The sequence below is a fragment of the Drosophila grimshawi genome, unplaced genomic scaffold, assembly GCF_018153295.1.
Source record: "Drosophila grimshawi isolate 15287-2541.00 unplaced genomic scaffold, ASM1815329v1 contig_311, whole genome shotgun sequence".
Classification (NCBI taxonomy): domain Eukaryota; kingdom Metazoa; phylum Arthropoda; class Insecta; order Diptera; family Drosophilidae; genus Drosophila; species Drosophila grimshawi.
Window position 1 is genome coordinate 26,463,890 of NW_025063098.1, and position 134,405 is coordinate 26,598,294.

Below are 134,405 nucleotides of genomic sequence, written 5' to 3' on the forward strand. Positions count from 1 at the left end.
AGATCAGATAATTGGTTAGAAATGAAGTAGATACATTTTTAGATATTTATGTAAGCTTTGATATTCTTGTGAGTCATAACGATTATTAAATTATCTGAATGTTTATCACTTTTTCATTAAAAACATTTAATGCTGTACCACAATGTGCTTACTACTCTTTGCCCCTTGTTAACCAAGACGAAGATATAACCTTAAGTAAATTCTAAAGGTAAGTGTTAATAATATATTATATCATTATTATTTATTTAGGTAAGCATATAGTAACAAATTTCTTAAATGTTTCCCTTAGCTAGCACCCAGTAGAGGAGTAAACGAATGCATTAATTTCTATCTATTGCGTATCTTCTGGTTGAGCTGACTTAGCTATCTCTTGTATCTCTTGGATTAGTCGTTGTTTCATTTATATTGTTTCTTTTTTTGTTTTGTTGGCACGCCTAAAAGCATGCAAATGTTTTGTGCCTTCGATAAACGCATTACGAGCGTCTTAGCCATCACTTAACAAGTTGGCAGCTGGCAGCAGGCTCTTAACTGTTCTTCAAGCTGTTAGCTGTTAGCTGTTACGCCCTGAAAAGCCGCTTAAAGTTTTAGTTAATTTAAACACAGAAAGCTCAAAGAACCCGACAAATATGAGCACAAATGCACGAGAACAGGCCACTCGAGTTGTGGAAACGCTGTGCCCATTTTCGCTTTAAGGGAAGAGGGGTATTTCTGTGTCGCGGTCTTAATTACAAGGCAGGCTTGGGCTTTGTCTTGGTCTGCAGCTGGAGCTTGTCTGCATATGTGACCTACTTCCGGCAGCACAAAAGAGACCCGAATTGCAAGGAAGGCGATGATGAGGATGACGAATACGACGCTGGTTGCCATGTCACATAAATAGGCTTTAGTGACGACGTCAGCTGCAAAGGTGTGAATGCAGCAGTAGCAGGGTAGCGGAATGACGAAGAGGAGCCAGGTGTGAGAGTTGTCATGACATTTGTTGCCGCACTTGGGTCGGGTTTCATTATGCTGCTTGGGCTGCTGGTGCAGCTGCAGGTGCTGTTGCAGCCATTGAGTATGCCCTATTTCACCTCATTTTTAAATCGTGGCTTATTTTTAGCATAATAAATTTCATATGCAAATATTTATGTAGTGGTCGCACACTCACACTTTGTGTGTATTGTGCATTGCACCTAGTGATATTTCAACCTGTGCTCATTGCAACACCAACACTCAGACACACACACGAGTCGTGTTCGTGTTGCCATAATGCATTAGAAGCGACAAATGACTTTACGTTGTAAATGCACAGAGAGAAATCAGGGGTAATCAGGGTTCAAACTCATGTTTTTCCTACTTAAATTATACAATCCCGATCTTAGTAACCAAGTTGAAAATGATTAAGATCGAGTAAGCTTTAAAGGCGATATTTGAAATTGGGAATTTTGTATTTTTGCTAATTTCAAATGAATGCACCGAGAAAAAAAAAGATGTGAAAATTACTGACTACTTGAGCTTAATTTGTGTAAAACATTTTATTTTCCGGTGCGCAATCGGAAGGAGCAAATTTATGTGCGTGTGTATGTGTGTGTGAATGTGTTATTGTTTGTGTGTTTTTGGCAGCGCATGGTGGCCAACAAGTAGCTCATAATGCAAAAGCGAAAACACAACAGCAGCGAACAACAAAGGTAACGGGAAAGGGAAGGGGAAGGGGGAACACCGGCTGCCAGCCCAAAAACAATGCCTGGAAATGAGGTACACACACACACACACACGTGCATACACACACGCATGCAACATGACGTCGGCATGTTTTGCACGCGCTGCACCACGTAGCAGATTGCAAATGGCAGGTGGCACGGTTCAGAGTTCGAGTTCAGGTGCAACTTGTTGTTTCGTTTTGGGTCGCCTATTTTTTTTTTCTTTTTTTTTATGGCCGCAGTTATTTTATGCCATTTGCATCTTGCACCAGCCACAACCGGCAAAAGCAAAGCCAAATTAGCCTGGCAATAATATTATGCCAACAAAATTTGTTGAGGCCATTTTATACGTTTCATGCCAGTGCCTTATTTTGATGTTTGCAACTTGTTCGACCAACAACGAAAAAGGGGCATAACTTTTCAATTTCAGGTGCCAGACCAACAAGAACTGTATTTAGTTTCTGGCATATGCGTGTGTGTATGTGTCTCTACGTGTGTGTGTGTGTGTCTGTGTGTGTGTGTGTGTGTGTGCGAGTTTGTTTGTTATGCAAATACATATTTCAGCTGGCTGTCGTCTAGCTTCTGCTGCCATTGTCAACAGTGTGTAGAACTCCAACCGATACCTGTGTGTGCATGCATGTGGCATATGGGCTTATATTTAAATAACCGTTATATTCACCTGTCAAATTTTCCATTTAAAGTTTTGCACTGGCACTCGTAACAGTTGTCCCCCTCCCCCTCCATCCACTTGACGCACTGTACACAAGATTTCAGAACAGAACACAAACTTTTCCATTTTCATTTCCATATCGCCTCAGCTCCCGAATTTGTCTCTCTGTGTCTCTGTCTGCCTTTCTCTTAATGGTCTAGTTCATCGAAAAGGTAAGCCAGCTACTAAAAGAGTCTGTGTAAATAAAGATGAATAAAGAAAGTAACTTTTTATCTAGGTTCGTCTGATTGGCATTCATGCAAATTCAACACCCTAAAACGAAGGCTATAGAAAAGTGAAAAGCAGTCTCCAGAGCATGTCAAGTGTTCTTCTTCTGAGACTGACATCTAGAACTTTTAGGCCAATATCTACAAATATGTGAGAATTAAACTAATGAATAAAGCAATTCAACACCTTAAAGCGACTCCTATAGAAAAGGAACTGTAGAGTGTGTCAAGTGAGCTAATTAATAGAAAATCTGTAAGTATTGTGGACTATAATTTATATATTTTTTTTCCTTACCTACATAGGTATCCAAATGTTGTTAAGAAATTAAATGATTTCAAAAGACAAGTGATATACATTTATATGTTAATATAGACTTTATTTATATGTAGTTGTTGTTTGAAAAATGTTTACAAAATAATCAAATATACATATTACATATACATATGAGTACGTATCTAGTCACATATACATTGAATGCAGAAAATGTTTCATTTTTTTGTGGGTTATCTTTACTTATCGCTTGTAACTGTAAGATCTGTGCTGATCTGTGGATCGAGAAAGTAGAATTGTACACTCTTATTTCGTTTGGTTTTTTCTTTATGTTTTTTTTTTCTTTTTGTTTTCTTTTGGTTTTTCTTTGTTGCATTGCATTAACTAAATACAATTAAGTACATAACTAAATATTTATATATATATATAGTTAAATTACACATACGAACGCACATATACATATACATACTAGAACATCATCATTATATCATTTATATACTAATCGTTTGGACTCTAAGCATTTGGAGTGGGTTGGAATCAGAGCGGAAGGGTGGGGAGGGGTTGGGCAGTTCGGGTTTTTAGTTTTTCGTAAACGAAAATCGCATATATTGTAATTAGTGGCAAAAAGTGTTGTCGGTTGAATATTTCTTGTCTTCCATTTTTTTACTCTGCATATTTTGTTTTTGTGTATATGTATTATTTACTATATATACATATAGGTATGCATATATATGTATGTGTGACGCACTGATTTAATATATTAATTATAAGTACGTTTGCCTTGCCGTTTTGTGCATTTGGCCATGAGTTTTGAATTAAACCTTCAATTTTTATTTGTTTTTTTTTATTAAATTTTGTTTTGTTTTTCTATTATTATTGGCAGTCCCTCGGCCATGCAAGTGACTTATTTTAATTAAATCTTTTAAAAGCTGTTTCGAGTAAATTGTTTTATTTATTATATTATTTTAGTTCTTTTTTTTTTTTTGTATTTTTAAATCAATTTGCTTGCTTACATACAATTGTATCTGTTTTTTCCTCAAATATATAGCAGCAACAGCTGCCGTAATTTATCATAATTTATGTACTTCTGCATTTGACTAGTTGAATATTTTGCCTAGCTTTTAATTTACTAAAAATTATAGTACAGGATGCCACCACTTGTCAGTAACCAATAAAGAACCGGTGCTTGTGTAGCATTTTGCATTGTTTTTATATATATATATACCGATATTTGTATATAGTATATAATTGGAATTAACTTGGGTGCAATTTATGTACAAAAGAAAGAGAAATGTTGAGAAATCCTGGAAGAAAAACAACCTTGGTCGCACCCTGTTTGATGCTGAATTCGAATGCATAATTTATGTTATAAATTTGCTATAATAATATATTCATATATATGTATATTCATATATATTATATATGCATATCATATGGATTGCCTGGCCTTTAAAGCAGCACAGCTCCAATTTCAATTCTAATTATTTACACTTATGTATTACAAAGCTTTAAGTTATCGACTATGTGTGGGCTCTTGTGTTGTATGTGTGTGTGTGTGTCTGAGAGTGTATTTATGTAATTTACATGTAGAAATCAAAGCTTATTAAATTACTCGCTTGTATTTATGCTACTTAAGTTCTACAGACATCAAAATAGCAAAAAGCTAGAAAAAACTGCGATTTGCTTTAGCAATTTTTTTTCTTTTTATTTATTTATTTTTATTTTTTTTTTGGAATTGAAATACAATCTTGTGTTTGGTATTCCATCTCAAAATGTTCGCAAATGAATACACAATTTGATGCTTTAATTTGTTTATTTTATGAATTCATTTTGTATGAGTACGAATAATTGGCTATGCACTGGAATGTTAATCAAATTAACACATACAAGTTACTAGATACTAGATACAAGATACTAGACACTAGATACAATTTATCGCTGACATACACACACAAAAGCAATGCTATTATGACAAGACATCATTTTAAATACGTTGTATGTGTGTATCTTCTCATTTTTTTCTCTCTTTTTCTTTTTCCTTTTTTTTTGCAATCCATTGTTTGTTGCATTGTTATATAATTCAACAAGCTTCCTTTTGTTTCATCGTTTATCATCCACTTGTTTTCCCGTTCACTTCTTTGGTGCAGTTGTTTACCTACTTCTAAAAGTATGCAATAAAATCTATTTACACTGGAGATTCGAGTGCTGAAATGTTGAGATATTTTATGTATCTATGTGTGTGTTTATGTGTGTGTGTGTGTGAGTGTATTTTGTAGTATGCACAGTTGATTATGCTATTACATTGATTGTATCGTAGTATATACTTATAAATGGTTCCATTGGATGCGATTTCTTTTTTTGGTTTCGTTAATGTTTGGAATGTTTCGTTCTGAGAAATTGCAAAAATTGAAAGTTGAGTTTTGAGTTGCGTTTGAGTTTGAGTTTGAGTTGGAGAAAATGTTGCATGTCTTAAGCTAGTTACAACTAGAGTTGCTTTTATCTGGCACACCTCATTCCTGTTGCCAATGTTTTCTTCTGTTTGCCATTAATAACTGTTTTCGAAAACAAAACCCGTTCAATTTTAATGCTATTGGCGGTGAAATTCGTTACTTAAATCCAAAAAGTTGTTTAGCTAAGTGTGCTGAGATCTAAGCCAAGATTAGCTTCAGCATTAGCGTAACGCCGCTCAATGTGACCAGACTCAATTTCTGTCGATTGACCGCACCGCTGCCATAGAAGGTCACACTCAGATCCCGCATCTCGTTATCTGCAATAAAATCGATAGATAAGAACAAAGAAAACAATTGAGCATAAATTGAACTGAATTTTCACTTAAATTTTTAAATGTATTCCAAAAATATACTTCAATAAGTCCATGGACAAAGCGAATTCAATCATTTCTTCATACATCTATATATATATATGTGTGTAGGTAAGTATATCGAATATATATACGTAAATCTTTTATTTTCAATATGCAGTTATAACAGAAATGCCATGATGCATGCAGATTGCAACGTTTCAAATGTTGCAAATGGGTTTTTTAAAATAACACACACACACATACACATACACACACTCAGTCACTAATACACTCAGAGAGACATACGCAAATATCTGTATATATATATATATATAAACCGAAATATTCGTGTTATCCATTTAAAGCACTTTTTGATATTTTTTGATGTTGCTTTATTCTTTATTCATTGCAAATTGAACAGAAAAAGAAATAAATTCTTGCCGCAAAACGCTTGGTAAACTGCAAATACGTACAAACATTTGCACACGTGTATACAATGCATATACAAACACATTTGCAATTTAAAAGAGTTTTTTTTATTGATTTCTTTATTTTTTAGGAAATATGGGCTTAACACAAATATGGCGATTTTTATTTAAAAAAAACATGCAGATATAAACCATGCAAATGAAAAGTGAAAAGGATAGATAGTTAGAAAGACAGAGAGAAAGAGAGAGAGAGAGCGAGCGAGCGGTTATGAGAGTTAAGCAGAGAGAGAGAAAGAGAGAGAGAGAGAGAGAGAAGTGGAAAAATAGAGATAGGCATAGGTAACTCGCAAACTAACCTGACTGACCGTGATTTAAGAATGTGGACAGATCGACAAGCACATCTGCAAATTGATATGTGTGATCAGTCATTTTCAGAAAAATATGACGATAGTACAGATAGCGATAGTTGCGATAGCGATAGCGATAGTTCAGATATATATAGTGCCATAAATATGTGTACAAACGAATGGATGGACGACAAAAAAAGAAGGTTTTAATTGCATTGGCATGAATTGACATTTAAATCAAATCCATTGCCGCAAATAAATCATTAACGCTTTAACTGCAAATGCGCAATCAGGGAGAAGTTTACTTTGCTCACTGAAGCGCAGATGGATGAAATGACAGCAGGCCAGGTGGATGGCCGGGATGGATTGTCGGGGTGGACAGCCAGGTCATATGCCTGAGTCTGTGTGCAGCTCATTTTGTGTAAGCCGCCAATTAAAATGGCAAACGTGCGACATCTGTCAATAATGACAAATGAACATTTCGCCATTAAGCTCAGCAGCCGGGCCAAAGTTGATGGCAATTGCAATTCCAGTTGCGATTCCTGGCCAGCATTGGCTGACCGGCCTGGCAGAAGTAAAAGAAACCCAGCGATAATGTCGATTGCAGGCAGCGAAGCCAACCAGGTTAAATGAATGCGCCCAGATGCAGAGCCAAGGCAACTGGGGCCTGCTTCAAGCAAGTTTAAATGTGTGTATATCTGTATGTGTGTGTTTGTATGTGCATTTGTGTGTGTTTGCTTATTGCAAAACTGTTACACGACAGCTGTCAATGGGAACGAGAGATGGGCGCTCAAAAACTTATACATATTTGATATTTGCCTGGCTGTCTGCCTGACTGCCTTGCCTGGCTGCCTTGCCTGGCTGCCTTGCCTGACTGCCTGCCTGCCCGGCAGCTAGTTCGACATTATCTAAAACATACAAATCTCATATGCGAATTGAATGCGGCTGTCAAAAGTGGAGGCGGCGCCAAGTATCCGTCCATGAACAGGAGTTGCTCCAAGCAGTCCATAGCACAGGCAACTACTGACATCCTTGACATGTTCTCATTTGCTGCTTTTGCGCACATGTTCAAGTCATTGCTGACACTTTTAATAGACAGACAACATTGGACAGTGGACCGGACATGGTATGTTGTATGCTGCTCTATTTGTTGCATGCTACACACACGCAGGATAGCTAATCTATTGAGGCATCTGTGTTGCCAGCGCATCAAAACACGACACGTTCAATTTAGAAAATTCTGCTGCACATCCTATAAATCCACTACACCGCCACAGACCCTCCGCTCGGCACTCATTCATTGGGCCCGCTTAGTTTAGCTAAGCAGACTTGCAAAAATGGCAAACGCATCGAATTACCATATAAATTCGCATACTGTCCACATAAACTACAGGCGAATTGACAATTGCGGCGCCAGCAAAATGCCAACAATTTTGTAATGAAAATAAACGCAGCCGCCAATGTGCTAGTGTGTGTGTGTGTGTGTGTGTGCTTATGCACTGAGAGAAAAACTGCTTCTAAATGCAAATACAAGCGGTGCATAACTTTCAAACTTTAGCTCTTTTCATTTCCAGTAAAGTTTGCTCGAAATATTTTTGGAGCATTTGTTGATTTATGAAGTTAACATTCTGTGCTAGCATCGTGTGAATTATATACAAAAATAATCAAATTATTTACATAACATTTGCGTGATTTTCTTAGTTTAGTTGTATTTTAAAATGATATCAGTATGAACATAAGATTTGTGTAATACTTTTTAGTATGGTTTTATTTAAATATTATTTATTTTGAAATCATATCAGGATTAATATGAAACAATTTAATATCTAACTCCAAACAATAAAGTTATCTTGAATAAAAGTAACTGGTTTCTAAGAACACAACTATTTTTATATGAATTAAAAATTAATTTTCTTATATTGAAATATTATTTTCTTTTAAAATACTTTTGAAGAAGAATGTAGAGTTTTATAGCTTAGCTAGATGTTGACAACCGTAATTCATCTATATTTTCTGTGTGTATTAATATGTATGTATGCGTAATTATGTGTGTGTGTGTGTGTGTTTGTGTGTCCAGTGCATCCCAGTGAGGCTAATGTTGCTGCTGCTTGCAGCAGTTCTGTCATTGCCATAGGCTGTCATTGGGTCTTTTATTGCTTGCGGTTTGGTGGCACAAAACCATAACCTCACTTGAGACTTCGTGTTTTACGTTGCGCGTTTAGTTCATAGCTAAGCATGCACCACAGCGGCAATATGGACGACACAGGCAACATGCAACGCTGTGGCATTTACCGCACTGGCCACCTTTCAGCACCTGGACAGGGGGGAATTTCGCTCTTGCTACGCCTCGATTGTGTTGTAAAATAGGTTTTTGTGCCGGCACCGGACACAACGCACTGTTCCCATAATAGCATTGCGGTCGGGCGCCAAATACACACACACACCCACACATATACACAGACACACACACACACACACACTCTAATGCACACACATTTACATTTGTATGTGCTGATAGGTGCATCAGCCAAATCCGATTCTTAAGCGTAACATTTTTTTTCTCCCAAATTTGTGTCCTTTTTTTTTTAGTGTGGGAATGGTGGGGATAAGTTGGGTTGGTGGGCAGGGGGCAATACGCATTTGCATTTCCAATGCCAGGAGCAACAGCAACATGGAGCTTACTGCACAAGCGGACACAGCACGGACACACAGCATAGGGGACGGACCGGAAACGGACAGCATTTTCCATCGCCAGATAAATCAGTCAGCGGATTTTTCGCTTACACTCGCACGAAAACTAGTTACTTTTGGATGTTTTGTGCATATTTTAAAATGTAAATGGATAACAACTGGTTAAGCGGATGCAGCGGTGCATCTAGTCATATTTTGTTGTGACAAGTTATATACACAATTAATGCACATCTCTAACTTAAATCAGGCTTGATATTTAGTGGAGATTAATAGATTTATATGTACAAAAACAAAGATGTGCAACATTTAACCCAGATCTTGTAGCTGCACTTGAAATAATATTTATATATTTCCACATTATTAATGAGACTGCTTGTTATATGAATAATGTGAAATATGAATTTTTAGAGTCACAGATGATTAAAATTTCTTTATACATAAGCTTTAACAATTGCCCGAATTCTCTGAACAGATTAATTTTTAATATGTTTTATAGTTTTTTAAATGGCTGGATTGCTGATTGATAATTAACTAATAATAATAATTATAATCAGCTTTTAATTTTTAGAGCCACAGAAAAAATGTAAAATAAACGAAATTTCTGCCAGGATTTGTTTGTCTTATTTTTTGTATTATTTTAAAAATAAATACTGAAGCATTAAACATGGCCAGAAAAGATGAAAATACCAGAATTTAGCCAAAATATTTGCATATGTATTTTTCAAGTGCAACTCGCTAGCTTTGCCAAATATTTAGAGCATTGTAGCAAAACACACACCAATAGACACCAACAGCAACGCACACACACACACACACCCACACACACACACACACACACACACACACACCCTCACACATGAGAATGCATGTGAGATGTGAGTACTCGAATAGTTGGCAATTTCTTTGTGGCTGGCGCACAGTGGTTGCACGGATTGTGCGCGTTTTTGGCGCTGCTAAATGCGGATTTGCACTGCATTGTTATAGGCAACTGTTTGGCACCGCAGTAGCTGCTGTTGCTACTATTGTTGTTACAATTGTTGCTATTGTTATTGTTGCTGTTGTGACGTTTTTTTGTTTTTTTGTTTGTTTTTTTTTTGATTCTGCCAAACGCACAGCGAAATTGCAATAAACTTGGAGTCAAGCTGGGTGCATGTATCTAGCGGCAATGCTGGCAGCCACTTAAAGCCAAGCTTAAAGCGTAGCTCGCACTTGGCCAGCTGGGAATCAAGCTTATATATGTATATATAAAGATATGTACAATATATTCTAATGTATTTCCAAGTATGTGTGTGTATATAATGCTTTTAATAATGCAGTTTCTTCTCTTTTGTATATTCGCATAGCACTTGCGGCAAAACTTCAGCAACAACGTCACGTGGCTCCACAGCCTCCACGGCAACACCCTCATCCAGCTTCCTCTCTCCCCTACCACCGCAAGCATTGTGGGACCAGCACTTTACATAAACATAACATTCACGTTGAGAATTCACATTACACATCTTGCAGCAGCGCGTGCTGCAACAAATACACAAATACCACACACACACACACACATCTGCTCCATACTTATATTATAAAGTGTATATTTTTTCTATATATTTTTCTATATTATTTCTTGCAGCCTGCGCTTATTATGGTGCCACTACAAAACTTTCGCGCACTGTATGTGTGCGTGCGAGTGTGTGTGTGTGTGTGTGTGTGTGTGTGTGTTTGTGCGTTAGCAAACTTTGCAACTTACATGCAAGCAAAAAAATGTTGTTGCTGCAGTTGTTTGGGGCCTTTGGTAAAGCATTCCCAGCGGCAACACAAAAGCTTGGAACGCACACACACTCGCTGAATGAGGCAGAGACGGTGGATGGGTGGTCGATGGGGAAGGGAGATGGGTGGCAGGGTAGATAGTCGAGGGCTAGCTGGGGAGCGAGTAACAGAGATAGCTCGACAAGATGGACAAGTAAATTGAAAGTTTGAGCTGCACTGAGCTGACGTTGCCGCCGCTGCTGCTCCCCCAATGCCCGTGCAAGGGTCCACTTTGTCATCCTTTGAATGCGTCGCGTTCTTGTTATTGTTATTGTTGTTGCCCGTGTTGGTATTGCTATTGCCATTGCTTTTGCTGACTGGTCCTCCGTTGGCAGTTTCAGCAAGTTTTACGCAACTTTCAACGAGTCTTTCATTTTCGGATATTTCTTCTAGCATTCACTAGCTGCTTGGCGCTACCTCCCACCCAGCCCCATTCTTAGACACCATCTCCATTGCAGACACACACACACACACACACACACACGCAATACTCGTTGCTTTATGCTGTAATTTTATTTAACTTCGCTTTTTTCTCTGCTTTTTCTTTTTCTTTTGCTTGTTTTTTTTTTATTTTGTTTTTTTGCTTTATGTCGAGTATTTTTTCGCGTGCACAAAATGCATTATTTTTTATGTCTCCATGTGCTGTTAGGAGTGTTGACCCCCTTACCGCACTACCCCTCACCAAGACTGCTTTTGACCCCCATATACAGCTATAGCGTTAAGCCAGGCTAAGCGTGAGTTTCTAACGTTAACTTCATGTCAATGGATGTGTGTGTGTGTGTATGATGTAACTAGTTGCATACCTCAGTCTACTCAATTGCTGTCTCTCTTACACGCTACGCAGCGAAATGTTGACAGCAACCACAATAACACCAACAACAGCCACAATAGTTATAGCTATGAAAATAGTCGAGCTCTGTGAGTACATTAAAAAAGTGTCATAAAAATTAAATGCCCTTAAAGGGCTTGCTGAAGGCAGGCAACGTGTCTGCCTGCAAATCGAAGTGAATATGCCATATGGGGACCCATATTATACAAACTACATCTAAGCTATATGAATATGTGATCTTGCAACAATTCAATTGCAGATTAGAATATGTAAAATGTATGATCGAATTGGAAATTGTAGCTATAATTATCAAGTGCTTCTTTTGGAATAAGTTCTAAGCAAGCATTTTACAAGAACATATAGAAATTTTGGAGTCCTATAGAGGATGAGGATAAATTCAGTTTGTTATCTTGGTGCTATTCAAAACAATATGTAATTAAAATATTTAAAAAATACTTTGATTTGTGGTTTTCTTTTAAGTATTTTTTATCAATATTTCTGGAAATTAAAATTAACTCTTTCATTCACGAGGAATTTTATTGGAAATTATTCCAGACCAATACTTTCATGAATATTTAGAAATTATAGACCTCTAAGTGAGATGTTATTTCTATGGTTTTCTATTATTATTTTTTATTCTTTGCAAGTTATTATAATTATTTCTTTCTTTTATTTTTGATCACTATCTATGAATAGTATATATTTGAGTAGTGATTATTCAGAGTTTACCAAATGAAGAAATAAAATAACACAAAGCTATTGAAATACGAATTTTCTTGCTATTATTAATTATATTAAATTGTTCACTATAAAACATGATCATTTCGATTTAGAGATAGTCGATGTTTAAATTGTATTTTTTATCACAGTTTCCCGTTAAGTTTGACTGCTTGAATAAAATACGTGTACGTGTAAAAAATAAACATTCTTCTGGGGTTAACAAACAAATCCAACATTTCAGTCATTTAACGTGATGCTGGCAATTTGCTTTTGGCCAAAATGCTGATCTGGCGTACCGCAAACCCCATTTTTGGGGTTTACTGAAATGTAATTCGCAATTGCTTTATTCCCAAAGAGAATTTACACGCACCACACACACACACACACACACACACACACACACACGTACACTTACCCTTAGAAGCTATGTAAATATATGTATGTGTATGTGTGTGTGTGTGTTTGTGACTCCACTCAAGTGCATATGTGAACTGTTGATGTTTTTTGTCTGCAGCGACACTCAATTGGCGTTTTCTTTTAGTGGCATGCCACGGGCTGAGTGGCAGCAGCAGCAGCAGTAATAGCAGCAAGTGTTGTTGCTGGTTGCTTTTGCTGTTGCTCATTGGTCGATGGTTGTCCAAACTGGTCGACTTGCCAAGCACGTAGTCCAGGTAAATGAACTGCTAATATCTGGGTGTGTGTGTGTGTGTGCGTGTGTGTGTGTGGATAAATTCTTGCTACATTGTGTGCACGAGTGGTGCTTGTTGTGCCTTGGTGTTAGTGCTGTTGCCTGCCATGGTTGGCATTGTTGTTGACATTGTGGTGATAAGCACTCTGTTGTCGTTGTTGTTGTTGTTGTTGTTGTTACTGCTGTTATAGTTATGACAGTCTGGGCTCATTAGTTGGCGCTTGCCACGTTTGCCAGGTGGCAAGGATTGGTGCTGCTGCTGCTGCTGCTGCATTGCATGTCCTGCTGTTAATTGCGTAAATTGTTTACGTTTCGAAAATATAATGAAGTCATTTCCATTAGCACAATGCACGCCACTGATGATGACTGTGCTACAAAGCGCTGCTGCTGCTGCTGCTGCTGTTGCTGCCGTTGCATTGCAGCTGCTTGCCCAGAACTATGCGCCTTACAATACCGCTTAATGAAGTCGTGCATCTGTCTGTGTACGTGTGTGTGTGTGTGTGTGTGTGTGTGTGTGTGTGTGTGTGTGTGTGCTTATGTGTGTGTGTGTGCACCTGTCAAAGGCACAAATGTCTTGCAGAAGTGACATCGATACTGCAGGCTGTGTGGCATGCACGTTTTACTTGATTTAATTTCAGCGTATCTCTGTCTGTGCATATCCCCCTCTCTCTCTCTCTCTCGCTCTCTTTCATACGCACACACATACATTGTTTGTGTGTGTGCGTGTTTATTGCGCATTTCTCTGGGTCTGGCTGGATATTTATCCGTTTGTTTGCCACAGTCGGTGGCATTGAACAGCGTTCGCTGCTCGTTGCTCGCATTTGCATGCATTTCGCACAGCAGTCAAAAGATGTAGATGACTCAAAGGGGGCGGTTGAGTGGAGTGTGAGGCGTGCCACTGGCAAATATGCGTCATTTGCATTGGGTTAAAACGGTTGGCGAAGCGCAAGAGCGCGCTACATTTTATGTGACTGCCACACGACGACGACTTGCCCCGTTGCGGCATTTATTCAGCATGCAATGCAACAATAGTTTTGCATATAAATGGTTTTCGTTTGCGCATTTAAATGAAATCCCACCTTGCATCCCAAGCCACATGCCACATGCCACCTGGCAAATGCAAAGCCCAATCGACGCCCCGCATCTTTGTTTATTTATATATCCGCGACAACTCTTAAAGAAATAAGTCTCTGTGCGAATGTGTGTGTGTGTGTGTGTGTGTGTGCATCCAATTAGTGTTGTGTATATGCATGTGTGTGCTTATTTAATTTTTCACGCTCATTATGCAGCGAGCCAAGTCTAGTAGGAGAATCAGCAGCTTTGCAATTAGTCCACCATTTTGTGGCAAATCGAAATGTGTGCCCAGAGACAGAATACAGTAATACAGTGCGTATGCTTGATATTTGTAAATATTATTTCGCATGCCTGCAACTATATATATGTGTGTGTGTGTGCCTTAATTTAATGCCTCAATTTATAACTTGAGCTTTACGAATATGTTCTTTTTTTTTTTATATATTTTGCACATATTTATTTGAATGCATTAAATTGCAACAAATTGCCGTTTACTTTGTGGGTTGGGGCTGGTTACACTGACATGTAAAGCGATTTTCATGACGTTGCACTGTAATTTTTCTGGATTATCAGCGCAAGTAGCACTTAATACCAAATTATTATGCATGCAGTCAGCAAGAAAAAAAAATATATATATATAAAATGAAAATCAGAACAGAAGATTGGCAAAAAAAATATAGCATAAGCGCCAGGCGCATGCATAAGCATGCCTATGTCAGCTGTGTGTGTGTGGGTGTGTGTGTATGAGCAGCTTATGCCATTTACATACACTCGCACATACACTCCACACACACACACACACACACACACACACACACATAAATATGCGCCAGGTTTAAAAATTGATATGCCATTTATATATGTACTTATGCATTATTTATGTACTTTCTGTGTATATATATACATATATATATATATACACATATATATATATTTATATCTATATGTGTTTATATTGTAAAATCGCAGAGCTGTCGTTTCACTCACCATTTGATGATGTGGAGAAGTAAAAGCTGTTGGTCAAGTCACTCCAGCCGTAGCGATTCCTGTGAATATGTACAAGAACAATTTCAGACACTTATTAATGTTTGGCAACAACTAATTGTGTGGCATTAATATGCAAATATGCGATTGTGGAAATGCTAATTGCCAGCTAATGAGCCATACTAACTAACTGTGCCCCATATAGTTTTAATGGCCACACGAAGAAAATGAAATTCTGGCTAGAATTAACACACTTTATGTGATATAAGCATGGTTTAGCAAGCAGCGGAAGTCAATAAGAATTATTTAATTATGAGAATATAATGCCAATAAAAATAAAGATATTCATAGTAATATTAATAAGAAGGATTCATTCTGAATTAAGTAATACATGAGATGAGATGATCGAAATTGTTGCTTAAAAATAATAATTATAATATTTTAAATTATCTGCCAAATAATTATGTTTCGATGCTGACAAATTGCATTGCATTGTATTTTAATAGATATATTTATGCATTAATGCTCTACTTACCGGGATTGCACTGTGGCCTCGTATTGCTGATCGGGATTCAGTCCGCGAACCATGTAGCTCATGCCCTGCGAATAGTGGTGGGAGACGGGAACGGCGGGCAGGACAACATCGCGCCAATCGTTGTGGCCCCAGTGCATCAGATTGCCATAGCCGCCATAGTTGGCCAAGTTGCTGCCAATGCGATGATTGTGGCTGACAACGCCATAGGGTGAGGAGGAGCCAGAGGAGAGTGACGACGACGACGACGACGACGATGAGGATGAGGAGGATGACAACGAGGATTGCGAGTCAATGGCATTGTCAACGACCTCATGTCCTTGCGGCAGCTTGCGGAAGGACAACTTGTATTCCTCGATGGGTGTATGCGAGTCCACCGCCCACGAGATGTTATATCTAACGAGTTGCAGCACCAGCAAAAATAGAAATAGAAAGAGGGAGAAAATGTGGGTGGTTGTATAAGTTAGTTGCGTGCAACAGTTGGTGTTGCCTTTATTTTCTAGTCGAACTCAATCAATATGTAATTGTTAAATTTGATATAAAGCCATGTGCTGCACTCAGCCAAGAAGCACGCAGCAACAACATCAAGAGCAATCGCTGCTGCGACAACACTGCAACATAATAATCAATGCTGACGTCGCACGTCGACAATGGCTGGATTTAAGATCAACCATACGAGTACAAAGTTCAATCCCAGTGTTAATGTTGTTGCTGCTGCTTTTGTTATTGGCCCTTTGTTTGCCCTTCGCCTGAGCAGCTGGCCAACGCACAATACACAATGCGTTTCGTTCATTCAACCGAAAAGCTAACAGCTTGCCACAGTCGCCCGGCCCCAAAATGCAGCATGGGCCATTGGCCTCAGCTTTAAGCTGACGATTGCTTTAAGCGAAACTCCGTGCGTTTCGGCTCATTAACAAAACGTATTAATATTAATGGCAATAGCAATGGGGTTGAGGGGTTGGACGATTTGGTAGTATTTATAGCGGTAATCGAGAGGCGAAACTATTCGAGCAGCAGTTCAAGTAAACAACTAATTACAAGAAAGCGTTTCGTCCTTGTTGTCCTTGCTGGCTCCATGTGCCATCAACATTCGTATTCGCATTCGCATTCGCATTCGCATTACAAAGGCGCTAGTTCATTGCTTTGCGATAAACTCGGCACACAATTTGAATGCTAATCAGCTGTACAAGCAGATGATGAGGTGGGTGCTGGAGGGGGGGAGTGAGTGGCACAGACTCATAAACAAGCCAACTTATACAAATGACAAGTGCTGGAATGCTTATACTTGTAAGTTTGTTTGTGCTTGGCATTTATTTTGGTTTCAATGTTGGTAATTTTATTATTATTATTATTATTTTTGTTATTTTTGTTATTTTTGCATGCTTATTGAGCCATATGAACTAATAACCTGAAGTCCTGCGCACAATAAAAACATAAAACGCCAATCAGAGCGAACTTTTCGCATATAGCATCAAAGTAAAACGAGCAATAAAAATGATTATGAACAATTGAAGAGGCAGCGACTGGCGCCAGGCGCCACTGAAACGCGACCGTATCACCACAGTGGCTCCGTGGCCCAACAATTTGCCAGCCTTAATTGCCGGCAGCAGTTTCCGGCACAGCCACCAAATGAAATCAGCAGACCGGCGTTGACATCGCCCAATAGTCAAACTGAATCCCATTCCGTATCCCTATCAAAATCCCATTGCCAATGCCAATGTTAGTATTTGTCTGCTAAAAGTTTCGCCATTTCGTGCAACGCAACGCGGCTGTTTCACAGTGGAATTGAAATCGACACTCGACGAGGAGAACGATTTATAGGACACTGGAAAAATAAACAATAAAATTGCCTTTAAACTAGTGATAAAATTGAAAGTGAACGCTTAATGCGTTAAAAGCCAGATTTCGAAATCAGTAAGTAATATTCTTTGCAGTAATTGATTTCTGGACCGATTCAAAAGCAAACAAAACAAAGACAAAACTAAACAAAAAACTGTTTTAAAAAAGATTGTTTAAATTATATGTTTATGATTTAAGTTGAATGATGCTTTATAATTGATTCCTGTAAAGCTGTGTAATTATTAATTACTTCTGAGAATGATTTATAGGATATTGAAAAAACTATTATAATTGTATTTTAAAAAAACAAGATTAAAAGTGACATTTCGGTATGTACGTAATATCCTTTGTTGTACATTTAAATATATTCATTCAGTGACTTTTATTGCTGGTTGTGAATTTAAATAATAATTTAAATAATTGTTCGATATATTGATTTACAAACTGAAAGCTGATTTTCTAAGGGCCGGCTTAAATATTTAAATTTAATTTAAATGATTCTTTTTTAATGATTTCTGTAATTCTTTACCAATGGCTTCTGTGTTAATTAGTATCGAGAATATGGCAAATAGTGATTTATATAACAACATGTATGCTTCTCTACAGAAAATAAAAATTGTTAAATATGCTCGAAGTAGATATGCAATAAAATTGAAATGTTACGTCTTAGCCAGTATTCACTGTATTAGTTGGCAAAATGTCATCGGAGTTGCATAGATGGCATATGAAATATACTTAATATGCTCGACCTTTTTCAAATATTTTCAATTTTGCACATTTCCAATTTATTTATATTTTCATTTATTCTTTTTCTAGTTTATTGAACTTAATGCAAGTTGAATTATTGAAAGGTGCCAATGCCACTCACCGGCAGCTTGTTAGGTCTAAAGCTATGTAACTGAATGTCTGTCTATGTCTACGTCTGTCGCACAGTTTGTCCGTCTGTCTGGCGTGTGTGTGTTACATGTGTGTGTGTGACAGTGAGATGTGAGCTTGTTTGTCGGTTGGCTGCTTGTTCTCTCAGCCGAGTGTGAGTGTGTCTGTCAGTCCGTCCGTTTGTCCCTCTGGCCATCCATTCGACCGTCTGTTCGTCTGTTCTCGTGTGTGCGTCTGATGACAGCTAATCCAATTAAAAGTTTTATTTGTTCCGTACACGACCAGTTCTCTGTCTGACTGTCCACTTTGTCCCACTGGCCGTGTGTCATTCAACGAAATTAATCTTATAAAGCCCCACCAAAAACTGACATTTCTCAATTTTTTGTATTTTTTTTTGGCTTTGTATCGTCGCTTAAATTTTTCGAATCAGACGCTCGATTACGTATACGTAATGCCAAGTGTGTAACGTAACGTATACGCCGTATGAATCTCAGCGCTAATTAGGCGCCCAGTTGGCTAGCCAGCTGGCAATCGAACTGAAGTTAACTTAACTCAACTGGAGTCAAGCACACCGCAAATTGTCTAACGCTGGCCATCAGTGTGTGGCACGTGGGACCGGTAAGTGGCACGTGTCTGGTCTCTGGGGCTGGGCTGCCAATTGAGCACCTAACGGAACAGTGTAGAATTGGATACGGGCGGATTTCGCGCGTGTGTCGGGCATGGTGAGGCACATATATATATATATATATATATGTGTAGTAAAAGTTTGGCTCACCTGTCTTTGTATTGACTGATTGCCGGTGAATTAAAAACGGCAACATTCGGTTTTCCGCTCAGTTGCAAAGTTTTGCGTGACTTGCCAAGCTGGTTCTCAGCCACGCAGGAGTAGTTGCCAAAGTCCTGCGGATGCACTTTGCGTATAATCAGCGTGTGACGTGAGCCGCGATTCTCCATGATGTGGCGCTCGGTGGTATCCAATTGCATGGTGTCTTTGAACCAAATTACCTGTAAATAATTGAAAACTTGGTCAATCGCAGCGAACACGAAGCTCGTCAAACTACAAACTACCAATCCGGCAACTGGCAACCGGCAACTGGTAACAGGCAACTGGTAACTTGCAACTGGTAAGTGACAGCTACCAGCTATCCGCTCTCCGCTCTCCACTCTTCACTCTCGACTCGACCGAACATTCGAAATTCGAACTCAATGAGTGTCAGTGTGTCTGAGTAGCTGTAAATTGCCATATCTGGCGTCTGACTGCCTGTGCGGTTGTGTGTACATATATATATATATATATATATATCTGTTAGTGTGTGTGTGTGTGTGTGTGGGGGATGAGCTGTGTGAAAGTTCAAGTGATTTACAGCCAATACTTTCCCAATATATCGCATTGCATCCACTTCGACTTCACTTGAGCTCAAAGAATTGTGCATTAAATTTCCTTGAGCTTAAATCAGGATTTCGCCAATAACAAATTGTTCAATATTGAAAAGTAAAATATAGTGTTTATTTGAATTTTAATTTAAACCAATATAATCAAATCGTTTATTAATTGAATGTTAACTTACTTATTAAGCTAAGCTTATTTACGACTTGCAAATAATATTTTAAATCACTTTTAATTTGAGCTATTTAGTAGTAGTAGTATTATTATAGTATTCATTATTATTAAATTGTATATTTTAGTAAATTAAATGCATAGACTTACATAGAGACTTTGTTTGCAATAATTGAGAGGTGAGTGAAAATTCTTGTCATTTCTTAAACCTTTATTAAGAGTTTGTAAAAGATTTACGCATATCATTTAGAAGGCGGTGGCTTAAATTAAACATTGGCTGAAAGTTGTGATTCTATTTGTTGGCTTCCTAATTTTTTTTTGTTGCGAATATTTTGACAACTGGAGAACATATAAATTTCAAGAGCTTGTTTCGTATGTCAAGTGCGCTCATAGCCTGAACAAACAGAGGAGTTACAGCCTAGGACTAACTAGTATTATGGCGCTCAACTGACAGCCTCGACAGACGACAGACAATAGACGGAGGCCATGTGCGTGTTTTGGGAACGAATCGTGCTTTAGGACCAGAAAATTTTGCCGACTCTGCTGGTTGCCAGGGTCTCCCAGCTGCCAGTTGGCAGTTGCCAGTTGCAGGTTTGAATTTACTGGTTGCCAGCAATCCGGCTGCTATTTGTTCATATGTGCGATGTTCCGCCGGCTTTGACAGGCTTCAGACAGCCAACCGCTGGGTAGACAGCGCCTCCAAAGCACAACGCACGAATTAACACACACACACGCACACACACACGCACACACACACGCACACACCATAGCACAACACACAAAACGGGTAGCAGCAGGTGCTCAACGCATGACTCACATACCAAAAAACAAGAGGCTCCCAAAACAAAAACAAAAACCAGAACCTTCAACAAGAAAATACATTGCAAAAATAAGAGAATAAACATATATATATATGTATATATATATAAAACAAATGAAAGGAAAACAAATACAGAATATGCCAAGCCACATGTATTCCCTACAGTGGGCTAGATAACTTAATGCTCTGAACAATATATATATATATATATATAAATTCTTTAATAATATTTAATGCTAATACAATTTAAGACTTTGTCAAAAAACTGTGTAAATAAATTATTTTTGAATGAGCGATTTCTATTTTACAAATGCAATTAAATTTCAGCAACAGAAAAAAAAAATTGATTATGAAGGGAAATTGCTGCAAAAATAATTAATATAATCATAATAATTTTATAATCGAAACAATGTTAACATCTACATTTTTTGGTATACAGTAATTTGCCTTGGAATATATATTTGCTGTCCAACCATGTGGCAAACACATTTTCTGGTTGTCTCTTTGACCATACAATTTTTGGCGCTGCTTTGGCGCATATTCCATTAAAATGGCTGTCAACGCTGCACATGTGTTGTCATATATTTCACACACATACACACACATACTCACACACACACGCATAGATATTGCCATTGTACGTGTGTAGTTACAGTTATGCCATCATACCATAAATGTTTGTTATTATTTGTGCAAAATGTTGATGTTTGCGTTTTCCATGCCTTTTGCTGGCCTCGTTGTAGCTGTTGTTGATTTTACGCTTTTCCCTTTATTTAAGCCACGCTCATCAGCCAACATACCCAGCATGCCCAACATGGCCAACATCATCAGCATCCGCATCAGGTTTTCGGGATCTCTGTTTCTGGATCGCTCAGCCGTGCGTAACGAGCCGTAAGTGTTGACATGGCACAAAAATTTCCCGAAAAATTATTGCATTTCATATTTTACTTTCCCATGTGCTCTTTCCCTGACTCTCTCTATGTGTGTGTGTGTGTTTTCCGCAAGCTTTGCTAAGCGCATTAATTACTTTTGGTTTATTAAATTGTGCCTCATTGGGTGAAAATGTGAAGTTGGCCAAAGTATTGGACAGGCGATTGATTGCTGTAGCACTTTGTACTTCATCAATATATCAAACATCAACGCAAAATGTTGCGTCTATCAATCTTTTGCACTTGCGCTTAATTTGCAAACGGCTTTTGTTGCACGGTTAAATGCCACATAACAGCAACAGCAACAACAACATCAATAAGTTGGCCAAGTTTGCAAGCAGCTAATGTGCGGCAGGCAACAACAGGCAGGCAATTGAAGCAGACGCAGCAGTAACACAAAAAAATTAGCATTGATGAGCAGCAAAGCGAGAAACGGCAATCAACACTAATCAGCCCCCAAAATGGGGAAGCCGTAGAAGCAGCAGAAGAAGAAGCAGAAACTTTGCGTGCTCTTGGCTCTACTTTTTGGGCCACTCAGCACCTCCTTAGCGTCGCCTTTGACTGCCACTCAATGATGCAATCCCCAGTTGGATGGCAAAACGGAAATTGTTAACGGAAAAGTGTTGTTAGGTGTGCGAATGTGTGTGTGTGCCAGTGTGTGTGTGTGTGTGTGTGGCATTGACGTAGCTGCGTGTCGATTGCTGCTTGCCGCCTTTGTCGTACGTCAGGCAGTCTGTCTTCTGGCTGTCCGTCAGGCACAAATCAAATAATTACGCATACGCAACGTCTTCCGTCAACACGCACATACATACGTGTGTTGCGTGTTTGTATCTGTGTTCGTGTGTGTGTGTTGCTAGTGTCGCCACTAATAGCTAGCGATTGACTAAAGTTGCTGGCCACGCCTGATTGCCACCGCCACCTGATCACGCCCACCCATTGCCATTCAGCTAGAAAACTCTTATAGAAATTGGTTAATAAATAATTTGTCGTAATTAATTACACGTCAGCAATTTACAATTGAACTCAAATCATTCGAAATGTCTGTCAATTTCCGCATTATCCAACAAACAATAATGGGCGACCAAAGCTCTTCATCCGCTCTTCACCAAGCGTTGGGACTCTAATTAAAAATCAAACGAGCGCAGCGCGTGAAGCATTCGCTTCATTTAACTTGAAGAGCAGCTCTTGAACAGTCATCATCAGCATTGATGCACAGCGTCAACATCATTACCAATCAATCGGATGGATAATAAAACATAAATAATATTTATGAGCATATTTTGCAGCAAATAAATTGAGAATCATTTAATAAGTCGATAACGCCCAAAAGCATTTGATTTACTACAGATTTGCCTGAATTTAAAGTTAATCCCAATTTTAATTTGCTTGCTAGTTCAAAATTTTGTCATGAAGTCTGTCATTGTCTATTTTAATTATAGATATATTTTGTGCAACTAAGTAAGAGATGTGTCAACCTTAGAAGTAAATCTAACGGCTATATTTGTATTTTTTAATTATTTGTTTTGTTAATCTATTTATTTACAAAATTATTTAAATCAAGAAGCCATTTTTTAAAGAAATTTTCATTACACAATCAAATATTGGTATTTAACATATATTGTTTGCTTACACATATAATAAGCATTTGATATTTTAAATTGTAATAAGTAATAATCTATCAATGTAAATACGAAAATGAAACTTAATTAGTTAAAATATTTTCACGTTTGACTCTTTAACTTATTTAGCTACTCTTCATGTTATAGGTAATTTGTAAAAGGTGGAAGAGCAATTTTAAATTATGCCTTCAGCTGGAAAATTAATGACAAATTAGACTCGAAATTGAATAGACATTGAACGATATTTAATGAGTAGTTTTGGGCTAATAGAATCACAGTAATTAAGAGCACAGACTAATCATCTCTCTCTCTCTCTCTCTCTGCACAAATGACCGATTTGAGATGACAATATATGAGTGCTCCAATGCGCTTAGGGCTTCAGTTGGTAAATGGGCCAAACAAGTAGTCAAATCGGGCATCAGCATAAAAACTCATTATGCCCGAAGACTAACCCATACTAGGTATGTGTGTATTTGTGTGAAAATGTGAAGAAAATTAACAATTTGGAAATTAATTTGCAAAATAATTGAAAGCAATGACAACGACTATGGCCATGATCCACAAGCGATGACAGCACATTAAGTTGCAGCCACCAAGCTACCAGTTGTGAAGGGTGTGCGGTGAGCAGGGGGGAGGAGAGGGTTGAGGGGAAATACTGCTGTGCCTGTACAGGCAACACTCATTAATGATGTTAGCTGTTGATAGCTCTGTCAAATGCTGCTGCATGTTTAATGTGCCTGACATCGACATCAATGACGTCGATGGCGCTGCCAACAACAACAGCAACAACAAAAACATTCAGAGTAGCAGCAACAACAACAATAACAATGGACGCCTCTCCACGATGACGTTGATAATGATGTTGTCTCATTGCTGTCGCTCATGTTAATGACAATTGCTCTAATGACAATGTTGCAGCCGTCGTTGCAGCCGCCTGTCATTGATGGCCTGCCACTTGGGTGGTGCGTGGTAGTGCGGTTAGATGGTGACTTAGGGCCTATTTATGGTATTCATTATGCAACAAATCAACATTATATATCTATGATGGTATTATGAATATGCCAGACCATGTGCCGCAATTCCTAATTAATATGCAAATATGCACACATGTAAATCCGTGTGAATGCCACACACAACACAGGTGTATACGTATGTGTGTGTGTGTGTGTCACAGTCATTTTAACGCTTGCTTAATAATTAATAGTCCTCTGTGGCATATATTGGAGTTTGTGGATTTTCTGCAACTTGCCGCATTTGGCTTATTATTGTGGCATGCATTGTGTCAAAGCATAATTAAAAATGCGCATTGCCGCAAAACTAGGCTGCACCGAACAACAGCAACAACACCTACAATTACGACATGCAACAAACCGCAGCCAGTTATCAATCATTACAAACAATATCCTATTGCTCATTGCGGTCTATGCATTTAATATGTTATGCAAGCCGCTTAAATATCTCAGATTGTTGTATCCGCTATCTATTTCAGTCTTTCATTAAATGCAATTAAACAAGTATTTCCAGATCATGTTTGCCTCAGTGTAATAAACAAGTCTTCTGCATATTTCGGCTAATTTGAATAGTTTTCGACATTTATTTGCTTTTTGTGGACCACAATTTACAGGTGAATGCAATGTTTAATATAAGCGTTAAATTTAACAAATAAAAGTTGCATGCATTTTCAGACTCTTTGACTTGACTTGGGCAGATTGTTTTTTTTAAGCATGAAGCAGTCCCAATATTCCACAGAATTTGCCAAATTAATTTATTCAACTGCCAAAATAATATTTATTTAACGGTGACTTTAAGATTTGAAAGATATATACAAAAGGCAAATTAAACATGCCCTTTAGATTTAATAAATCAAATAGCAAAAATTCGCATGCACAGATAATTTGTTGACTCGGCTGTTAATGTCGATAAATAATATTTATTTATATAATTCCCTACAGAGTCAGTTATGTATACTTCTGCTGGCTATATGCACTGGCATTTCCTTCCAATACCAGTCAGTGTAGAAAGCTAAAATAATGAATGGCAGTGGGCAGTAACTTGATTCGGTTGGTCAACAGTGGCGATTAGGCATACAAAGGAGTGCAGAAGACACACGCTGTGAACTATAGTAAGCTGCAAGCTCGTTAGCATGTTGGCTATGCCGTGTGGCATAATCAGGCAGCAAGAATTCAGTGCTGAATTGTATATATTTAAGTGAAGTCATAAAACAGCAGAGCAGCAAATGACGATGACGGTTGGAGTTTGGCGCCGGGTGGCAGCTGGTAAAAATGGCATGCGGATATGCCATTCTCAAAGACTACAAATGCCATCTCTGAGCAATCGTTTCGTCCAACAGCCCCATTACCCAGCCCCCCACCGCTTTTCCACAACGCAGTGGGCATTGCACAATGCAAAGGAGGCGTGCAGCTTGTCGTATAATGAAATGTGTCCAGCAGAACAAACAAAGAGCTGCAGCTGAGCGAGCCGGCTACATAATGCAACAACAACAACAACAAAAACAGCGGCTAAAATGAAAATAAAAGAAAATTTAAAATGTAGTTGGCACTTTCCTGGGAAAGTACATACCAGTCAACTCTTTGTGGCCACAAAACGAGCGCACGAAGTGCTCGGCGCAAAGAATTTGAAAAATTAAATAGCATAAAAACGTAATGCAACGCCCCAAAAATTCGCTGAGATGATGGGTTGTGTGCGGGGGGAATGGGGGCTAAGTGTGGATATACTGGGCCAAATAACATTCAAAGTCAGCCAGAGTCCAAACAAACTGAACTGAACCGACGCTGTATAATTTTAAGCATTGACATTTGCGGTCTCCAGTCATTATTTGGCGTACTAACCCACTCTCTTCCTTTCTCTCTGTCTCCGGTTCTCTCTCGCTCTCCCTCTCTCGCTCTCTCTCTCTCTCTCGTACTGCGTGTGTGCAGTTTTTTGATGGCATTTTCTTTTTTTTTGCTGCCTGCTGCTACTCTCTGGCAGTTCTTTTCTTATTTTCCTTTTTGGCTGCTCGTCGCTTCACACTTCCGCTTTGGCAACTTCCGCAATTTTACTTTGAATTATAGCCAAGCGTATTCATTTAAATGTCGGCAAAGGCACACAGCACACACAAAAAGAAACATTAAAAAAAATAAAAATTAATACTCTATAAGCAAAAAATGTCCAGAAAAAAATTGGTGTGTGTGTGTGTGTGTGCAACCAAAAGGCACATTGTTGTCTCTTTATAAAAACCTTGTAGTGGGTCTTATTATAATTTTATGAAATGTGATACACTTTGATGTATGAAGATTATATACATATGTCTATGTATATGATTTACAAAAGTTCTGTGTGTGGGCCAGTTTTTAAGCCATGTTCAAAAATGAAAAATTGCGTTGAAATGCATCACAAAGTCTTTGTGTCTGTGGGAAGCTGACTTCTCGAATTACTATTTAAAGCGAATTGTAAATCAAGCGAGGTTAAAAATCTCTGGTTACATTGGATGATTATATTTTGTGCCTTTTTAAGGAGTACTCGTATACCTTTATTTATATTTATAGCTTCACACATATCATTATAACAATATCGTATTTGATATGGATATTAATAAACTTTCAACGCATTTTCTGTTCATAAAAGCTTAAGCAATAATGAAAATAGATCTCGTTTGCTAGAAATAAGACAATCAGACAAATCGAAAGATTCTTAGCTGTCACCATAATCATAATCTTTGTCAAATTTAAATTCAGATCAACTCATCTTATGTCATACATTTTTCAACTACGAAGTATCTCAAATTCGACTCGCCGAGCTTAGCCGATTTTCTAGTTTCTACTCTTTGTATTGCTTCGTGTTGGTCTATTGTGTAAAATATTCTTTCTGTGTTTCATTAAAATTATGCTTTGTCCGGCACTTCAATTTGCCTTTGTAGATTTTTAATTACTGTGCTGGCAGCTGTTGTCGCCCGATAGCATCGCCCAAACTGCACCTCTGTAAAATAACTTCAACTCTTTCTCATCTAAATTTAAAATTTCGTTTGAAATTCGCATGAATGCATGCCAAAATCAATAGACAATAGTTGCAAGCCAAACGATTTTAATAATTGAAGCCTCAAAAAGTATGCTTCAGTTTTTAAAATACAGATTTTTGTTAGTTACAGTGCTGTCAGAAAGTATGTGTATGCGAGAGTATGTATATTAATGGGTTCTGGTACATTGCTGCTGCTGTTTTATGTCCAAGTGAGAGCAGCAGAGCGAGTAAATGAAAATTTATGCGTTAAAATTAATTAAAACATACCTCAGGCTGTGTTTCGCCATGCACGATGCAGACCAGCATCGCCTCATGGCCCTCTCCCGAGAAGACAACGGGACGCTCCACAGAGATTTCCGGCGGGTCTGTATGGAGTTTGGGAAATATTAAGAAAATTAGTAAACATTATGGAAAGCAAACAGAAAGCACAACAATATTATAAGCAACGAAAAAAAAAACAAGACAAAGCAAAAAACAAAAATCAATGGCCCATTTCCAGTGGGGTTGGGGTTGGGGCTGGGATGCCATATATAATTAACTGCTGGCAGCGCACCACCTTTATTAGTAAGCCCCACACACCCACGGCAGACATTCATCGAAATTGCTTATAAATTTTAAATAAATGTCGGTCCAGCAAATACACAGAGAAGGCACTTTCATAATTGCAATCCAAGTAGTTGTAGCACTTCTAGTTGTTATAGTTGTGTAATTCTGGTTCCACTGTAGTACAGTGTGTAAATGCCAAAGTGGCAGGCAGACGGTGAAGTAATCGTAAGTAGTAGCAGTCGTTGTGGTTGCTTTGCGTTGCAGTCAGTGCCAATAACCATTGAAAATCAGTTTTCAAATAAATTAAAGTGTCTTGCCAATTGGTGCTGCCAACTGGTTTCAAATTAATTTGTTTCGCTTTCATTCGACCGGTCAATAAAATGGCATTTACACACACACACACACACAGCCATGGGGTTGTGAGGGGTATATATACTTACATAAGACGTGCAGGACGACCTGACTGGATGCGGGCTGGCCGACGCCATTGTTGGCGGTGCAAATGTAGACGCCGCCCTTATGACGATCCACATTCTCGATTGAAAGGACGTGTGAGTGGAGCTTCTCCTCGCCTGCCAAACCAGAAAGCGAGCATGTGAAATTGGAAATGTGAAATGGGAAATGTGAAATGTGAAACAGGAGCAAGAGTCAATGAAATGCGGCCATCGAAGCAATGACAGAGGCAATTACAAGGACCTCAGCTCACAGCTCAAGCTCCAGTCACATCTCAGCCTGCGTCTCCCAACCAGCCAGACAAGGCAATACCAATGTGGACCCCGAATGGCTTCAGTGTGCGCATTGTATATATTTAATAACAAAGGAGAGGCGCGAAGGACGGCGCTGAATGTGAGGACATTGCGCTGCAAATAATTTCTTTGACTTTTCATTTTTATGGAAATTGTTTAAGTTTTTTATATTCATATACTTTTGCACTTTTTTTGTGAACCGTTTTTTGTTATTCTTTATGCTTTTAATTTGCGTCGCGTGCTGGCCAGTTGACTGCCTGACTGGATGGCTGACTGACAGGCATCTTGGCTGGTTGGGATCCTTTCGCTCGTTCGTTGCTTGCCTATTTATGCAAAATCTTACCATTGGGCAAAATATTATTTTTGCGGCTCCAAGTCACATTTGGCGTTGGATTACCAGAGGCCGAGCACTCAATGCGCACTGATGAACCTTTTTTGACTTGCAAATGTCCGCCGGTGCTAATGTGATGAATCCTCGGTGGCACTGCAAAAGACCAAAAAACAACAACCAAATAAACAGAAACACAAAAAGGAAAGGAAGCAAGAAAAAAAACAATAGAAAAAAAAGAAAACACATTAGAAATGGCCAGTTGTTGTTGTATATGTTATATCTACTACTACTACTACTACTACTACAATGGTGAAAAAACAATGAGTGCCCAGTGTCCAGGCGAAATATATGCAAAGTCCCAGCTGCCCTGGCCAAGGATCAAGGCGCAAGGACGCCAAACAATTTGAATAAATATGCGCACAAATGCAAATTGAATGAGTGCAAAATGGCATTTACGCATGTGGAACGAGCCACATGCCCCAGCTTGAGACTTCGAAAATGTTTCCGACTGAGGCAACTGCCAAATTGGTGGTCGGTTTTGTTGGTCCAAGCAGCTTTGGGCTATTTTATTTAATTTGCAACTCGAATTTATTTGTATTTGTGGCCGAAATTATTTTACAGCTGTTTAGAAAAAATTACGACAATGTCTGCTCGGTGCCATCGCATTCAAGGATACATTTTATTAGCATTTCCCATGCATTCGCACATTTTCGGAGGCTGCACCCCAAGGAAGCCACTGGAAGTCGTTTTAGGAGAGAGAGCTAGAGCTAAGCGGCTTTGTCTTTGGATTTGATTTGATTTTCAGTTTGGTAAATTTTATTTGTCACCCAGTTATCGAGCAAATGAATATATGGGGTAGCATTATATTGAATAATCTAAACCCCTTTAAAGGGTTAAAACTGCTTGAAAATAGTTCAGAAATATGAAAAATTGTATATCCAATTCAATTTAATTTATTTTTCAAAATGCTTAAAGTCGATATCATCAGGAAATGTTCAAAATAATCTTAAATATTTGATATGCTGACATTAAGTAATTGAGCTTGATTATTCAGAAAATTTCTTAGCTTTTTTGTTCTGCTATATAAAAAAAAATACTGTTGTAGGAGTTCAGAAAATTTCCATTTAAGAAATAATTTTGCTATTATAAAGTAGAAGGAAAACTAGTTTTCAGCCATTGCCGATGGGTAACTCCAATTCGGGAATTTCCGAGCGAAGCATTTTATCCTGCCTTAAGAAATTGTACGGCGTAAATAACATTGGAAAAATAACTTTAGTTTTGTGATTTCGATGTTTATTAGAATTGAATTGCATACAAATTAAAATGCAATGGTATAAAAAGTACGCCGACAAAGTGCATTTGAATGATGCAATTTCATGTGGAACTTGTATCAGACCTGCAACACATAAACTCGATTGCTTTGGCCAAAAACAAATAAGAAACAGCAGACATAAAAGGCAAGTTCCTCCTGGCCAAAAGCAGTGCGAGCGATGCCAGTATTTGCATTTGAAAGAAAATTACAATTGATCACTGAAGGGCGCACAAACAACGACAAAGAGACATAAACAGAGACATCCATATAGATGTATGTATACATATATATACATATATTTGGATACATTGAAATGATATGCAGGAAAATCAGCATGCGACTATAATAAATCATGGGACTGTGTGTGGCTCACAGCCAAAACTAAAAAACAAAAAGAAAAAACAAAAAACTATTGAGAGAGAGAGAGAAAAATATGGAGAATAAAAATATAAAAGCAACTGAGTTCAGAGAAATTGAGACAGACTTCGACTGAGACTGCTGCTCAAAATGAAGTCGTCTGTCTATTTGCTCAAAAGGACTGTGGCTCCAGCTTCATATCTGTATCCTTAACCGTATCTATGAGCGTGTGTGTATCTTCGCCAGGGGCTCTACCTCATAGATATCTATATATATATATATATATATACATGTGTGTGTGTGTGTGTGTGTGTGTGTGTGCGTGTGCGTGTCTATACATGTTTTCAATAATTTCACGCTTTGGTGAGACTTTATGCCCGACAGCCGTCGTATTGAATTCAATAAATATGAGTATACTCATATGAGTACTCATAACTGTAAGGCAGTTGACGACTTATAGAGCAGTTCATTTTGACTCATCTATGCGTGTGTGTGTGTGTGTTTGTGTGTGGCATGTAATACGTGGATTGCGGCATGTAATGTCATGCAGATGACGACTAATACGATGCCAATCGCTGTGTGACAGTGGGTGAATGCGAATTGGGCGTCGATGGGTTTTAAGGTTGGTGAGGGGGAGGTGTGGTGGAGGGGGTGGCAGCAGCAGTCAACGATTTTAATAAGCGAGCTCTTTCAAGGCAAACGATGCCGCAGTAGCCACAATATCCGCAACGCCAGCTTTTGGGGCAACTTGCGGCCATTTACAGATACATATATATAAATATATATATATATATATCTCATTCTCGTATACTTTGACTTATATAACAAAGATTATACGTATATTGATTATATGCCTTATTTCGCTAGTTGCTGCAACTTTAGCGTTCGGTTTTTGTGGCTTTTAAAGTTACACATTTCGGTTCGGACGTCGGAGTCAGGCATACAAGTTTCTTTTTTAGCACAGTGGGCAGGGAGTTTCAAAAAGATTGTTGGGAAGAGGAGGTACAGGGGTAGGTGAGGTCAGTTTGTTAAGTAATTTAAATCCATAGTTAGTTGGCAAAAGTTGAGTGCTAAAACTTAAACGGCTTGCCAAAGTGCTTGGGAGAATCTTTCTATATATATGCATATAGCATACAGATGTATATATATATATTTCGCCATTGCGTTTAATTGTTGGTTCGTTTGCATCTAAAGATGAAGCTGATGCTGAGGCTGCAACATCCTGGCTGGACCCCGGCTCGTTGACTTGGCTATATCCTGGCCATATCCTTGCAATTTGCCCTGCCATTGTGTTCGTAATTTGTCTCAAGTATCCAAAGCAACTTTGGTGTGTGTCTCGACTTTTGTTTATTGCATATTGTGGCATGCATCAAATTGTGCCACAATGGCCAACTCTTCACTGTCTCTCTTTCGCCATCCCTCTGTTTGTGTCTGTCTCTATTGTTATCGTTTTGTACAGTTATTATTGCTGTTGTTGTTGTGTTGTTATTGTCTGTGCTGCACATAGTTAAGTGCAGCATGCCTATCTATATAGGTAACCGTTGCACTGCACCACTGCACCGCCCTAACCCAGCACCTATGAAATTATGCAATTGTTTTTGGCATATTGGCCGTATAATTCAAACAAATATGTGGCTTGGTTTTCCCTGCACAGCTGCCACGATAATAATTATGCTTTCCAATTGAATGGGTTGACTAAAGGCGACAGGATCGAAGCCTTAATTAGGTGCCGCTTAAAGGCTTTAAGCAGCTTATTATGCAATCATGGCAACCATTGCATTTCAATTCCAATTTACCCTTAAGTTGGTTTCTCTGTGAGCTTTAAGCTGCAACTGTAAATCGTGGTAACACTCGTAATCAATGGAATCATTACATCATTACCCGTACTGCCAACTTTCTCTCTCTCCCTCTTTCTCTCTTTCTCTCTCAATTACAATAAAAATGCCCAATTGACCACAATCGATGCCCACATCGGCTGCCACATAACTTAATGTTTTGCGGTTCGTTTGCGGTCCGTTTGCGGTCAGACATGGTAGGTCAGCAGCAAGGTGGTTTGTGGAAAGAGGGAGGGGAGGAGTGGGTAGTCACTTGAGTTGGACTAATTGACGTTTGGCTGACAGATGTCAATGTCAAATCGGTTAAATGCAATTCGCCATTTGAATAACGTCAACACAAAAAATACATTAAATGCCTAAAAGCCGCCACTTAAAAACAGTAAATTATTGTGCATACTGAAAACTGCAGGACGAGGCAAGCCTATTCTGGCAAAAAATGTGTTGACATATTTATTCGTCATTTTGTCAATTTATTAGAACGAAATTGACAGTAACAATTAGACTAGATTAAAGTACAGAGCGTGAGTGACGGACATATTGACCCAATAGCTTCGTTCAAGCGGCCTGGCAGAAAAAAATTGGCTTTGATTATCTTGCTGCAAAAAGTTTTTGAGTATACATAAAATGTTTGAGAGTAATCAGATCAATATAAGAATATATTTTGGAATATAACTTGAGGATTTCTTATTTCATCTTGATGAATTTCTGCAAGTCGATTATATATATATATATATTGAAAGAGTTTCCTTTCAAAATTACGGTTTTTAGAGTTACCAGAAAATCGATATACATCGATTCTCACGAAAAAGGGGGTGCTATCGATAAAACACAACCAATTTGAAATGTGTGGTTCTTATAGTCCCTGAGATCCACTTATTTTTACAAATGGCTGTTGATCCTGATCAAGGATATATACTTTACGCGGTCTTCCTTCAGCCTGTGCATACTTTTTAAATTTATTACGCCTTTCTCACCAATTTTGAATGGGCTCATAGTATAAAATATTAAATTGGTATAGAAATTTAAATATAAAATAAATTCATTGTGAAACAAATAAACATATATTGATATCATATGCACAACATAAATTGAGCTTAACCAAAAACAAAACATTATTAATTGTAATTAAAACAACTCTTTTCAGAATTTTGCCAATCTTTCAACAAGTGCATCAATTTGAATTTTAAATTTCATTTTTGCTGTGAATATGCTAATTTGGTCTGCATTGTAGACTCTATAATAACTTTGAAAGCATTTCCACATTTATATATATACATATATATATTTAATATATATTCAAATTAAATTCAATTTCCTGCAAGCTGAGTAATAGTTTTATGGAAACTACAAAATAAATGTTGTACTGATTATAAAATAAAACCGAAAACAATTAAATCTCATTTACTTTAATTTATATATATGTATTATTTTTATAACCAACATTAACATAGATCCAGCTAGCTAAAATCTGAATTCTATCGAATGCCAATTTTTTGCTTTTAATGAGTATATTTAGTATTAATAGTTCAATATTGCAATCTTTTGACTTCTAGCATTTTCTGCAGCTGTCAATGCATGCACAAGCTGAGTGGCATGCTACACAAACCTGCAACATAATACGTTACACAGTGTAAATAAATAGAAGGTAGCCGCAGTATTCCGCATAGATATATATATATTTATATGTAAGTATATACATTTATATTCAACTTTTTGGGGGCTGTATTAAAAGATTTGTCAACTGACAAAGTTTGGACTCTCGATGGCTTCGGGCAGCACTGTTTATTGTGGTCTGGTTGGTCTGCACTTGGGCCAGTTTGGCCAGCCAACGTTGGGCTAATGTCTTTGTAAGTGCGCGTTGCTTGCGTCGCGGAGTCGGAACGTTTGCCAGGATGCCTGGATGCCTGGATGCGAGGCAGTCAGGACAAGTGCAAAAGTTTGGCAAGCGCACATTATTTTTTCATCTTTAGTGTGGAGGCCAAACTGAAAGTAATTTACGCTCGTAAAAGCTGGCAAGCCAAAATGCCAGAGCGAGTCAAACTTTATGAAATTTATATTCCAGCACATGTTGAGGAGGGGGTGCGACGGGGGGTGTGCAGGGGTTGGCTTTTTGGGTGTCTGCTGTTGAGCCTATAAAAACTTCGACAGCGCATTATTTTTGCTTGTTTCTCCTTTGACAACAATGCGAGAATTGGAACCAGAAAGCAGCCATCCCCTCTCCCCTGCCCCTCTCAAAAAAAAAAAAAAACCAGGCGCTACTGCAGAGTTTTCCTTTTTTATGAGAGGGAGGACGGCAGGATGGGATGAGAGGGGGTAGGGGGGACAACAATTTACGTGCGCTGCTAAAGTTCAATAAACGAAATATTTCTGGCCATGATCATTATTTGGCAAACGGAGCGCATAATAAACACATAAAATAAACAAAACTTTTCAATAATCGACTTTTTTCCCTCAAACAGCAGCCCAGCAGCCTAGCAGCCCAGCATCCCAGTCATTGTTTAATGTTTGTTTGTGGCAACGCCAGGATCAGCATCCCACAGAAACAGGACCAAGTTTCAATGACAAATGAAAAAAGTTGTTTGCGGCGATTTTTTTGCTTGCTGCTTAAATAAATACACATTTTTTATAGGCTAGCCAAATAAGTGGACTGGTAATGTTTTAAAGCGCATCAGGACATGCCCCATAAAGGACATGCTGACCAACTATGTAAGCAGCATTGCTCACTGGCACTGAACGCCGACTTGTGTGTGAGTTGAGCACCAACTACACTTTGGAGATTTTGGGAATTGTATCGCAATTTGCATGCACACACACACACACACACACAGTGATGAAACTACAGCCAAAGTCAGCAAAAGTGTTAACAATGCCGTGGGCCAAAAGAGCAAGGGAGGTGGTGAAAGGGAGATATTGCCCCAGCAGCGAAGCGAATGCAAATAAAAAGGCAACATTGTAATTGAGGGAGGGGAGTGGGAAATATATGCAAATTATTCATCATTGCTGATTAGAAGACGCACCACCAAAAAGCATTCACAGGCGTGGGAGAGGAAGCAGACAATGCCAGAAACAAGAGACGAGAGCAGACAGAGATGAGTGTGGAGAGAGCGGAGAGAGAGGAGTGCGAGAAACGCACGCTTGTTAGGCACAATGCGTTCTTGGCACAGGAAGTAGTTAGGAACCAAGAGCACGTTGCTGCCCTGGGAGAGTGCGTGTGAGTGTGTGGGTGTGTGTGTGTGTGTGTGTGGGGCAGATAACTTGTACAAAAGGGCATTGGGAAATTTGCATCCGCTAGGACATCAGCGCTGCTGCGGGGACGGGCAAATGGCAGATTAGTTTTGATTTTTCCGCTGGCCGGAAAATTTCCCTATTGAATCTGTGGCCATAAAGCCGCCAAATTGCAGCACTCAGCTACTTAGCATATTTGAGTGGGCCAGGCGCTAGGATCTAAGGATATGTTAATTTGAGACACACACACACGCTCATCGGAGAGGTGTCTAAATGATGTAGCCCAGTCAACAATGGACCCAAGTGATTTGTGTGAGAGCCGGCATAAATTTGCCCATAAAAATCCTTAGAAGCCACATAACCTCAATTTCTCAGCCGTAAAATTTTGCATAACAATGCATCAAAAAATGAAAAAAATATATATATATGAGCATCAAAAAAGAAAGTGAAAGTAAATTCGGCTAAAAATATATATGTAGATATGAGAGCCATTGCAAATTGTGTCTGGCGGCCTACTTACCCAGTATCTCAACGGTGTGGGTTATTTCGCGTGGCTCCATTGTGGCAATTTGGCATATATAATCGCCGGCATCCTGGGGCACAGCATCACGTATCTGTAGATTGAAGCCGCTAACCAGATTCACGCGCGGATCGGGCGTTACCTTGACGGATCCAGCAGTTAAAATGGCAATGCCCCGTTTCCAGGCAACCACATAAGGCTCTGCAAAATGAAGAGAAGTGAATTATATTGAGGATGAGTACGGAAAATTGCACGTTTTATAATCACGTCTTGTCTGATTCAAGTTAATTGGTGAATGCGACAGGGCAATCACTAAAATTACGCTGAATAGATTGAATCACACAATCAGACACACACAAACATACTGGAGTCCTCTATATATATATACATACGCATAATAAGTATAAGTACTTGCAATATAAATTGAAAAGTCAGAATTCAAATGACTCAATTACAAGGCATTTCAAAAGATCTAAAAGGCTAGAAATTCAATTTGGCATGGACTCGCGCACAACATCAGACACAACAACCACAACGGGGCAAGCAGGCAGGCAGACAGTCACAGACACGTGGAGGGGGAAGTGGTAAGGGAGCTCTGCGTGAGTATGTGTTTCAGTGTGTGTGTGTGTGTGTGTGGTGACAGACACACTCAGTAACACCCACTTGATATCCGCTAATGTGCGGCATTTGCAATCATATGCTAGGCACTCGATATGGTAATAGGGAATGTGCAAAGCGAAAGCGAAGGGAGCAAGCCATTGGAAATTGATACACTCGAAACAAATGGGAGAGTTTTGAGCATGAAATAAACATTGTTGAATTGAAGCCAACGTTGAAAGTTGAAGACTGGACAATTAAACTATTATTAAAGAACCAGCAATTAGTAAAAGTTGGAATTTCATTGCACTTAGTTTACAACTTAAAATCATAAGCTAAGCTACTTGAGGGACGCCAATCAGATTTCTCAGATTAAGTATATGCTTATATGATTTTAAACTAAAGCAAAAAATGAAGTTCCTTAATTGCAAAAATTTGGTTGTATTTTTCTTTGAATTATTTACTTTTTTATATTATTGATTAAGCATAATTTAAATTGGGACTGTTTAGTTCCTTCCCTTTTTTGCACATGAGTTCAGCATATAGTTTTTCGCTGAGTGTTGGAATTCGCATCGATATTCACAGGATGTCAGGTTGCCCGTCACACTGACAGGCAGAGGGACCGAGGGACAGTGAGACAGACACACTCCACATGGCGCATTCATCGAACTCATTAATTGTGATTCCTTTTTCAATTTACGTGTTGTTCGAAGTCGCAAGTCGCGAGTCGCGCACCACGTGCCACGGATGCAGCAACAGAGGGTTGAAGTCGCCCACCATCAGCATTCATGCATACATACATATACATATATTGAAATTAAAATTGAAGTCACCCGGATTTGCTACTAATGATGAATGACTTCCGCGAATGGTGCTCATTAAAAATTAAAACAGCATTTTCGATACACTCGGGAATTGACTATTTTATGTGAATGTATTTCAAGTATTTTTGGCCGAAAAGAGCGTTGAAAATCTAGGCTCCAATGTTCATTATCGACGGGCTTATGCCATGTTAAATGAGGCAAACAGACAGAGCAAAAGACATAGAAAGTGAGATGGGGCGAATTTGATTTCAACACGCACATGAGACTTTTACGTGTGTGTGTGTGTGTGTGTGGGGGAGTGTGTGTGTTTGCAAAGACTCTGTGAAACTTGGTGGTAATAAAATGCTTATGAAGTCATTTACATGCGCATTCAAAAGCGTATTTATTTGCAATGAGTTCAACAACATCAACAAGCCAGCCAACCAGCCAGCCAGCCAACCAGCCAACCCAGCAGGCAGGCAGGCCAGGCACTGTTGAGCATGATGGGGGTAGAGGATCGTGCAGAGAACGACGCAGCCAGCACACACAATCAGATTCACATTCGCATTCACATTCACATTCACATTCGCATGCACTAAGCAGCGAATAAATAAACTAGCGCCACCTGCTGTCGTTTGCATGCACTACGAAAACTGTGCTGCTCGTACAACTAAAACTAAAACCCAAGCAGCTGCCTTCAGAGCGGAAAGCATAATTTGTGGTATTGCTGAGCTATATGGGTGAGGGGAATGGGAGAGGAGTTGGCTAGTGTTTTACCAACTTTTGAGTAGTTTGGCTTCTTTTGGTCTGCCAGTTACCTAACGGCAGGGCAGACAATGGCAACCAGCAGTCTTACGAGCATCCGTTGCAGCGAATTCGTAATTATGTTAATGATAATACTAAAAAAACTATGCCAAATTGCTGAACTAACTCGAGCTTTCAGAGTTTTTTTTAGTAAATTCTGTTAAATTTAAAATTGTTGGATTGTTAAATATCATTTATTTATTTAATTCGTTTTAAATACGTTGTACTAAAATTTTAATTAAGCTTGCATTTCATTTATCCCATATTATTGCAATTTAAATTTTTTAGAACTTATTTATGATTGCAATTAATCATAGAAAATTGTAAATGGAAAAATTAATGAGAAATTGTAGAAAATAATGCGTTTAAATTTTCCAAGGAAAATGTCTCTTTCTGAAAGCTCTAAGTGAAAACATTTCTAGTTATTCTGCATTATTTAAATCAATTTCCGCTTGAGCGGAAATACTGTTTAGTCGTATCGCTATTACAACAATGTAATGTACAATGTAATTATTTCATTGATACTCGGTTATTAAAATCGATTCTGAGGATTTAATTAAGTGAATTGTTTGGCAGTAACTATAATAATAACAAATGATGCAAGTTGCTTACACAAAGAAAGAGTTTGCTAAGCTGAATAGAACTGAGCTGCGAATATGTCATATTCTTATATATGTTTAGTGAGAATAAGAAAAATGAATACGACTTGTAGAGCGGAGGGCGGGTCAGTAAAAAGGGGGCGTTTGCTAAAACTTGGAGTAAATGGTATATCTAGTGCTGCAGTTGCGCTTAAAGTGTGGTTGGTCACTTGTACAATGTGCACTCATCACAAATAATGCACACGACCATATAAATTGCTACCGTCTTTATATAAATCGTTGCATGTGAGTGTGAGTGTGTGTGAGTGTGGGTTAGTGCTGGACGTAACTAAATAAATTGTTAACTAAAATAACAACAATCTAACGAAAACAAGCAAAACACAAAACGCCTCAATTTCCGGTTAAAGTGTTCTAAACTAAATAGAAACACACACACACACACCAACTACTGTGGGACTGCTGTGCAGGATAAGGCTATCCGTTAAGGCGGAAACCGGAGTAAAAGCATTTCGGCTCTTGTGTGTCAGCCTCACATGAGCACTGCTTGCTAGTCATGAACACAACTCCTTGCAACTGGACAAATTGTTGGCCACAGCCAGCCGCATGTTGTGCGCTCAATCTATCTATCTATGTATGTATGTATGTATGTATGTTTGCCTTATTTAGGGGCACAGACAAATTTTAGTTTTCTACACTTCAGACTCAAACAGACACAGATACAAACAGGCAGACAGTCATACTTACACACACACACACACACAAAGGCTGTTCAAATATGGCCGACATTCGCTTTTGTTGTCGGCGCTCTGTTTGTTTGCACTGGCCACACGGTGCGTATGCGCAATTTGCTGTTCGAGCCGAGGCATATAATACTTAAGGACTTGCAACAAGGAGCATTCAGACAGCGCCAGCGAGATAGAAAGGGGGAGTGAGAGAGAGAGAGAGAAAGTCCAGGACCGACATGTTGTTTGTCTGAGCGCAATTTATTGCATGTCGGAAAGGCCAATATTATAAGATGATGACCCCCGAAGATAAACGATTTTGCGGCTAAGCCGACCCATGTACACATATAGGTAGGGGGGTTGGGCAGAGGGAGGTGGGGAGTTTGCCTCAATTTGGCATTATTCTGCAACTTCTTGTACAAGTTTTAATGTGTGTGCGTGTGTGTGTATTAAGTGTTGTGCGAATACGTAAAAAGCGAAATTAGAACTGTAAATGGCATTAATATTGAAACTTTGTTGCTGCTGCCTTGCCACATGCCCAGTTATCACCCTGCCACTCATGTCCCTCTCTCTCTCTCTCTATCTACTCTCTCTCCACCTCTTTTCCTTCTCTCTCCGCTCAGTCGCTGTCCTGCTGTTTGCACAACTTCAACTTTTGCGGCACGATTCCATTTCCGCTTCTCTGTAATAGTTTTAAGCGTTAGCTCCGACTCCACGGGTCTGCTTCCCTCTCCTTATTCCCCCCCCCCTATCCCCCTCCTCTAGCTGCAACTCCAGCGCTCCATCAAAGCGTAATGAGCGTTTTCTCTGTGGCCGTCGTAACTGAGGTTTTTGTACCTTTTTTGCATTTTATTGCATTCAAGTTTGCAGCCAGTTGCTACTTTTTTGCTGGCTTTTGTTGCTGCTGGTGTTTTACTCTTCTTGTTGCTGTTGTTGTTTTTGTTGCGGCCAAAACCATCAACAGGAAAAGGTCTTATGCGTGCTGACAAGTTAAGCACTGGCCTTTGGTAACACAACTTCAACAGCAATTAATTTTTTGAATCCATTCTGGCTCTTTCGCAAATGAAAATTAAAACCCTAAGAATAACCGCAAACATTTTCGATGAATTCACATATTTGATATGCAATTGTTTAATGGCATTGAATTAATATTAAGCAATTGCCTTTGAGGTCAAGTACAAAACTCCAAGCGCCTCACACTTAATTCGTGATATGCTTCCTGACATTTGCAATAAGATAAGGAATTGTTGATTTTATGTGTGCGAAATATCAAAGAAAAACATTAAACTGAGTCCCAATACTTTTTGTTGGAAGACTTAAGCTGTAAGCTACCCTGCTGCAAGATTTTACTCAAAGTGGTTTAGGACTTTCAACAAAGTTTTTATTAACTACTTTATCACCATGAACCACACAGAAACTGATGAAAGCATGTGAAGATAATTAATATATTAACTTATAATATTTGAGTATTATAATTTGGTTGATTCAAGCCGCAAGAGTCAATTAGATGTCTTTAAATCCTTTACGCTCACATATCCGAACATCAAACAGTCATTCAACCCTCATATACCCCATATTATTTTCAAAAGTACAGGGTAATGTTTAAAAACAACCACGCACTTAACAACCAACCGACGTCTTTCAACAAGCAGCACTTTCCATTTATTTCGCAAATTTGATGAGTGCGCAAATATACAAATATGCCTAAGGAATTTTGTGTTAAACAAAATAAAGTACAAGTTGACTGCAAGCCTTTGAGTAAATGTATGAGTACTTTATAAATTCATTACAAACAAAATAATTAAAGAAAATGCGAGAACAAAAACCAATTTACTTAAGCAAATCTAAGATCCTGAGTAGCTACGAGCCTTCTTATCTGATTTTCATCTGATACAGTCAGGAATTTTTGATATCAAAAATTTGGTGGAGTAATTAGAGAAGTTTCCGAAACATCTTTAATACTTATTCTTGTTGTGTGTTTTTTTATGAAGTGATTTGATTTAATTAAGAGTTTGAAATATTTAAAATATGAAGTCAGAAAAATGTTAAATCGACTTTTATTTTAAAAAGCAAAGAAAAGTTGATAATATGGAATGAAAGTAGTTGAATATATTTGTGATCTGATTGAGTGTTTCCTTGCAATAAATGGACCCTTTGTTGTGTTTTGTATTAATTAGTTACTCCTTTTTAATTTTATAAAATTCATTTTGTAGCTTTAATTTCAATTTGGTTTTTTGTTATGCCCTTATCTAAATTTGCAGAGTTTTTTCTTAGCAAATATAACATAATAAATTAGTTAAACTTCTAACTAAGCATTCTCATATTTTTCCATAAGTTCTGTCGACTACAGGATATCATTTGTGTGGTTATTTGTTTAAGCCTGAGTGCGATGTCCTTGCGTGTGTTTGTCTTAGCGGAATTACTTTTGCATTGCATAACCCCAGGCACAAGTGCCGACTAGCATACAAACAAAGGCGACAGAGCATGGTTAGAAAAGGGGGGGCGAATATTACCAGGGGGCGTGGCGGCGCTTGCTAGCGTGCACCTCAAATCGCCCCATGCACATGTGTGCAAAAAATTCAAATAACATGATAAAATGATAATGATGAAATGCTTCAATGTTTATTTAGACAAGCTCTTGCATGTGGATGAGTGTGTGCGAGAGTGTGTGTGAGAGTGTGTGTGTGTGAGAGTGTGTGTGTGAGAGTGTGTGTGTGAGAGTGTGTGCTATATTTCTTATTTACCAAGACATAAGATTACTTTTGCTAAAGTGCGAAGCACCGCAATAAGTATTTAAATGAATTTTCATATAATATGCAAATGAGCAGTCACATGCTTACCAAAGAAAGAGCTAGAGAGTGAGAGACGGAGAGAGCAGATAGAGAGATAGAGAGTGGCGGAGAGGAAGTGAGGAAGACGAACTCATCACTTTGGCTCATTTTCATGTGATTTTCTTTCGAATTTTATGGGCTTTCGTCATAAAATTCAACAGAAATGTGCATAAATTTTGCATTTTCGCTCATCATCACTCCAAATACAAAGCGAAACTGAAGAGGAGCAGATGAACGAGACGTAGCTGGAGCAGCAGGATATAATGCTCAGTGTCTTTTGTTTAGCAGGGGGTTTTAAAAATTCTATCAATTACATTTTTAACTTTATGGCTAAGACATAAAAAACGCCCAAAAGCCGCAGCAGCAGCTGCCAGTCTTAACATATTTGCCAAAGATCCATAAACCGAACCTTATGAAAATTCGTCATGGGTTTGATTTTAATTATTGCACTTAACAGCCAAACTGAGCTGCGACAAAGCCTGTGTGCGCTGAGAAATGTCTCTAATTAAAGTGTCGTATGGTGGCACTTTATTAGCATAGACTGCCATCACAGGACTGCACAGGACTGCTGCACGGGAGCAGAGCATCTATAATTTTCTTTTATTTTTTCAGGCGCTGCTTTCTTTCATTTTACTTTCTTCGTTCGTTTCCTTTTTTATTATTACCCAAATGCCTGTGGCTATAATTCCGGCTTGTGCAAAACTGTTCTATCCTTGTATCGTCTACGTTGTTACTTCCGTCTCCCTCAATTTATATATTTTTTTTCTTGTTGCTTCTTTTGCTTTTCGTTGAGGGGCAATGAAGTGCATGAGATATGCCAAAGAAAATGCCAGGCTCTTTGTTCTCTATGCTGGCTCTAATAAACGGTTGAAATGACCACAGCCATACATATACACACATATACATAAGTATATATACATATATATGTATATAGATATGTATACATATATTAGTTAAGACCATGACAGTTGCCTATACAAGTGTACATACACCATGTAATAATGTATGCCAAGTGTTTTTGGGTCCGAGTTTTTATGCAGCACTTTGTATACAAAACTTGGCCAAGATGTCCAGACAACGACAAAAGCTTCTAGCCTTAACCTTACGAGTGTAATACATTTGTATATACAGATACATGTATATGTGCATATATATTCTGATGCTTACGCTAAATCTTTGTTATGTACAAATAATCTCGCACACACGACCGCATTTAAATTGAAAAACGTACACGGCACATGCCAGCGGTGCAACTACCATTTTCAGTGGGTCCGAAACCCGTAACCGAAACCGGAAACAAAAACAAGTATAAACTAGCCTACACCCCTCGGCATGCTTCCACATAGAGACATCCATCCACTACTTGAAGGTATTTTGGTCAGATGTTCGTCAACGGCTCATCCTTCTGCTTAGTGCTTGTGGCTCCTGGCGAGATCCAGGATTAATGCATTGTTGCGGTCAGTTGGCAGGCATCATATGGTGTAGGGTTAATTATACATATGCATGCATACATATTTATGAGAATGCTGACCGCAACATTTCAATGACAACTGAGTTAAGGAGACCCAAACACACACACACACACATACTATTCCTTACACTTACACTCAGAGAATAATGCTGTTCTGAACTCAAGTTTTAATGAATTGAAAATCCAATTGTTTTGTTTTTCAAAACCATCTGAATAAAGTAACAAATTTCTTCAATAAAGTATTAATTCGTGGTAATTAAATGCACTTAAATTTCAATCTGCTAACTCCCATAAATAAAACGTCCATATCAGGATATTATTTGCTTCCGTGAGCCAACCTAAATTTATACTTATATTAAGTTCTTTCAATAAAAAAAATCAACATTTTTTCTGAGTGTACTGCTATTTATAGTCATGCACACATGCACACATAAACCTATTTCGGCTAAAAACTTCGTACTCAAGCCAATTATTTCAATAAAGAGACAGTTAACCTTTTTTCTGAGTGTACTCTTAGTCATACTCACGCATGCACACACTCTCATTTCAGCTACTCACCCGTATTGGCCACTTCGCAGGGCAGCACTATTATATCCCCGGCGATGAATTTGAATGTCTCGGAACGTGATATGAACATGGGCTCATGCTTGGACATCAGTCCTTGGGCGCTGGCTGCAAACGAAAGGAATTCAAATATTAAATATGTAATACAAAATTCCTGACTCGGTTTAAAATATCAACTAAATTACTCTAAATGTTATTAGCCTAACGCACACACGTAACATGTCAAGCACTTTGCGCTTATGACCAACAACCGAAACATAAGCCAACATCATCAGGCCAAGTGTATGTGTGCGGTGTGTGTGTGTGTGCGTGTGTACGTCTGCCTAATTGGTTTAGGTCATTTTGAGAAAATTTGTCAAATGTCGCAAAAGTTCATAAAGTGCATTTTATTATGCTCGAGGTAATGAAACTTGTCAGATGTTGTCTGACACATGCGTTGTCATTTTGAGCATGCTTATCCTGCATGTCTTGGCTGCAGATTGGAAATATTTTAGTCCATTTGCTGTTGATTTGCGAATCAATTTTATATACATATATATTAGCATATATATGTATGTAAGTGTGTGCAGATGTGCTAATAAAATGTCTGAGCTTAGCACTGAAAGCTTTGAGCAAAAGTGTTAAATTTCACTTAAATACTAAAACTTTTCATATTGCATGCGGCTCTCTTTTGGGATTTGCATTAATTTGATTCAACAATTTTATGGGATTATATACAGATGCAAATTTGCATATTTATGAGCTTAGCGTACGCGGTAAGTTGACCACAATTATTATATATACCACTTGGAAGGGGGCAGCAATTATTTGTCGCTTGCATCATTTGTACCGCTTTCCATTTCAAAGGACGTCCAAACGGAAGCGAACATATCCGGTTACCAGGTCGCCACAGCTGTAATCGATTACTTTCAGTGTGACAATGCAAAAAAAAGCAAAAACCAAAACAAAAAAATGGTCGCACTTCCGAACGCAAACAAAGAAAAACAAAAACAGCGAAAAAAAACCATCAGACATCAGGTTCCCGAGGAGCAGACAGCAACAAAAGTGCGTATAAATAAAATGCCCGGCCTTGCTTGCTGGCCAGGACGAACAACAACAACAACAACAACAACAATAGCAAGAAGCGATGGCAAACAATTTAATACGTTTAAGCGAATGTGTCAACAGGCCAAGCTGGCTTGAGCCTCGGGGCCATGAGCCACGGACCAAGGCCAAAAGCAGACGACGAATGGCCAAGCACTTTTGACACCGTGACAAGACTTGCGAGGTGAAGCGGCCGATCAACGGGGGAGGGGCTGTGTGGAGGCGCAGCTTGGAGCTGGAATTGATTCGATTACGCTGCGGGCACAATAATGAAGTGTCAAATGTTGTATTTATCTGCTGCGAAAACATTCGTGAATACACTCAGTGGGTGAGTGAGTGAGTGCGTGTAAAAAAAAAAAAACAGAAAAAAAAGAGAAGTAGGTAAGCAAAAGTGGTCGCCAAAATGGGAGGACATTGATTCTTACTCCACGAACATCTTCTCCCTTGATGTCACATTTCCGGAATTTCATTTGATTTCGCAAGCAGTTCCTGGCTCTTGCCTATTTTTGTGTGTGTGTGTTTTGTTTTCGCTTCGCTTGCCCCCTGCCCAATGGTAAATATAATTTCTTTTGTATCTGTGCCTCAGTGCGGCTGTCAGTTGTTGTCCTTGCTGCTGTTGCTCCTGCTGCTTCTGCTGCCCATGCTGCTTGCTTCTGACAATATTTTCGCAAGGATAAAGGCGTTGGCAGCACGTGCCTGTGCCCTGTCGCAGTCAGCTTGTCAATCGAATCCTTGATGCGGATAATAACGAAATAATGTTAGCTGAAGAAACTTATTTCTTATGGCATTTTCCTTTTGAAGTTCGTCTTAGAAGGGTTTCCGGCTAGCTATCTCTCTCCCTCTCCCTCTCACTCTCTTTCTCACTGGAACTCTCTGGGCTCCTTTCCGACACTCGACTGCTAATAACCCAAATGACTTTCTGTCACTTGGGCACTGATACACGTTAAATGTGTAGGAAGGAACAGCAGCAGCAGCAGCAGCAGCAGCAGCAGCAGACAAACGTGTCCTCATCCAACAGGGACTCACTAATTGGACTGCCGCACGAGGACCTCAGTGTCGGTCTTTTCTCCTCTGAATGAAAATTAAGGCGTATGTCGCAGACAGCTGTATCTACATGCCCTTAGTGGTGGCATTCGTGTCCATCTAGCCATATTTGTTCAATACAACAACTTTACTAAGACTAAATCGAATTACAAAAAGAATATAATTTTGGGTTTCCGCTTGACCTAAACATTTATTCGATATATTTCATATATATTTCATTTAATTCTTTTCTGCAAATGAAATATTTATTTTTGCTTATAGATTAATGCTACATATTGAAAGATCCTTCTCAAATTTTCTAAAAACGTACAAAATTTGAATGCAGTTTGAACTTTGAGTTCTTGATTAACTTTCTTTATACACGACATTTGCCAAAATAAATAGAAATTGCCTACGCAATTCACATTGCTGTTCAAAACCAGGCTTCAGGAACCTCAGAAAGGAATATCGTCTCTTGTGGTATGTGGTTGGTTTGTTGTACTTTATTGATGTATTGACGTAATTCACAAATCAAGTTTCCTTTACGTTTTTGAATTGGACTGGGTCCGGTTTGTGAACGTCGCTCTGGGGGAAAACTATTCAATTTTAATTTTCAATATGATTTCCAGACGGAGCTTGGGTTTTCTTTTTTTGGCGCTGGACGAGCTTTTTGTTTTTTGCGGTTTGATATTCAAAGTTTTTCCATTAAAGTTATTTGCAGAGAATAAGAAAAGTTTGGCTTACTCACTCACAAACACACACACACACACACACATCCACATTTGCAAATATTCAATTTGAGTAGAAAATTATCAAGCAAGCTCTTTTATTTTTGTGTATTTTTTTCTTTATTCAGTTCGGCAGTTACTCGGTTTGACTTGCCCGCTGACCTTCACGAAAAGTGGAAAAAGTGGGTTCCACCCACCAAAAGCTCAGGGCAGTGTAGAAATTGAAACATTTTTAAGCACGCAAAGTACATAAAATATGAAAATGGTTGCAATTGCAGTTGCAGCAAGCACGGCTGGGCTCAGTTGTGCTGCCGCTCTGCCACTGCCACTGCCACTGTGTGTGTGTGTGTGTGTGTGCCCCATTAAATGTGAAGGGAAAATGAATACGAAAACAACCTGGCTGAGCATTTGCCTTGCGGTGCACCTGGGAATGGGTTCGGGGAATGGACTTTGGATTCGACGCTGCAAGGTAACACAAAAATTTCATTAAACACCGCACCGAGTTGAGCAAAAAAAAAAAATAGAGAAAACAGAGCAAACAAAAAAATAGTTAAGCAGAAGGAGTAAGTAAAAGCATGGCAAACTTTAATCCACGCACATTTGCGAAAGACGCTCTCAATGCTGTCGGCGACCAAAATAACAGCCCGAAAAAGTATGCTATGAAAGAAAATATGGCTGAGAAAAAGTGCAGTGGAAGTTTATCTCGTGGCACTTGCAAAACCAACACGTAATTTTCTTTGAGTGGCCACTTATCTTGCTCTCTCGCTCTCACTCGCTACCTTTCGCTGTCTCCCTCTCGCACTCGCTTGATTATCTGCAGCTACTTCTTGACTAGTTGGCTTGGGCAATGGCCATGTACCAGACGGCTGCATAAATCTCCCATAATTCGAGTAGTCGAAGTCAAGCTCGGCTAGATAGCGGACACGGCATCAAGAATTAAAGCAGGCAGTCGGAGCAAGCAAGTCGAAAGACAGCTAAAATGAGCCACCAAATGCAGCGGAATCAAGGATTACCTATAGTGCACAGGTACACACACACACACACACACACACATTCACTTACACTCACAAAGCTGTGCATGCTTTCAAACTGGTTTTCGTGCCAGCGAAATTGAGTGAAAGCCAAAGTTTGTTGTTGCAACTGTACGTGTAGCAGCAGCAGCAGCAGCAGTAGCAGCAGTAAGCGACCAAACGATACCGCAACCGCCCACTAAAACCGACAATGCCACGCCCACGCCCATTTCCGCCACATGCTAAAACAATCTTAAAAGTTAGCGGGAAAACAATGTGATTGCAAGTGAAATATTCATGAGGTGTAGTACTTCAGACTTTAGACTCGCAACTTGCAACTTGCAACTTGCAGCTCGCAACTCGTAAACTGGCAACTGGCAACGGGCAACTTGCAACTTGGCGAGCCGTAGAAAACGCTATTGCAACTTAAAGGTGTTAGTGTGCTTACCATTGCCAAGTGCAGGGTAAAACTGAAGAGAATGCGCTTTAAAAAGCAAATCGCTAATTTTGCTGCTCGAGCGGCAACAACAACAACACGAACAACAGTTAAAAGCAAAATGCGCTCTCTGTTTAAATTGATAGTAAACTGACTTGTAACCAGAGCCCATAACACTCGCTCACATGTGGCCCATAAAATCTTAAGTTATGCCGAAAACTGTTGGCCAGCAGTAGCAGCAGCGGCGGCGGCGGCAACTGTTGGAAAATTCCTTTAACAACCTCGGCTGTGGTTGGAAAACACAGTGTTTTCAGTTCCTGCCCCCTTGTTCGGCTGCTGGTTCTCAAACAATGTGCAAACTTGCAAATCTGAAAATCAATACAAGTTTTTGGTTCGTGTGCGGGCTTCTTTTGCTTTGCACAAATTTAACAGTATGTTTTTTATGCATATGTATTTATTCATTGAGGCAAATCTCAAAATACATTAAAATAACTTTGTCGTTTGGAAATGTGGAAATCCATTATAGACAAAATCTAATTCTCTTTTAATTTTCATGAACTTTCGAAATGTACAAAAAACGAACGTTAAAAGTTAATAATGGGAAAATCTGGAAGCAAAAATGATGCAGAAAGCACAACTCTTATTTTTAATTTAAAATTCGTATTTTTAAGCACATTTTGCTTAAGCTTCTGCTGTTGTTCACTTTTATTAATATAGTTTTATTAACATCAATATTTGTGCTAGGCATAAATAAATAAGTTGTCAAAATAGATTGAACATATAAATAATTGATGTAAGAGTTATTTAATACAATTTTATATTTTAAAGTTTTAATGCACAAACATTACAAAAATAAATCCTAGCATAGAATTAATTAAATGTACAACTCACCAAGTAAACAATTCAATCCTTTAAAAAGGAAAATGATTCACAATTTAAAATCAGAAGCGGAACGAAAAAATGTCAATTTTCAATCGACTTCTCCATAACATATGCAGTAATATACATTTCAGCTTATATATATAGCATATATATATATATATATTATTTCTATTTATTTTTTTGTTTGTTTTGCTCGTGACTAGCGTTTTACATGTTACGCATACGCACTGATGAGCAGACCAAACAAGCTCCACTTACACACACCCCATACACATTCATATGGGAAACAAGGAAATGGCCAGACGACACACACTCACACACACTCACACACACTCACACACACAAACACACACGAGCATACACAAATGCAATGTGTCACCTTTATGGCGACAGGAAAATGAAATCACGTTGTCCCTCACGTGACAAATGTAATGATAGATGTGTGTATGGTTGTGTGTGTGTGTGTGTGTGTGTGTGTGTGTGTGTGTGTGAGTGTGTGTGTGCGTGTGTGCGTGTGTGTTTATGTCCGCCTGGAGTTGAGGTTGCTGTGCCTGGGCAACAGGCACGTTCCGGGACAGGCACTGTAGACGCTGTCGAGCAACGTCGACAACACGTAGCGAGATGCGCATTAAATTGTGAAAAATGGAAGTTGCTGCAAATCAAAAGCGTATTACAGCCCGCAGCCCCAAATAAGTGAGACGCCAAGTTTTTTGTTTCGTTCTGCTTTCGGCGTGTTTGCCTAGAAACGTGCTGTACAAATCAATGCCAATGCCGTTCGTAGATCTGCACCTCCTCCTCCTCTTTCACCTTCTCTATTATATATGGCATATGGCAGCCAAGTAGTAGCCCTTAACTGTCGCCAATTGATTGACTTTTGGGCAGTTGGTCACGCCCACTCAGCTGCCGAGCACATGAATATCTCAGAGCATATTTATTGACTTGTCGTCGCCGTGCGCCCTTTGACCCATTTCATATCGCTGTCAGGACATCTTGCTTTGGCCTCTGCATACAAACACACACACACACACATCTCGTTTCTCTCCTGGCCACGGCATTTGACTGCGTGCTCGTGCATTAGCCCAAAGGTTATGCTGGCTGACTTTGGGCGCGATACTTATGAACGCGGGCGCGATTTCCTGCTAACTGCCTGCCTCACTGAATGCCTGCTTGCCTCACGCCTACAACATTTTTCACACTCAATTGCCTGGCAACCTTTTGCACAGTATCACGCGTCACAGAGCCCCCTCACCACCCCTCCGCCCCACACACACACACAAAGAAAAAACAGCAACCAAAGCAACCCGCTGCCACCCAGAGTCAGCCAGCTACTTAGCGTATGTGTTGCATACAACACGGCAGCCAGTTCAAGTGCGCCCCTTTTTTTTCTGTATTTCGTGCCACATGAGTGTCCTATGTGTGCGTGTGTGAAGTGCTTTTAGGCAGCGAATTTAGTTTCCTTTTTGGCAGCCTTTTGTGCACTGTCTTGTGTATAAATTGTATTTTTTGTGTTGTATTTTGATTGTTGTTGCCGCATGTTCTTTTTTCTTCCCTTTTTTTGTTGGTTTTTTTTGTTTATTTTTTTGATGACATTTTTATTCACTGGGTACGTGTGGGTGCCTGCATATCAGATTAGCGCATATATCATGCATAATGGTTACCAAATGACGGCAATGATTTCAATTTTGCGATAAAAGCGAAAGCAAACACAAGCAAAGCACAAAACTGGGCCACACAATAACGCTTTAAATCTGAACTGTGCTGTGTTTTATATTTCACTTAAATGTACTTTTTGAGCAATTGCGTCATAAAAGTGAGCAAATTTCTTGTTGGGTTTCTGATGTTAGTTCCGCTGCATTATTAAGAGTTCACATTTTGTTTGCTACGTGCGACGGTGCGTATGAGTTATGTGCACACGTTTTACATTTGTGACTACAATTTCTGCAAGTCAGCCAACCAGTAAGAGAAAGAGATGGAGCGTTCGAAAGAGAGAAAGAGAAAGTAGAACAAAATGTCCAGTGATTGACAATAATTGAGTGTCGCCAGCATGCGGCATCAATCTGGGTGTCAGAATGGACACAAAAAGTGAAATTGAATTCGCTTAACAAAATGATAAAAATCTCGCTGATCACTTATGCAACAGACAATCAGAAATGGGATGTGCCAGACTGTAAAAATGAAAGAAAAATAAGCTTAATACGATATTATTGTCTCTTTTCCAACTCTCTGCTGCTGCTTAAATATTTGTGCGTGCCAAATGAAATTGTTGAGCAAGCGTCAAATGTAATTTACACAATTTGCCAGAGTAAACCAGGTTAAAAATTCAACTTCAAACTAATTTGCCAGGCCAAGAAAATTTTCTCACTCCCTCTCCCTCTCTCTCTCTCTCTCTCTCTCTGTCTCTTTCGCCATCATTCTGTCTCGTTTGCTGTGTGCAAGTCTGGGAAATTGCAAAATAAATGTTGTAGAAAAAATCCAGAAAAATTGTTGGCTACCAGGCAAGCAGAAATACTGGACTTGGACTCACACACTAACACACACAATTTTCCGGCTCGCGAAGGGTAGCGCAAAATGCGTATATGCAAATTTTCCGTAGCAGTCATGAAGTGGAAAAAATAGTTTGCACTTTTTTCTACACACACACGACTCGAAAGTGAACTCAAAAAAATAAAGCAAAGGAAAGGAATGGATGCAAGAGAGGGATATGGTAGAGGGCTGGGCAGACGAAATCCCCATTTGGTTGGCCTAGTTTTCAAAACGGCAAACTGCAGTGTCCAAAACATGTTGGGCCGAGGGCAAAAGCCATGCCATACAAATGACAGATATACGTGAAATTGCACAACAGAGGAGAGAGCAGCGTAAGATGGGTCTTGTGTTGCAGAGCAATGAAGTAGGGGAATTGCTTGCAGCATAGTGCGTTATGTGGCATGTTAATTAGACGACTTTGTGTGCAGTTGAATACCTTTTGGCGCACGTATAGATTGTAAATGGGTTAAGTCAAATACCAAGTGATTCATATGAGCCCGCATTCCACGTGCATTTAGCCACGCCCCACCCTTTCATGAAATATTACATTAACTGGCCTCTTGAGAGGGTGCATTGTGGCAACTGGAGTGCAACTGTAGCTTGAAAATGTCGTGAAAAACGCATAGGAAGCAAATAAATCAGATGGTATATTGAGTTATGTTTCAGCACACACACCCACTCAGATACAGGCACTCATTATAATGCCTTGTAGCGGATATCCTGAGTGTAGGCTCAGATGTCTCCTGATTTAATTAGAATTTGCATTGAATATATTTACAGATGTTGTAGAATTAATAAGCTACAGCCTTGTCTCTGAGCTAAACTCGTCATGGGAATTAATGGCAGAATCATTAAATGTATTAAACTAAAGATCGAAACGTTTTTTAAAATAAAAAAAAATTGAGTAATCATTGTGTCTTCAATTTTAGAAAATGGCATGTTAAATTTTAAATGTCTTCAACATTTCTTTTCATTTTGTTTTCAAATCAAGTAGAAAGCTAAAAAGAATTTAATTTCTCAAGAAATTAATCTAATTCATAACTAAGCTAAGCATGATGAAAGAAATCACGTAGAAAACACTACAAATTTTTCATATAACAACTCAACTTATTCTCTTTAATAAGACAAATTTATATCAACAGCACTATCCTTTGGCAGTTTTGAATTAATTTTCAATAAATATTCGTGCCTTTAGGCTTATTAGGACCAACAACCCTCATAACTTATGACCAACAGCTGAGCCAGTTCATTAAAATTTCTGTTTTCACAAATTAAATATAATTTGAGAGATACTTTAATTTAATCATCAATTAATAATGTGATAAACCTATTTCGTGTACACACCGAAAAATGTTCTAAAATGTAGATGAATAATTAAGCATTAAACGTTTACAGTCAAATATTTGATTCAGTCTGTTTTTTTAAATTATTTAATATGGTTCAAATGAAAACGAAAGTAGGGAAACTGAAAATAGAGAAAAACACATTCAAGTCGACATTCAACCCTTTTGCCTGAGGGACACGCATCCTGATTTGTGTCGCAGCTGCATTTTGCACACTTCATGGAGACACGAACAATTAAATACTTAAGGAGCGCCAGAAAAAAAGGTGAAATTTATGAAAAATGCGACAACAAGGACAAGGGAAAGCGTCTGAAAAAAAAATACACTCTAAATTGTGGAATTGTCATGCAAAGTCTGGGAGCTATTCAAGTGGCCAGGTAACTAAAACACCTGCTGACATTAAGCTGAAATTAACCTTGTAAAGCCACACCCCCACAAAAAAATAATAATAACAATAATTTGTAAGGATGTAACAGAATAGAGAGAGGTGTAAAAGAGAGATGCAGATATAGGGAGAAACTAGAAATGTGATTTGGGGATGTGGGCGATGAGATGAGATGAGATGCAAAGTGCGATAAGCAAACAGCCTTGGTGTTACATTTTAAGTGTTACAAGGACAACACAAGCACAGACATAGATACACACCCACACACACACTCGCATACACACACACACACACCACACACCGCTTAAAATGGTAATGTCTGCGACTGAGCCAGCGACAGAGATGAAAGCCGCAAAAACCCTGCGGCTGTCGCATGTTTCTCTCGCTGTGCCACCTATCTGTGTCTACATTGCTGTCTGTGTGCTTTTGGGTATGTATCAGTGTGTGTGTGTGCGTTGTAATTGTTTACTATTAAGTTAACGACAACCGCAGCAGCGGTAACAATCGACGGCGCTTAACTCTGCCACAGTTGCCATCGGTGTTGTCAACGCTCAACCGCTGAAAATATTGCCATAGACATTTCGAATGCTTGCCTTTGGCGCTAATACCCATATCCCCCACAAACACATATCACACACACATCACACACACATCACACACACACACACACACACAAATACACACACATCTCATTATAGTTGTCGTTGTAATCGTCGCTCAGGTGCATGACTTTGTGTGAGTTTATTGGTTATTTTAATTGATACCATTTGCAGTACATGCGATAAGCAAACAGCTATACAGCCATCAAAGTGCTTTTGACAGGCAGTCGCTGGATTTAATTAAGTGAGCGGCTTTTGCAGCAGTTCAATTAAATGTATGCCAACAAAAAAGAACTGGCTTTAAAATGACGATACACTCACGATACACTTACGGCACGTGTGCCGAGAATTAACATACTGCCAACCACGCAATGCAACATAAAGAACAACATCAACAACAACAGTTGCAACATTCATTGTTAACATATTTAATTTGGCACAACGCACCTTGCCCCAAAGGCCCAAACGGATCACATTCCTCAGCATCGAAAGCAAAAAAAAAAAAGGGTCAACATTTTGTGATGGCCGCCTTGGCACTGATTTCTTTCTATTAAAATTTTAGCTTACGACATGCCTATGCGTGATGCTGCCCCCACTCTCTGAAGGGTTTCAAACTGATAAAAATGTCAACACACAATTGATTCCCGCAACCCGCACGTCGGCACGAAAGAAAGAATACGCACTTTGTTCTCTGGACTTTCTCGCCCTCTCTCTCTCTCTCTCTCTCTCTCTCTCTGTCTCTGTCTTGGCCGGGGTCCTTAGCATAGGCAAAGGCAACACTCAGCAAAGTTGACATCACGTTTGTTGTTTGATTTTATTGAGCCACATTTTTTTGTTTCAGCATACGGCCTAACAGTTTTTCTCAAATGACCTGTAGAATTCTTGAGAGAGGGCATGAAAGTGTTGTGGAAATTTATGTACCAGAATTATAAGAAATTTCTCTTTCCAAAAGTTGCATCAATTTGTAAGCAGGATATTACATCGAGCCTTGTCTTAGATACTGCATTAGATAAACCAAACTAAATATTACAAAATCAACTAGTTAACAAATAATTTTGATTGAAAAAGTCTTCCTTTTTTACAACCTCTTATATTAAATTATAAGATATAAAACTTTAGTTTAACTTTAAGCTATGTATTCCAAACTAAATCTGATAAAAAATATAACAATGAAAAATAAAATAACTTGTCAATTGTTGAATATACTAGATATTTATAATAAATCAAACAACACTCAAGTCATTTATGTTTACAGTCTAAATGAGGGAAACTTTTCATTGTCGTGATACAAAAAATAATAAACAGCACAATAAATATATATATTATTTATTAAATATATTAACTTCATAAAAAATACAAATATAGGCAAATAAAATTATTTATTTATTTAAATTGCGCATAGAAGGTATCTGCCAGTTGGTCATGCCCAACATAAGCATAGTGACTTGTTATTTCGATTTTGATGGCCCTTTTCTACTATGTATGTATCCTATGGGGACGTTGTTGTTTAGATGACCCGGGCAATTGTTTACAGCTCTTGGGCTCATGATAGGACTAGTCGTAGTCGGATACATGCTTTGCATGAAATCACGTCGTCATCAGGCGGACATTACGAGTATGTCCATGGGATTAAAGAATCGAATTGGCACTTTGAATTTATCGTTCAGGCTGCCAGGAGTGTGATTTTTATTGATGCTTCAGCTTGCTTTTTAAGACCCACTCACACACACACACACACACACACTGCACTCTCTAAGGTTTTCATCTACTTACTAATACTTTTTATCAACTGTTAACTGTTAACTTTGTCGGCGCCTCTAAACTCAACTCAGCTTTGCTGCTGCTGCTGCTGATGCTGCTGCTGCTGCTCCGGAAATGTATGCAAATACATTTATTCAAGAAAATGCCAGAGCAACAGCAACAGCAAGAGCAACATTAGCATTAGCATTAGCAACAGCGTCTGCAGTTTTCATTATCTCGCTGTTGGGGCTTAAGACTTTATTTGCATAAGCCTTGAAAATAATATCAAATATTTTGCATTTAATTATCACATTTATGCAGACAGCTAAGCGATGCCATGCGGAGCTTTTTTGCTAAACTAAACACGCCCACAACAAGTGGACAGTAAAATTGCGAAAAGAAAAATAAATATATAAAATGAGAAACAGAAATTTTCTGAATAAAAGTTTATCTGTTTGCAGGTGCAAACCGGGCTGAACGGTTGCAGCAGCTGCCGTGCCGTGTCAGGTGGGCGTGGCAGCCGATGGCGTACTGCCAGCCAGCCTTAATTGCAACGTAATACGTGCGTAAGTTTGTATATTTTTAATGTCAATTAAGTTCCAGCTCTCAGACACTGAAGTTGTTCCAGTTCTTGTTGCTGTTGTCTTGTTGTTGCTGTGGTTGCTCTAGCTTGAATCTCTGTTATAGCTGTTATAGCTAGTTGTTGGCGGCTGTCGCTGTCGCAAGTTTTAAAGCAGATTCTCATTACGCGATTGTAAAAGTTTTAATGCTGTTCTTTTGTAAGTTGGCCTTGCTGCCGAGAAACAACTCCTACCCCATCCTCAATTCCAGCCACTCCCCGGCCATGACAGCTCATTGTTTTTCTTTGGCTGTTGCCTGTTGCCAGTCGATGATGTTCATGCTGTTGCCATTGTTGTTATTGTTGTTATTATTGTTGTTGTTATTATTGTTGTTGGTGTCTGATTTATGTGATAATTTCAGCTCGCGTCTGAGACTCATATGCGTTCTGGGTACCGGATGCGTTCAGGATATGAGCCACTTTTACAGCCATACTGCGTATTTGGTGTTGGTGTTGTTGTTGTTGCTGTTGCTGTTGCTTTTGCTGTTTATTTTGCGTGCGTCTTTTGCGAGTTGCAACTTATTTTTATGTTTGCGCTACATGGCAGGAAGTAATCATCTTGATGGCTGTTCAAAATTTATAGCGAATTTTGTCTCACACTCCACACAACAGTGTGGCTTTGTAATGAACTACATGATTTTAGCATTTAAGCAGATACAGCGCCCAGCCCAGCAAAAAAGCTTGTACAACAACAAGAAAAACAATTGCTGAGCAAATTCATTGCCGCCGGGTAGCGACACAACCAAATCGCAAACGAGGGCGTCGCACATTTGGCAAAGGCGTGACTTTTGCCTGAATCTCATTCATATTGTATGTATGTGTATGTGTATGTGTGTGTATGTGTGTGTGTGTATGCATGTGTGCCGCAGACAGCTTAACACGGCCTTAATGCTGTTTAACTCAACTGTCGCTAACGCGTTTAACCTGAGGTTAAATTTTCAATTTGCTTTTTTACATTTTGTCCAACAAAAACCCGTATAACAAAACCGAAGCAAACCACACCAACCTAACCGTATGCCATACTTGCACATACATACGAGAGCAATGCAAACCGTACGAAACCAAGCCAACCAGACAACAACGCTTTAATCTATACACATTCATCCACACACCAACACACACCAACACACACACGCACACATTGAGATGTGTCTCCGCTTGTTGGGAAGCGTGGGAGACTGGAGGAAGGGGTAGGGTGATTGGATACATGTGTATATACGTATTGTCTATGCATGCCTCTGTTTTGCTAAGCGCCTAAAGCTTTTTGTGTGCCACAGCAAATTACTTGCATGTTGCGGCTATACTCTAGCGTAGAGTTTCATAACTTTGTTAGCAAGTTTGCAACTGTTAAACTATAAGCGCCAGAAATTTGAATATACAATTTCGAATATATCCAACAAGCATCATTTTGTTCTCAACTTTTAGTAAATTGTGAGGATATGAATAATGTTTTGAACGGGTTAAAATCTACGAAGCAAAGATTCAAATTTATTTAAAATGTGCTTGAGTTGTGAGCAATACTGCTTAAGACTTTTCTTGGTTTGAAATTTAACTCATTTCTTAAAACTAGATTGTTTACTAATTGTATATGTTAAGTATTTAAATAGTATTATATCTAATTAATTATTCAAGTTTTTGAACTGATATCAATCTAATAAAATAAATAAATACAGAAATATATATTAAATATTTTCGTGAGGCAATAACATTTTCAAAACACCCGATAAAATATTTTAAATAATTTCATTCGAATAAAAATTTTAGGTAAAACTGTCAAAAAAAGTGTCTCAATAATTTACAGACTTTAAATTAGTCACTGTTGACATTGATGCGAGCTAAACTTTTTAAACGCCAAACATGTCAAATTAACTGGGAAATTTCCATAAGAATATGCTGGGTTCGGTGTGTTAAATAAACTGCTTCCAGCTTTTGTTTTCAATGTATTGCTTTAAGAGCCAAGACAAAAATATTCGTCTGAAAGCACGTATCTGAAGCTGGAGTCATGCACTTGACTTTGGCCAGCAAAAATTGAAAATTAAATTAATTCTATAGAATGTTATTAGGTTTCGACTAAGCGTCGACAATGGCTCTGGCTACAAGGACAACGCTCCGGCGTTTCAAACACTTGGTTTTGTTCCCGAAAAATTAAACAAAATTGCGGCATGAAAATTTTTTGAAAATTCACCCGGCACCCTTTAGCCCGGGCCATATGGCAAATATATGTTTGTGAGTCCATAATAATTTAATTTGTTGCCGAAAGTTGATGAAAAAGGAGGGCATATTTAAAGCATTTAATTTGGTTAAGCAAAGACATCCAGGAGATGCCAATTAATACCATCTTCCACCGGGTATACACTCAATAAACTGATTAAAACTCAAGCTGCACACATCTACCCGAAAACTCTACGATTCAACAATTTACGGCATCAGCCAAAATAGTTTTCGTTTTTTATGTTTAGCTCCATTTTTATTGCATACTTTTTAGCGCGCATGCAAATATTTCCGCTTCCGCCTGATGGCGATTAAGGGAGTGTGTGTGTGTGTGTGAATGACTGTGTAAGTGAATGCATGAGTGTGTTTAGCGGGGAAAAATCTGACAGCTGATAGTTTTTATTTGTATTTACTTTTTAGCAATAACGACCAGATAACGTTCATAAATTAAAGCACTTCGAAATAAATACGATAAATAAATTGCAAATATAATTTCAGCGTAATTCATAGAATTTCTTTCACTTTGGTCTGATTAAAGCGACTCAACAATGTTTAAGCTATTAAGCTGTTAAGCAACTCTCAAATACCTCACATTATTTGCGACATGTATTTATTTTTGTCACTTGTTTTATACGTCTGCTCCAACGGTGCTGCTGGCTACTGTTTTGGGCGCTGTTAAACACTGTTCTAGCGTTACGTTAAATGCTGCAAATGACACGAAGTCACGTGTTAGATTTTGGACTTTGGCGCTTGTTAGCGTTTGCCTGTTAGCTAATGCCTAAAACGTATTCGGTGTATGCTGCAAAGTGACATTTAAGTTCAGCCAAGATTTCATAAAACCAGACCGTCACCCAGACCCACAACAACTCCCCCCAACTCTCCTCTCCACACTGAGCGCCCACACACACACACACACAGGCATACCCACATATATGTGTGCAACAGCGGCCAATACAAAAGTCACTAAATCTCAAAAAGGAAAACCAATTACGACCATTACCACATATGGCAATTACAAGGAAACTTACCCTCCCTCCACACTCCGGCTACAACTTTCCTGCCCTGCTCTTGCTCTCTCCTCTGTACGCGTGCCAGAACAGCAAAGTCTCATTAGTTGCCGGCAAAGCGAATGACGAGGACGCAGGACAAAGGACGTGGCAGTCAACAAGCCGCAGAAAACCCAAGCCCAAGAGGCAAAGAACTGCTTCCATATGGGAGAATCGTATTGCTCTCTATATATATACGGATATGGATATGGATATGGGTGGCTGACAATGGTAATGACGCTTACTATTATGGCCAAGATGATGGCCAGCAGTTGCTGTTGCTGTTGCTGTTGTGGTGCTCTTACTGCTCATTTAATGGATGGCAGGTAGCCGGCTAGCCTGCAGCTGCACCTAATGGACCACCGCTTCCACCCTTTCATCCCGTTAAGCGAGCTTCCCTTCTTTACAGTCTGATGCTCAATTATTTTGAGGGACACTTTTATATTTTTCAGTGTACATATAACAGATATGATATGTAATGCAAATATAGAATGTGATATATTTTTATAGAGCTCCTCGTTTAATGCGTGGCAAAAATTGTTCCGTTTCAATTTGTAACGAGCCCAAAGAATAATTTATAAAAAATATGAATAAATTACAATAACAGCTGTCACATATTTTTTTCCTATACCCTGCAGCCATAAAAATAGTTGAAAATGGGTATGTTAAAAAACCAGGCAATAACTGGCAGATGCGTGTCCAAAAACTATTTTGTATACTTAGTCTGCCAAAAAAAGACGGAAACATGAAATGTATATGTGAATATATATATTTCACAATTGAAAATATTGCTTTACAATAAGTAATTTTTTTGGTTTGGCTATACAATAATTAAGCTCCTAGTTTGGCCAAACTCTGGCAATATGTATGTATCATGTTATTTGAATATGAATAAAAAGTAGTACAAAAAAATTACAGTGTTTTTCTGGCTGTTTAAAAATTCTAGCTGTTCTAAATTTACATACTGGGTATCTGCTCGATGAAATACGCATCTGAAATCGAATTTTCATTTATTTATTGGTGAGTGCATGTGCCATGAGCTTTTTCCAATTTTATTTTTGATCAGCCTGTGTGTGTAAGTTTTCTCCACTTTTGTGGAAATTTCATTTAGCGAATTGTTTGCTTGCTGCCGTAAATATGTGCTAGTAAAAAATTTAGTTGCGGCAAGGACATTCAATGGGCGTCATGTGTGCGTGTTTACAGGAGCAACATGAAAAATCAACATGCGACATACAAATTTCATGATATTTTATAGTTTATGCACACTGGGCGAGATGATCTATGTTCTGCACATTTACACATATATGCAAAATGTAATAATACACACCCATATATATATTCATATATATATATGTATATTTATATTTATATATTTGTGGTCCTTGTATTTCACCACATGCAAAAAGCCATTAACAATAACACAACAATGAGGGGAACTCCGCTCCACAAGGGACAGGCAGAGTGGGAGAGCGGGCGTCCAGGACGTTGTCTCATTAGCATATTGCGTGGCGGGCGCCTATTTGGCAATATCGATAAAGTTCGTTAAAAAAGATTGAAATGTGCGATTTGAGGCGATTTACTCAATGTGCCAACGACTGGAAGCAGCAGGAGTAGCAGCAACAGCAGCAGTGGGCGCATTTAGAAACAAGGGTTGCTGCCACGGCTGCTTCTGTACGTGTGGAGGCTGCTTTGACACTTGTCACCATTAAGCTAAGCTGTGTGTGTGTGTGTGTGTGTGTGCTGTGTGTATGCAGAGTGAATTTGACAATTTTTAGCTGGCTTTAAACTGCTGCCAGGCAGTTCCACAAACGTTCGTTGTCGCTGGCTTTTATGCTTTTTAAGTCAGTTTAAGATTTTTGCAGTCAAGTGACAGGCGAACAGCGAACGACGAACAAAAAATGGGGAGGGCACATGTCCTGCCACACCATCACGCAGCCGCTCACACCCGGCACCCCCTTGACGAGCCCTGCTTTTCAGCTCCTCTCAGTCATTTGGGTAGCAGCACGCGGGATTACGTTTTTATCCTTGTATCCTGGAAACACTTTCACAGCCAATTTTATTATACCCGAGCGTTTCGTTGCCTTTTGTGTTGTTGGATGCTGTTGTTGTCATTCCTGTTGTAGTTGTTGGTGGTGTTGGTGTTGTGCATTTTTATGCCGCATATAAATAAATCTGTTAGTTGTGCATGTTTACGACATTTTAAGCCAGGTCTGCAAAAGGAGAAAAGTGCGGGAATTGGGGAGAAATGCGCTGTCAACTTGTGCATAAGCGTCAATTTTATGCACACTTCGGTGTTTAAATAGCGTAAAATGTTGTTGCAAGCATTGCAAAAAAAAAAAAAATGAAAATGTATATAAAAATTCATGTAAAGTCAAGGGACTCTACTGCGCTCGATTTATGCTAATCTTGAACGAAAAATAGTATGAAAATACCTGATGGTCCCCATTGACTGTTTGGGGCAAGCAGAGGGAAAGAGAGAGTGAGAGAGAGAGAGAGAGAGAGAAAGCAGCTTGGCTGTGTCAATTGGTCAGCAATTCAAAGTTAAGCACCGGTCAACTATAAGAGCTGGCTACAACCTGTTAAAGCAGTGATGGCGGGATGGGTGTAAAATGGGGCGGGGGTAGGTGGGTGTACTCTGTTGGGATGTGTATTTTATGCTCTGCACTTGAGTGCGTAATTTTATGAGGCGCTTTTCGCTTTTATTAGCAGCGCTCGACAATAAACTGTTTATGTTTATTATTTGCTGATGACCTACGTGCAAAAGGGCGCTATACAAAAATGAGAGAAAAAAACGAGGGAAAAAAAGCGCACATACAAAAATAAAATATAACTCAAGAGCCTAAATAGTGGCCAAGCAGCAAAATGAATCACTTACGGTCATTTGGCAGCTATACGCAGAAAACAACAACAACATTTCGGAAATGTCTGGCAATGCGTTTCGAGTAGTAAAACAGGCAAAAAAAAAAAAAAAAGAAAAAAACAAAACAAAAATCGGCCGTGGGTCGACTGCGTAAATTACAAATTAGCAATCACACTAAAACTGAGCAGGGGCAGAGAGAGAGAGAGAGAGAGAGAGAGAGAGAGAGAAAGAGATGGAGAGAGGAATGAGGGACAAGGGAATGAATGCTATAAATTGGACTAAAAGCGAAAACTTTTCATATTCAAAGCGTCAACTCATTAAATGGCTGTCTGAAACTACGCAGGACCCAACTCGAATCAAATGAAGCACGAAAAACAAATCAAAGTGGCAGATACAGATAAACACAAGTAGCAACCTAGAGTGAGAGCGAGAGAGAGAGAGAGAGACAGTTTGGAGAAAAAGAAGAGAGAGAGGGAGAGAGGGAGAGAGAGAGAGAGGTGTAAATACTGTCGGAAACGGATGCGTGTGCGTTGAGCAATTTGAAAACGGAAATCAAAAATTGACCTTAAGCCCGAATGCTGAATGAGCAGCGCTCCAAAGGCAATAGCGATTGGTATAGTGGAAGTGGCAAGGGGTAGGGAAAAGGGGGCAGGAGGCAGGCATTGGAAGAGCAGAAGGGAACAGTTTGGGTTTTGTGGGTCTGGGACCATTAAATCGACACCTAGTGCGATAGCAAAAGCGAAATGAAGTATAAAAGTAGCAGAATAATAAAAATTTATTGAGAAATAAAAAACAATTTAATTTATTAGTATTTAGTGTGGAAAAGGAAATAATCGATGTTATAAATTTTTGATGCCGGGTCGACTGCTGCTGCTGCTGCTGCTGCTGTTTCTGCTTTATATGCCAAGTGGCTGTGCTGTGTGTGTGTGTGTGTGTGTGCGTGCAGACTTAAGAGGCACATCGAAAACAAATGAATTGGAATACGTTGGCTGCCAAAATAAAGCGGATATGCTACCGGATACTGGGATACTATGCATGTGTGTGTGTGTGTGTACGAGTGTGTGTGCCAGCACGTGTATGTGTGGGTGGTTTGTATGTGGTGTGGCAAGTACGTGTCTATTTGTGTGAGTTAGTGTTTTAGAAATTCGACTCGGATGTGGAGTTCAAACGCTTATCAAGTGTGTAGATCTTACTTATGAGTTTAGCAGCCAGGCCAAAAGCCGGAAAGGCAAGCAATGGAAATGCCAAAGAAAACGTAACGAAACGAAGGCAAAAGGAAACTCAAGGAAAAGCCAAATTTGTTGTAGGTCCGGATAATTTAATTTATTGTTTTCTCTGTTAAATGATGCTCAAGAGTATAATTCAAGGCAGCACCGTACGCGACTAATGTGCGCACAAATTGCCCAAAAGTCGAGAGGCAGCAAAGGCAGCAAACAAGACGAAGTCTGCAGCCTGATGCCAGCGGCTCTTATATCGACCCGTCTATGACCTTTGATGCGTGCAAGGATATTTGCAACCGCATGCCAAGCAACCAGGCCAGCTGCCAGGCAGAATGGCTGACGGGCTGGCTGTTTGTCCTGGCTCGATGACAGCGAGTGGTTGCACTTGCTGGCGCATAAAGTACTCAAGCAGAGCACGGCTTTAAGCCCACACACACACACACACACACGCACACACACATGCACATGCTCAGACCAATACACACACACTGTGATCGCACACACAAAATATGCAAATGCTATTTTGAAAACTCTTCGTGAGCGCGCTTTGGGCACAAAACAATGCACATTTTAATTTAAGTCGAGTTTGTTGCCACAAAACACGGGCACTGCCAACAAACCGGCATCGGTGGCAGCAGCGGCAGTAACGCAAACAACTGCAGGATATGTGCCAATAAAAAGTTTGGCAAGCAAAGTTGGCGTCACAGAACTGTAACTGCAGCACACTGCAGTCGTGTTGTAGGCCCCCCCTCCCCCCCTCCCCCCAACACCCCTTTCAGCTGCCCCCTAAAATTAGTGGCCTAGTATCTTGCAACAACGACAGCAACAAACAGACCGTGCCACATGTTTTTTTTTGCTGCACGTCGAGTTTTTGGCTGAAAAGCAAACCCGATTTCCGCCATGCCGACTTAATTAAACTTCATTTGCGTAGCAAGTCGCTTTAAGTTCCACAAAAATGCAGCCGCGGAATTGGACCGAACGAAAATTGTTCAACTGTCACAAGGGTCGGTGTGTCTGTGGAACCAGATATGTGGGGTGGGGTGTCATATAAACGTTATATAAATACGACAATTTATGGACACCGCATAAAGAAATGTGCTGTGCCAGACACTAATGCACTTGTATTATGCATGTCTATTTTTTCCTCTCACTAGCTGCTGCTGCTGCTGCAGAGGTCGCCAAAGACTCGGCACACACACACACACACACACACACTCATTCGTACTTGAATTTGGCCTGCGATATGGCAACGCTGGCTGCACTTTCTCTCTCTCTCTCTCTCTCTCTCTCGCTCGCTCAGTCTTGTTTAAGTTGCAAGTACAATCTGTGCCCCAAAAAGTAGGCAACACAAAAAGGTTAAAGACAAAATTGTAGCCCTGAGCAACCCAGGAGACCAACCCAAGCCAGGTCAAAGGGTGCGACGGTGCTGCGGTGGCATGGCACATCATACGAGTAGCGACACGTGCACAGCTTTTCCCCATTGATATTTGCCACAGTTTAAGCCACAGCAACCCAGGCACACAGCAGCGCAAACAAAAGCTGAGTGAAATATGCCAACAACTAAACAGGTCAGAAATTCAAACTGTGGGCTGGTCGTTGAGTTAAGAGCCTGCTTAAAGCTTATGCCAAGCCCAAGCCTGTATTAAAAAACAAAAACAGTATTATTATTTGGCCATAATTTTTTTGGTATTTCGGTTAAGTAAGTACTCGTGCAGAGGGCATTTATATAAGGTCACGATATGTCTGAGGCATATTAAAGCGATTGCTTAGTCTGAGCAGGTTAACGAGCTATATTTATACAAAAGTCCCAGCTTATGAATTTAGCAAAAATCTTCTATGGTTTTACATACAAAATCATCTGATCTTTCTAATAAATACAAAATATAATTTGGCATTGATTATTTGCTCACATTTACACAAAAAAAAAACGCATTTTGCTGATTAGGATATTAAATGCGTTAAGCGAACATCATAAGACTAATTCTTTACGGACATCAGATGACCATAGATGACCATTCAGATATCTGGCTTTTCAATATCTGTTTTATTTTGTTCAAATTTTCAGTCCGACTTTGACCAACTCTTTATTTAATTTATAATAATAACTTAGGTCTGCAATGCATTATGTTGATTAAGATTCTTGCACAGCAATTTAAATGAATTATGCATTTACAAAATTATGAATTAGCAATAAGTGCTAAGCATAATGTCTATGTCAGTTCTTCGACTTGTGAGAACAATTTGTGGGAAATATGTCTTCCGCCATTGGCACAGTTAATTTACATGCAAGGGAATTTAATCTTCGTCCAGCTCAAGATGAAGTACATATATTTTCTCCTTCTGGCCTTATGCATTTCATTTTTTACGCTTTCGCTTCTTTGATGATGTTAAAGAACAGAGTCGTTTGGTTGACTGGTTGGCTTGGTTGGTTGGCTTGGTAGGTTGGTTGGCTTGGTTTGGCATGGTTTGGCTTGGCTTGGCTTTAGTTGGATGGGCTTGGCCGGTCGTTGGATTTTATGCCGACATGCCCGCGCATTTTAATTAAGAAATTAAATTAAATACAAACTGATGCGTAACAGATTCCTCGTTACTAATTAAAATTCAATTTCTTGCCATTAAAATGAGCAGCGACAACAGCAATAGCAACGGCGGCAGCAACAGCGTCAATTACAAGCGAAAACCCTTCGCACCGGAAACCCACAGCAAACAAGCACAACAACAATAACAAGAACAGCAGCAGCAGCAGCAGCAACAAATGGGGCATGGCCACGCCCCCCCACCACCATCCTCCCCGCCTTGTTGCCACACAGAGCAGCGGCAAATTAAGCACGCAAAATTAATACGCAATAAAAAAGCAATAATAAAAGCCAACGTCGAGGCTGAGTTCCACTCATCCCCTCACTCACTCACCCGCTCGCCCACCACCACCCACCAGCTCCTGATAACTGAAAACAATTTGTAGTCTTGGACCGGGCTCTTAACTTTTATGTGCATGTTTTTCGCTTACTGTTTCTGTTTTTCTATTTTCCAAAATTGAAAGCGAAAAGAAAGAATCAAATAATTTTCTTAATGGCCAGCAAATTGATAATGTGCCCGAAGGGAACAACGTGTCTCGCGCTCCTGCGAAAACTTTTCTATTTTTAGTTTATGCTGCTGCTGCTGCTGCTGGTGCTGCTTTACTAATTAAAAATTTTGGTTATTGAAGCAGACGTTTGATTGATTCACTTCAAATTAAACACAAAACACTGTGCTGCAGGCAGACGAACAAGCTGCGGTTAAGTGGGGCGTGGCAATCGAAAACAAAAAAAGCAAGCGAGCTCAAGGCAAGAATCGCCAACAGCCTGAAAGCCAAACAGAAGCTACAAAATACTTGAAGCAACTATGCCGAGCATGTTGCGAGCTGAACGCAACAAAGAGTGATGCCCCTTACTCCCCTCCCCACCAACCCCCCTCTTGTATTACTGTTTCTGGCAACATTGTTCGCCATTTACGAGACTAAACGGCATAACAAAGCAAAGCAACAGCGTAGCATACAAGAGAGGTATGTGGGGTGTGTGGGTGCCTGTGTGGGGTGCAACGTGCAAAAGGGGTTGCAAATTACTTAAGAAAACTGTTGTTGGCTTATTGGATTAGGTACAGGGTACACAGTGGAAATGAGATTGAGGATGGTAGAGCAGGAGAGCAACCGAAAAGCGTTTCAGATCTTTCAACGCACAATTACCAGCGGCACTTTTATAATTTCTTTGGCATTCTGAACGACGGGACTCAACCAACCGTCAGAAATACCTTTAAAGCTAGCCTAGCGTTGCCGGAATTTGTATTTGCTTGGCTAAGATACCGTTTACAGTCAGCAATCTTTGAACACACTTGCCGAGGGTACTCGAATTCTGTCTGGCTGTGTGCTTAGCCAATTCTCAGATACCAAATATTTAAATTTAACTAGGGCTCAATTGGATATTTGCCTTGAACAGTAAATAAGTCACAGTAAATCATTTACCTGTCTTAAAAAATATATTTAAAGCAATAAATTTTTAAGATATATCCAACAAACACTTCAACTACTCTTGTTAAAATATTCACCAAATATTGGCATTTACCACAAAAAAAAAAAAGATTAAATATTTGTTGTTCTTTCCATTCATTTTGGTAAATAAATAAAATAATGTAATTTTCTCTACAAATATTGAGCTGTTTTATTTGTGCAATTTTTTAAATTCACAACTAAATTTTAAATAAAGTGCATCTAATCTTCATTCTCTCAATAATATTTGTTCTTACTTGTTGTTCTCATTGTTATAGACATGTCAAGTTCCTAGTTGTATTTGTTTTTAGACGGCCAACAATAAACAAAAAAATAAATATATATAATAAATATATATATATATAAAATCAACGTTTGCCTTTACCCCGGAGGCCTGTGTTTTGCCGTATTGTTATACAATTTTGTTGAAATTTATTTACAGAGTTTATGCCACACAGAATCAACATTGAAGTTGCCAACAATGGAAAGTGGCAAGCGGCAAATGGCAAATGGCAGCAACAACAATAACAACAAATGAATAGAACCAAAGCCGGAGCCAAGACCAATATCGGACCAAAGCACAGCGCCAAGTTATGCTTCTAAATTTCTATCCCCAGTGCAAGGAAAGTTGCTTCGTGGTGTGCATGCTAAACAGCAGCAGCTGGCTTATGGTCTGGACGGGTAGGGGGCGTGGCATGAAGCACAAACAAGATAATAAGTTCATAAGTATTATTTGGTACATAATCTAGCTGCTGTTGCCCCCCAACACCACCCAGTCCCTCTACGATTGGATTTTAAACTTGAAATCGTGTCAAAGTTTTTGTGTTAGCCATGGGGATTGGCACAGGATATTGGCAAAAGGACATGCCAAGTTAATTGCCTAGATTCTTGGCTGAACTCTGAATAAATAAGAATTGAGCTATGCAAAGTGGCTTATACAGCAAATACTACTTGGCCAGGCTCGCGCGCTGATTACATCTTCATAACTCAACGGGCTGCCAACACATTATGGGGTAAAACGACATACAAGTTCAGAGTTTCGCCTCGTTATTGTGAGGACTCAAATAATTTGCTGTCCTTAAGCTCTGCTCTCTGCTAATTAATCACAGCTCAGTGAACAGCAGCTGCCTGTTTAGTGCAACTACAGCTAATAGCATTTCATCCTTGGCCAACTTGGCCTTGCCACACCCCACACTAGCCCCCCTCTTCCACAACCCCGCACTCTCCTTTTGAGTGGGCTGGCAAACTTTGACTAAGTGCAATTTATGAGTGCATTGCGCAACGCGGCGGCAACTGTGCGAAATTTGTTTACAACTTGGGCGTTAATTGACATAACCACCAGCAATAGCAACAGTAGCAGCAGCAGCAGCAGTGCCAACAGCAAGCATAGTGGCCAAAGAGCCCAAAGCAGAGCACAACAGGGTCAAAAACCAACCAAACCAACTTGGTTAAACAATTGGCTGCACACAAAATGCTGCCAACATTTTTTAAGCTCAACAATAAAGTTTTCAAATGTAATTCAACACCTTTTGCCCTCAAGGCTGCATTCATACTACTTTTTAAATACTTTTCATAAGCTACACAACTCGCCAAACATCCCAAATATTTTGCCACATCCACCAACTGTTTTCAACTAGAATTAAATTGGAGTCGTCCTTTCTTTTGGGTCAGGTCTGAATGAAGTTTTTCATTATTTTTTTCGACTTGAGCTGATTAAGAAATTAATTTAATATATTTTTACTCAAATATATAACTTTTAAAATTGCCATTTATGAAAATGATAAGAATATTGATATTATAATTATGTAGCAAAATAAAATAGTCGCGCTCTGTATGGAAATGGAAAACTATTTTAAGTATTTGTTATCAATACTATTTCGCATATTTCGAGCAGGAATTGAATACCAAAAATACAATTCAATAAATTTCATTTGCATTATTCATAAGTATTGAGCATTGGGATAAACATTGATATTTCTATCGAAGTAGGTGTTAAACATAAACTGGTATTAGGGTTATGAAATGCCATTTCAGCATTTGCAATGCTAATTTACATAAATGGTATGCAATTCCATCGAATTTCATTGGCTTAAAAATGTGTAAAATAAATGTCAGCAAATTTTACAACTTGACTACTATTTAACTTGTATGTTTGTCATACTGTCTGTTTGTGAAATGCAGTCCAACTCTACTTGTGGTTCTACAATCGCCACGACTCTTCGCCCGAGTTAATGAGTTGTAGCACAAGACTTTTACAGTTTTCACTTCCAATTAGTTGGCATGGCAGCCAAATAGACTGCAGCTGCCTCCTCTATCCACACAATAACAACAAAAGTAACGAGTAAAAAAAGCGATAAAAAAAAAGAAGAGAGAGAAAAAAAAAACCAAAAAATAAAGAAGAAAAAGTAAATCCTCAAAGCGTAGTAAATCAATGTCGCCGTAATCCTCGCATAAGGCACTTTATCAATCAATGCAGAAAGGATTTCCAATGAGTTTTCTTTTATGTCAACGCCTCATTGGTCGAAGGGTGGTTGAGGTGCTATGGCTAAGGGTGTGGGTTCTACTATGACAGAGCACACACTCGAACACACACACACACAGAGAGAGACACACACATCCATATACGGCGGAAGCGGCGTAAAGTAATAAGCGGTAAAACAAAGTAAGACTAAATAATACAGTAAATCACAAGCTAATGCCACACTCGCCCAGCAAACACACAGCACACACAGCACACACTCGCACACTCAGCTGGCAGGCATTGAAGCAATCAAATTAAATCCCAATCGCACACTTAGACAGACATAAACGGGAACCTGGGTAACGGCAAAACGGCGATAAAGCGTTATGGTTCATTAGGCCCATCGAGTGCTAGGCGGAGCCGTCGAGAAGAACGTTGACAATCACAATGACAATAGCGTTGAGCCGAGTTTACAATCGATGCGTTGTTATATACAACGCTCATGGCTCACAAGTCCTGCCACACATCATTCATCTACACTCAGAAAAAGTTATCGTCTTGTATTTTGAGAAATATTCCAAGGATTCCTCACCTCAATATTCAGAAAGTAATTTTCTAAAATGTAATGTTTTTGCTTTCTAAACACATTTATTATTATTAAACGTTAATTACAACAATATTTCACATATTACACATAGTTTATAAACTCATACAACTTAATTTGAAAAAATCTACGAGTTTTATTTGATAAATTTCATTGCGCCTATTTTTTCTCAGTGTAAGGCAGAGCGCAGGGGTAGCTCGACAGCTCAGCTTAGGGGTTGTTGCTCGGCACTTAATGTCAATATCATTAAGTGCGCGCCCATATGGTAAGATGACGCACCACCAACACTAGCATCACTGCAACCACTTGAACTGTGCCTGCAATTGTCACCCAATTGCATACCGAATTCTGATCCCTGACACTTGGCAAATATTTGCTGCTACAATTTGTTAAGCTAAACACTTTTCAAGGGGCAGCATACGAATAATTTGTTACAATGACAGAGCAGCCTGGATCCAGCAACCTTTTCGCTGGGACACAACTCATTTAACTTGCAGCCACGCTTCATTTGAGTTTGAAAAATGGACACCTGTACCGGCATCTTATAAATCCAATGAAAATTATACGAAACTTTTATGAACGAGTTAAAGACAAGTTAAGAACACGATGGCCATCAGGCAGCTGGCAGGCGGGATGGCAAGGCGGATTCGAAAAGAAAAAAAAACTAATAATGAGCTTTCAATGTTAATAAGCCGAGGAGAAAACTTTAGCAGCGCTGACAACGCTCGAAAGGCGACAGCTGCACTCAGCCAAGACAGTAGAAGATTCAGCTGGAATAGGGGGCATAGGTGGGTGTGGAGAAGGAGGGGGGGTTGCCTCCGCTTAAGCGCCGACTAAAATCCCTTTTATAAGTAATTTCATTTTCGCCATTTTTGCCCACTCAAGAAGTAATTTAAAAACTTTGTTAGGCATTTTTAAAGTCATTTATGGTGACAAAAACAGAAAACAAAAACAAGAAAAAAATTTACTCGAGGCTAAAAACATGGAAAAAAAATGGAGAAAAAAAATGAGAATAGAGAAATTGAGATGCCTGCGTTGATGAGCTACTGATGAGGCGTCTGCTTGAATGTCACTCGGAGTGTACTCGAGATTAAAAAAAAAAGAAGAAAATTTGGTTGGTAAAGAAGGCAGGCGTAGTTGGAAAACAGGGAATATGAAGTCAGTTCACCAGCAATAATGCCGAAAAACTTTGCACTCGACTTTCGTTTTGCGCAAAATTCTTTAGAAAACTTATGCAACAAAAAACTGAAAATCTAGCAAACAAAGTCCAAATGGCTGGAAGCTACCTCTTAAAAAATATAATTGTGTTGAATATTTCAGTCACAAAAGAGTAAATTTAACAGACTAAAACTGTTCAAGCTATATGTTGCATATGGTCTATTAAGAATGATAAAATATACCCTGTAACTAGTACGAGGTAACTTCAAAATACTTAATCAACAATATACTCGGCTACATGGAAGCAGCAATATCTCAAAAGATTGCTATAAATAAATAAGAGCACAACTTTCAAAGTAATTTTTGATGTCAAGGGTAAGCTGATAAGTCTGCTACTATTTCTTGTATTTCTGTCTAACAGCTGTGATTCAGTTCAAAGCATAGAATGTATAAAGTTAAGTCATGCCATTCAATATATGTATGTGGGTATTTTATATACATACGTACATAAAAGCAACTCAAAAATAGGGTTTCTCAAGCAGCAAATAATAATGATTATTTGTACCTCTTCCCACTTATCATCATAAAGCAAGCGCATCATTAACTCAATTCAACATCAATTTGGCCCAGTTCAAGTCTAGCTAGGCTGCCAATTACTGTACATAAATAAAATTTTGTTTATTTGGTCCACTTCAGGCTCTTTCATTCTCCACAAATCACCAGCTGTATATATATTTAGTGAAATTTTTGTTGACAAATCGCCGCATTTGGAAGGCTCAAAACGTGCAAATCTATCCATAAATATCAACAGAGAACTTGAATGATTTCTGGCTTTTTCATAGAGTTCAACAGATAGGAAAAGATGAAAAACAGAAAAAAAATATCTCCTGAATATGAAATGAAGCAACTGGACAAATGTTGCCCAAGTCCTTCCTCCCCCAGTCTGTGGAAATGCGTGTCCATGCTCTTGGTCCATTGCCACTTTTGCGCCGAGTATAATAATAATAAAGTCGCCGCGCCTTCGCTCGCCAGGACCAAGCAGCTGTGTGTGTGCGAGCTATTCTTTGACTCAACGCGGATGGCCACGCCCCCCTCATTGACGCCCATTGTGCGACAGCTGGCGTTGAACTTAAATTAGCCTGTAGATAAACACACACAGAGAACTGAATCCGCTTTCCTCGCAGCCAAAGTTCTGCTTATCAGCGAATTAATCTTTCATACGGCCGAAGCGAAACTTCTGAGTATGGCGAGCTGCGAGTTGGGCAGTGTTTGTGCATTGGCAATTTATTGCAACCACAAGCAGGCGATTCAGTGTTGAGTTGAGTGGCTGAGCCAAGTGTCGCCCAAAATAAACATTTTATCGTTAAGAGATTAAACGCCGATAAGGCGAAGACTTCAGCTGTTGCCATTTTGGTTTATTTGCTTTGATAAACGATTTGCTGCTGTTGATGTTACGGCTGATACTTGTGTTGCATGCCCCCCGTCAAAACAATGCGCAGCGAATTGGCTCATGCGGTGAAATTAATTTGAAGCCTTGGCCAGGTGCTTGCCACTGGCAAACAAAGTGAATTATTATGCCTTGATCAAGCAACAGAAACCTCGGGCATTGCAACCCGTCTATCTCTTAGCTGCTGTTGATGCTGTTGCTGCCGCTATTTCAACTGCTTTCAACTGCAAACTACTGGGTGGCCCGCAAAATGGCCACATCCCAGGGGTCAGAGTGAAACACTCGGGCTTGCAGCTAGCTAGCAAAAATGAAGGTAATCTATTTGCCTGCCCTGTGGGTCCAGCCAGAACCAGCTCTCAATGTCAGCCAAATCCCGACATTGCTGTACGTCAAGCCCCTTCGCCCTCAGCTCCGCTCTCCAGTCTTACGTCGACAAATGTCCAAAGATAAAGCTGCAAAAATATTTTAACATCCTTTGGCAAAATGCCGGCGCATGCCACGCCCCATGCCCCAAGACTCCCACCACTCACTGCACCACAGATGCAGTGAGTCTGTTTGGTAAGTGGGTCCGGCAGCCGCAGCTCAACCAGCACTAAACAAAGTCTTTTGTGTGAAAAATTTTCATATTTTATGTACGAGCTGAGAGCTGAGTGCTGACTACAAAATTGAGGCTAAAAAAAACGATAACACCAACAACAACAAGAAATTAGCTACGAAACTCTTGCAGTTGTTTGTAGTTGCACCGGTTATTATTGTGGCTGCTGTTGTCACTGGGCATGTCAATTTAGACGAGGCACTCGACTTAGTCTGCCGGCCTGATAAATCTAATGCTAATACGCTGCAAATTAAAATTACGATGCCTTTGGCCGGAATTAAGAGTCGTCATTTTCAGTTACTTAGTTAGGGCCGCATTGAAGCCAAAGCTGCCACTCGTAATGAAATGGGTTTTTCAAGCGGCCTTAACTGGCAACAGAAAAACAAAATGAAAGTGCTTCGACGCACAAAAATTGTAAATGAAGTACTGCAGTCAGTCACTCAATCTGTCCGTTAGTCAGTCAGTTCAGTAGTCCTTCAGTTAGTCGACTCTTCAGTCCGCATGTCAGACAGACCCAAAGGGGTCTCAGAGTCACTTTATTTTATTACCAACTTGTTTGCACAGCTTTTGTGCACATAACTAAATATGATTCTTTGCGGCTGCTGATGATTCCAAATTCAATTAGCCCAGTTAACAGCAAACAGTTGCTTTAGTCTACGAAGCACATTAATCGTGCTAACAACTTTGTGGTCCTAAATTATGCAATCAACAGCGCATTGAACTACAATCCAAAAGCACAATTATGCAACAAGAAATTAATAATATACAATTTCCAAAACTATATAAATAGAAAAACTCTCGAATAGTTGCCCACTATTAAATCATATATTAAGCATTATTCTGATGGACGTTTTTATTAATGTGTATAGGATGACTACACAGACAAGCCTATAATTGGACAGGTCGTGACCTTTACTATCATATAAAATGCCAAAAAGTTTCATAAAAAAATATTATAAATAGAACCTTTTCGTTGGTAAACGAATTATTTTTGACCTTTATCAATTCGTACATTATCAATATGGTTTAGTTAGAACTGATTAGCTCCTCCTTTCCCATCAATAGAAACATTATTTCCTTTTCCAGTATTAATAATATCAAGACTGTTTTCTGGAGATATGGAAATTCCCGTCATTTTTATGGTAATCTACACGGACTATTCTGTGGGTCATTTCGGAGCTTGATTTTCATGATTGCAGACAAGTTTTCTATTGGGATCACATCTGGACTTGATGAGCAACAATTTAGGCTATGAACACAATTTTCTTTTAACTAATATTCAGTTACTACAGTGGTATGTAGAAATAGCAATAGGATAAGAGTTTTAAATTAAAGAAAAATAACGGAACGAGTTATTCAAGTTGTTTAAATATAAGTGATTTACTAGAGTACTAAAGCTCTCAACAAATATCCACTTAAAACGATGAGAAATTGCAAAAAAAAAAGTTTGTGCACCCAACTGCCACAATCTTCGAATCTAAACACAAACAATAGTTAAAAGATTTAGCTGCCACAATAAAGTGCTTGCAACATCAAAACAACTTTTCCCCAAACCGATGACGAAGACGAACACAACGAAAGTTGACAATTGGAAAGTCGATAAATTTAGATAAATATTGTAATCGATAGATTACAAGCTATAACTCCAATTAAATGATCAGGAGCAATAAGGACAAACAAAGAAGTAGCAACAAGAAGTACTAAGGATTGAAGTGTGCATCAATCTAATAAAGGAACTTGATGGACGTGGCTCGTCATTCAGGCTGAAAGGATTTGTCAGTGACAGGCAGCCAAATGCTGGGGGTAGCTGGATGGTGAAGCGGAGTCTCGTTGGTAAGTGGAATCAACAGTGGGGCAGATCAAAGCTGTGGTCAGTGGCCAAGGGCCAAGAGAACTACTTAGCAAGGGTCCGGCGTTGCCAGGCAGCCGCAAAGCAGCTTTCACCAAGTTGCAAATAACGCATGAGTTTTCTTCTCTGTCAGAGAGAGAGAGAGAGGCAGAGAGAGAAGAAAAGATAAGGAGTGTATGAGAGAGGGAGAGAAAGATATAGAGAGAGAGAGTGCGTTGGAGTAAGACATGAGGCAAAGCATTGTCTGGTGCCAAGTGCGGCAATAAACATGAATTGCTGACAGCAACCTGGATTCAGCATAGACATTGCCAGAGTCGGGTGTCTTTGCCACAGCGCGACTAATGTCTTCACATTCATGGCCATCAAATTTGACTCCTTACAGCGTGTCAAATTTTTGGCTGGCTGGTGGATTTCTGCGGCTTGCGTTTTATGTTCATCTTTTAATTGTCAATAAAATAATCATTTGCAAACATTTTGCACAAATACAACCGCAGCACGTGCCGAAAATACACGACTTAAATATGTAAAGCTGCAAATTTTTATCAATAACCGATTGAACACCGAAATGGGGTTGGGTATGAAACCACAGGAAACTCACAAAAGTTGATGCTAACAACGAAGAACGAACCAAACTATATATACATACATATATACGTGGATGTATGTACATCTTGAGAGGCCACACTTCAAGTTATTGACGAGATAAAGTTGAAGATTTTTGTGTGCATTTTGTGAAGTGGCAGACGGCAGATTGAGGTCCTAGAGCGAAGTCTACCGAGCCCGAGGAGTTTCAGAGCCAGAGCTGATGCCGTTGAGTTGTTGATGCTGAGCATGGCACCATCATGCCAAGGATGTTGAGAGTTTTGATGGCATCAGCAACGACGGCAGGCAGCAGCCACAGGATGCCAGGAGCTTAAGATTTTCCCATGCCCCATTGTTATTGCGAGTGATTGTGTATGTGTGAGTTTTGTGTGTGCTTGTGCTCGCATGTGTGCGTGTGTGTGTGTGTGTGTATGTGTTGGCAGGTCTAGTTTATTTGCTCAAATGCTGCTCGTTTGCTCATGACACCAGCAACCAGCAACAGCAGCCGGCAACAAGAAAAAAAGCCAAAGAAAAAAAGCAATAAAAAGCCATGCGGAGCGGAAAAAAGAAAACATTGTGGCTAAACAACAATGCCAACAGCGTAACGCACACTTCACACACACACACACACACACACACACACACATACACACACACAGAGCTCATCGATTTTCACTTGAACGGGGAAAACGCCGTCGAGCAATTCTCTGAAGTCGTACAAACAAATGCGCGTAAATTTTGCTTAGCGCAAGTGCAAATACTTGACACAGCCGCACCTAAAACAAGTGCCTACTCTGCGAGCAGTGACACACTAAAAGATACCCTATACCTCATTTCAAACTCTACTCTAATCGGATCATAGTAAAAATTAGCTGTGTTTTGGAATTGCAATAATATGATCGACTTTCAGATATCTTGTAAAGAGTCACACAAACTCAAAATTATTAATTGCTGTCATATGCATATATGCTGGACTAAAATATACCCTATTAAAAATTATTTAAGGTCTAGCATTGGTTTGTGTCTCGCACACACAAAAATACCTCAAGTGACTTAGTTATTAGTGTTGATGACTACGTCTTAGCATATGCTATGCAAAAAAATACCCTGTAATCATATTAGACAGCTTACAATTTTGAAATATAGCTATTCAATCAAATACATAAGAATGATTCACTGCCACTAACCCCGTCGACAACATTAAACACCCCTCTTTGTGCTGGGACGGTGAATCTCGTGTGTTTGAGAGCATTTTGCATTTACATTTGTTGGCATTTTAGTCATATGTCAATATACTCTTTGAGGCTTTTTGTGGGCGTAACTTTAACGCTTGACTTGGCTTATCGTCCCCAAAAGTCCTTGCTCAAAAACACGCCTTCGAAAAAGTTTCGAGCTTAACATTATTTTTCTTTTATTTATCATTTTGTTGCTGATTTATTTGCATGTGCTTACGAAGCAGTTAATAAATTTCAGATACATTGAACTCTTATCTCGGACAGCTATGGAGAAACTTTGCAAAATCGAAAGTTTTGTGGCAAAGTTTTAGCAGGTAATAGCGTAACCTATGTCAAGTTGATTAGTTTGTGGCCAAGACAGCTGGCTAAAAACCCAGCCTCAGGGAATGCAGATAAGGCAATGCCAAGCGTGTGCCTTGTGTCACAAATATGAAAACAAAATGAAAAAATAAAAATAAAATAGAATAGAATTTAAAAACTGATGAACACACCACAGCACTGTATCAGTTTTGTGTTCATAAAACGATTTGCACTTCAGCATCAGGCCAAATGATAACCATTGGCTTGCATTTGTCTCGAAGTGTGAGTGGAGGCAGCCGCAAATGCAAATATTTGAAGCAACAGCCAAGAGCAGCGGGTAGAAATTAACAAAAAACTAAAAAACAAAGAGGGAAAATAACAAAACCAAAACCAAACCAAACTCGACTCAAACTCAACTAACTGCAAAGCGAAATAATTGTTACCGAAACTGACACAACTTTTGTTGCAACAGTTGCTGCTGCTGCTGCTGTTGCTGTTGTTGCAACAGTTGCTGCTGGCTGATAGCGCAGACAAACGTCCCGCAGCAATTGAAACAACAGCGAGCAAGAGAGACAGATAAAGCTATATATATCTATATATATATACATACATAGAGATAGAGTGACGAACCGGATTTGGATTTGGTTAGAAACGGATGCAATGCCAATGACTGACGCTGGTTTGGGTGGTGTTTTTTTTGGTTATACTGCTGCCTGTGTAAACTTGCCAACACAAAGTAAAGTTATTTGCGGTTCATTATTCACTTTTGGATTTTAGTTCCTTGTGGTGCACTGCAACAACAGCGGCGACGTCATCACGATCGGAAACCAAATGATGGACAGCAGATTGAAGAACCGTTTCGAGCCACGTCAAAGCACGTCGACGTTTTTTAACTTGCCCAGAGCACAACTGCATCTCAAATGACTTGGCAATAGCCAGAGGGGGAGATTGGGGGGGTTGTTGGCGGGGAGTCTTTGGATCTGTACTGCACATAGCGACATTTAAATAGCAAATTTTGCTTTGGGTAGATGGGAAAAGCGTCGTTGTGAAGAATTTTTGCTCTTTGCTTATTCATCTTGCAAGTTGAAAAATAAATTAATAATGCGTTCTTGCCACTGACAGCAGCTGCAACCGCACACGAAAGCAGGCGAAAGGCAGATACCGAGATAGTGTGAGCAGTGCAGCAAGTGAATAGAAAAGGACTCGAATATTCCATGCGCAACGTAGCAGTCCTTGTCCTAAAATTTAATTGCATCTTTTTCAGCAATTCTAGCACGAAATGAGAATGCATGCAAAACGCAAAAGCGACCCTCTCCCTTTTGATCCAGGCAGCAAGCAGCAAGCAGCTTAAGCTTTCCGTTTAGTTCAGTCAAGATATGAATACTAATAGCCACTGGAATGTTTGAGTAGCCAAAAGGACATTGCACTGTCTGTGAACCCAGGCAAACAGCTCCCAAGACAATCTTTTGGTTCGGTTCCTCGATTCTCGTTATTTCGTTTCGTTGGGGTTGGTCTTTTGGGGGCTGCAGTTTCCTTTTCGCAATGTCATTGCTCTTATTTGATACCGTGGACATTCGCATAAATGTCAGATTGAGTTTTGTGCGGCGCCAAAGTTCAGTCCTTGAAATGCATTCGAACGCAAAGCTCGACAACCAGTTGCCCAAGCAATATTTAACCCCCAACACCACCCCCCGTCACCAACCAGATGGTTGGCATGTTGAAACAAAAACGTTGCAAAGAAAAGCAATTAGCGAAATTAATTGCTGAAGTTTCGCTTTTGAAATATTTATCTGCCCGAATGAGATTAATTCAACAAGCATATTGTCAAGGATATGCTCAGTGCCTAGCACAATCTGCAGCATTGTCAATTAAATAGCTTAGCGGTTGCTCATCTCTTTTCAATTTTGCCAGATTGACCTGTCAAAGATGTTTATTTAATGCTCTGCAGTTGCAACAAGATAAACGAAACAAACAGCAGCAAAAATTCCAGCACTCAAAAGAAAACATTTTGCAATTCTATTTACACAAATCAAAATTATAAAAATAAATGGCAAAAATTTAATTCAGAATTGTGGAAAACACGTGTATAACATTTTAATGTATGTCATCCTTTTAGCTTCTTAGTCTATTTAAATAATCTGTGTTAAAATTGATTGAATACGTTTTTTTTTACGATTTTATTTAACATTAGCCCTTCCGGCAAAATTAAGGTCAAAGTACGTTGTGGGCGAAAGGTCAGCTCTCGTTTTATTGGCTTTGAACCCATTTTTTTAAAGCTTTGCCTTAAAAAATATTGCAGTCGTAAATTTATTGTTGAAAAAACAGGCGGAAAATTGTTGAACAGCGAATGCTTATAACCTAAGACCAGATAATACCAGATGAGTACAGTTGAACGATTAATCGTATAAAGTTAGTTATATTAAACTCTAACAAATATATTTATATATATATGTATATAAAAGAATCTGATCATTGCATTCGGATGTGCCTCAGATTTATTTAGAATAAATCTCTAAGGTAATCCCCCCAAAATGTACGAGCAATTGTAGTATGTGAAAGAGTTGAACTTACCGCTTTCCCAGTGCTGTGACAGCAGCATGGCAACAATGGTGACAAGGGGGAGTGTGCGGCGCAGCATTTGGGGCAGATATGTCCTGCTATTGCGGATATGTCTTCGTTTGTCCTTGCTGGGGCTAATTGTCGTCATTGGGCTGTGTGACGCCATTTTGTAGCTGGCTAAAGTTGCTCAGTGGTTCGAGTTGTTGTTTCTCTGCTGCTGTTGTTGTTGTTTTGTCGTTGTTGTTGTGGTTTGTTCTTGTGGCTGTTGCACTCAATTGGATTTGAAAGACTTTCGTGTGTAAGCTGTCGTATTCGGGTGCATTGAATTAATTATATCATTGTTGCTGCACGAAGCCGCAGATTCTGGCAAAAGTTGGTGCCGTTTCCTCAAGTGCAACTGCAGCAAGCAGCAAGCATCAGCAGCAACACTTACGGAATTTTAATTATTCAAAATAGGTTTTTAGCACAACGAGTCCGAGGGCACAGGACTCGTACCACAGAACTTTCCCTCTATCCCTCTCTCTCTCTCTCTCTCTCTCTGTGTGTGTATCGGGCTCAGTTTCTCTGTGTTTTAATTGCTTGTTCTGCTGCAATGCATTTTCCCGGGGCGTTTGCAAATTTATAGCTGCAAAATAGAAGCAAAAACAATTTATGTATATATGTGTTAGTTTTCTGCATAACCACAATGTCCTTTTGCCGTGTGTTTTTCCTCTATATATATATGTGTGTATTTGTATATTTGTGTGCTGCGTAATGCTGCTAAGCCGTTGTGCCCAAATACATAATTCCTATGCAAATAAGCGTAGACCAAACACTAAAATTTATGTGCTCGCTGCGTTTTGCATATCTGCACACAGAGTGCCACAAATGGGGCGTGAGGGGGACGCCCATAAACACAGGGGCGCTGCAGTCTATATATTGTTTTCTGTTTTTCTTTCTATCTTTTTAGTATGATGTTTGCCTTTTTTGTTTTGGTTTTGGTTTTTTTTTCTTTGGCAAAATTTGTGGCCCGAATAAAACTCAAGTAAGGCGTAAAAATATCTAAGCGTTGCGATGTCACAAGCCTGAAAAAAGCACAGAACACGCTGCCAAATTAACAGAAATTTTGGTAGCACAAATTTGTTGTTGTATGTCACCAAAGCATGGCAAAATCCTACCTCTCTCTCTCTCTCTCACTCACGTCCACTCTCGCTCTCTCTCTCTCTCTGACTTCCTGTATATGTTTTTTTTTGTCTGTGTATTTGTGCAGTCAACGGCAAGCCAACTGAAATAATCCTGAAAAATATTGTTGGCTTTGATTTGGCGCGGCTTTTCGCTGCTTTTTTATGTCCCTTTGATATTTGCTCTGAATTTTTGTTGTATTTTTTTGTTCATTTGCCCAGACTCTTTATTCAATATGACATGGCAGTTCTGCATGCATGACACACAAAATAGTAAAAAAGAATAACTAACTGCGCATCATTTACTAGGTGCATGGAAATACACATACACACACACACACACACGCCTCCCAACCACGCCCCCTGTCCATAAACAATTCTATTAAAATTAATGTAGCATATTTTTAAAGGCTACGCATGGGAAAGTAACTTAAATGCTATACAAATTGATTCGCATTTGTTATAGGGGCTACACAAAATGAGCGACTAGACCGACTGCCAGATACCCTATACAGTCAACAAGCATATTGTTGACTATGCCTTCCACAGTAACGTTCACAAACGAATAAAAAACAAAAACTAAACCATAACAAAGAAAAAAAGACAAACGAAGCAACAAATTGGGACGCAAGTAAACAGTAAAAGATAAAGACAAGCTAAGGGGCGAATAAAGAAAAAAAAACAGAAAAGCACAAAAAAAAGCAAGCAGATAAAGGAGAAGGGAAAAATAAAAGGAAAAGGAAAATACCCAGCAAATATGATTGATTTTATGTGTTTGAGCTGTGCAGCAGAGTTGAGTGTTAGCAGCTGAACAGCTGAGGACTCCTGAATCCTGAGCAGCCAAAGTCCGTGCCAATGACAAGAAAGGCCTGAAGGATATAGTCGGAAGTATGCAAGAACATACAAGGATATTACTTATGTACATACTCGTCTAACGCCCATACCGAGTTTTTTATGCGCAAGGAAATAAGCAGCAAAGAGCTAAGAGCGCCCAAAATAGGGAGCCAATTCTAAGAAGGAAAATCGAAAACCAAACCACAACAACAAGAAACGAACCACACACGCATGCACACACACACATATATGTGTATATATATACACACACACACTCGTATGGAAGACACGCGTATGAGAAAATTTGTGTATTTGCCATAAAATAATTTATCAATTGAAAATATTTTTAGACAGCACTCGGTGCTGGGGGAGCCAACCAAGAAAATACAGTACGATGCGAAGAAAAATGCCCAAGCAGTTTATATAAAAATGCTTGCATGTGTATTGGGTATGTGTTTGTGTGTGTGTGCGTGTGTGTGTATGTGCCTGTGTGAGTGTGTGTATTTGAGGGTAAAATTATGACAGGAGGAAATAAAAAAGCATAAATTTATTACTGGGCAAACGATGACTACTAAAACTTGGCCACAGGCCCGCTGGGAGTGCGGCGCGCTGCAAGCGAGCATCATAAATAATCGAAGGGGCGACAATATTGAAAGCCAGGACAATGAACAAGGACGCAAGAGGCATGACAGCGTCGAGTGCACTGACGTTTTTCCCAAACAGCATAAATAAACATAAATACAATTCGATTGCCAGCCAGGGAGCGAACGAGAGATTGTAGCAAGGAACAAACATTGGCGTTGAGGCGGTGAGGGGGGTTCGAGCGGGTTACGGCACACGCAATGCCCCCTGCGACGAAGCGGCAACGTGGCAGCAAAAATAATTGTACGAGTACATACAACAATTTGCCATAACAAGGATATCAAATTTGCGCACTGGAGGCAGCAGTACAAGCAGAAGCAGCGCAAAATAAAAAGGATAACGAGGTACAATAAAAGAAATGAAATCGTAACCCAAACTGTTACTAATTGGACAAAGCAGCCAAACAGCCAAAAAAAAAGAAGAAGAAATCAACAAAACAAAATTGAGAGAAAGCCGTGGAAACCAAGAGAACCGACAATACCAACAAGAGCTTATATGGGTATATATAAGCGTATGTGTGTGTGTGTGTGTGTGTGACCCACGGCTCAGTATTGTCTGAGTACTAGTCAAATTTCGCCAGAGTCCATCCCAACCAAATGAGAACAAACAAAAAAAGGACAAGAATCGAGAGTGTTGATAAAACGGATACCCTCTATTTGAATTAAGAATATATTGATTAACGATCTATCAAAAAAAAAAAGAAGCATCATCTTAAAATATTTATGATTTTCATTAAGTATTATGAATAAACAATATATTACAGAAAAAATCACTCAATAACTGTATTTAAAGTAATCAACCAAATCTCATTATAAACTTGACTAAATAATCTGGGACTTAAATTAACGATTTTGAGTTAAAAATATATTAAATAAAGATCAATAAACAATCAAAACAAATCACAGAATAATATTTATTAGGGGAACCAACCAAATCTCAACAAAAACCTAATTTAAGCATTTGTTATTCAAATGAAGTCTAGGAGAAACAAATAAAAATATGAAATCTAAAATGGAACACTCTAAAAAAAGTAAATATTTAAATAAACAATCAAGCTGACATATATGCAACTACAAATATTTTAGAAACACACAAAAAGATACAAATTTCTTCAAATCAGCTATTGCTAATACATATAAACATTTTCAAAACTAGGCGCAACCCTCTTTACATTTTTATATGCATACAGGGTATAAAAAACCCAAACAAAAAAGCAAAAAAAATAAATACAACATAAAGACAACGACAAAAAAAAAATTGGCTTAGTTAAGTCTAATTTTTTTGGGAGGCAGAGTGGTTAAAAAATAATTACGCGTTGGCAATCAAGAAGGCGTCGTTATCGTTGTCGCTACAGGAAACCGGATACGGATGTGCATGTGCGCGATGTCAGCATCCGGCCGACGTGTGGGTATTTGGAGCTACTGTGGGCGTGGCCATCGAATGCAACGAGCTTCAGTCATGCCGAACTGACCGCAGTGTGGGGTACAAATTGAATTTGGTTGCGGATGGACAAAACGCCTTGCCACAAATTCGCCAACTTACAAGTAATTAGGCAGGAACCATTCACCAACTACCCCCTGCCATCCACCCACCCACACACACAGACTATAGTTGAAGGACACAAAGGACATGCACACGCGTTGTCAGTCGCTTGGCGCCGTTTGCTTTTTTGGTTGATTGTCGAGTGCGAATGTTGGCTAATTGCACAATGTGCTGCAACAGCAGAAGCAGTAACCACGATTTCGTTGACGGTTCACTCTCTCCCTCTCTTCCTCTCTCTCTCTCTCCCTCTCTCTCGGGGATGCGCCCTCTGTTGATTTCTTTTACGTGTTTGAGTTGCACTTCTGCCTTGGTAATTACCAATTTCAAGCGCCAATTTGGCTCGTTGCTGCTGGCCAGCCAAAAATTTAATTAGTTTGACAACCAAATGTCAACTTGTGTGTGTTTGCATGGGTGTGTGTGTGTGTGTGTGTGTGTGTGTGTGTGTGTTTGTGTACAAGGAGCAGCGAGACAAAAAAAAAATCTAAAACAAAAAACATCAATGGAATGAACAAATTTTTCGACTGACCTCAGGCGCCAGGCAATTATGAGCAATCGCAGCTAACCCTTTGACCTTTTGTAATCTCTTTAACGACACGACGCAAACAGCAACAGGAAGAAGAAGAAGTCTCATTCAGCCAACCAGTCATTCAGTCAGTCATTCGGGCAATATTAATTTACTTTACAAGTGTGGCTTCAATTAATTTATTTTAAACCCTTCGCACAAAGCAGTCTAACTTTGACACTTTGACAACAGCGGTACACTTAAAGGCCGGAAGGACATGCCTCGAATAATAGCACTCGATTTAATTATTAAAAGCACCAGTTTTCGTCCTGCCGCCTTTCGAGCGCTACTAATTAAAGTCTACGACATTGAATACTCGACCTCAGGCAAGTCTAATAAATGTCTATAACTGGCTTCGCTCTGAATTATATACAGTTTTTCTAGCAGCTGAATCTGAGTGGATAAATGCTGAGCACACACAAATACACTGAGGGAAATATGAAATATACAAAATATTCAACACAAGCTCTTTTCTACTTAAAAAAAAAAGTGTACAAACTTTTAGCAATTAGTTAAAGAGTTGAAATTTATTAATCAAGCTGATTGAGTCATGTTGTAGCATTAATTTAAATGCTTAAAATCAAATCCAAATAATCGAGATTACAAATCAAGAAATATATATCATTTATTCTAAGAACGCAACTGCTTTAATGGAGGAAAATATTACTTAATTTAATGCAAGTCAAAAACGTTCTTCATATTCAAATTTCGTGTTATGTTCTACTCTTGACTTTGAACGGATTTTTGACGCAGTGCGAATACTTGTTTTATTTTCCTCAGTGTAGAAAATTGAGCTGCATTTGGAGCACTAGTCAGTTTCGAGAACACTCAATGGGGCAGCTGCCTCATCACAGCAGAGCTGGCCGATGCTGGCGATGCTGCTGCTGTAGCCGGAAGAGCTCTTCACAGTTTATAGCTTTCAGTGGCAGTTGGCAAGTGCAAGTGGAAAATTTCAGAGCTTGCAGTTTGTTTTCTATGCAAGCACACACACATACACACACACACACCATGCCACACTCATAAAACTACGCACAAGTGCAGACTATTTGATAGTTCAATTGATTAAGTTGACACTGACACTCATCAGTTTAATCTTACACACAACATAATTGGCCGGCATTTTAGTTAATCAGAATTTGATTAAATTCAAGCAGCTTGAATTAGGTATGCACAATTAATTTCTGCACATGACGTAAGCAAATAACAAAATTTGAAAGATGCTGGGCACTTTTGATTTGATTAAATTCAAGCAGCAGCAGCAGCAGCAGCAGCTAATTAAACTCGAAAACTAACGTGAAGCCATTGAATTGACATGCCAAGCACTAATTAAGATTTTGTCAATTACTTATGGCAAGTGCCACGCCCCACCCCCTCCTACACCTTCCCATAGGAGGCAACAAAATCAGCAGCAGTCACCGCAGCAGCAACAGTGGCATCAGCAGACCTAAAAAGGACACTCGCTGACGCAGCATAAAATGCAAGCACTGACTCAAGCTCTGACTCTTGCTCTCTCTCTCACATTTGCTCTGTCTCTCACCTTCGATCTCTTTGCAGGCTGTTTGGTGTAGCTGTGTGAGTGAGTGTTCGAGTATCTGTGTGCAATCATTAAAATTAATTTATTGGTTTCATTAACTTGGCCGGCAAGTCTTTAGCAGCTACGGGGCACATTAGTCGCAGTTGGTGTTGTTGCTGTGAAGTCCTTGCCCCGAAGTAAGCTGCAATTTTTTTATATGTCGATGCCAAATGACACCACGACGACATTTCGTAGCATTCATTTGGTGGTCTGGGCAAAAAATCCGTTGAAAGCATAAGCCAGAAAAACACAAACGGCTAAAGCCAAAGCCAAAGCTATTGCGCTTGGCTGCCCAACAATGAAAATGTATTGTTGTTATCTGCTGGTCGAGGGTGAGGCCAACACAACAACAACTTCAACAACAACATCAGCAACCAGTATATATCTAAATGAGCATGGACTAGAAATAATCATCATTAGGCCCGACCCCAGTCAAACTCTTGAGACCTCTAACCACTAGCTCCAGCAACAAGTTCTCATGTTTCTCTCGCTTTATCTCTCTCTCTCTCTCTCTCTTTCTCTTTCGCTTTATCTCTTTATCTCGCTCTCTCTATTTGCTCACCTTAGCTGCAATTATGTACAGTTAATTTTAACTTGGCTTTAAATTTCCAGGCAACTCGCAAAACTTTTTGCTTTCAGCCCGCTTTTGAATATCTGTCAGACAGACGCCTAAGTTTATGAGTTAAGACAAACTCTTACAGAAAACACAAAACTTATTTAATAAACTCAAAAAGACGCACGTCAGACAAAACAAAGTAAAAATCCATACATATGTATGTATATGTAAAATCTTAGATATAAATTCAATCAATTTTTCAAAAGTAAATAGAAGTACAACAAAAACAGAAAAGTTATCATTAAGTCTACCCAAATGCAACAAAGTTCTGCACAACAAAAATAAAAGTTATTTTCTTCTCCACGAATACAAAATGTTGCTAAGAAATTACAACAATTTTATCGTCTACAAAATATCTTAGGTATAAATATAGCTTCAAAACAAAAGTATTTGTATATATTAGATAAATAGTTGTCAAAGTATTTATTTATTTCATTGCTGGTCTAGCTAGAAAGAAATTTGTGTTGCAGACACAAAATTCGAATATAAATATTATTTTCTGAGCCAATCTTTAACTTATACACTTATTTGTGTGCATAAGAATTTTCGATTAAAGATTGTCAAAAAGTATATGGGAAAATCCTAAAATATTTAATTATAGAAAACTCTTTTTAAAGATTATGAATATGTTAATCAAGATACTAAAAAATAATGCAGTTGCCTAATTTAAATGAGAGAATATACAATTAAAGTTGCTTTACATGTTGAATCAATCAAATAGACAAAGAAAAAGCATTAAAAAACAGTTTACTGATTACATTTCATCAGTAATGTTTTCAATCCCAATTTTTGTTTGAAAAATGGGAGACAGAAAGCAGATTACTTCACAACTTAACTGGGCTAAATTAAATGTAACTAAAATCCCAAATAAAGAGACGTGAAAAATTCGCAATTTAAATATGCAATGAAAAAAGACTTCTGATTTAAAAAGCCACTTAAATCACGTATTTATTTGAGCGAATCAAAATGACAACTGTATCTACAAATTCCCAGTTGCATGCAATTCAACAAGCCACAAATTATTTTATTCTACAAATTATTTTTTATATTACTTCGGGAATACCTAGAGGACTCTCTGAAGTGCTTGCTGATTAGCTGGCTGTTTCAGTTCTGCATGCATTGAATGTTACATTTGTCATATGTAACTGTCAGCTGCTGTCTATATTTAAGAAGTCAAACGGAGAAGGCTGCAACACCCACACCACCCGGAAACTGCAATGTGCCACCCGTTTGATGCATTGCTTTGCACTTTGCCGCATCGCTGCTGATGTCGAGGCGACTGAAGTGCATTTGGCAAATAAGAAAAATTGCATAAATTTCATTAAATTCGAAATGTCAAGCAACTGTCGTGCATCCCATGAACTACCCCACTATACTATGCATATTTCACTACGTTTTTTTTTTCTCTGTATATGTGTGTGTGTGTGTGTGTAGCTTAACATCAGGAATGACGTCGTCTGGCGCGGCAGAATTGAAAAACACTGGGTGTGAGGGATGAGGGTCGGAGGAGGGATTGGGATTTTACCGTGTTCAGTGCTCGGCAATATTAAAAATTGTGCACCAAAATCCCCAAAGTAATTTATTAAGATGCCTCATGACTGTTTTACGCGCCGTTGACTTCACGCCATTAAAAGCCACGGCACAACCAGAAATACAGCAATACATATACGCATACATGCAAAGGCTGCATAAATTTTCACCACAACAGTAGCAACAACAACAACAACAGTAGCAACAACAACAGTAGCAACAACAATAACACAAACATTACTGCGACACTTTTACTAGGCTGCCTCATTGGAGATGCGGCTTGTTTAGAACAGGCAGCAGATGCATTAGTTGCTGGTTGCTGGTTGCTGTTTGTTGCTGCTGTTGCTGCTGTTGCTGGCGTCTTGAGAGTAGAAGGAGCAGCTGCACACAGCATCTATCGTTAGATTCTTGACATTTATATGGGACTGCTCTGGCTTGGCCTTAGCCATTTGGCTTTGATTGCAGCACCCGAAGTTTTTGCGGCTGGCGCATTGTCATAAATTACTTGGCACAGCTATTGCTCCCAATGCTGCCTGCCTGCCTGTCGTTACTTTTTGTATATATATATATATATGAGCATGTGTGTGTGTGTGCATCTGTAAATCGTAAATCAATGTGGCACACATTCAGCTAGAGCTGTGACTCTGCCTGCCTTTTGCCACGCACCACATTGCGTATGTGTGATATATATATTTCATAGCACGTGTCATGAATTCTAATTACCTTTTTTCCCCCACTTATACGTTGCTTTGAGTTTTTCTTCTTTTTTTTTTTGTGCACACAATTCATAAATTATAAAATTGTGAAAATTTTAAATTGCATTTGCAATGATTTTTCAGACAAATTTAATTTTATTCAACGTATTAAAGCACAGCTCGAAAAAAGAATATTGAAAATATATTAAATAAACCCATCAAAGGATAGCCGTCATTATTAATAAATAATTATGCATATGTAAATATATATACATAGATTATCTATGTATGTATATATACGTATATATGTTATGTGACGAGTCAGCTCTAAATTTAAGTCATTTTTTGAAATAGAATATGATTTGAATACTCAATAAAAGTTCAAAGAAAAGTATATGTATAATTTCAAGAAGAATCTAATAAGCACAATTACATTAGATACAAATTCTGAGCAAATGAATTGGGGATAATGATATCAGAACAAATAAACAAATATCTGTGAATTTATAAAATTAGAGAATGTCTCCAGATCGATCACAAAACTACAGTCTACTCTTTGTACGTATACAACATGTTGTGTGAAAATTATCCATGCAAACACTTTGAATATCGCCGTTTACAGGGCACTCAATAGTCGAGAACTCTCCACGCTGAACATGAAATCATTTATAGCATGTTTTTATTATATTTGTGCCTGTCTTTCATTTCTGCATTTTCATGTAAATGCAATAATCAGCGTTATGCAGTTTAGCGTATCAATTACGACGCCATTCAGCCACATGCTGAAAAAGTTTGTAAATAAATAATTATTTCACATTTTTGAGTGGTGCGCATGAAAACTAAAACAAAAGCAAAAATGAAAACCCAATTCAAAAATACCAATAATTGTTGTTGGAATTGCAGTCGTTCATCAAATGTGGTGCACACTTTAGCTCATAGAAAAACGGCAAATCAAAAATTGATTTGAATGGCCATGCGGTAAATAAAGTTGAGAGTTTAATTATTTAAAGCATACACCTGAATCGGTCCGGAACCCAACTGACGGCAATATGAAAAATGTATTAAATGCGTCAAGCCGCAAAAAATCACACAGCACAACTCTCTCTTGTTATATATATGTATGTAGAAATTGGCGTACAAAACATTATTATGCACATTTTCCATATCAAGTGGGACATGATATTTCCACAAATTCGAGTTCATATTTATCGATTACTTTCTCAACATAATTAGCAGTAGAGCATTTTGTGAATCTATGTCTGATAACTCTTGTCCATGATAACATTTTCGGTTGATTTGAATACTTCACTATGGGGGGTGCTAGCTGGTCAAATATTTGTGTTCTGGCAAAGCCATTGTTTGGCTTAGTTCATAAATTAGTAAAATTGCCCGTTAGCCAACACAATGCGAACGCAGACGTTAACAGGCGGCATGCGGCATGCAGCATGCAACAAGCCGCAGTCGCGACAACAGCATTGATAATATAATTTGAAATGCATTTTAGTGGCATTCTTTGGTTGGTAGTCGACAGCTGCAACAACAACCAAACTGCCAGCAACGGCAAATAACAACAGCGACAACACAACAATGTTATATATCCATTAAAATTAGCAGTTCGTTTGCTAAATATACCGTTGAAGAGACTGTGCGTGTGTGCAAATATGTGTGTGTTTGTGTGTTTGTTTATGGTATGGAGTAGGAATATGGTTTTATATCAGAAATGTTCATGCAGGAAAATATAATATACACATACTGGTACACAGCATGGAAACATTTATTATTGTGCACTGGGAGATTACAAGGAATATGTCTAATATTAATAATATTATTTAAATAATATAAATATGAAAAGAAAATTTGTAATAATTAAATCGAACTAAATGAATATTTAATTTAACATAATTTAATATTAGGTATAACATAGGAAAACAAATGAATGTTATTGTGAATTATAAGTATTTCTATATTATTTAATTTTATTATTATTATCTATTTCACTTGTAAGCTTAATATTCTTCAATGGCTAAAGACAAAGGTTAAAGACATAATAATTTTAATTCATATTTGAAGATAGCTTCAATCTGTATTTGACATCTATATCAACACATTTTTTGTAGTTTACAGCTCTGGGAGCGCAGCTCTCGTAGCAGCTTCCATTGTAGCTTTCATTCTTGCAAATGACAGAACAGAGCAGAGCAAAAGAGCATCCGTTCATTAATTTCAGTTATCTGCTATTATATTACTGCTCTTGCTGCAACGGAGGAGTAAATACATAGATAGAATCAAACATATTTTCAAGATATTTATTTACAGGATATTTATTTACAGGACATTTACGTGATTATTGAAATAGACAAAACAAATTATTATTTACTAAAATGAGTGTGTACAGTGTGTGCTCTATTTTTCTGAGTGTATGCTTACATGCACACTTGTGTAATGGAATTGGAATCTGCTCATATAGGGGCGCCCACGCACGCAAGCAAGTGAAATTTTTGCGCTCGGACGCGATTGTTGTTGGGCCCATTTCTGGCTGTCGCTCGTTGACGTTGCAATAAATATCCATGGATATTTATTATTTTGCGGCACGTCACTGATAATTAAAAATAAATCAATTTTTAATGGCGCTTTTGAAAGCGGTGCCTGCGGAAATGGTTCATGTGTGGGCATTTGCGGGTAGTTCGGGTTGGTTTTCGGCTTAAAGCAATTAGCGCCCAAATTAGTTGGCGTCAAAATGTTGCGTGTTGTTTTTGGTCGCCCTCAAAATTCAATAAGGCGGTCCACGCGCGAATTTCAATAACCAAACTGGGGGAACTGGCATGCAAAGCACGTCAACACAATTGCCAAGTGCCAGACGCGCCTTTACGGCTAGGCAAATCAGTTTATGATTCATAAACAATACTTCATCAAGCTGCCATCCCAAACAAATACACTCACTCGCACTCACACACATAAAATACCAACGCACATGTTTGCCAAACGGCCAACAATAAAGATCAGCACAAATGCAATACCCAAAGAATATTGCGTCAAGCCGCAAAAGACAAAAACTAACAGCTGCAAAAACAAAAGAAGCTTGACTAGAATATACTCTGTAGTATCTGAAATTGGTTAACTCTGTTTTACAAGAGTCCACAGTGAATAAGAACAAATGTTTTATGTTTACAACTTTAAAAAAAAAGTTATATTTAAATAACTTTGGGCTCATTAGATAATAAATATTCAAGATATATAGAAGACTACGAAATATGACGAAAACAAATGTAAGCTGTTAAATTTCTTCAATAAAGTTGAATTACTTATTATGGAACACATTTGTTTTAATAATGGTAATCATATCGACTTTACAAGCTTGGAATGAATTTCACTAGACTTTTTTTTTACATTTTTTAATATATTTAAAAGCTTTAGTTCAAAAATGTAAGCATTCATTTGTATTCCATAAAGATATTGACCAACATTTTAAACAGAAGATTGGATGTGCTTTTGATTTGGCATGCCCATATATAATAAATATAAACAACAGATTAATGGTTTCCAATATGCATCTGATCTAAAATATAAACACAATATTTTCCCAAATCATGCCAAATGCTTCTTTAATAAGTACAGGGTATACAAATGCCAATGCGTCACGTTGTTGCAATCATTAGGCAGGGAAAGAAAAGCAAAGGGAAGATTGGCACAGTGAAATACTTGATGTGCTTTGGTGTGTGTGTGTCTTTGTGTATGTGCGTGTATTTGTGTGTGTTTGGAATCATCAAATACAAGCCTCTTACTCGTACATCTGCCACAGATTGAGCGCGCGTGCAATTGGCAGAGTAGCTGACTTGACCGAGTAGGCTATGGGGGATAAATATCTGTATATAAGGCAAAGCCTGGAAATTGATGCGGCCAGCAAATCGTCAGCAATTGTCCTGGCCAATTGTTAGACGCATACATGGGTGGCTGATATGCATGTGTGTGTGTGTGTGTGTGTGTGTTTCTCTTGGCCACTTTATGACAAACGCGTGCTATGAACTTTTGGTAGATAGCTGGCAAGTATGATTGAAGGTCGCTTCGACTCGTCGCCTCAATTATGCAGTCAACTCTTTGTGGCTGATATTTAAATATATGTATTTGGGCATGTGGCAGCATGATGTTTATAGAGCAACATCAACGTAAATCTAATAATATAAACCCTCATGCAGAAGCCATGTTATTTATATGCACGCATAAATATCAACCACAACAACAACAGCAACATGTCCATACCACAGTTAGCTTGGTAACCGCAGCAAATGGCATAAAAGTCAACATGTTGAACGGCCACTGGAAAAAATATAGCCCCAGCTTTGTATGTGTGTGTGTGTGTGTGGGTGGGTGTGCGTGCGTATTTGGCTGTGTGACTTTTCATATCTTGGTAGGCTATAAAGTATAAATTACGGCAAATATGTTACGCAGCAACACAGCATAAGAGACACAAGCAGCCGCACGCACAAACTAACTAACAACTATTAAGCCTCTACATCTCCCTCTAACTCTCCCTCTGACTCTAGCCCTCTCTCTCTCTCTCTCTCTCTCCCTGTGTCTCTTGTCTTGGGCAAGTAATCAAAATGCGTGGCACTGCCATCGGTATACTATATTACTTTATATGCGGCGTAATACTCGCTGCAATTTTACACAGGCACCATGCCATTTTTCCGGTGATTAAGTGTTGATAAGTCTATAAATTAACTCGCCGACAACGCACTGTCTGCATAGAGGTTCACACACACACACACACACACATGCACACACACAGCTGTGAGAGGCAAGCATATTAATCATGCTGCAAAGCGATTACGAGTGTGGACAACAATTGCCTACTTATTGGGGCTGAACTCTGAGCAGCAGCGACAACACGTAACCACTAGCTAATGAGCTGACCAAACACTGAAAGGCTGAAACTGCTCCAGCAACATGAGCACAAATATACTTGAAAATCGATTAACAACGCGTCCAACTCAGTTGCCAAAAATGATGTATGGTTATCGTTATTAGCAGCAGCAGAAGACTTGTGTGCAAAACAATACAATCTATTGTATCACATTTCGAGCCTGTTTCAGGTACTGCTCTCCAATTATGACTTTAATCGTCTTCAAGACCATACTTCAATTTGAATTATTATTTATATATATTTACTAACTGTTGTTATATCAGTAGATTTATGTTATTTTCCTTTTTGTCTCCTGGGGTAGTTCTTCAGGCCCTTAAACCTTTATGAAGGGCAAGGTCTGTAATCTTCAATATATTTAAATTCTTTAATTGTAGTAAGATATTTTGACCTATTTAAATGACATGTAAACACATTATGCAGATTGCTAGTTGTTTGCTGACAGCTACTTTGCTTCCAGCTGACAGTTCTCATCAATATTTCATGTGTAAATGGTTGTTCTTTAATATGATAATCACCATTCGCATACACTGGCTATGTATTTTAAAATAATACTATGTATTTACCCTTAGTCCTTAGAAATTCAAACAATGATTACGTAACGCTAAAAAATAAAATATTTACGACTTTTTTGGAATGTTGCTGCTGATTGGGTGGGGATTTGAAAGTAGGTCCACACCTCAATTCACTCAAATTTGTTGCTTATAAGATTAGACCATTTCTGAGAAGACTTTCACTGATTACTTATTGACAAATATTAAATTTAGATTTTAAATTAAATCATCCATCCACTTTTGGTCATCTTCTTTTAACCTTTTTCTTCCTCAAGCTATAAATAGATTCTTAACCTTGCCATCCGTAAGACATGGTCAGTCAAGTGGTTTACTTCATTGAAATTACATATTTGAAAATGTATCTTTTTATAACTTAACTAACAATTAATTATAATATATTTCAAGCATGTACTCCCTATTTTTAGCTTACTCATTGAAGCACATTGTTAAGTGTTTGAAGTGTATCAAATTCAATCCACTTAACGCTATGGTTTCTAGAAATATAAAATCTACAGATTAATCTCACTTGCGCACATTTCAACGAACTACATTCAAATACTTAAGTCAATATAAACCGACTTTAAGGTCGTTTGTTTAATAAATTGTGTTAAATTTTTCAGGATTCCGACAACGCTCCAAGACATTTTCTGCCGAGCCATTTTCACCTGCTCGATTGCATTTAAAGTCAAATGGAATGGCAAACAAAGTCTGAGGCACGGGAATTCAATTTAAATGCGGATAAATTAATTGCTTAAACTACGCATACAATTGATTTACACAAATTTGCCAAAGACAACATCAACATCAACAAGAAATCTGTTTTAATTGCGGTTAAGCCAAGAGCAAATTCGTTTTCCAGACAAGAAAACTCAGCAAGTTCAAAGCATAGCCGCGGGCGCAAAATGTTTGCAGCTTTGAAGTGCTCCATTGACAGGCTGGCAAACAGGCAGGCAGCCAAGCAGCCAGGCAGGCAACAGACCCGAATAGGGCCAAGACGAAATTAGCATAAAATACAAGGCAACAACAACAGCCATATTTAGTTTGGGGGAGGGGTGGCAAAAAAATTAATCTGCATTTTGGCCAGCAGCAGAGACTGTCGTAACTGTGGCTAACCGCAACTGGCTTGTGCTTACAAATACAGTTTGTAGTTTTAGCCGTGTTTGCCAACACAGGTTTTCACTTGCCACACAAATCGCTGGGGAAAACTGTAGCCTGCTTCTGGGCACCTACAAATTTAATTCATACAAATGGCTCGAAAGATGAAGACGACACACAACAAAAAAAAGGCAGGCAACACGTTTGTTACACACGACGCCCCAGTCAGCTAACACATGTAGGGAAAATAATGAAAGGGTGCGAGAGAGACAGCAGATAGCACATAGCATATAGTCGCTGATGCGGCACGCGTAGACACATTAAATCAAATTAAAAGTGCGCTAAGTGCAAAGTGTGCAAAGTGAGAAAACCCCAGGTAAATCCCACTTTTAAATACAAATAGCAAAATGCCCCCTAGTTTCTACCATCCACAAAAGCCGTTGACACTCTGAATGTTGTTTGGACGAGGGGCGGTGTAAGGTGTAAGGAAGGGGGGCGTGGCGGACGCTACGGCTTGCGTCTCTGCTCTGCTACTGGAGCTCTGCGGTCCTGGCACACATTTTTTCAGAGCTTAGCGCCGCCGCTCGTGTAATCTTAGTTTAAGTTGATTGTACAACACTCAGACAGGCCCAAAATGTTGAAAAAAAAAACCAACGCGAGATATACTAAAGCTAAAGCTAAAGGCATAATGAACGACTATCAGTTACCCCCTATAACTACAGAAAACAACATAAGCAAAGTCAGTCTCAAAATACTTGGACAGCTGATAAAATTATGTTTAAATAAGTGAAAAGTACTTCTGATGCAATATAGGGAGGAAAACTGCCAGATACCCTATAAATGGCTCATTTTAACTTTGTGAACTTGAGGACACCCCGTACTAAAATGCTCTTTTACAAAGTGTAATTTTAATTGATTTAATTGAATTTAAGACACTACACAAAAAAAATTTTTAAATTTACAATAAAAAAAATACAATGACCTAGAGTGAACGACTATCAGATACCCTAAATGGAACACATGTAAGACTAAGTAGATTAAAAAATCTATTTTAGACATGACAAACCGCCTATAATATTATTCACAACATAGTCCCAAAGCCCTTAAATTATAACAAAAAAAAAAGAGCTTCAGAAATGTTTCACTTCGTGACTAACCTCAAAGCTTTTATGGTTTGTACTAAATACATATTTAAGTCTATGGGGGATTTTGCAAACATACCCTTTATTTGCTTAAGTACATATATATGTGTGTGTGTGTGAATGCGTGTGTGTGCTTATATGTGTCTGTGTGTGTGTTTGTATTGTGGCGATGACTGTCCCAACAGCTCTTTGTGTTAAAGTGAAGACAGACTAACACAGTGCTTTTGGATTTGCTTCCTTGCTCGATTTTTTTTTTCTTTTCTTTTCATTTTTTTCAATTGCTTTTAGCGTAATTGCGAAAATTCCCACAGGTAGATCAAATAACGGTAGCTTTCATCGAAATCGCGTTTTTAGGTCTAACCGCAGCAATATTTGCCCGTTGCCTCTTTCAATTTAGCTGCGCTGCATTTTGATTAGTTTTAAACATTTTGGCCTATGGCAACGATGGACAAACACACACACACACACACACACACTGGCATACACATAGGCACTCAGAGAGCACACTTGAACTCAATCAATCAATTAATCAATGGAAAAAAAAATTCAATCAACTTCAATTGCTTCCAGTAAGCTAACACGAGGATAAACTTAAGAGGAGGAAACAAACATTGTGTGGAGAGTCAGGTTGAGCCAGTACAAATAGCTTCAATTCATTAACTCAAACGTTTCGCACAAGGCTGAATATTGCAAAACTGCAAAATGGCACACAGAAAAAAATATTTAAGAATAAAGTCCATAAAAAAATTAGATCTGTAAAAAAATTGATATTGAACATATTATGATATAATACAAGAAAAGTTCAGGAAAATACTATTGTACATAGTGTCAAGTAAGTAGTAAAAAGTATTAAGTAAAAGAAATTATTAATAATAAATAATAAATAAGTTAAAAGAAATCTTTTAAGACAGTCTTCTTTTTTTTAATTTGTCAAATCTATAATATTTTAAGTATAACTGTCAAGATATTGTTTTCAAAATATAATTGAAAAATCACTTTTTTGCTGTTTTCTTTGCAGGTTGTTTCTATGTCGAAAAATTTTCCTAGTGTAGAATAGCCAGTGAGTCTACGTTAAAACGGTAAACGCTGCCAACGCTTTTCTATCAATGCAAAACATTTGTTTTGCTTTCTTTATATGAACTTAACGATGGCCATCCGTGTTTTGAACTGGCTCTCGTGGAAGTGTCGACGAGTTGTATGCGTCTCTCAGTTGGTAGTTTTACGTACGCGCATAAAAATAACATTTTAAAGCAGTTTCTGGCCCGACGACAGATGACGAGAGACAGAAGAAGAGATACACGCATTGAAGCGTGCGCACTTTTGCGTTTTCCATTCAGCCAACAAACCAACCGACCAACAACTAACCAACCAACCAGCCAGCCAGGCAGCCAACCCACCAAGCAGTCAGATAGTTGGACATACAAACAAAATGACAGACAGTGAGGCAGCCAGCACATTTATTTTATTTCAGTTTGTTCTGGCAGTGCATAAAACTGCTTTTAACATGCTGTTTGTTATTGTTGTTGTTGTTGTTTTATTTTCTTTTTTTTTTATACAGAACGAGTCCTTTTTATGCCAAATGTAAGCGATCTGCGCACAGGCAAATAGCAAGGCAAAGAGACTAGGGCAACAGGAGAAAGGGGGGTGTGGACAGGCTTGGACAAGCAGATTTAAACCGTTACGGCTTACCTGACACCAGCCAGATGCATATATTTATATATACATATATATATACATATATATATATATATGTATATATACGTACATGTGTTTAAATAAAATGTTCTTGCACCAAACAGGACATCGCCGCACTTTGCGAAATCACAAACAAACATCAGCAACTGGGCAGCAGAGAGTGCAGCACGTAATGTGAGATAGGTAGATGGTTGGGAAGAAGGGAGTCCGAGGGGCAAGGGCAGATAAGGCGACAGACTCGACTAGCAGCTTACATTGATTTCAACAGACTCTGCAGAAAAATGCACATAAAAGCTGTTCCAGCAAAAGCTTAAAAAAAACATATATATATATAAAAATGAATTGAAGAAAAAAAGTAAGTATATTCTTACGAGGAAATCATACTGCCCAATACACTCACTGATTTAATGTATGTGTGGCAGCAGATATATATTGTGCATATATCCCAAATTGAGTTTGCTTATTAAGTTGTTCACAAATAATTTTACAGAATGTCAACTCGATAATAAATTAATAATAAACACACATTCAATTTAGTTTTGTTTACAATACAATATAATATTTATTAAATGTTAATTTTTGAAATTAATAAAGACTATCATTTATTTTTGAATTAGTTCGGTAACAGCTGTTAATAAAGATTCACTCATATAAATTGTGCAACAATATCAATTTTAAGCTTGAAATTAAAATTGAAAATAATATTTATTTTAAGTAGTTTCGCAGCAACGTTTAATGATGCTTAAAAATATATATTGCCAGTTTTAGATAAACAAAAACTACATTACTCATCATACTTTATTGATAATTTTCACTCTGCAAGATATTTGCAAATCAATTATAAATAAATGAATAACTTGAAAATAAATCAAAAAACATTCAATATAGTTGGATATACCATTAAACAGTATATATTTTTAATTTCAAGTCTTGAAATAAATATAGAAATTAATATGTAACTCCCTACAAACGGCATGACAGAAGACCATTATACCCTCTTTGTTAGGGGCACGGGGTAAAAAACCTCAGCCAGTGTCGCCGTTTTTGCCGCTTCAAAGGCCGAAGTATTCGTAAGTTATAAAGAATGCTTTCACATTCACAGGAAATGGCAGAGCTCTGCATTTTATTTACATCCCCGGATTGGACGATCTAAGCGACAAAAACGAAAGCATTAAGAAATTGCACAGCAATTGAAAATGGCGCTTTCAAAGCAGGGCACAAACTGAGCCCACAATAAAAAAGCGGTCCGGTGTTGGTGGGCGTGGGGGCGTGGCATGTAATACATTTAATTAAAATCGAGTGCAGCTTTGATGTCGACCGCTGTCCAGGATACAGGAATGAATGCACATCAGGCATATAATCGCGCCAGAAACACGAATCCCGACATTGATTTATACGGCGGATATAATATAAAGGTGTCAGCTGCCGCAGTGGAGACCGAGAGAGCGAGGAAGGGGATGAGGGTGTAAAATACGCAGCAGGTAGCTGAGAGTTAAGTTCGATTAAGCTAAGCGAAAATAAATTACACAATATTACGGCTAAATGGCCGTTAAAACTGTGTGCCGCAGGCAAAGCGGCAATTTGTTGCAGAGCTACAGATAGAGAGTGAAGCTGCAAGGGAGAGAGAGGAAACAGCGAGGGACTTCCACATACACACAGACACACACAAACAAACACACACCCACTCATCCTGTGCAAGTATTCTCTAGAGAAAACGCGCAAAATTTCATGCCGTAATCAATCATCAATTACGATTAAATCCATCAGGAATTATGCGTTAAATTGATTGAAAGTCAGTTCGCACATTTTGGCCAGGCGTTGCCTTGAGTTATGGCACAAAATCAATTCCGAGCACAAAATCAATAAGACTGTTGCACGGACCAAGGACCAAGGACCAAGCGCCAAGTACCAAGCACCACCAACTCTCAAGTATCAGTTGAAGCATTATCCACTGCCGCCGTCAGTCAAAGTCATCCAATCGCTTCAGAGCGCCGAGCCACACTCGCCAGCCATGCTAATGCCCAGACCTGAACTTAAATCCTAAGAAGCGGCTCAATTGACGGCTAACAACTACAGGCCAGAACTCGATAGGGTAGACGCCGTGTGACAGACTCCGGCCAGTGGGACAATCGACTTTTTAGACTCTAATTTAAAAAAAAAAAGTAAATTTGAAAAAAACAGCACTGAAAAATTGCAGAAAAAATAGTAAGGAAACATAACAAATAGCAATTTTACCCCAACATCCAACTCTCGCCTTCCTCAGGAGCTTCAATTGAGTGCAATAAGTCTAAGAATAGTGTAAAGTGCAAGTGAGAAAGCTTCAGATACTGTCCGCTTGTCCCACCCCCTCCATTCCATCGCCACCGGTGTCTGTCAGGCTGGCAAGTAATTTATTTATCAAGTTTCAAGCTGCAGCTTGAAAACTTAATACCAGGCACCAAATTGAATGCAATGCCGAGGCAGGCCCCTCTCAGATAGCAACCAACGGTAGCAAGAGCTATTTACAAAACCACCCCAGGCAAACCTGAGCAAAAGCACAAAGGCAAACCGAAGCCAACTCAAATCTAGCCACCTAGATCGCCATAGAACACAATGAGGAAAAAGAACGACACTGATTATAGACTTACGAAAGTCGTTGGAGTACAAAAGCAAATCAGCTTTTGTGCCCCCACCATTATAAATTTATATATAACTAATTTTCAATAGCAATACCTAGCGGGTATTATAGATTTTAGTCATTTTTTTTAAAGCATCGAAGGAGACAATCCCATAAAGTATATATAAATTGTTGGTCAAAATTTGCTTATACATTTCTAACTATATAATCTAGTCTATAAATACATGTTCTTAAAAACGAATAAAAATGATTTTCAATTTCCAATTATTTTAAACAGCTCTGGGTGATATTTATTGAAGAGCTTATTTGCATATGGTATTAATTGATTTGATAGAGAGTAAAATAGATAGATTTAATATAGTTCATCCAGGTGAATTTATATCGTCATTCTCCTAGCCAGTTCGCCCAATTCCGCAACTAGTTCAGTAGTAAGATTTTCTATTGAGTTTTTAGAAATGAGCAAATATTTGTGTTGATACATTTAATTTAAGAAAATAAATATTTATACCAACACCACGAGCAACTTGCAATTTATATATAACACATACACTCTTCAATGCAGATATATATATATATATATTTGTATATATATATATACATATATATATGTGTGTGTGGTTTTAGTATTGGATATCAAGCTATGCTTAAACCGCAAAATTCAATTTCGCAGCGATTATGGCAAAGAGCTGTTGCAATATCTTGACAACACGAGGAGAGTTGTTCACGCGTGGGCCAGACAAGGATATGGCAAACTAGGACAAAGACACAACCCACGCCCACCTCCGCTGCCCCCTCCCACACTTTGCGAGTAGCAACAAAATTACTTTTATGCAAAAAAGCATAAAACATGTAACAGAAAAGGCGTCAACTTATGAGTTTTGCAGTGTGGTACGATGCAGGGCGATGTGGTTGTGTGGCAATCAATGGCGTTTGCCACTAAAGAGCCGCAGCGACGAGGCATTTGTTTGTTGTGTCTATTCAATGGTATGCGTTTATTCATTCATTCATTTATTCAGTCACAAAAACACCCACTTTGCCAACTGGTTTGAATGCCAAATGTGAGTAGTCTAATCGAAAACAACAAATTGAAAATAAATAATTGATGCGCACTTTTTTTCTGCAACAAGGCCATGACAGCAACAACAACAACAACAACAAAGAGCGAGATAGGCCAAGTGGCGAGTGTGGCAACAATTTTTACAATGTATGTATGTGATTGAGTGTGTTTGTGTGTGTGTCTGTGTTTGATTGATTTGGCATTCTATTGAATTTGCCGCAATTGCACAATTCAAGGTAGCTCTTGCTGTTGCCCTTGTGTTGCAGCAGCAATATAAAAAGGCATTGCCTGTTTGCCTGCTTGCCTGAGGGCAAATGCTCAATTAAAATTTTACGCCCATTTGCATTTGCAGCATATGGCAAAAGGCACATATATTGAAGTGTACGAGTGTGTGTGTGTGTGTGTGTACTAAGAGACCGACTTGCACTATGCAGCCATTTGTTGTTTCTACTGCTGCTGCTGCTGCTGTTGTTGTTGCCAGGCAGCTGCAGGGCACAAGTTGAGCTGTCGTTTTTGTTGAACAACTTTAAGCGATTAAGTGCCATGGCCCAAGGGCATATAAGAATGTGTGTGTGTGTGTGTGTGTGTGTGTGTGTATGTGTGAACAAGCTGCTTGTGTGGGAAAGCAGACGTAATGAAACGGAACCTATTGCATAATTGAGTTAATTCTGCCACAACTAACAGGATAAGCTTAAATGCTGCCAAACTTAGTTGTTTGCTCAGCAATAAAATCCCGCAAATTAATCGTAGGCTATAAATCCAGGATCTCGTATCTTTTCACTGCATGAATCGGGCATTTCAACGAATTTTTAATGCAGAAAAATAGAAGAAAAATTATAAAAAAATAATTTAAATAAAAGAACAACGACTCTTTATTTATTAACGAAAAGCATAAATTTAACAAAAATTTAACTAACATTTGGGTTTGGGCCTGTAGTTCTAATTTTAACACAACCCATGCAATATGTATTCTAAATCACTCTTAAGTTCAACCAGCTTGAAACAGTGTCAGTAACTCTAATTGCAACTTTTAGTTACATTTTTATTTATTTTTTTTCTGCATTTTATTCATTTTTAAAATTTGCATTGTTTTCTGCTGTGTGCTCTCCGCATGTGCAATTTATTTTTTATTAGCACTTTTGTTGCCGCTATTGCAACACAAAAAGCAAACTAAATCAGCATGCAAAATATGTTGCATATTTTACCGAGTGCCAAAAACAATTGTGACTACTATAGCAACAGCACCAGCAGCAGCAACAATGGCAATAACTAAAAGGCGCCAAATGAAATATGCAACAAAAGAGCGTAAAACATGAAAATAAATTGAAAAACACAGCGCTGAAAAAAAAACAAATATAAAATAAAAAAAATGGAGACCAGCAAATAACAATATATACTCGGTTAACAAATTGCAACAGATATTAGAGGCGAAGTCTAATGCAACAGAAACTGCAATGGCAACGGCAACGGCAACGGCAACAGACATTCAGACAGACAGGCAGACAACGAATTAAACAAAATCCAACTGGATAAATCCAAGCAAACAGAAGGGTATGTATGTGCTTTCAACTCTGCTTGGACCGAGTGCATTCAAGTACAACTAAAACCCAACAAAAGCACCAAGAATAACACATAAAAAACAAACAATATTAAATGATGCTGTTGAGCATGCTCGACCTTAAAATAACCTAAAAAAAAATGATATGAAATACGAACTGATATGTCGAAAAATTGATTCAGCTTCAGCTAGTAAATGTATTACTATTGTTTAATAATATGATATTTCCTATATCTGATGTAAGTCTAAAGCAATTTATTTATTTTGATAACAAATATTTTTAAATAATCTGAACGATCTCCTGAAATAAGCCAACTTATGTCTCCTTTAAGTTACAGGACTTTAACTCATACATTTATTTGAGAAAAATAAGCAAATTTGCTAAGCTTGATTTGAAAGAACTCAAATTGCACTTACAAAAACAAACACATAATATTTTATTAATGTTTTCGTAATCCATTGGTTTCATAGGGTATGCCAGCAAGGACACTCGCACTCAATTTTGTACAATGCCGAAAAGAAGATGTTGATGATGTGCAGCGCTCAAGGAAACTCTGAGTGAATGTGTGTTTGCAGATATGTGTGTGTGTGTGTGTGTGCGTTTATTTTGTAGCAAACGTAGTGGAGCGTATTGCAGTACAATACTGCTGAAATATAGATTGGGTATGTGCGGTGCACTGCGGGGGGTTTCATATTTCCGGCTGCATCCTGAGCCAGGACAATTTTTAAAAATTCAATTTTGTTGAACATCGAAGCGGTTGACTATCACTCTGTATGTGTGTGTGTGTGTGTGTGTGAGTTGTCTAATATAAAAGATGCAACTACGAAAATTGCCTTTTTGTGTAGCTTGTACTGCTCCACTCAAAGCACCCGGCATGTTTGCAAAGAGTTCAGATGACAACAACATAAAACAAAATAAACCCAAGATAATATGCATTCAACAGTACATATATATATACTGTTATATATTTAACTATATATATATATATATAGATACATATATAGATATGTATACATATATATGGAGAATAAAAAGAAGTATGGTGCCTCGGGCTTCGTCTTATATGTACGTTAAGCTGCAAGCGTTAAAGTTAAATACAGCAAAAGAAAATCGAAAGAAAATGCAATTGAAAACTGCAAGATTGTGAAACATTTGGACAACAATTTGCGATGAGAGATATAAGCTGGAAAAGAAGAGTAAAGCCAGCGTAAAAAGAATTTAGTATTACACACACACACACACACACACACGAATACACAAAGACGAGCGGGTATACGCCCCTTTTGGTAAACGCCCACACAGGGAGACAGCAAAATAAGGATGCGCATCTGTGCGATGATTTCTAATCCTTAATATCAAATCTATACAATCAATTTGTGAGCCCGAGCCCGAGCCCAAGCGAGGTGGTTCGAGGGGGTATGAGTAAATAAAGGCAGGATATGCGAACACACAACACGTGACAGCGCATTATTATTGCGAGAAATACGGACAATAGAATTTATACGCACTGAAATCTCATCGTGTATTTGTGTATCCGTATCGCATATGGTATTCAATTTTCTGCATAGATAAGTCTGACGCATGCTTAACTGCAACGGCGAATGCGAATGCGAATAATATGACAGTCACCTTTGGGACCCACGACCGTAATAGATCATTGTGCGTGTGTGCACGTGTGTGTGCAGTCATATAAAATGAAATGCATAGTCATGCCAACAAGCCAAATCCAGCAGAATCCAGTCAACAGGCCCCCAAGGCAATCAGCAGCCAGTTAGGTGCCCAGCCGTGCCCAGCCAAACCCAGCCCAGCTCAACCGAGTCCAGCCAAGCCAAGCCTCCCATTGTTGAGGGGGGCAACTAAACAAATAACGCAGTATTTTTGACATCAGCACCATGTCCATGACTGTAATCTGCACACACTCACACCCACAGCAGCTGTCGACTGATGTATGAGGGCAGGTCAGCAGTTGTAGGGGTGAAATAGGAGAGAGAAATGAGCATACAAAACGCCTGGCAATATGTCAGCGCATAAAATAAATAACATAAATTGCAGCTAGGCAAATAGGGCGTGAACAGCACCCTTGACCTTTGAACCCTACGCCATTGCAAATCCACACCAATTGTGTGCCGTCTCAAGAGTCTGTCTCGCTGTTAGAGCATAGCTATTCGACTTGCTTACGACTCAAAATATTTCTTGCTCTTTTGGGCTTAAAGGTGGCTTTAAGCAATTGAATACAGTTAACGGCACACAGAGAGAAACCGACAGAGAGGGGCTTATTAAGGGAGGCAGTGTACAAGCGGTGCGCGTTAAAAAGGATTTACGCAAGGCTGTTAAGGAAGGAGCAGATAATGTCAATATTAGTCGCCTGCATAATGTACAATAAATGGCAAAATAATACAAAAGAAGCGCGCAGTTAAAGACCAAAAAGCAAACGAATCGCAGGCGCTAGCAGTCGGGACAGGGAGGACGGCCAGGACAAAAAGGACAAAGGCATAAGAAATCAATAGCATTCAAGCCCAAAGGCAGCAGCGAAACACAATGAAAAGCAGATCCTTACACACACACGCACACCCCCACACACCCACACAGCTCGCTGCGAAGTGTAAAGCGAAATATTTCGACATTAAGCCGGATGTCAAATAAAATATAAATTTGTCAGTTATGGCTTTCTCGGCTGAGCTGTGTGTGTGTGTGTGTTCTTTTTTTTCCTTTTTTGTGCTTGTAATGGTTGTTGTGTCTTAAATGCAAAACAACCTGAGATTTTGTGGCCTTCTTCGCGATATAGACATCTGATCTAAATAAAATATTTCGTCAAGTGGGAGAAATTTCAAATTTAATTGGTTTGCAGCTGGAATTTTTAAGAATTTGTTAGAGTTCTTGGCATGAACAACATTTTTTTCTAACAATCGAAATTCAAACTGTTTTCTGATTTTATCTAACTATTTAAAAACTTGTGTAACTGGCTCCAGGTTAGATTTCTTTAAGTGACTTATTTTCAATGCAAAAATCATAACGATTTTATTTTTATTCTCTGAAATGTTTTGAATTCCATCGGGACTCGTCTTCAAAAATTCAGTTTGAAATTAATAATTCAAAATATGTCACAAAACAAACAACAATCACCGATGTGAAAAGATATTGATTTTGAAATCTGCAGAAACCAAATTGTTACTCATGAAAGAGTCTGTTTCCGAACGAGTTTTACCTATAGCAGCTAAGAGATAAAAACGTTCCACTATGATTGAAACTTATCAAACTATTAAATGGATTCTGAGACTTAAAATGTTTAGACTTGATACAGATCACCATACGAAATCAAATCTTCAATAATGTATAATATATTCTAAGGGCAACCGCTACTTTGATTAATTTACATTTTAAATATGTCTTTTTTATACTCTGATATATTTCGATTCTCGTCCTTCCAGCTTCAATTCCACTTGAACTGTGACCTTAAATCATAAAATGAGGTCACCAAACGATTAACAAATATTTTAAGCAAACTGAAATTGAAAAAAAAAAAATAACATTAAGTCCCGATTTGCTCACAAAACAAGTTCGTCAAAATATTTAAGAAATCAATAAAATCCCAAAACATACTTTAAATATGGCAAATCCATCAGATTTGATGACAAAATCAAAATATACACAGCAAGTGTATGACAAAGCGTATTTTTTGCGCACAAATTAATCAGTTTGGTTAATGCGACAGCTACCATTGTGTTTGGAGCGATTTTATGAAAATTAACAAAATGGCAACAAAGAGCACAGTACAAAAGGGAAAGCAAAAACAGAAACAACAAAAGGCATTACATTCAAAAATGTATCAGAATGTGCGCACATCATAAATTGTGAAGAAAGCGCAATAAATAAAATGAAATAATAACATTTTTATTGCACTCACATCAATGTGAGGTGCGCTTACATCCCCTAGCACCCCTAGCACCCCTAGCAGCCCCAGTGCCCTTCGCACCCCTCTTGCACTCCACTCCCAACCAACCCCTAGCAAAGCTTTCAATACTTTCGAATGGCAAAAGTTTGCTTTGCCCGTTTCTTTTGAGTCGCTCCTTCTTTGCTTTGCTTTTTAATGGAAGCCATCATAAATTATTAGATTGCTATTTGGTTTTTTATTGTTTCACCCGCGATTGAGCAGCGGTCCTGAAAGGTTTCACCAACGAGCCTAAACGCAATTATTATTACTTTTAAAGCATTTTTTATGCGCACTTATTTCCTGGCCACACGAATTCGCTATTAACAATCCAACAATCCAGCATACAAACTTCTTTTCGCTGTGAGCAGTTTATTATGATTTTTTATGAATATTGCATAAAGCGACACTGTGCCATGTGAACGAGTGCCATGTGCTATGTGCGATGTGCCACGTGCTGCTTGCTGCTTGCCACCTGCCTAACACACACACACACACACACACTCTCTCGATGGTGTGGGTGTGGATTGGTTGGGGCAGTTGAAGCAGCTGTTACTGAAGTTCGAGTCACGACGAGTCGCCAACATCACCTGTACGATTCACGCTGCTGGCTCAGCGCATTGTGGGGGTTGGTTGGGTTGGGGCATCGGGGGTCGGAAATTGTTAAAACTGTAATTGCTAAACGAATTTTAATGAGCTCATTAATTTGATAAAGGGATTTACACCGTGTTGCGGTCTTCGAACAACGCTGCTCTCTGACCAAATGTTGCTGCTGCTGCTGCTGCTGTTGCGGTCGACTATCTGTTTGTTTTTGGGCTGAGGCAAGAGGCATGAGCGCGGCAGCCTTTAATTAAAATTTGCTTTCAAATAATTTTGACGGGTGTTTTTTTTTTTTTTTATCTATGTACATATTTTTCTTTTGGCGGACTTCGTTAATCAAATTGTTCGACGTTTTCGGTTTGAGCCCTGCAGTCAGCTCGTAGGCAGCCACAACGAAAGCGGATTGCCAAATACAGCAGCACATAAAAAACACTCTTTACACACACAGCTAGAGTGAAAGCCTTGTGTTGTGCAAAAAATATGCGCAGAATTAAATAAACGAAGCGTAAGAGATATTCGCTCACGCAACTGGCAACTGGCAACGGGCAACAGGGCAACCGACAAGAGGCAACAGAGGCAACAGGATGCAGCTGTGTTACAGCTACAGTTACAGATATGGTCACACTGATAGGCCAGCACACATAAACAATGAACAAGCCCAAGCACAAACACAAATACACACACAAACACACACACACACACATGTATATTCGAATACAGCAGAAGAAACATTCGCCTGTAAACTGAGAATGATAGCACCAGTTTTTTTTTAATTTTTTTTTTTTTTTTGCTGGCAGACAGACGGACACGTTTACATTTGGAGTGGTCTTTCGAACCCGAAACGGGCTAAAATGTTTTTTTTTTTTTTTTAGTTTTTTTCATGTCCAGTTCATCACGTGTTGGCCAGTTGGCAAGAAACTACCAGCAGCAGCAGCAGCAGCAACAGCAGCAGGCCGAAAAAAAATGAAGACAAACAATAACAAAAACAGTGGCAGGAATAAAACGCTTTTGGGGCAAGACAATCAAATGTCAGCTAGCATTTCGGCAATTCAGCTTGTTGTGCACCCAACTCTCCGGCTCCAACACCTCATCCGCCCCATCCCCTTCTTCACTTCCCTTCCCCGCAGCATCAACTGTGAACGCGTTGATAAGCGCACAAAAAGCTAATTGGATTTCATTCAATCGGTGGCTCTACTTTGTTCTTTATATATATATATGTATATATTTATATATATATATATATATTTATATATATATATATATATATTTATATAGGACGCACTCATGTGGCAGAGATTGCGGGTCGCGAACTTTGTTCAGCTGCTTCTGGGCTTAAACAATCAGCGGATAAATTTTGAGAAAATTTTAAAACAAATTACATTAAGAAATTGTACAAGTAAAGCCAAAAAGAGAATGATTTTGATATGCAGACCAAATATTCTTAAAGCAATGGAACTTTCTGGAGAGAAGCCATTCTTTGAGAGTTATTTATAAATACCATAAATATGATAGTAGTTGATAAGTGATTGTAGTGGCATTCAATATGCTTTGAGACTTATAAATGAATATAGCAGTTACTCATTAAGCCATTTCAATTAAAATCAATAAATATTTCAATGGCGGAAAGAATTATCGAAGATTAAATGTGCTTAGATATTCATTAATTCAGCCGAAATTTGGCATAGAGTTTTGATTGCATTTTAAATATGGTTTGAAGCTAATTCAAACAAGTTAATTTTATATCTTAAAGCTTCAGCTTCAACTCATTTGAACCGACTCTTTTGGTTATATTTAAATAAAAATAGATGAAGATAGCTACCAGACTCATTAACATAAATCGTCTAACGGATAAAACTATTTAAGCTGCTAGCCATATTGTAGAAGAATATAAACATAATTTTATGAGTTGAACAACTTCTGTAGACTTCTAAATTTGATAACAACTTTATGGTATTTCCTTTTCTATTTATACAGAGCTCTAGCACAGAGGTGACCCTCCCTAAACCTAATATAAATTATAAATCCTGAAAGTATTTGCAGCTCGAGTGCCTTAATTTTCCATTCAGCCACGACAATTTTACGTTTAAACCGACAATGCCAACAATTCCGAGCATATTCAACTGGGTTATCAGCCCGCAAGACGAGCACAATTCGCACTCGACGGAGTCGTAAAACCATTTAAATTCATACAGCTGCAGATAGAGTGAAGGTACTTTTATTGTGGGGTTTAGGAGAATGGGGAAATCCCACATTGAATGGCGCAGAACGACAATAGTGTGCAAATTGTTGGCGCTGTTTAAGCAAATGTTGCCTCAAGAAAATAAGTAACGAAAATAAAATGCTAAGCAAAACAAGAGCGGAAAACAAACAACAACAGAAAAAGAGACCAAAATGAATAAAGAAAAATATAAAACAAAAACTCTCAAACAACAATTGTCAACGTGTACCGGTGTGAAACTTCAAGGCACGCGACACAGGTGCCCCAACAAAAACAAAAAACAATAATAAAAGAAAAAAACAGGAAAAACAATGAGGATAATATTTACAGGAGGCAGTTGTGTTTTCATTTTCCTTTAAAAATGTTTGCAAATTTGCAAACGTATAAATGTTACTGGACAACATTACAAACAGCAACAATCCATAAATATTGCAATTGCAATACGAGCAGTTTGTAGCCAGACTTTTGCGATAGCAATTTAATGAGCAATTTAAGAAGCAAAAGGGCTGCCAGCCCCTCACTAAGACTGTTTGGCAAATGACGAAAAAGGATTTTCAGAGCAAATTACGCAGCCAAATGTTGCCCGGGCGCCAAGTCAAACGATAAAATATTCAACAAGCGCCCAGCAGCAGCAGCAACAAGAGCAACAAGAGCAACAACAGCAACAACAATGAAAACATTAGTAACATTTGTTTGAATTAAAATGAAAACGTTGACAATCTTTGTGACTTTGAAACCCAAAAAGGCAGCAGCTTGCCTCTGTGTGTGTATGTATCTGTATCTGTATCTGTGTGTGCGTTTGTGTGTGTGTGTGCGCCTTTAAATAGAATTAACATTCGTCTTTCCAGCAACAACAACAGCAACAGCAAGTCGTGTAACCCAGCAAGTCCTGTGAACCTTTTGCGAACAGCAACAAAAACATGACAGCAGATTTGCTTGGCAGCTCATTCATTTTGTGCTGCGTGTCAGGATGTTGCTGCCACCATCCGCAACCAGCCCTCCCCCCTCCCACTCCATGACAGACCACGCCCCAGAATTTCATTTGTATTCGAAACATTGTGTCCTGCTGAACATTCTTAATTAGGTTAAATCTACTGTGTCGCACGCTTCTCCCCAGAAAGGATACATATCCTGCTTGATCGGGCAGCTCCTTATAGCAACCGTAATGGAGTGTTTCGGTGTGTGTGTGTGTGTCTGTGTACGGCTGTGTGTATGTCTGTGAGTATGAGCATGTGTATGCCATTCAGCATAATTTCGAAGCGAGTCATATTTGCAATTTAAATCCCGGAAATGAAACAATTACAAAACTTTATCGGCTGCAATCAGGCGCAGAGCCTGAGTTTCAGTCCGGGCGCCCGCATCCTTGTTGACTGCAGCACAACAAGCTGACAAAAGGACACTCACACATACACACAAACACAACACTTAATGGCAACATGTGCCCCAAAACAAAAGGACATTTTACAGCGCAACACATGTGCGGCAATGGGTTTGAATATGTTACGGCTGCAACAAGTTCCCAGGCCTGTAGCGAAAAGCATATAGCAAAAGGACACAAAAATGGCATTGCGGGAGACCAGCTTAAACGAGAGTTGGACAGACCCTTCATGTGCTAAAAGGTACACGGAACTCATGAGTGTAAGTCAGTTTGGCTTAAAAGAATAAAGTAGCAACTTAAACAAGTTAATAAAGTTTATAAAGAAGAAAAGTTATAGTCAATTTTTTCTCGTTAGGAGAACACCATAAAAAACCTGTTTTTCAAGATGTAAAGAATTTTGTATATTATATACTAAAAGTTTTAAAATTGTATGGTATAAATAATATTTGTATATATACTATGTGATACAGAATTGTATCAATTTTAATCATTTAGATAGATTTTAATTTAGATAGAAAAAATGTTGTATAATTTCCTTCAGAATTGCACAAATTTTTTAGTCACCATTCAAATACAGCATATATAGGAGTAATATATATAAATACAATAAGTCGTCAAATTTAACGCATTTATCGATAGCATTTATTGATTAATATATATTTATGTCTGGAATTATGAGCAAAAACGTGCCGTCAGTAAATTCTTCACTCAGCTATGCACAAAATACAAAACAAATGTAAACAAATACATAAACTGTTGTGGTCTGCTCCTGATAGCAACAAAAAACCAATGCCAAGACCACGACCAACTCCCGATGCCAGTCAGTTGTGCTTTTGGAACCTGTTTTATAAATGAACTGAAATTTAATTAAGCGCCGCTCTCATATTTCATTTGGGCAAACAAACTTCAGACTGTCCACGCACACGTCTCATCCTCATCATAATCATCATTATCATCACCATCATCATAATCATCATCAGGCGCCATTCTGTGCCACATCACGAATAACATTAACGTCACGACTCTGACGCTGCTCAGTTTCAGACTTTATAGCAACCAGCAGCAGCAGCAGCAGCAGCAGCCCCATTTTGTAAACTAAACTTTTTGAACATAACAACATATACAAGACCATAGACCATAGTCCATTGATGTTGGCTCTGTCTCTATCTCTGGTTCTGGCTCGTGCTGAGTCTGAGGCGAAACTTTAAAATTTTGGCGGTGGGGGCTATGTTGGGAGGCAAGCCACAATAAGTGGCACTTGTGGCATAAACAAGCAGCAACTCACGCGATGCTGCTCCTGCTGCTGCTGATGTCAAAAAATGTGCACCCCCAGCAAGCATGAGCGCACACCCTCCCCCCATTTCCCAACAAGGTTCTTGGCTCATTTTGGCTGTCGTCGCATCAGTCCCTTATTATACTCTATTCCCATGGGAGAAATAAAGTATATTGGAATTTGTCATGTTCGTCTTTCGACGAGAAAACAATTTTACTTGCAAATCAGTAAGGCATATACAAGTTTGTCTGCCCTCAATTTAAATTAGAGTCATAAAAAGTTTATATCTAAACTCTATTGGCAATCTTGTAATGTATATATATATAAATATACATATATATATATATATGTTTTACGCTTTCCGGCAGAGTAAAGTATTTCAATTTAATGCCATAAAAAGATCGTAATAAATATTCTAAAAATAAGATAGAAATTTTGGATTGATTCAGTTAAGCAAATTTCTGTCTATAAAATGATTGCCATAAATGTTTAGTTTTATATTACAAAATTGTTGCAAAATGTATAATTCATTAAGTCTCTTGAGAGTCAAAATATATTAAAATTTAATTAATGTTCATATATATTAAAAATGGTCATCACATGGAAATAAACCTTTCCAAGCTAGCGTTTTCCATCTCTTATGCCACAGTGTATATTACGGTCGTCCGCTGTGGTTGGCAATATTCTAATTTTTATTAAATATTTCTGAAGATTTGCTCGTATCCAAAATTGAATTTAATATTTGGTCGTTCGGCTGTTGATAAGCTGAATAACTCAAACAAACTGCAGAGCCAAACTGGGCGTATCCATGGCGTTCTGTGAGAGGACACTTGACAGGGCTAAAAATATAATTTTTTATTTTTACTCATATTTCCCACACACACACACACACACATACAGAGTTATAGAAAAATTTGCCTTGACATATTTTACTGACAGGTCAGAAAAAGAAGAAAAAATGGTGTGTGTGTGTGTGTGAGGGGGAGGAAGAAAAAAACTTTCCTTATGGGGCACACGTGCAATATTCGAGCGAAAGAAATTTCCTCTTAAATCGAATTAAAAAGTCATTTTAGCTCAATTTAGCTAACGTTCGAGTTGTTGTCATTGTTGATTTTGATGTTGATGTTGTTGTTGTTGCTGTTGCCGTTGCTGGTATTGCTGTCGCCGCTGATGTTGTTGTTGCTGCTGTCGTTGTGCTGTGATCCAGTTAAAGTCTACCGACTGGCTGTCGATTCATTCCCATATTTATTGCTTTAGTAGCAGAAAATCTGTTTTATTCCTTCTATTTTATTGTTGTTGGCACGAGTAATTTAATGTCTATTGCATTTAAGCTAATATTTGAGTTGTTGTTATTGTAACTGCTGCTGCTTTTGCTGTTGCTGCTTCTGCCTTTGCTGCCGTTTCTCCTGTTGCCATTACTTCTCTGTTTTAATGCTATTTTTGTATGGCTTTTACGAGCTTTTTATTGCCTTTTTTAATGCCTGGGCCAAACGGTGGCTGGTCACTTGTAGGACTACATTACCCCTAACCAATTTACTTGTTAACCTCCGCCCCATACCCCCAGACCAACTCTCTCGTACTCCCCAGTTGGCTTTGTTTTTTGGGTAATTGCGTTCCCAGTATCGTGATAAGTTTACTGCACTAATTTTCAGCCATTAAAGTATGTGGCGTATACGCAACGGGCCACCATTTTAATTAGTTGTATAGCATAATTTTTTAGGGTGCGTAAATTGCTTTATGTGCATTACCAAATAGATACACGCTTACACACCCACGCATAAGCACACACACACACACAAACACGCTGCCATACCTTTATCATCTTATATTAACTCTTTGATTCAGTTTTGTGGGTTAGTCACACTTGACTGATTTCTTTGGGCTGTTTATTTCCCGTTGTCCGCTTATTGTTTAATGTTTTTCTTTTTTACTTTTTCCTTGCTTGCGCCTCATTGAGTTTGTTAATCGCAGCCGTTCTTAACGAACACATCAAAGCCTGAAGTCAGTCGGTTGTTGTCTTAAGGTATTTCAATGAAAAGTTGACAAGTTAGTTGTCCTTTTATGCGCTGTAACTATTGAATATGGGCTATATGAAAGTTTCTCTAATTTCAGCTATATTCATTAAATTATTTTTTTAAATTTGCTCATTAAAAATTAAAAATAAATTAAATATTACAATATTTTCACGAATTAATTGCAAAAGAAAACAATTTCCCAGTATTCAATTATTTTCATATAAAACTAAATTTTCTTTTATTGTAATCAAAAAGTGTAAAAAAAATGCATTAAATAATATTATAGAAATTTGTATTACACATTTTTTGACAGTATTTATTAGAATTAATTTCTATTTCAAAATCTAAAATAGCTGTAATAAAAACAGGTTCCAGCCGGTTCTCACAGGATATTTGCAAGTCAATCAGTTCCCAATAAAGCATTCGTATTTGCTGTTTGCCAAACAAAACTGGCATTTTAATCAAATGTTGACCATCAAACGCTGACCAAAAAAGGTTGGCCCAGAGTAGAAATTGGTAGTGGCAAGGTGGAGTGTTGCAAAGAAGGTCAAAGCGCCAAACTAATTTGACACTGATGTTGGCCACAAACTGACGCACAGACTGTGCATAATGCTTATTACCCAAGTAATTTACGGCCAAAGGCGTGCGGCGCGCCACGCCCCCTCTACGTACTATGGACGGCTGCTCGTTCGTTTTGCTGCATGCAATTTGCAATTAGCAGCAGCAGCGAACATTAGAACCAGTGTTGGAAAATAAACAATGCGAATTTGCGCTGAATGACAGACAGTCAGTCAGTCAGTCAGTCAGACTAAGCGAGAATGCGTTTGTAGAAGGAGAAGGAGATGGAAAACTAAGGCCTGACTGCGTTAAGTACGCAACACACACACAGACATACGCTAAATACTTAACACTTGCAATCAGTGAGTGCGTGTGTGAGTGTGTTTGTTTGTGTGTGTGTGTGTATGTGTGTGTTAGTGTCATGTTGCCTATTATGAATTGTGCAATTGTCGTCAACGCCAACGCGACGTCGACTCTTTCTCCCTCCATCTCTCTCTCTCTCTCTCTCTCTCTTTCATTCTACTCTGCTTCGAGCTGCTTTGTGTGTTGTCCAACTGACTGCACTCACTCTGTGTATATCTATATATGTGTGTGTGTGTGTGTGTGTGTGTGTGTGTGTGTGTACATGTGCTGCTCTAACTGACTGACTCGACGCTTTGACTGGCAGCTTTGCAGTCGAGTCGCTGCCTGCGTTTAACTCTAGCCCTATTCCTTTTACTGTTTGTTATGCTCTTCCCCTCACCCTTCCACCTGCTCTTTCATCGTCATGTGCTTTGTTTGCACTGATGACGTTCTCTGTCTGCTCCGTTTGCCGGCATTTTTCGCCATTTTTCAGCCAACGCCAACGCTTGACTTGCAAGAACCCCCCACAACAACAATTGCTGTTGCTGTTGCAGTTGCTGCTGTACTTCTTGTAAATGACTCTTCAACGTTTGTCGTATTTGTCTGGCAGCACTTTAAGTGCCAAATATTTTTACATTTGTTTGCTGGTATTGCTGTTGCTACTGTTGCTGAATGTTGCTTATGTTGTTGCTTCTGTTGCTGTTGCTGTTGCTGTTCCTGGTGTTGCTGTTTGCTGCTACTGTTGCTCTTGCTGTTGCCATTTGCATGCAGTGCGCACATTTTGACAAATGACGCATGTTTCTAGCAAGCTTTTCAGGAGCAGCATTCAGCTTTTGCGTCAGCTTCTGCTTGGTTTGGGGCAAGTGTGCCTGCTATCAAATTTATGACATTGCCCTGGCACTAATTAGACCAAGTGCCCAAGTCAGAAGTTGACCAGTTAATCAAGCGTACAAGTATTTAATTAAGTGTCCAAAAAGCCACAACACGATAATTTTCCAATTATATCGCAGCTAGGGATGGACGCACATCAAAAATGTTCACCGATATGTATCGATTACTTGTGCACGTTTAATTAGAATTATTTAATATATAGAAAATGCAATTAATATTTACTTATAGATAACGATGGATCTAGCATATATGTTTAAATGTTGCTTTTAGCATATATTTGTTGCTTTAGAGTCGAATATTTATGAGCTTCAATGCTATCACCTGACAGGTCATCAAATTGAGAAATGCCATAGATAAAAATGGCTGAAATCAAAACCAGTCACTTGATGAACTAGTTGTATTGCAAAGGAAGTGAATGTGCTGCCTGTTTGCATTCATCATCAGCAACGGCAATTGAGTGACAGCACCATCAACAGTAGCAGCAACAACATCAGCAACAACAGCAGCATCAGGCCCAGATTTACATTCACCAGTTGCAGTTTTGTGCTATTTGACTCATTCGCATTCATTCGATTCGCTCGAAACTGATTGCATATATTAGTGAGTATCACTGTGAGTACCTACGTATATGGTTGCGTCTGCCAGTCTGCCAGTCTGCCAGTCTGCCACTGTGCCAGCCTGTCAGTCATTCTATGCGATTGTCTGTTTGGTTGCCAGCTAGCAGCACGTTGAAGAGCATGTAAGGAAATCTTTTATGCTTATGAATATGCGAGCTTTTAGAATTGAATCGCATGATTGTCAATCACACAATTGATTGAAAGGGCTGTCTTTTAGCGTGATGACTTGACGCAACAAGAATGCACACACAAAAAAACCGCGTTCTTCACTCACACAGCCCACAATGGGGCCACAGATAAAAAATTTGACAATAAAAATGTTTATATACAGAAAAATGTTGTATTCTGCAGAATGGGTTTATTTACAAAATAAAAATGACTGAAAAGAGAACAACAAATTTGACTGATTTAATTGCTGATTTAATTAAACTACAAATATTTTCTCTTCAATTTCTTATTGCATGGATTTTTTTTTAACTTCTAATGAAATTATAAGAAAATATTTATAAAGAGTTTCACTTTTATTATTATAATATTATTATCATATTTATAATATAAGAATATATTAATTTTATAAATTTGGTAGGATTTTTACTGTATGTGATTTGAACATATCGCCTTTCAATTCAGAAATAATTCTTATATGCTCACTGTACTTCATAGTAAGTACCTTAATGCCAACTGACAATTTAATGAAAATACAAAACAATTATGACGCATTCGCCGTTAAGACCATAAGACTCTCTGGGCCTAACGATGATTGGCACAAACCAATTTATTGATTGCCAGCTGAGTAAATGATATACGATAAGAACTTTCCACAACACTTCACTTCACTTCATTTCAGTTTAGTTAAGTTCTGTTCTTTTCTGTTTCAATTCAGCTGAGCTGTCGACACTACTACAACTTGGTTGGTTTTGGCATTTGAACCACTAAGTAACACGCAAAGGTCGCAAAGAAATACCAAATATTGATTATTGCTTATGGCTAGACGCCCAACAATAACAAATAACAATAACAGAATGGCATACAAAAATGTTGGGAGGTGAGTGGGGATTGAGAGGAGTTTACGCCCTTTCTAAACAGTTCAATAAAGTGGAACAAAAGGGTTCGTTCGACTGAAATATTTAAGTGAAATTGTTAAGCAGCAAGCGAATTGATGCAGCTCAAAAATATTTGTGGTTTCTCATGAATAAAATAAATGAAAAACGTAAATAAAGTGAACTTAATCAAACTTTGGAACTTTAGTTTAATCAAATGAAATGTGGAAAAGGTGTAAAAGTGAGAAACTCAAACTGTATTTAATACACAGTCCAAAAACTATTTAAGACAAATATATTTCGTTTAAAATCAATTATATCATCTGCTTGATCATTAACGTGATTTTGGACTGTTTTGCAATTTTTTCTGCAATTTGCTGATGGGTTTCAGATAATTCCTAGCATAACATATAAGAAGTGAATATTCGAAAATACAAAATGCAAAATGCAACATTCATGCAATACATACGCTTCTTCCGGCGGCATAAAAAAGAGGCACAAGATGCCATTACACAAATGGAGAATGCCCGCTATCAATCCACAACTTCCGGACACAAAGAAAAATATGGCAAACTCGTTGCTGCAGTGAGCCCACATCGAAAAGAGCAGGATGAGCGCAAGGATAATGCACATTATGCCGCTGATTAGGTTGAAGACAGTTGCCTGTAAAAGTGCACTTGGCACTTGTTGTAAGAATGACGTTGTTGTTCACAATGATGATGATGCCACACAAAATACGCACAATTGGATCCAAGCCAATGGTCTGGCCGCACATACGAAACAACATCAGGACCAGAGTCTGGGCGGTGAACACCGGCAGAAAATATGTATAGGCCCAGACAGATATGCCATATTCGCCGCCCAGCACACAATGCGAGTAGAGCAGGCAAACAAGGCAGTATAGGGCAACCAATTCCAAAATCTGCTCGAACACACTAATTGGATTGAGAGAGAGAGAGAGAGGTATTTGCCCCGACTTACCCCGGAGAAAACTAAAAGGGACCAATTGAATGTACGAAAACTCATACTGAGAATTGTGTTGTCGTTGACACGATAAGCAAATCTCTAGCGACCCCAAAAAAAAAACAGAAAACATATATTAACACAGTTTCTCGGGTTAGCCTTAAACAACTACAAAAAAAAAGGTTAACTCGCTGACGTTTTTTATTATGCTGATTGTCCTCGATAGTCGGAGACACGCATCGGGGGCAAGTCCTATCGCTAATTTCATTACTTGCGCTATGCGGCGATGATTTCATGCAATTTAAAGCCACATTTTTCAGTCGCCAAGCATTTAGCATAGTTGTACTCGTAATTGTAGACCGGTAGACCAAACAGCAATGTGGCCCCATATATATATATACCTGGATAACCGGCAGTTGAGCGCCCCTTTGAAACTCAGTCCCAGGCTTTTAATATAATTGCCTGTTGACACGGGACGACCGACAATGGGCCCAGTTAAGAATCAACTAGGGTTTTTTTTCTGTAGGAAAGGGTGAGGGTGGTGGAGTACCATGCTAAGTAACGTTTTATAGCGCTGATAAATGAAATTTCAAAACGAAGCCAAAACAAAACAAAACAAAACAAAACAATGCAAAGGCAAATAGGCCAAAATATAAATTTCCTCAACCCAACTAGCTGCTAATATTGCTTTCTCTCTCTCTCTCTCTCTCTCTCTCTCTATCGCTGTCACTGATTGTTAGTTTAATTTTATATACATTTATGGATTTTTGCTGTTGACAGGCACTAACTACATTAAGTGTCGCATTCTGTATGCTGCTCCGCATATTTCACACAATCAAAAGCAACTCTGAGAAACTCATAGTTTTTCTGGCAAAAATTTTCAAATAGAAACTTTTGAATTGTCGTATTCCCAGGCGAATTGAAAGACAACTAAAGAAGGTTACACAACAACCAAGAAAAAATAAGAAGATATGGATGCTGTAGTCGAGTGAGCTAGACAACGAGATATCCCGAAGCTAGCTGTTATATATATTCTGGTTCTATTGCCAAACTTCCATTTAAAGAGAATGAAATAGTTATGAGATCAATATGAGAATACGTGCTCGAAAGTTGTGTCATTTATTGTCGATATATACTCAATATATAGATATTTATCGATATGCGTGACGCTGAGGCAGTTATCTGTGCGGGGTATACGAAAACTTATATTCCAAATTTTGAAGTATCTAAATCTGATTCTCTCTGATTTCCTTTGATTCATATTGACTGCTATTTCTGCTGATCAACAATCTATATACCTTATGGGATTGGAGATTCTTCCTTTTGCCTGTTCCATCCTTTTGCTGGAAACTATTTCACCCTCTTTACCCATTTTCAATGAGTTCAAGGTATGGGAAAAAACATTTGGCTTGCTAAAACAACAGCGGAAATGTAGGCTACGATTTGACTGCTACTTGCCAGGACATTCACTCTGCAAAACAGCTGAAATATGCACGAAAGTACATATATATCGGCACACATACACACACACGCACACACACGTACAGACGCACACACACAGACACATAAAGAGAGGCAGGCAGTGTGACAGGTCGCAGTGGTGTTGCTTGAGAGCTAAGAGCAAACATAAATCAAATACATGTAAAATTGTTGTACTTTCCGCACACATATCCTTTGCAAGGGCATTGGGCATACACGCAGGACATCATGCTTTCCCCATATCTGTGTGTGTGTGTGTGTGTGTGTGTGCATTGGGTTTTGTTTGTGTGCATTGTGTTTTGTGCGCATCCGTTAGCTTTGTCATTTTTGCTCATTTCCTTCCGGTTCGTGAAAGAAAAACTGCAACAAACCCAATGACAACGGAGGCAACAACAGCAATAAGTAAAACTATCCAAAAGACATAATTCCCAGCACTGCACCACTGTGCCGCTGAGCCACTGACAAGCCGTAAGAAAGCAAACAACAACAGATGAAGCCAACTATCAACAACATAATGCTCAGCGGGAAGACAGCAATAAGCTAAGGGCATAACTTTCTGCTTCACACACAAACTAATACACACACTTTAAACATACTAACACACACAGCCCATCATTTTGCATGAAATTGCTAAGACATTTGCAAAGCAAAAGTATTCAGCATAAACTTGGCCCTGGAATTTAATTATTTTGCAGTTGAGATGGTAGCTTGGGCTCAATTTTTTGCACATTACACAATACCAAATACACAAACACATATGCAATATAAAACCACGAAGCCCCCCTCATTTACAAACACCCCCCGAGACACATGTGCAACGTTGCAAGAGTTTTTGCTGGCATTTATTGTGTCACACGCTGCGATTACTTAAGCCAACCGAGTCACCAGCTAAAGGACACACAAATTTATTTATGTGAAGTAGCAAGCAAAACAAACAACTTTTGATCATGTTGCAAACACACACAAACACAGCATAAACAAACCACAAAATATACACTTGTACGTTCGTTATGTCGGAAATACATCAAAGCACTCGGTATGCAAAAAGTTTTTGTGTACGTATTTATTTTGACAAAAAAAAAAACAAAAAAAACAAATAGAAATAGAAAAAGTACTCCGCTTGGTACGATTGAAAAGTTGGTGTGGATTAAGTAACTAGCCGAACTTCATATGGTTGTGGGGAGGAGTGGGGGCGGGGGTAGCACAATTACCACCACCAGCAGCACTGCTACGCACCACCTGTCGAGTTAAGTATGTGGCACATTCAAAGGCAAAGCTGCATGCAACTAATTAGCATGGCTTGTTGAACTTTTTCAAAAACCAATTAAATCTCTAGACCCAACACATACACATACACAGAAGACACACACACACACACACAACCAGGTATATAAGTGTGTGCATTTGCCTTTGAGCACAAAGTTCGCTTTCAACGAGTCACAAAAACCACCAAAAGCGTCCAACAATTTTTTTCCTATTTTTTCAAACAATTTCATAATAAATATAAATACAAATATACTTAATAAGTGTGTGTGTGTGTGTGTGTGCATACATATGTGTCGGTGCAACGTCCGCCATCTAACTTTGTCATAAGAGCAAAGAAAGTAATTTACAAAACAACAACATCAAAATAACATTATTAACGTGAAATTAAACTTTGTAAATTTGTTTGCAAGCGCCGCCAGACATTAAATTAAAATTAAAAAATCTGCAAAATAAAAACTTTTCCCACAACGGGGGGGCAAAATTAACAGAAGGTGACAAAACATATTTACAAAAGCAGCACACTAGTGACATTTACGAGGGCTATTTAATTAATAAACATAATTATTGAGAGGTATTTGTAAAACAGCATATTAAAAAAAAAAACAATAAAAATGTGATTTATGACAACGGATGATTAATAAACGCTTTTAATTAATAAAAATAATGGCGAATAATGAAAAATAATTTTTAAAATATATATATATACAATTAAAGCTGCCCTCGTTGATTTTCATATGCCTCAAAGGAGGGGGAACATCCTTACCTATTCAACTTTCCGATGATGCAACTTTTTTTGCAGCTACCATTTGTCAAGTGGATAAAAGTTAAAACGTATGCGTAACACGTACTATATGAAATACTGAACTGTGTAGCAGAGTGTAGAATAATCAAGTGGAAGGCTTAGTGTCGGGTTTAAAGTGCAACCTTGTTGACTGCATATAAATTAAAGTTCAGCAATTTTTCAGTTTGTCTACACTCACGCACACACATGCACAGACACACACTCTGTTTTTAACAAGTATTTTGCGTGTGTGTGTGTGGAAGTGTGTGTGTGTGGGGAAGTGTGTGTTTGTGTCTAAGTGTGTTTACTTTTGCAATTTCCTTTTATTTGTTTAAAGTTTTTGGGCAAATAGAGCGCTCAGCTCTGTTAGCTGTTAGATGTTGACGTTAAGTTCTGTACCCCAAAGTTTTCAGAAATAATCTTTTAATTAAGTGCCCGGACGACGCGTCAGCAGGATTCCCCACACAAATTATGAGGGACGCAACAGGAATGGGCGCTCAAGGAGGTCCTTGTTAAACGGCCACAAAACAGTACAAAAAATGTAATTTGATTAATGGCAAAATGTTGTGCTCAATTAGCAAAACAAGAACAGAAGCAATACAAATAAACGGAAACGACTTCTCCCCAAAAGAATAAAGCTCATTAAATAAATACACCTAACGCCACAAAAAAAAATTAAGAAAATAAATATATATATATAAGAGCTTATTGTGTGCAAATTACAAACAAAATGGGTACAGAAAAGAATAAAAGAAGGCGGCCAGTAAAATATAGCAACAAAATGTGTCACAGGAAAGGCAAAACACAATGAAATTAAATTTTCCATCTAATAAAAAACATTGCTGCAATCAAGTAAATCAAGTGAAAAACTACAACAACGACTGCAGTGAAAAAAATGGAGTGTAAGTGACAAGGTAAGAGAATAAATACAACTGCATCTCTAACGAAAACAATGGCAGAAAAATATAAAATGCGAAAAACGCTGCAGGGTACTACTTAAATAATTGTATCTGCCACTTTATATTTTGCTATGTTATAATGCTTTTAAATATGTTTTTATATTTGTAGACGATTTGCTTTACTTCCAAAAGCTAGCATTTATGATATTAAACAGAAAGAGAGAAGACTTTATACAAATAAATAAATATAAGATAAGAAAATAGAATTTAGGTCTTTATTAAAACTTCAGCGGACAAGTGCTTTAAAATATACAAAATTATATATATATTTAAATATATATATTTTAATTTAAGAAAATACAAAATATATACTTGAGCATAAAACTTGTACATTCTCATTGTCAATATAATATGACAAACCTTATTAATGAGCAGTCATTAACAGTGTAAACATAAATCACTTGAGCAGTTGTTCGCGGAAAGCGAAAGTTATTGAAAAGAAATCGATTTAAATTTGTGAAAGTGAAGGAAATTGTTAAGCTCTAAACAGTATATATATCGGTGTGCATGCGCAGATATAATGATGCTAGACATAAAGATGATACACACAAATTTCAGCAAAACAAAAATTATTTATAAACTGTAAGAAAATACTTACGAAAATAGCAATAGCAATTTTTCTTTATAAATCGAAGCACTTTTTGGTAGCCTGCATAGACCAAGTTGGAAACCTGCTAAAAGTGCTGAATTTGGTTATAAACAAGTGCTTCAAAGTAGTAAAAAGTATAAAAAACAAGTTACTTTTTCGTTAAATTGAACTAAAATGCTTTCATTGCTTAAGTGTACAATAAATACGACAGGCTAATTAATTATTATTTACTATTGAGACAAAGTGTTGTTGATAGTTTCACTGATTGGTGACTGCATGTCTAATTGGCTTTCCCACATATACATATATAAAAACCTACACATATTCATATATACATATCGATGAATATGGATAAGAATATTTTCAAAGATTATTGTCATCATAAATGGCTATTAATTAAGTGTCAGAACACTCTAGCTTGGAAAATATTGAAAGGATTGAAGAAGCCTTTGCCCGAGTGCATTTAGCTTGCCAAATATTTACTTTGCCAATTTTTGTGCATTTGTCAACAAACATGACTGAAAATGTATATTCCAGTTACGTGACAATATGGCCAAAATAAAATTACAGCAAAAGGAACAGGCAGTAGCTGAACGAGCAAAATATGTAACAGACAGCAACAAAAACACATGCATAACGAAAATGTGAAGAAACTTGAAAACCTAAAGGCTGGCAATAACAATAACAAAAACAACAACAACAACAACAACAGCAACTAGAAAGACAATTAAGTTTTAGTGTAAACGTTTCAATTAGGCAACATGACAAAAGCAGCAGGAGCCGAAATACGAAGAAGCCGAACGAAATTTAATTTTGTTTTCCGCACTGAAAAACTTGGTCAAAGTTCAAGCACAGCCAAGGCTACAGCAGCTGACACTAATTAAAGCCAACCAATTGGGGCTCTACCCGTTCTCTAACCCTCGCTCACCATTCAAAAAGATAAATGACAGTTTTGTCCATCGCTTATTTGATCTGTGCAGTAACCCTTGCTAACTGGGCTAGAAACGCACCTATACCGGATGGCCGAAACTCGTATTGGTCAAGTGTAAACATGGTGCAGACAAATTTTGAGCTCTTTCTGGCAGATAACCAAAGACGTTTGTGGTCAAGTCTTGTGGCTGGCTAATTGAGTTAATTACTAAATGATTATGACTAAGCTGCCAAAATGATAACGATTACGATAACGTTAGCACTTCGACTGAATTTCAATTTGTCCATTTAAAATTCACTTTGGTCGTAATTCAATATTTGCTTGTGCAGCTTAGCAGAATCAAAAGGAAAAGCTGCATTTTGTATGCAGTGTCAATGTAATAATTGGAGTATATTGGAAGTAAGAAAGAAAGTGATAATAAATACTGAAAAACTAATTTAACAATGTAATTCAGATATTTGTAGCCTATGTAAGCTAAACTTCAATCAACTAAAGGGTCATACCCTGTCAAAGTTTGAACTTAAAGATCTATACTTTAACATTGTTATTTTCAGCAAATATGTTGTCCAAACTTTAACTAACTCAATGGTTATTCGTAATCAAAGTTTTCACTTAAATTTCGTGTACAGCGATAAATCACCCCTGACATTTCGACTACTTAATTAGTAAGTCAATCATTTGACAGTTAACCGCCCTAAATGATATTTTCTTGTTAGTTGTCACTTTGTAGATGAACGATACGTCAACTAAACTAAATTCGAATTTAAATACGCTTATTGAATTACACAGACATTCAGTTAAACATAGCCTTCGCTGTCAGTTGTCGCATTAATGAAACATATGATGACACGGAATCGAAATTAATACAGCTCTCAGCCCCAATTTAAAATTTATATGATAAGAGTCAATTTTCGGTCTTGTCATTGCCCGTAAGTGGATGGTTATGTAATGAAAAGGGAATTACCTGTTTTTGTTATTGTTCGATTTTATGCGAGTGATGATAACCTAAAAATAAAGAGACCAAAATAATATTTATATTAATTATACTGTTTATTGCACAGGCCCAACAATTTATTAATATTACGTATATGAAATGAAAAAATATAAACGTATTTTAACCATATGCCGGCCGAAAGAATTTACAATTCAATTGCGGCCTTAACAATATGCGGTGTCAAACCGCCGCTGACCAAAATGGAGGCGTTGAGAAATTATTCGTTGGTTAACAGGCAGACGAGGCCGGTGGCAAGGGCCGCGTGGTAGCCACATTGAACCGCATCCGCAATCACTAAAAATTAATTTCAATTTTATTGCACGAAGGGGCAGGCAACATATACACACGCACTCACCCACACCCTGGCAACATGGCAGCATGAACTGCAAACGGCTGTGGTACGTGGAATGTGGGGCAAGGGCCAGTTGGTCGCGCTATTGTGTATGTATGTGAGTATGTGAAATAAAACTCAAGGCATGGGTCGAGTGCAACAGAGGCTATATTATGCAGTCGGTTATAACTCAGACAAAATTGAGAAGTTGGTGCGGCGAGAGGGAGTCAATTTCAATGGGTAAAACCAAAAATTTATGAAAATGCAAAAGCGTTTTTCAGGTTTACCCAAGGTAAGCTGTGGTGCAACCAGCAGCTGCTACCGCACCCGCTTCAGTTGCTGCCACCACCAATTTTAATATGAATAGCAGCAAAACGGCAAATGGCAAAGCTGGTAGCCAACAGCCAGCAATAGCAACCAGCGAAACTCAGCCAACGAGCCAAGCCAACAAAAAAGGACGAACATGAATTGCGGTTTAAACATTGAATTATGAATATTTTACCCCACCTGACAGAATTTTTGGTTCTGGCAGCACATTTATCATCGTGGCGCTGAGATTTTGATTAAAAGCATAAAATGTTATGTAATAATCATGCTCAGCTTAATAGGTAAATAAAGTATGATGTACAAGGATGTACAAGAAAGTAATCTTGCACCAAGATCGCTCTGTACTTGAATATATCCTGTAAACAGGACTTAACTTAATCTAAAGGCTTAAAATGTTGTTGATCTTTTATTTTCTCTCTCACTGTTTATCTGCTGCTAACAATTATTGGTGTAATTGAGTTGAATCATTTTACTTTTGTTGCTCAATTTATATTTTAACTATTCACTTTTAATTTTATATCATTTTATTTGTAACTCCAACTTTAATGTATAACTCTAATTTAGAGGCAATAAAGAACAACTCTAAATTTATCAATGGTATTCGCATGCCTACAGATAAAATCGTTGTATCTTTGCTTTAATTACTTACAGGTTTGAATGCAGATCTTAATCATGTTCATCCACATTTTTAGTGGACTCCACTGTACGCACTTTACCTTTATAGGGTACACCACAGAGATCAACTCCCTCAAAAATGTAGTCCACGATTCGCAAAATTAAAATGAAATTTCGGTTGGCCGCCGGCGGTTTTGTGTTGAATGCAAATTATCAATGGGGAAAATGGTATTTTCATAGACAAAATGCTTTAATTTAGAGCAATTACATGCACAAAGGAAAATTCATTTCAAAAGGTATGGAAACAACTCAATGCAGCAATAAGTCCCCCACCTTAATATTGCTGCTCTGCACGCGAACTCATTCATTAAGGCGCCATACATTCATTCATTCAACTCCGCACAGCTCCCCCTCAACCAGGAGAATCCCAAAACTGGAGTAACAGCAATCGGATTATAGCAATTAGCAGGTCCAACTGATTGGATAAACTGCGGCAGAGGCAGGCAGGATTACAGACAAAAAACCTTCAGATAATATGATTGAACTCGCTGATGATACGGTTTAATTACACGGCTTATTTTCTAATTCTTGTTTTAGTGCATTGCACATGACATCCATTATATTACTAATAATGTAGTAAATAAATAAAATAATGTAAATAATAATAAAATTGTTAATGCAAAATATACCTTAATATTTATTTTTGGTGATGAGTATATTATAATTATAATTATTATATTAATATAAGCTAAAAACATAATATATAATAAATCATAACCAGAAAAAATTGCATGTTATCAGCTTAGAAAAAATTGTTAACTCTAAACACAACTGAACTGTAAATAGCCAAACAATGATGAAGTACATCTATTTCGCATAATTGTAAATTACAAAAACTCTTTCCATCTATTTTAACGTCAATTATGTTAATCTATTGATTTATTTTTTTTTTTTTTTTTGCTATTTGTTGGTAACGAATTCTCTTTGCTGACAAAACCCATTTACGTCACAAATTAGAACACGGTCATTAATTCTGTTTATGGAGAAACAGTGGCCGAAAAATGCCATACACAAAATTATGTTGTGCCCTTCGTTTTAAGCTTGAATTTTGTGTGTGTTTTGTCATTTAATTAAGGTAGCAGACTGGATAATAATTTTTAGCAATTTATGCATGACACTAATTTGCATAATGCAACAACAACAAATCAGAATACAAAATGTTTAATAATGTTGACCATAATGAAAATCTATAGCAAAGGTATCAAAAGCACAGAGACTGTCAGTCGGTGTGGGCTCCCATAAATTATGTGCAACAACTCAATCAAAACACAAAATACGTATGCAAATAACTTCAAATGCACGAAGGCAAGTAGCGAAGCGGGAAAAGAAGGATGGCGCAGTAAACAGTGAAAACAAATAAATTAGCCATATCTATGTATATGCCGCATGAGTGAGTGAACTACGGCGTGATAACGCATTATTATACTATAAAAATCATTAATATAGCCCGCTCTAATGCCGCAAATATGTAAATGCCAGTCGTTGTCCTGTTGTGTTGCCACAACATATATATATAAATAAATGTATATATATATATATTTATATACACATACTCAACAAGCTCGCAATCACACCCGCACTCATATGTATGCATATTTGCTTGGGTGTATGTGAGTGTATGTGTGAGTGGGTGTGTGTGCGTGTGTGTGTGCGTGTGTCATGCAAACCGCGTATAAAGCGCGAAATTGCGGCATTAGCCCCAGCTGTGAGTTAGAAGCAGAGCCCTCTGACAACGCCTACCATTTTGAAGAGTGGTGGGGCGAGCCATTACCAAACACTTTGAGCGCAACACATTCACGACACGACCAACCGTCAGACAGATAGAGAGAGAGAGAGAGAGAGAGAGACAGACAGACAGGCAGTCAAGCAACAAATTCTATTAGTTTGTCAAGGCTTTTCACAGAGACATTTTCGTAAATTTGATATGCGCAATTTGTTGTCAAACGACGTCAAGCACGATCTATAACTGGGCTGTGACGGCAACAGGAAAAACACCAGCAGCAGTCCTGGCAACAGGTTGCCACTTTTCTTTCCTTTCTTTCCACGCACTTTACTCGCTGTCCTGACAACCAGGAGGACATGCTGCTAGATGGCGCATCATAAAAGCTAATATGAGTTCACCTGACAACTGGCTGGTTGCCTTAAGATACTCGCTGCTTATATAACATAATCAGCAGGTAAAACATTCCCTCATATTTCAACTAACTCGCAAATTGCTATGCATATATAGACACAATACTCACACACACACATCCATATGAGCACATCTGTATAGGCCTACACAAGAAAAATGTTGCGTATCGCTAGGTGCATGACATTAGCATTAGAGCCGTGTCTATTATTTGATGAAAATTAGTATTATTGTCCTATAAGTGATGTCAATTACAGGACAGCAGTTTCTTTTGGAATGAAGATTCTAAATATCAATGCCAGACTAGTAGAAGATGACTCAAGTCTTATCAACATCAAACTGACTTTAGATTGTTTATTTAAAATTTCTTTAAAGACTCCAAAATTTGGCATGTCTTAGCATTAGAGTTGTGTCTGTTATTTGATAAAATTTAGTTTAATTATCTTGTAAGTGATGGACTGTTAACTATTGATAATCGCATAGGACAGCAGTTTTAAAATACTAACATAAATTTAATTTCCATTAACATCAATTGCTTACAAATCATAGTTTTGATTAGAAGCAAGTCGTGCGTGCTTGTGGCATGAAAGCAAACACAAAATCGGGCGAACTTCAATTTGCATACCCTTTGCCCCCTTAACCCGGACCAGTCTTAAACTGATAGCGCAACTCGTTGCAATGCAATCTCGGCACAAGACAAAAAAACTAAACTCAACTTTTAAGCTAAACTTTCTTGGCATTATTCCGTTTTATTGTAGAGTAGTTTTTTTTTGTTTTTGTTTTTGTGTTTTAGACGATTGCATTGGCGCATTAGGGCAGCAACAACAGCAACAATTGAATTTTATAACAAACAATTTTACGCTTCAAGCCCGCAACTGCCACTAGACTTGACTTTTGTTGCTGTTGTTGCAGCTGCCACTACTGCAGTGAAGTGGCCCAAACATCATTGACTTTGCCTCTGGCCAAGCAATTTTCAAGCAACTTTTTTCTATTTATCGTTATTTACCATTTGCTGGCCTGTGCGCCAACTCTTATCCTCCTCCCTGTACCCCTTAACAATCACGACGTTGGCTCCACAATAAGCATTTGAACCTAGCACGTTTTTTTCGTTTTTTTTTTTAGCTACTTTTGCTGCTGGTCGCATTAAGTGCAACGCTTGAGAGCAGAAACGGCACTAAGCCAAAAGAAAACAAAAAAAAAGAGGTCAAAATCAATTTACCTACCCCAAACAATTGCCATCGAGTTGCTTGCATCAGCCGCAACTTTTCGAGCTGCATAGTTCTTAATTAATTTGAAAGTTTAGCAAGAGTACTCAACTTTGAGACTCACTTGATCAAGGCCTCGAGTAGTTGAACAAAATCATTTATATAGCTATTCAAGTCTAGTCTCATTCAAGAAATTAATTACCTATAAATCTGGCAAGCATTTAAACAAATCAGAAGTTGTCATACATATGCAAACAGCTGGCAAAAAAATATAAAGAAAGCTCTCCGATTGCAAATTGGTATAATCCCTTTTTAAAAACGATCCAGTATTATTTGAAACTGCACAAATTTAATGCATTCTAAATTTTCGTTTCAGCCAGCTTTAGAAACTATAATATTCATAATTTGCAAACACTAGTTTATTCACCAGATTATTCATGCTTCAGTGCTGTGATAATATTCTCCATTAGGTAGCAATAAAATTAAAAACAAATTATTAGAAAAGCTAATTATTCTGCAAAAGGTGCTAATTATATTTGCAAATAGTTTATAATTTTAGTATTTATTATTAAACTGGCAATTACAAATATGTATAATTAAGAAGTAAAGTTTAACGTTCTATATTTTTAATTAGTTGCAAATATGCATTTGAAATCATTGACATTACTGTAATGAAGTTGGTATGCTTTAAATTTAAATAATTATTTAATATAAAGACAGCAAAAGTAATATTTAAATTATTCGAAGAGTCACCAAACAATAAACAACTATTCAAATTTATTTACTGCATAATTTTGTAAAAAAGTTTTTAAAAATTAAAATTTTAAATGAAAATTAATGATATACATTAAAGTATACATAATTAAAACGGCGTAGTTATATTTAAAATGAAACAAAAAGAAATTAAATAGAATAAAGGACATTATATATCGGGAGTGTATACAATTGTATAATGGTCCAGTATTATATTCACAGATTGGGGAAATGCAGACAAAAAAAGCCACAATCAGACCCGAATAGTTAACATACGAATTATAACTATAACTCACTCCCACTCAAGCCAAATAGTTAACATATGAATTCTTGCCAAAACTTACTCTGTATGTCTGCTTAAGTCTTTAGCACAAATAGTCGAACTTAGGACTCTGTTTACATTCTAATTAAATGCCTCATTCTCTTTTACCGCACCCTCGTATATCATTTGGGTCTGTCTGTCGTTCAGTGCAATCTTTGTACAAAGTTATTATGCGCACTCCCTTCCCGAGGGTGTGATTATTCAATCTGTCGCCTATGCATACTCATAAGCCAAATCAGCTATGCACTTACTCTCAACGCACGAATGCCTTCTATATTCCTATGTATGCCAGCCATAAATATGTATGTATGTTACTGCCTTATGTATGCCTCACATCTCCACTGCCATTCCCTGACTATCGACTGGTTGCTTCATTAACAACTTTGTGCGTATTCATTAGGCAAACCGAAAAGTCTTGGGGAGCAGCACCAGCTGCGGCTGGTAGATAAAAGATTTATGCGAACGCTGATAACCCGAGAAAACGCCCACATACACACTAGAGCGCCAGATAGACAGATAACCAACAACAAGAGCAACAACAACAATAAAAACACCAAAAACAGAACATAAGCGAAATCACAAAAATTTGGCATGAAAAAGAGCCAAAGCCAAAGTAGAGTCTGTGCAATTCAAACCTGCCACAACCAAAAAAAAAAATAAAAAATTAAAAAACAGCATGAAAAAAAAGTTAAGGCAGCTGCTTGATTTGGCATTCAGCATAAAAGCGACTCCGACAGCTGCGACTCAAAAGCCGGCAGGGTTGGGAGAGGTCTGGGGGGCCTTGTGGCCTGTGTTTCAGGAAATATTTGGCATCGTGTTTGGCAGCTTGACGTGGCGC

General features: G+C 38.4%; 2 protein-coding genes across 3 annotated transcripts; both read right to left on the reverse strand.

Moving 5' to 3' along the window:
• Positions 1-4,595: 4,595 nt before the first annotated feature.
• Positions 4,596-81,742, reverse strand: LOC6568638 (lachesin). 2 transcript variants are annotated; one of them, XM_032740752.2, is made up of 11 exons: positions 81,226-81,742; positions 44,689-44,802; positions 36,304-36,504; positions 29,067-29,207; positions 28,418-28,549; positions 27,699-27,796; positions 19,267-19,496; positions 15,780-16,172; positions 15,248-15,306; positions 6,471-6,515; positions 4,596-5,650 (listed from the first exon to the last, which is right to left on the reverse strand). In XM_032740752.2, exons 1-11 carry the CDS (start codon positions 81,377-81,379, stop codon positions 5,532-5,534), a joined length of 1,686 nt encoding a protein of 561 aa, XP_032596643.1. In that variant the 5' UTR covers positions 81,380-81,742; the 3' UTR covers positions 4,596-5,531. The 2 variants fall into 2 exon arrangements, with proteins under 2 accessions (XP_032596643.1, XP_001994393.2); XM_001994357.3 differs by lacking the exon at positions 6,471-6,515 and having other exon boundaries at positions 4,602-5,650; positions 81,226-81,741.
• A 38,417-nt stretch (positions 81,743-120,159) lies between these two features.
• LOC6568637 lies at positions 120,160-120,887 on the reverse strand. The gene is made up of 4 exons (XM_043214779.1): positions 120,843-120,887; positions 120,604-120,783; positions 120,331-120,524; positions 120,160-120,259 (listed from the first exon to the last, which is right to left on the reverse strand). Exons 1-4 carry the CDS (start codon positions 120,885-120,887, stop codon positions 120,196-120,198), a joined length of 483 nt encoding a protein of 160 aa, XP_043070714.1. The 3' UTR covers positions 120,160-120,195.
• Between the last annotated feature and the right edge of the window lie 13,518 nt (positions 120,888-134,405).

Excerpts from the sequence above, each read along its gene's own strand:
- LOC6568637 (XM_043214779.1), bottom strand. The coding sequence starts at position 120,887 with ATGAGTTTTCGTACATTCAATTGGTCCCTTTTAGTTTTCTCCGGG. Across the intron at positions 120,525-120,603 it reads CCATTGGCTTGGATCCAATT|GCAACTGTCTTCAACCTAAT; the intron begins GTGCGTATTTTG and ends GCACTTTTACAG. Across the intron at positions 120,260-120,330 it reads TTTATGCCGCCGGAAGAAGC|GAATTATCTGAAACCCATCA; the intron begins GTATGTATTGCA and ends ATGTTATGCTAG.
- LOC6568638 (XM_032740752.2), bottom strand. The coding sequence starts at position 81,379 with ATGGCGTCACACAGCCCAATGACGACAATTAGCCCCAGCAAGGACAAA. Across the intron at positions 27,797-28,417 it reads GGTCGTCCTGCACGTCTTAT|ACCCGCCGGAAATCTCTGTG; the intron begins GTAAGTATATAT and ends AACTCCATACAG. Across the intron at positions 6,516-15,247 it reads CTTCTCCACATCATCAAATG|ATGTGCTTGTCGATCTGTCC; the intron begins GTGAGTGAAACG and ends ATCAATTTGCAG.